The following is a 144,179-nucleotide window of genomic DNA, read 5'->3' on the forward strand; positions in this document are numbered from 1 at the left end:
CAGCAAGAGAGACCTGTGTGCCACGTGCAGGATTCCGTTTGACAGCTTTCCCATAATCCTTTGACATACTCACTTATGTGTTTGTGAGTGTGAAGAAGTTATTTAGAAGAGACCTGCAGTGAAACTACTGTAACCTACTGCAATGGTAAGAGGCGGCCGAGGCGTGTTCGTGGCGGACTGCATTTCCCGAGAGGCTTAGCGGGGCCGCTCTCTGGCACTCCTCCTCCTCCCACCAGCGTCCTGGCTGGCGGAGCTCAGCGCGGAGCAGACTGAACTGAACATCTCGGTGTGTCTCTCATGTCCAGAAATGTGCGCAGGCTGAAGAACGTAGTCGCATCGCTCCGTGTGTCCTCGTCCGACAACGGCTCACTCTCGTCTCTTTAACGCAACACTGGAAGCTTCAGATAAAGACGGATAAAGACGCACTGAAACAAATCCAACCACTTTCTCTGCAACCAGCCACTGAATGCTGATTTTTGGACAGCCCTCTCTCTGTCTCTGGTAAGGGCTCGTTTCATTTCTCCACATAAAGTTGTGCTTTTTTGTGGTTGTTGTTGTTTTTTTTTTTTTTATAATCATGTCAGTGCGGCACCAGTGTGTGAATGTGTGTGTGTGTGTGTGTGTGGGCGCATTGGGAAACTTCACTGAGAAGTGTAGCTGTGACTGCGGCAGCCTCAGCGGTCGCAGTGAAACCGAATGTGAGTAGCGGTTTGTGTCCAGCTGGATCGGGGACTTGTTGCCTCTGCGAAAAAACGTTTCGTGTCTCGTTAATAGTAAACAGGGCGGTGACGGTAATAATGGGAAGATTTTGGAAAGAAGTTGTCAGTTTAATGCAGTTGCACCCATCTTCATTGAATTCGTCATTTAAAAAAAAAAACTGGCCTGTCGTTTAAAGTCTCTCTGCTACAGTAGCTTCAGTTTTTAGACAAATATTATATTGGATAAAAGATGTTGTTACCTTCAGATTTCCATGACTACAAGCTTTAATATCCCTATATTAATGGCTTGTCTGTGGTAGTGAGGTTAAATTGCCCCCATTTACTTATTATTCCTTCTTGTTTATCTCCTTGTTTACAGTGGGAAATTAGATATGGTTTGGCATCCGTCCTCATGTGACTGGTTCATTTAAGGGTCAGAAGACCAGAACATTTATGGGAAACTAATTGGTCCTCATAACTGCCAGATATATGCTTGTACTTGTTTTTTAAGATGCAAATCAGCTTTTGTGGTGACTGATAGACTGGTTGTAGTCAAGGGCGTGCACACAGACACACACACATCGCACCATGTACTGTATGGATGGTTGTGTGGATGTTACTGAGCCCCCTGGGTATCCGCAGACATGCATAAACAGCACTGTCCTCATTGACACTGACAAGTACAAGGCCTCTCTTCCCAAATGGCTCAAAGGTGGCACGCATGGATGTAGTTGCACGGATGATGTAAGCACACACTGAGACAGAGGCTGCACACACACAAGTCTCCGACTATCTTTCTCTGTAATCGGAAATAAGAAATACCTCTCTGCTGACCTGCCAAATAAATAAACACTGTTTTTCACACTCTGTCAGTTCTTCTCAAGTTCTCTCTTTTCCCCCCCTCCCAAATTCTCCATAGGCACACACACACACACACAGACATAGTGCCAAATGCCACCAATAGAACCCTTCCCCTGTCGGTCAGTGCCGATGTGTTCAGTTGTTGAACAGGAGCTGTTGCCGCTCCATCTACCCTGCAGCAGCCTGGTCTTCACAGAAGTTGACATTCACTTCAGCAAACACTATTTGCTTCCATTTACATTCTCTCCACTTCCTTGTTTTATGTGCTAAACATTAATGAAATTGGTCACCTACTTCCCTGTTGTCAATGCTCCCTGTAGGAGCATTGTAAATAAATACCCACTTGCCTGGTGAGACTTGTAGCAGTTGTGTTTTGCATGGTTTTGTGGTCATGCGTAAAATGAGCTTTTATTCAAACACCAAATGACAGCTAACATAGATGCCATTCAGTGTTTGAGTCCAGCATGGAAAGCAAATTATTTGAATGATGTTAAAAAAAAAAAAAAAAAAAACCTCAAAAACACCTTATGTTATAATATTATGTTAATAAGGAAGTAGTATAAAGCTCACATGTTAAAAAGGGTCAGAGCTGGATGTCTGTTCATGACTACATCTCTGTCAGTCTGTGAGCTGGTGACTGCATGGAGGCAAATGTAAGGGGACAGCAGCATGGCAAATGCTTCGTGACATTCTGAGCTCTGGAGTATTCATAGCATGCTGCTAATGCTGGTATTTGAATGGAGACAAGGTTGGATACTTGCAGCTGTTGCTTGTAAGAAGGGAGATGAGTGAGGAGCAAAAGGGCTGAGAGCGTTCTCCAAGGAGTTTACCAAACTGCACCAGCAAGTCCAGTGAGAGTTTGGTTTGGGTTAATATGGGTAACCTTTTGTTCATAACTTTCAGGAAACAGTATTAGAACAAAACTAACCTAAGCAGTCTGCTGTAACTTTTATCGCAGATTTTGAGTCATAGCACCTTGTGGTAAAATGACTTTGTAGAAAGTCATTTGCATGACCAAAACTGTTCCCTGTCCAGGAGGGGCGGGGCTGAACAGCTGCCTGTAATTGTGCGCTCATTAAAACTGGCCATAATGTGTTTGATAGACTGATAGAGAACACAGTGATGATTCTGTGCTGGACCCTGAAGCTCCTGCTGCTGAAAGGATAAAGAATAATCACACTCTGTCTGACTGCTGTGAAAGCAAAGTTTCATCATAGGCTGTCAAGATGTCATTTAGCAGACTACACACATTTCACACTTGCTTAGGCTTTAACAAGCAAGAACCCCATCCCCATCATTGGTAGGCAAACAGTGGAGTGTTAGGCTCTGCACCCAGGTTTTGCAATTACCCTGCATGCCCTGTTTGACACCCCTGTCCATCTGTGACACACACCTCGGGGAATTAGACCACGGATTGAGTCTGGAGGAAGCGTGTGTGTGTGTGTTGCTGTGACTGCCGAAGCACTGAATGTTTGTTAAATGTCAGGCTTGCTTTGGATTGAGCAGGATTCTATTATGAAAATGGAAAATACTGTTTTGTGCTGGTGTTGCAACGAGTATTTGTTCTCTCATTGATCTGGAACGGAGCAAAGTAAAGGAGCTAAATGTAATTATTTTCCCATGTGTTGATCAGGAGGAGATTTCATGTGATAAAAGCTGAGAGACAGATTTGAATTTCTATGTTTTTATGCTGAACTATAGTAGCAAAGCGACTGGAGTGGTCTGCACATTAAACCCCCTGGCTTATTATGGAAAGAAACTCAAACTCAAACACAACACGCCCCAGATTGCTCTGTACAGTTTGTACTATACATTTTCAGGTCAAACTTGTTTTTAGAACTTTAGAAAGATGTGGCTTTTCACCTTACATATAGGGTTTTCACACAAAAAAAAGAGGAAACACATGAGAGCCACTAATACATAGGCTCAGCCATTTGCGGTCAACAAACAGTGTTTAAGGGAATGCCTCTGTTGGCTGTTACATAGAAACATTCAGCTGTGTTTATGTGCAGCTAATATAAACTTTGTGCTTACCGGCATTAGATATACGCCGCTTCACAAGCAGATGTGAGTGGATTTAAGTCTCCATTGCAACTTCTGCACAAAAGCTGATGCTGTATCTTCGCAGTACTTTTAATTTAATGTTTTACCAAAACACAATGTAATGAGTGAGTGCTAAATATTTCTTATGATTTAAGTTTTTTTCTTTATCACCAGTGTACCTTGGCATCTTTTTAGATTTAGCCCTTTCATTCAGCGATGCTCATTTATCTGTTATCTTTAACCTCTAATCTTGCTCTATGAGGTCTGTCATTTTCTAACACAAGGCAACTAGCTGCTGGTGGAGAAATGATCATTAACTTTGCACTTGTTCGCTCCAGGTGAATCAGGGGCGGTGGCTGGAAAGGACTTGTCTCCTCTGCTTGCACAGATGAGACGATTCAGAGTGAAAAATGAAACAGGTTCAATCAAAGTGAGTGAGTGGATTGAGGAAGAAAAAAAGCTATTAGATGGAGGGTGTGACAGATGAGGAGAATAAAAAAAATGAGAGAGCAATTCTAATAGTAAGAAGAGGATATTGATCTACAGTGCACCAGTTGGGTTATAACTGGGGCTCTTCTCTTTCTCCTCAACTCTATTGACTATTGCACAATTGATTTTTCATTTGTTCTGTACAGAGTAAAGGGCACTTGTTATGCTTTTTGAAATGCCATTTGTAGTACTTATTAGAGCACCCATAGCGCTTCTTCTTCTGAAAGTACACGCATACACAGTCTTCAAAGGGTTCACTTGACAGCGTTTATGAATCTTCAACAGGTTTAGAGCCATGTTCGGCTCAGAAATGCAAATTCCCACAGAAAAACCAGCAGATGCCAAAGACGGATGACAGGTACTGGTCTTAAAATAGCTTTTTTTTCACACCTCTGTTAAATCAGGAAATTCAAACTTGCTCTAAGCAGGGAAAGTACCTGATGCTCTGCTGAACTAAAATGTTAAATATTACTCTAGTTAATCGATGATGGATCGAATCGTTGAACCAGGATGAATCTCTTCTTTCAGAAAAATATGGAGTTTCAGTCTTTCAGTCAGGGATTTTGTAGTAGAGCTAGACTTTTCACAGCTTCATCTCTCTGAGACAAATAGCAGCTGAGCTCATTATGTAAGCACACCAACCTTAGGAATGCCAAATCTCACGTTTGTGTGTATGTGTTTGTGTTGTGCACGTGTGAGTATGTGTGCGTGTCTTTGCAAGAAACATGTCACACATTGTTAAAGCCAGACTTGTTTGTCCTGACGTACAGTAGCTGGAATCCTGCCTGATCCTGCCCAGAAACGCACACACACTTTCCAGCCAAAACAATGTACACTCGCTCATGGCTAACACAAACACCCCTGCACATGCAGTATACGCATGCACCCTTACACACAAACGCATACATGAATGCCAACAGACGTGCACTTGCACCAAAGCACGCGCACGCATCTTGGATAGTGTCTCGGATCTCAAACACTCACAGAAACGTACAACTTCAAACACACTTGCCTACTCACCAGGTTCCACTTATACACACATATTACATGATTGTTTACCTCTTTCATAGGTATAGTACAGCAGAGCACAAAGACACGCGCACTGTTATCAACTCACGGTGGCCCTTAGCAATTTTCTCAAGGATAACAGGGTGTTTCAGCTTGTGTTCAACTATTCTGGTGCTGTGTTTGTGTTGTGCGCAGACTGTCTCTGTCTCTCTGCTACAGCACAGAAACAGACCTCACCTCTGTGCCACTGTGTGACAGAGCAAGACAGAGAGCGAGCGGGGTGAGGGAGAGCGTGGCGTGTTCGAGACAAGTAAACACTGCAGATGCGATTAACTGAGCTTGCCTTGGGGGAGCTCTAATGGGAAATCAGAGTCCCTCTTCCCCAAGAATTGTGGGTAACGCAAGCGGTTATGCATTCATCCCCTGATGTTAGAATCGGAAATGATTTGCATTCTGGTACACTGTCATTGCTGTCTCGTGTAGGGGAAGATTAAAGCTCTATTTGGAGCTTTGAACCCTATGACACGGTCTTCATCAGTACATGGAGCCGGCTCAATTGTCATGAGGCTGGATTTTGACATAAAAAGCTTGTAAGTAACTCACGAACTGGGATTGTTCTGTCAAACTAATATTTCTAAAGTAAAGAATTCACTCATGCTTAAAGGAATAGTTGCGCAATTTGGAAAATCCACTTACTTGCTTTCGTGCGAAGTGTTGCATGAGAATACTGAGACCACTCTCATGTTCGTATGGACCGTATAAAACTATAGCCAGAAGACGTTTAGCATAAAGACCAGAGGCAGGGGGCTGCAGCTAGCCTAGCTTTATCCAAGTTCTAAAAGAACTATTGATGAAATTTTAACAGCTACTGAGCTCCCATTCAAACAAAATCTCTCCATGACAGCCTCATCCACTGATGAAGGCCATGCGATACAGCAAAAAGCAGGAATCTCCAGAGAAACCTAGTTGGTGGACCTTGAGGAGAATTTCTTTTTATCAAACTACCAAGGTAAAGAAGGAACCTTCATGCTTGTAAAACATGTTTTATCACTTACCTCTTGGTTTCTAGCTATGCAAATGCTTTCTGTTCCGTCTGATAAGGTTTTCAGATCTGTCTGAGATTTCTGTTGTCAACCCAATCCAGTGGAGGTAAATGGAATTTTTGTTATGGTGCTCAAAGCATAGGAATGACATTTGAGAAATGTAGCAGCACTTGTGTTTGCAAAGAAAATGTCCAGATTACTCCAGATAGCCAGTTATTGTCAGGTACAGGTTCATTTTTTCCCCTTTTGTTGGAGGAAAAAAACACTTCTAGGTAGATATACAATTCTCTATGTGATATGATATCTCATATGTTTCTCTAGGTACTCCTGAGTGTATTTCCTTCAAAAATCCCTGCATGTTTTCAAATTTCCCTCCCTTTTGTGTTGCAAACATTTCCAGTTCCAAAACTCATTTCTGAGAAGACTGGCAGCCTCTGCTGTACTTTACAGTGCCTCTACATTGTGTTCCACCAGGTTGGATTTGGCAGGAAAATCATTGTATTTTGCCTGGACACTGATGCAGCTTTGCTTCAGCTTTGTTCTACTGATGTACTGTAAATAATTCCAGGTTCGTGTTAGTTTCCCTTGTTTGAATGCTCATTCGCTGCTATTGAGGGCAGCTGTCTGCTGTTATTGTTGCTTCTCGCTCTTCAAGTGAAATGGAGCGATGCCAAGGACTGGGAGGGGTACAAGTAGCAACATCCTCTCTGTAGCAGAAGCAGACTTCTGGGAGGTGTGGCTTTACTTTCAATAAACACCACAAAGACAATTCGTAACACCTGTAAGTGCCTGTATGAATATGTCGGGAACAAATGGTGACCAAATGATGAACAGAAAATGTGTGTGGAGGGTTGAGGTGAGGTGAGGGGAGGTAACTGTAGATGTGAATGAGTGGAACAGGGTGTGTATAGACTGTCCCTTCCCCTTGGTGTGAAGTTTTGCTGATGCGGCACACACGCATACACGTTCACACACTGCAGGGGTGGGATGCTGTAATGTCACCCAAGGGGAGGATCCTCACCTCCAACTCTTGCGGGCTAAAGCACTGCAGGGTGCAGGGTGGGTGCACACACGCTTATACAAGTTGTACACACATATACATGCACGTTAAGCACAGACATACACACAAAGGTCTCCATGCACATTTATGCACGTACTGAGCCTTGTCTGTATTCCATAGGGTCTGGTCTTTTTTTTTTTTGCCATTGTGAGAACACTCTTTCTTTGTGTAAGATCTGTTTGTCTGTTTTTCTGTCTGGCATCCTTGCAGACACAACACAATCACATTTTGTGAAAACATGGAGCAAGTAATAATTTTTATCTTGTACTGTTTTGTTTTTATAGAGTTAGAAACACACAAGACAGTGAGGCAGTGTTGTCACTGTCTGATACGGTCATCATGTGTTTATGGGGTTTGGTGTTCAGCATCGTGTGTTTGGAGAGAAATAAAATGTCTGTTCATGGATCTTTTATAACTGGAGCTGAATGAGGGTTATTGGGAAGAGATTTGATTTGAAAAGATAAAACTCAAAGAGATAATTGTTGGTTAGCCCTCTGACTTCTGTATATTTAGCATGCACCTAACATGCATGCTGTGAGGTTAATGTGTTCTGTGTTCATTTCATGTAACTTGAACACAACGACACACACACACACACACACTATCAGGTGATAGTTGTGCCCTACAGGGTCGTTGTTTGCTCCGTCTATGTGCAGTCAGACGATCGATGGGACGGCCACAGGATTGGCTTCCATACATCACCAAGGACCTCGGGCAGGCTGACAGCATTTTACACCTTTTCTCTCCATCTGTCTGTGTCTGTCGTTCTCACTTTCATTTTTCTCTCCTCTTTTTTGTTTCTGTGGCTCTATATGTTGGTTTATTCCTTTTCTCACCGGTGTACGTTATTCTTTTTCGCTCCCTTATCACCTCCTTTCCTCACCTGTCCCTCCTCCTCCTCCTGACTTGCATTCCAACCCTCATCTCTGACCTTCTGTCACAGTGTCTCACTTGCTCACATTTCCCTTCAGTTTGTCTCCTTTCCATTCCTCTTTCTATATTTGTAATCAGCCACTCTTGTACTCTTTCCCTCTGTTACCACCAGTCTCTAAGAAATCATGAAAACCTGCGAAACCAACCCTACGAGCGGCATCGATCTTCAACAGAGGCAGTCGGGCACACACACACTCACAAAGACAGCCTGTCCTGCTTATAATTAAAGAGTACCTCCCTCTTCCCTTTTCCCAAGCAGGCTCATAATAGGAAATGCCCCCGTTATCTCTACGGGCACCGGCGTATTAATATAAGCCATAGACAAACAAGGTGTGGGTACGTGCTCTGCTATGCCTGCACTCTGATAAAATGCAATAGTACAAGGCTGATGTTACATGGCCAGCCTTTCCAAACCGCTGTCCCCAAGGTTATTACACTCATCTAATGTAGTAATGTGCTGAGAGAAGGTGAAGAGCAGACAGGTGTGAAAAGAAAAGGGGGAAATGTGGGAAATTAAGTGAAAGATAGAGCTCTCCAGGGTCAAACATTATTACTATTTTTTTAAAGTGCAGTTTGGTCTTTTTCTTTTCAATTGATTGGATAGAGGTTAGAGAAATGAATGTGGATGAGGTGAAAAAGCCAAGGGGCCAAAATAGACCTCATATTATATATATATATAAATATTGCACAAGAAAGAAAGAATATTCTCTTAAATGCTCTGTTCCATTCAGCATAAGGCTGATTATTTACATTATTAATTTATCTGTTTCTTATTTGTTTGGTTGGCTGATAGCTTTTTCCAATTAACTGAAGCCTATAAAATAGATAGAAATAAGCAGTGAATACTCACATTTGAACCAGCTAACGATTCCCGTTTTTGCCTGATAAATGGCTAAAACCATGAATAGTTTATCAAATTGTTCCTGGTCAACTACCTTCTCATTGACTGCTTGTTTTCAGCACTAGAGGCCTGGTTGTATCAGAAAGTGGTCTGGAATGACCCACTCATAAAATATTGTGTAATTTTGTTGAATTTTCTTTCAGTAAGGAACAAGCAAGTCTGCCAGTGAATATGCTACTATGAAAGATAAGGTAACTTCCTATGTTTTTTTTTTTTTGTCTTTTCAGTGAGTGAGTGACTCTGCCCTCACTTTAATACTAGCAATAAAGGAAGTGATCAGTTTTGATTTGCTGTCTTGCCTCAGAGTGTGTGATTGTTTGAAGCCATAATCTGGCTGGTACAGAGGAAATGACTGCCTGGTTTTATCCATTTTTCTCCAGAGAGTAGCCTTTAGTCTGATTGCAAATGACTGTTTACAGCAGGGAGAGTATTTGTTAATGGACTGTAGGGCATTATGTCACCAGAGAGCGCGATGTGTGTGTGTCTGTGTCTGTGTGTGTGTATGGGAGGATGAGAGCGAGGCAGCCAGTGTTTGTGTGGTCGAGTCTGACTGCAACAATTTGCAACATGAGAATTGTAGGAAAGCTTGAGAAGGATGCAATTATAACCATTAGGACTGTTTGCACATGTTGTGTTTTCTCCGAAATGAGGGCATTGCTTACTGATATCTGCAAGTCATCCAGGGAATTTACTCTCCGTCTTCTTCTGTTTTCCCTGCTCCGTCCTCCTTCTCCTCCTCTTCCTCCTCCTTCCTTTCTCTATCTCTGTCACTGCTGAGCTCTTTGAATAAGCTGGTTGTTTGGCTCCGCTGGGTTGTGGTAAATATGCTTCACTATCAGAGTGGCAATAACAAAATGTAAAGGAAGGAAGAGAAAGAGAGAGAGGGGGAAAAAAGAAAAGATATAGAGAGCGAGAGAGTGGCACAGACAGAGAGTCCTGAATGAATGAGTAAATAGAATAAGAGAAAAGATGTTTGAGCCAAGTGGAAGAACAAAGAGTTGATTGTTGAGGTAAGCGAGGGACCTTTCAGTTTCTGTCCCCGATGTTTTTCTTAGATTTGCCACTGAAAGACTTTATTTACTGAACAAGAATCACAAGAATTAATTGATATTAACTGAGAACTAATGCTTTATAGATCAGTTATAAGCCATTAACAAGAACAGAGTCTGGGTTGCCAGAGTGTGGTATGTGTGTCTGTGTGGTATAATGCATTAATGACCTATAGCTTCAGGAGATGATGATTAAGTGTTACTAAAACTTTTAGTTACAAATTATAAACCTGTTTTATAGTTTACTTTAAAGTTAATGTGTCTTTTCTTATTCTTTGGCCTGATTTATGATTGAAATCATATTTCAAATGTGACAATCAGCTGCTTTTCTTGACAGAAAACTGAATACCTAACACCCCCTTGGGCTCTGGGAACTTGTAAGAGGCATTTTTTTTTTACTACTTGTAGATTTATACACCAAATAATTGACTGATTAATTGAGAAAATTAGCAGATTATGGTGTATTGGAAATAATAGTTGCAGCCCTGACATACAGCGGGGGATTAAAAGACTATACTGTGAGGACAAGAGGAAATGGAAAACATTAGGTCATGTGCTGCAGTTGAACCCTGATTGCTGCATCTTCACTCAGCTTTGTCAAAATGCTTATCTTTCACTTGTATAATCTTTTTTTTCCCCCAAAGCTCAGTGAAGCTGTGAAGAATACAGGTATGGCCCAGGGAGTAACACGTTTGAAAAATGCCTACAAAGCCTAAATGCTCGAGTTGTGTTGCGGAAGCTGCACCTTTTCTTCCGATAGCAGGAGTGGGAGTTATGACAAGAGGAAGAAAAAGAGGGAAGGGAAGATGAAAGCAGTTTACCTTCCAGTTTCTGGTAAAGGAAGTGAACTCAGTGCAAGAGAGAGGGAGAGAGGAGCTTTTGAAAAGAGAGAGATGTGAGCTTGAAAAACGAAGAGACCCACCACAGTAGGGTGCTGTGCTGAGCTGCACTGACCGGCGACATAAAAAAGGTTTTGAGCCGGAGCCAGCCCCCATGAGCTCTCTATGAATACTGAGGGACCGAGGAGAGGGGAGGAAAAAGGAGAGGAAATGATGGGAGGAGGGAGAGCTAAAGAAAATGGAGGATTAGAAGGGAGGGGTGAAGATGAAAAGAGGTGCAGGGAGACAAGAGGAGGGGAGGAAAGTGGAAAATAGGACAGGAAAGATGGAAAAAAAAAAGTGGAACCAAGTGAAGTAAAGTGCTTTCCAGTGTCTTCTTTCAAGTTGACAGAGTTTAGGACGAAGCTCGGAGTAGACGTCTGTTATATTCAACTGCAAACATTCTTTGTACAAAAGGGGAGACGTGACACAGAAATTCAAACACGAATACTCCCCTGGAGAACATACGAGGATATCAGTTTAACTTTATTAAAGGCTCTATTTAAGGTGGAGCTTTGGATATGAATCATTCAGAGATTGATTCAGGAGTGTCTCTGGGTCTGGAGGAATGCAGGAATGGACAGATGGAGCAGAGGATAGGGAAGGAAAAGGAGAGGAATTTGGAGAAACGAGCCAGTGGCAACTCTCAGGCAGACCAGAAAATGACAGCAGGAAATCCAAGTTGCAATCAGAGCTACTTGATGCTAATTCACCAGACATAACAATCCTTAGAAATTCTTAGCACTCAGAGCTAATATTTTCCCAGTCTTAGTCTATCCTTCATGTCAGGCTCTCTAACCCTGCAGACAGTTTGTAATTCTGTGTAGTTTTGGGTAAGAAATTGCATCATCTCAAAATCCTTAAAGTGTCAGTGGAATGTGAATGAGTGTCTGAGCAGAAAATTGGGTTCTTTGAACCAAGACTGAATTTTGTCTTTTTTTTTCCTTGTCAGGTCTTCAACTAACTAACAATTATATTCATATTTAATTGAAGATTATTGTTGATTAAATGATTTTGACATTAAATGTGAGAAAATATTATATATTTTTAAAAAAAGGATCAGTAGTAGTTACTGGTATAAGCTGATTTTGAATCCCTGCATACAGATGGCTGTTTGTAGGTCTTTTTTCATTCTGTGCTTTGCCGCTGCATTGTTTCCCCGATTTGAATAAACGTTCAGAGAATTGTTCTCTCTCAAGTTGTCGGGAGCGATAAAAAAAACGGTCTGATGTTCTGTTTTTTTATCTCACATAAATAGGACCTGTTCAGTCCTCCTGTGTCACGTTCGATAAAGAACAGGCTGCAGTGGCTGCTGCAGCGCTAAAGCAGGAGAGACGCAGGATGGGGGAATTCCACAGCAGCCTCCACTGGGTATTATTTTTCAGTTTTCTCCTCTCCCATCCCCACATAAGCACTTTTTTTCCCCGTTTCATTGTGATGCTATACACACATACGCAGACCCGTGGCTATAAAACACACGTCCGGTCATAAACCGGTAAATTAAAAGCCTGACTCAGAGCAACAAATGAGGCTGGGGAATTAGCTTCTTTTCAACCGTGTTATAAAGGTTATTTTTAGACTCTTCTCAGCCACACAATGCCTCTTAAAAAAAACAAAGTGGGTAGGGGGTAGCTTTTGAATACAGATCTCTGGCTGTGTGTCAGTGGGTAAATAGCATGATGTAAAAGGGTTTTTCTTATGACGTGTAGATGAAAAAGTGATGTGTAGATTTAAAACTGAGATTAGATTTTCTAAAATCAGTCTAGGTTTTCATGTCTCTGTTTATGACTGACTCACACTAAGAGACCTAACCCTCTTTCCCTCCAAACACGTAAATGAACAAACCCCCTGCCTTGTGCACATACACACAGAAATCAGTGTTGGCCCTCAGCCTCCACAGTAACTAATCACTCAGACAGCGTGGCCGTGCCCTCTCATTAAGCATGCTGTACGCTGAAAGCAACACCGCTAATGACTCTGCATTGCCTGTTACATGCACAATACTCTCCGGCTTAATGCCATAATAGCTGGCTTAAGCCACACAAACTCCACAGACAGACAGACGGCACTCCTGCCCAGCTGCTTCATCTCTGCAGAGGTGTGTTGGGAAAAAGGAAACTTCTGGACAGTGTGGGATTATTCTGCCGTGAGATATTCAGACTAGCAGCAAAATAGCTGTCAGTTAACATGTGCAGACTCTGTGCTTTCCCATATCCTATCAATAAACAGAAGCTATGCAGAGATTGTAACATAAAGCCCCCTGCGGTGCTCTCCCAACAATACCAACACTGTTCCAGAAACTTCACATCCCATTTGTTCTGACGTCGGCGCTGCCGGTTCACTCCGAGCTTTTTTCGCACTCGTTTTCTGCGCTGTCATCTTGCATCCGCTGATGGTTGTAAGGGAGCATATAGCTCGCTCATCTGTTCTAGCAGAGTTAGCCTGCTTGTGCTTCACGAGCTTGACAGCGTCGTCCGAGCACGCACAGATTCCATCAAGAAGAATTTGCAGGAGAGCAAATCACAGTAGAGCTGAATCTGAGTCAGTATTTTACACACAATCTGCTTCTTCTCCACAAATATAGAGGCAGGGCTCACAAACATTATACAGTCATATTTGGACTTAACATTCCTTAACATGATGTTACTAAGTGAAGTAGGTTTTCCACGTCATGCTCTGACTTCTTTTGACTTTTGTCTGTCAGTTGACCCCAAACAGTCTTTCGAATTGTCTCGTGCTGTTAGCTGGTGATGAATTGCATGGATAGAGTAACAGCATTGATTTTTCTTTCTCAGTGTGAGGTAGCATATTGACTGTCTCAGTAACTCAATCACCTGGATAATGGCACAGAGGAGAAACTGTGTGTATGTATATAAGTGTAGAGTTTCCTTCCACCCTCTCATACCTTCAGGTATGAAAGGGTGGATGTACTGTGTGAGTAGATGTGTTTGCAGGAGGTGTCAGTCCATGTCTTTGTATTGTGTCTTCATGCATACATAAGTGTTTTTTTTTCTTTTTTTATGCCTGTGCGTGCCTGTCAGTGTGTATGTGTGCAGTTCTGAAAGGTCCGCATTATCAGCCTCTTGGCAACAAGCAAATGGAGAACCACCGAGTTCTGTTGTGCTTGTTCATCGTCAAGGTCCTGTCGCCCTGGGTTACAGGGTTGCTAGGGGATGGATAGGCAGACTGGCATCACCAAAGTGCCAGCAAGGCATGTGGGCTCTCTGCATCCTGATTTCCTGTTCTTTTTCCTCACCATCCTCGCCTTCCTGCTGTACCTGGAGAGAGTTGTGAATTTATTTTGCCTTTATGAATTAAAGTCACAGATTTTGATTTAAAAATTAAACTGGTTTCCAAAGAGTCATGAAGTTTATACGGTACTCTTCATTTGGATTCATCCAAATAAATGAGCTTTCTTAGGGTTTGATTATGTATGGATTTGTCAGAAGTTGCTACTCAGAAAGGTAACCCAGCTACTAAGTTGTGCAGACGCCTTGAGTGTAATAACAGACGATTTGGGGAATAGGAAGCAAAGTTTGTGTACTTGTGGATATTTGTCTGTCGGTTAAATAAAACTGCTGCATAAACAGGGTGTGTTCTGCCCTTGCAAACAGGAAGCAAGCGCACTGTTTCATCTTCCTCCTACTCCGGTCTAAACCAAGCCAGTCACTTCTATCAAAGTTAGTCACTTTCAAATCGTACGTTATGGCCAGAGTTCCTGTTTGTTTCCAATTATTGAGTTTCACAGTTATGAGTGCGTGTGTTTTTTCACTGTAAACGATTGAATCCCTTTAATCAACGGTGTCATTTATTGTTACTGTAAAGCTCGTAAATAATCATGATGCTCAATCGGGATTGATGTTTTAAGATACGTTGTGGTTGTAGAGTGTGTGTTTGAGTTTGTGTGGATGTGTGTGTTTGTGAGAGTTAAAGAGGAAAGGAGTGGAGGTTTGAGGCGCCAGCAAAGAGGATATGTCTGGCAGCTGTGTCATTTTGTAGAGTAAAGGCTTATGGGAGACTTACAACAAATGAGCAGCAGGACCCCCCCTTCACACTCACACACAACTTTCCCTCTACTGTATGTTTGTGTGTTTAAGAGGTGTTCATCGCTCAGTTGCTGCCAGTGATTCGCGACTGTGGTATTCACAGCAGCTGGCACTGCTTTAGTCACAGTCTACCTGTGACATTTATGGCATTACTATATGGTTACTATAGCGTTATTATAGTATTATTTAAATGTCCCATTACACATTGCCAGTGCCTTCTAAACATCTAAACCATAAATTCTGGTGTTTTCAGTGCCAGTGCTACTTGAACATGATTACAGAATATGAGTTATTGTATAAACTTGTGAAAAGGCCAAACCTGCTCACACACACTCCAACACACACACACACACCCCGGACACATTCCAGTGATGTTCAAAGCCAGTCAGTTGTCTGGCATAATCGATGTGTAATGTGCTTGTGAAAGCTTGTGTGTACTTGTATTTATTTTCTTCTTGTGAATGTGTCATCTCACACTCTCGTACGCCACACTTCAAGGTTGTTTTATATCCACCAGGGCATCCCTGGGTGTCTCTGAGGCCGGTGATATGCATTGTAATTTTTTTACAGCCTGTTACTGGGGACACGCTGCTTTGGTGCGACATGGCCTGCCGAGCGATAACGAAGCCCGGGGAGGGTGTTCGTCCTCTGAACATCAGGAGGGGTGTTAACAAGCTTTTCTTGATCCCCTGGGTGTATGTCAAACACACACTCGTACAGATGTGTGGTTAAACACAGGCTCTCTCACATGAAAGCATAAATCAACTGTGGAACAATTACATTCTCAGTTCAGAATTCATTCACAGCTGACTAGGAGCAGTCAGGAAACTTTAATATCCTGCCTATATCCCAGCTTCTCAGTCAAAGTCATGGATTCAGTTTGGCCCCACAGCTTTCACAGGTCTCTTGTTTAAAGTGCTGTGACTAATTTAATTATTTTCATTAATTATTAATGTATATTTTTTCAAGTAACTTATGATTAATTGTTTCTTCGTAGGGGCACACACATTGACAAATGCTGACCATATGTCATCAAAGCCAAAACTGTCATACTGTATATTCTAACAGGAATCATGTCACTGGAACTGCCACTAACAATTATTTTCACTAGCAATGTAAGTGCCATTTAATTTCTCTATTAAATGATTAATCATTTGGTGTCTAAAATGTGAGAACAAAAACAACAACAACAAAAAATTCAGCTGACTAGCTGGACTCCAGCAAACACCAATTCCCTCTTCCATTATATCTTGTCATTCTCTAGACTCAAAACAACCCCAAAAAAGAAATTGCCATAAAAACTGTCTGTGGCAGAAAAAAAGTGTCATTGATTGTTTTTCTGTCAGTGAACTCATCAGTTGTTTAAACTTGTTTAAACTGGATGGACTGACACTTAAAAAGCCACACTGACATTTGAAATTGATCTCCCTGTCATTTCAGGCCCATGAAGCTACATTCAAATGCTAAAAGACTATAAGCATAGATGCACTGTCAGCAGCTCCTCTTCATGGGTCAGTGCACTAATGAACACCATGCGTGCCTTGTTTTTTTTTTCATTCCAGGTTGTTGCTCCTAACTTTGCAACCAATAAACTGTATATTTCCCCCCAGAAACTGTGTGACTCTCTACTCAGCAAATTTCAGAATCAGGCTATGGAGCTCATTATTGAATCATCATATGGGCCAGCAGCTCGATGCGTTGTTCAATTATTCATAAGGGTAAACTCTGAGGCGAATAACAAGTTCCTCTGTGTTCAGTTAGGATTGTATACCTGTGTGCAACATGAGCTATAGATCCTGGGTAAATAACCTCCTATTAGACGATTTTTATGTTCTCCCAAAGGTGCTGAGATTCTGCAGTTTTCTCAAGGGGGCTAAATTGAGTCTCCCAGCGTCTTGTCGTACTTCAGCAGTCATTTCGCGTCTTCTTCTTCCCCTTCACTGCATCTCTCTCATTTCCTGTAGAAGTCATAGAGGATGGGTTTAGGGGCTTTTTGGAATAACTCCAAACATCTGTTATAACTTCCTCTACCTTTATGGAGCTACACATGAAAGGGCTCTTGGCTTGAGTTTTAGTGTTTCAGTCTAATTTAATGGGGCCGTCATGAAGTATTTGTTCCATCACATTTTCTTGGGTTTTAGGTTCCTGAGAGAGTCACTTGTCTTTCAACCTTAGATTTACCCTTGAAATGTTAAAAATATATATTTTCAGCCCACTTTTCTTGCTAGATATCACAAAAAATGCATGTTTTTTTTTGTGGCTTTCATATTCCCTTTGAAATATTTTTTCTTTCACTCATGAGGTTTTTCCAAAACAATTGAGTCAGTGTCTGTATGGACAGTTTTGCAGACAAAACACACTATAATAGGACTTGAAAGCGAGAGTTTGTCTCCCTGCTAAAGAAAGAATCTCCCGCTCTAAACAATGAGAGTCCACCCTTGACAGCTTCAAATGCCTGTGAGCCTGTTTTTGCAGCGGTTGTGGCTTGTTTAGTCCCACTAACATGGGCTGAAACCAGCTGTTTATTAGAGGTCTGTCAGCAGAACAATAGCTGGGGTAGCCACATGCATAAGGAAGTGTAGCTCAACTAAGCTAAGTGACAAGGCTAACCACGGGACGAGGCCAAAACACAGGAAATTAGCTTCTGTTTACTTTTGCTTGTCTAGACTTGTTCCTACTAATTAAGTGCAAAGAGCCCCCGTGTGCATTTCTGATCTCTAAGGAATGAACTCTCAAGGTTACTGCTGCCTGTTTCATTGTTTGTGCTGCTTTTGAAATGAAGCAGTGTTTGACCCATTTGTGGCCCCCAGGACTGTGAGCTGTTGGCGTTAGCCCTACAATAATCCCCCAGCGACCCAGAAAGTCATTTGTGGTGATGGCAGGTGGCTATGTGGGCCATAGGCCTAATAACACAACAATGGCATCATATGGATGAGAAAGTGTTAAAGGCAGCAGGGGTTTGGCTTCTCTGTGTACATTATTGAACGCACCATGTCAAATTTAGACCTGATCACTGCACTACCCTTGAAGTTTGAGCTTTGTGCGCTACAATTGTATAGGATTAAAGTTGTCTAAAAGCTTCTGAAGTGCATTTTGGGTATGTGAACTGCCACTCAATGTGTCAGCGCACACACCACACACACACACACACACACACACACACACAGGATTGTAGAGAATGTGGTGTGTGTGACCTAGAGGGTTTTATTAACAGGAGAAGGGTTGATGTCACTCATCCAAACCATCCATGCATAGGATTAGAATGAAGTATGGCGTGTGTATATGTGAGTGTGTATTTATGTGTTTGTGTATGTGTGTGTGTGTGTCCACCACAGATGAACCACGTTACTAAGGTGAGGGATAATAAGAATAATACTGTCTGAGTTTTTCAATAAGTCTTAGTACCCCTGCTTTAGCTTTAGCTTTATCCCCGACGCTAATGTCTTCAGTATAGCTGATTGCAGCTGTATCATTTTACCCATAATTCTGCATGATTTTGTACAAAGTACATTTAGTACAAAACAAAGGGGTGAAGGTTGACATATTTCCCAGAATGCAGCTGCATTCCTATAACCTCTCATGGGGCCTTTTGGAGGACAGTGCGAAGAGACAGGGGGTAAACCAAGAGGACAATCCCAACAAACTGCACAGTTCTCTGGGGCATCTTTTTCCAGATGTGGCCCTTGTCTCACGGCCTCTGATGAAGCACTCTGAAAGTGTGTGTGTGTGTGTGTATATGTGGGTGTGTGATTTTGTGTGTGTGTATGCGTGTGGGTGGCCTGTTTACATTCCACTGATTCCTCATGGGGGTTCCTGTTCTCTATCCTCTGTTCCCTAGCTTATTTGCTTGGGAAGGTACGTGTGAATGTGTGTGTTTAGGGTATTTTTAGATTTCTCTCTGGAATACAATTAGTAACTGTCCTCAGATCAGCATTTACTCCTGGCCAAACTTCACAAACACACACATCCTGATGAACTCTCTAACTTTGAAGTCAACTCCTGTTGGAGTTTAAAGTTCAGATGTGTTGTTCACATAAACTGTTTGCACCTGAATGCACCATCCTGTTCCTGTCAGCTTTGTGTCCCGAGCACAGTTGTTTTATATAAAGTCATCCTCTGTGTTTATTTTCAAATTAAAGTTTGTCATTTCTCCCTCTTCCAAACTCAGTCCTCTTATCAAGATTTCTAGGAAATCTTAACACAACAAATTTCTGGTTGGAAGAGCAGAGACTGCAGCTGTCATTTTTGTGCCCAAGCAGCTTATAGGGCAAAATCTGCAATCTCTTCTCTGGCTCTGTTCACACTCTTAATTCCTCCTCAAGAGATGATTTTATTCTCCTTGCTGTGTCAGCTTATGTTGAACTATGTTGTCTTTTCTATTTTCCCTCTTAATCCCCAGAAACAACAGTCACACAAAGTCAAGCCTGGATTTGTGCTCTTTAAAAAAAAACAAAAACAAAAACAAACATTATTTTCACTGTATTTATGTTTTGTCGGAGAGTAAACAGGAGAGAAGAGAGGCTGGAGTGACAGCTAATAGAGAAGATGCCATGTTACAAAGATCAAGAGGTGGTTTACTTCACTCACTATCTATACTTCCTCCTTTGAGAAAGTCTAAATCTACACTGAGTAACATCCTGTCTGCACTGATAGCATGACTCGTAATAACTGATGCGATGCCGATAGACACTTGGGAAATTCTTAAGTAACCAAGCTATAACTTCAAGTCATCGTCTCCATAATATGATGTCATGTGCTGCATTTGACATTTCACCTGGGGCTGATAGCATCAGGAAAGAAAATCCCCATCAGCAGCACTCAAGAGGTCAGAGCAGTGTGGAGAGTGTGTGCGTTGTGCAGTGTGTTAAGTGTCTGGGGCTTTGCTAATGGGCTAATATGAGTTTGCGGTCAGGAGAATTGAGAGGTAATTTACAAACTCTGAAACGCAACGGCTCTTGATTTCGAGGGGCACTCGTAAAGAGTGTGTGTTGGGTTAGAGTTCAGACGTGTGTGTTCTGAGTGGTGCACCGTGGTGTTTATACCAGCAGGTGACAGATTAAAATGACTGCGTTAGTTTTTGCCTTAGAAGCCACAAAAATGACTTGGATAAGTGCAGGCGATGGATAATGGTTTGGATTAAAGTAACTGCTGCATTAAGGGTAAGGTTTCTTTGTTGTCATGGCTAAAATAATTACTAAATCCACCTGAACTACTGTCACTGCAGATTTTGTGGCTCTGTGACAACTTTACACAATTTCCTCCTGTGGTCCTGATGGACATGAGTCATTTCTCTTACATCCCTGTGGTAAATGTATGTCATCATTGGGCATTTGCTGAAAGTACTGATGATGCTGCGTTTCTTCGAAGGACAGTCTCGAAGAAGCACAAATGCTTTCATATAGGCCACAGGCTCGGTTTGCTGAAATAAGTGCTAAAGCCTTAGTGTAACAGGCTCTGTATAATGTGTGACTCCACTAGCAAAATGTCCCGTAGTGACAGTAAATATATATAACTATATAACTCTGTCAGTGGGTAAATACTGTTGGTGGCTGTGTAAATTTGCCAGTTCATAGGAGATATGTCTGATATGTTATGTAACACAAATGAAGCAAACTCTCATGTCCCCTGCGTGAACAAGTTAGTGTTGTGACTCACTGAGGTGCTGCTGAGAAATGGGTGTAATGCATTTTCAGTGCAACATTGGTCATAGGACATGTCACCTAGCTCGATAAAATAACTTGTTGATGACTGACTCATACATATCGTATAATCTACCCTTATCCAGATACATATTTACTTGTTTTTACTGGAAATTTTCACCTGTTCTTGAGAGACATACCGGTGAACCACCAGTGATGAGTCAACTGGGGTGACTGTCCAGCCAGTAAATGGCAGAACAGGAATAGATGCAGACTTCTCATCCATCAACATAACACAGAGTCAGAGGGTTGCTTAAGAAGCCAGCTTCACTGGTGTAAGGCCCAGCTATGCTACATAAAGACCATACCAGATTTGGAACCTAGTTGAACACGGACAGCTCTCACCACCATCATCACCACACCAAATGAGGGAATATCTCTTCAAGTTTTGCGTTAATCTTTGCCAGTGGAGTTCAGATGACTTAAAGGGTTTTTAAATTGTCATCCATCTGTATTGTACACAGTTGATCAGCACTATTCATTTTATGAAAGCCTGTGTCTGTATGCCACATACTTTCCTTCTCAGTCCCTCTGTGTCAGTCTGTGAATAATATCAGTGAGTGTCACCTCTGTCTGCCTCGCTGTCTCCACACATCTTGCCACATTATCCACCCACTGTGTCAAAATGGATTTGCCTCTGGCCACCTCAGCTTCCTTGAAAGTGTCAGTGTGAAGGTGTCCCAGTCGCGTTTTCCTCTTAGGCTGCTGCCTGCACACCCAGTGCTTTAATGTATTCTTTCACTTTTCTCTTTCCTTCTTTCTCCCTCCATCTCTTTCTGTCACGCTGATGTCTGTCTGTCGCCTGCTAATTGGTTCATCTCTATTCGGATGACGCCGTGTGTGTGTGTGTGTGTCCATTTCTCGCTGTATTTTTGTGTCTAAATTCCCGAGTGTGCTTGCATGTGTGTGTGTGTAAATAATCGTGTACGTGTGTGTGTGACTGACAGCAGATTTTCCGCCACCAGCAGGCGTTCTGTTTGCTGCTCTGATGCACATTCAGTTGGTTCATTTGGTTTTCAGCTCTCCCTCGGGACACACTGAGCCACCCCCATTAACTGATTTGAGAAGGGCTGTGACAGCCACTGCTGCTTTGTAAATAAGTATTCTGCCGCGTTATGTATTTATTATACATGATTTGTCGCTCTAGTTCATGTAGGTGTTGAATATAGGAAGCAGTTTGTTGACAGAGGAGGTTTAGCTGTGTGATTATGCAGTTTTTGGTTTCAGTTGTGCTTGTAAAGAGGCATCTGCAGCAAATAATCATTCTGTGCTGTCTTCACTGGCAACCAACAGGTGACAAGTGATAAGTAGTTGGTCAAACAGCCCACTTTAACTGTTAGTCATAATGCAGTTAACTTGTTAGAAATATTATTAGCTTAAAGGAATACTTTGACATTTTTGTAGGCTACACTTATTGTGTGTCTTTCCAAGAGTTAAAGAGGGAGATTCTATCATGTCTGAAAAAAAGAGAATTGCTTTTATATGATGACAAGTCTAAAAATCACTATATCTTTTTATTATTATAACTTGCTAATTTTTAGCCGAACTAAACAAAGCTAAACCAGCTGCTGTAGCTTCATGTTTACCGTACAGACATGAGAGTGGTATTGATCTTTTCATGCAACTCAGTAAGAAAGCAAATAAGTCTATTTTGCAGAACTACTCCTTGAAAACAGGAAGGAGAAACAAGAATGTTGTGCACATTCTCTCCAAATTTGCTGCTGGTTTTGATTCCTCCTCTCTGACCTGGAGCGCCTCTTCTTCACCCTCTTTACTTACCACCAAGAAATATGGAGTAAGCTTGGGCTTGTGAAATGAGGAATCAAATGGAATCGTGAAAAAAGGTGGAGGCAGGGCGGCATCTGCCTCACACAATCTTCCAGAGTTGCTCAGGCGTGCGCTGGACAGATTTAACCAGAAATCTGAAGATTGCTCTCTGAAGGTTGCCATGTATTGCAGTATCCTCCCCCTCCTCCTTGCTCATATAGAGGTTGCCATGTATGTTTGGCTGTAACCCCCCACAGTCATCCCTCCACCGATCCCTACCCCGCCATCCGCCCCACCCCCTGCTGTGTTTCTGATTCTAGATGTGCCCTTTGAGTCCCTGCAGGCTTCCATATTTTACCATATATTTATGGGGTAGCAGACATGTTGAATATGCTATGGTCTGGAGAGGGATGAGGGTCTGGGGGGACAGACGGAGAGGTGAGAGAGGACAGGAGAGGGCAGGAGGATGAAGAGAGACAGAGACAAAGAAAGGTAGCACAAGAAAAGATGTATAAATCATAGGAAAGAGAAAGAAAACAGAACAGGGGACATGGCAGATAGTGAAAGAACTGGTGGTTTATGTGTGTGTGTCGGGGGTGTGGGGGGGGGTCCACCAGCGGAGTCAGAACAGGACGAAGAGAGCTGAGTGTGTGAGTGTGGTATGTCTGAAAAATGTATTGCACTGAAAGGTCAAAAGCCACATCAGCGGGCCTCAGCCTCCCTCCACTCCTTCACTTTTTCATTCCTGACTCTCCTCTGTCCTCCCTCTAACCTCTTCTCAAATATGCACACACACACACACCAACATTAGCAAACCAGACTTGTGTTCCCTTTTAAGCTCAGCCAGTGTGTTACAATCCAACATAACAGAGGGTCGGAAGGGTCCGGCCCTCTGCCCTTCGCCCTGTCTGGGTCCTCTAATAACCCACCCCTGCTGTGGTTAGAGGCTTGTAAAGACGGATCACATTTCCATTTCTGTTGCTCTTCTGCTCACACACACAGAAACACACCTCTATTAATCCCCCCTATTGCCCTGTGCCTTTTGTCCAAAAGGCTGGTGTCAGAGGAGGAGATAAATGATGCTGGTGCTGCGTGGCAATTTTCAGAGTTGTGCAGCCTCAACAGCTCAGGGGTGTGTCTGCAAGAGTTAGAAGAGGAAAGAATTATATTTGTGTGTGTTAATGCGTCTTTGATAGAGAAAGTGTGTGTTTGTGTTGTCCGTGTGTTTCCTCATTCGCGTATTTGTTGGAGCGAGAGCAAGATCATGCATCTCCGGGCATCTGTTGCATCTCATTAGCAGCTTTTAGAATGAATTACCTCAGTGGATTTCTCTCTCTCTCACACACACACTCACACACGACATCCTTCATCCTATTCCATCCACCCTGATAATCCCTTTATCTTGGCGGCTATTCAGCACATAAAGGCCAATGCCACTGAATAATGATGTGGTCGTATCTACTCCTGATTCCCTTTAATGCTAATCTTCATCTCAAGGTGACAGTGATAGAGAAATTTTATGCATGCAGGCGTTCAGTGTTGAATAAATGTAATCAAACACATGCGCATATCCTTCTTTTTGCATAAGTGCAGTTAATATTTTCATTTCCCTCTTAAAGAGGTGAAAGATCAGTTTATGAGCTTAGTTTCAGTTTAGTTGGTGAGAGTGAATCAAAATGACTCACACGCATGAACAAGACATGCACATGTTCACACACAGACAGACAGGCACCCTTTGTTAGCCCACCCTCAGTTTGCAGCCCTGTCCATGCTCCTCATCCTCAAATTCCCGTAGTTCAACAGCTCAACGCCCCCGTCCATCGCGCCATTAGTGTTTGCCAAGAAGGTCACTTAGAATGTGAGTGACAACTCCTGAAATCATTACAACAATCCATCTCTTTTTTCTCTCTCTGCTCTCCCGTTTACATATTTGGATGACACGCTTGGCTGGTTTGTTTAATCACTGTAAATTGCTCCGCTGCACAATTACTGAAGTCCGTTTTGTTTTAGCATTTTATTATTAGCTGAGCGGCAGCGCTGTCACAAAGCTGATCAATTTGAGACAATGGCAGAATGTGTTTCTTTATTGGAGTGAGGGGTATAAAAGTGCTTTGTCGGGACGTGGAGAAAAAAAAAAAAAATCTTTTGGCTCAGTTCATGAAATTGCAATTGAACTGATGTTCGCTTGCTAAGCAGTGTGGCAAAAACACCCCTGACCGCTGCCATGCTGTTAGAAAAGTGGTTGCTTGTCATATTCAAGGGGGAAGTTCTAGCAGCAGCAGCAGTTTTAGGAGTTCTAGACTGTTATATTTAACCAGTGGGTGAAGTTCTTAACACTGTTGACACACTTCCCCTTTTTCAGGGGCAGAGGGAGTGTGCGAAGTAGAATTGAAATTGAAAGATTCATCATCTGTAAGAAAGACACAACTGAGCAAGCCTGAGAAAACTGTTTATCATGAAGGCGAAAGACAGGAGGGAAGGAGGAAAGTGGAACTGCAATTGAAAGGTTTTGAGTGTTTTAAGGATGAGAGAGTGAGTGTTCTTTCCACACAGTGTGTTAGCGGATCACACAGACGCACATTGTTAAGCTTGGTTGAACGAACGCTCACAGAATCAAGTCAAATGATTCAAATGCAGAACAACGGCCTCGGGGCATTGACAAAAAGGACAATAGAAGGGTAGATAAATTTGGAGGAGAAGGAAAAAAGCTTACCAGAGATGCAAAAAAAATGAGAGAATTTCAGATGAATATAAAATTATTTGTTTAAAAAGTGAGGCTACAATCCTCCCTTTGTCATAAAATTATATTTTACAAGCTATAGTCAGAGAGGCAAAATGCCAGAGGTGATCCAGCCTCAGTTAAGTTACAGTTTTGAGTTCATCCAATTTTAATACAGTAGTTTCTGGTTCAGTTGTGTTTCCAAGCGTGTTTTGAAAGAAACATCTGCAGGCTTCTGAAGACTTCTGGGTCATCAGTGTCCTCGAAAACCAAGAGAGGAAGACAGGAAATGCATCTTTCCCTTGGGGCTGTGCGACATTAACTAGAGGCAGATTTTACAGGCACACACACATGTTTACACAATCCCTGCACACATGCACAGAGCCTCTGTGGACTGTAATGACTCTGCAAGGTCAGGACCGGAAAGAGCACAGAAATGCTTATGGAAAGTGGAGCATTGTCATTTATGGTGAAGACAGGAGACACATGTTGCTGTTTCTGTGCCCTTGCAGCTGGTTGGGAGAGGAGATGAGGTTGAATTCTTGAAACTAGATCCTCCAGATAACCACAAGAACAAGGCAAAAGGCAGTGAAACAGTAATTCTAAGTAAAATGATATATGAAATATGTAGTTCACCTCTTGCAAAATATTTTAGTTTTAGTACAGTACAGAGAAAATGTGCATGCAGCAAAAAAAAAGGAAGAACAGAAAACCAGCATATGCAGATGATGTGTACAAATGAAAGATAAGATTCTTGGTTGCATGGTTGTTTTATCTCTTTCAATCATGAAGAACCTCAGGAAGGGAAACATTTATCTGCTGGGGGAACATGCTTCATATTTTGTTTATATGTCCTTAGTGGGAGTTTGAAATCAATGCTGCTCCTAGCTAGTTTATCACTGAAAGATAAAGGAGAGTGCAATGCTGTGCATGGATGAAGATATAACACAGATAAATCTGTAATATGAGAGACAGAGAGAAGTGGGGGGTGGGGGGGTGGGGGAAACACGGAACCTTGCTAAATTATGCAGTTTCAATTTCCCCATTTAGGGAGGATAGATCAATTCCTCATGCTAAAGCCATTAACCCTTTGGATGGGCAGTGTTGCCAAGGCAACGCAGATTATGTCCCTTAATCAGAAGCACCTGTTTTCATGCTCGTACAAGCACGCAGACATAGGCGCACATGCAGAGACAGTGATTAATAAATCAGACAGTTTGAGGACTGATCAGCGTTAAATATACAGTGAACCACCAGTGTCCTCTAGCTTCACACACACACAGACACATTTATGAACTGACACTTGTAGGTTTCTTTTTTTGCAGTCATGCATTTAATGCAGCCGAACTAGCCGTGTCTCTGCATGTGTACGTACTTAATCCCATTATCTGAGTCAGGGCAGGGTCCCTCTCAGCCTGTGAGGAGATGTATTTCATCAACCCTCCCAGGGGATGGGTGTGAGTAAAGATGAATGTGTTACTATGACTATGTAGGCCTGTGTGTGCTTTCTGTTTTTCCCCCTGTGTTTCCTTTACTGCTTCATTTTCTCTTTATTTATTCCCCTGGTTGCCCTCTCTCTTTCTCACTGAATTCTTGTGGGTGCAGTATGGTTTCTGTACATCTTTATTATTCCCCTCTCTTTCTTTCTTTATCTTCCATTCTCTCCTCTCTTGGCAGCAGTCCCCCATCCTTCTTCTCCCCTCCCCCATTTCTCCCACCCCCACCATCCAAATGGCCCTCTGGTCAGGACACAAGATGGTCAGCGGTGTGTGTGTGTGTGTTATGCGCTGCATCCATGTTCATTGTTTTTATGACGACCACTTTGTTCTCACTAAGATGGAATAATGATGAAAACCAAAGTAATTTAAACAGACCATTTGTACATTAAAAGATATTATAGGTACGTATAAGAATATATGTATATATATATATGTTTATCACCATCATCATCTTGATGTGCATTTGTATGCATGTTTATCTGTTTAATCACATATCACTTGTGCTGATTGGCGGGTCATTAATAATCTCTAGTCATGCCCATATCCACTAGTGGTATATTGAGTTGGGTGTCAACAATTGGGGGGCATTCCCTCTCTTTCACTCACGAACAATGGTAACACATAATACTATATGCTGGGGGTGAGAGATTGTGATGTTAGGTTGGGATTGAGGTTGTTAAAAGAGGCTTTGATTTTTCTCTTTGTGTTTCAGTGAAATTGTTTTATGCCCAGTTTGGTTCAAAGTGTGTACTACAGCCAAAATAACATCAATACAGAGACCCTGCAGAGCTCTGTGTTGTTGTTTTGGGAGCGAAAGGTCTCTGGGTTGTGCTTAGTCCCTGCAGAACTACAAAGTGTGGTACTGGTAAGCCTGTTTGTATCACTAAATGTGCGTGAATGCATGCATTCATATTTTTGCTACCTAGAAATATCACAGAGAACAACTGGAAGTAGTGCTTTTGCATACAATGCGTTTGTAACAATAAATTCTGCTTCGCTTCCCCAAACAATTGCACGAAAAGGACTTTCTGCAAACGAAGCAGAAATTCTCATTGTTTGGATTAAACTCCAGTCATCACTTTCTTCTCTCCTGACTCCTTTTATAATTTTAGAAATGTTACTTTGAGCTTCCCGCAGAGCTCCACACAAGCACGACTTCTTAAAGAAAGTTGAGTCTTTTTCCTCCCCTAAAAACTGGATTATTTATTATTGTGGAAATGCCTTTGGCTCTCCTAGGAGAATCTTCCTGGGGCTCATTTCTCAGCAGCCATCCAGCTGTAAACCTTCCCCGTCTGCGTGCACCCAGAGGACCCTGCAGAGGGAGGTGTCACATAGCCACACAGGCATCCACAGAAGCTGAAGCACTGCTTTGCCGGTGGATGTTAATTCTCTCTCTCTCTCTTTTTTTTTACCACTGTCTTTCTGTCCAACAGCTTGTCCAACAGATGAACCCCCCCCCCCCCCCCCCCCCCCCCCACACACACACACACACACACACACACACACACGTGGCTCTGCAATGTACGCTTCATTGCAATGTCAGGTAGGGTCTCTGGCTGCAGAGCAGAAGGGCTCAGGTTGGATTCCTTGCCTCTTTGGCACTAGTTTCTTGCATGGTAGTTTATGCCTTGATGGGGCTTGTGGTTAGACTCAGGTCTGTGTGTGTGCGTGTGTGTGTGTACAGCTGGGTGAGGGCAAAATTTGGATTTCTGCCTTTAATTCCCAAAACACATTCCTTTCCAAATGGTTTTTCCAGTCAGCTATTTTCTATGGCATGAAACAGAAGACAGCCACACTGATTGTCTCTCCTCCAAGGCTTCTGGCTTCTTTCATCAAAGCCTGGAAGCGCCGGGAGAAAGAGAATGACAGCATAAGAGAGTACAGTTGTAGTCCTTGGCTTGCCGTCTTGTATCACATGGTGGTGGCCTGTAAGGAGTTTTTTCCACAGTGAAAAAGCTACTTAGAGCTTTTTGTGTGTGGTGTTTATCAAGTATTTAGAAATTAAGTGTGTCCTCACGGGGAAGAATAGATGGTTTACTCATCACATATTTTCTGCTCAGCAGGGAAATATGTTAGAAATGTCATCCAGGGCTGGATCTGTGTTTGTACTTAACAGGTTCCTCATACCATTTGAATTAAGATGGCAGAGTCAGAGTTTTGTATTTTTTTTTCTTTTTGTAATGACATGAAATGTGGCAGGGCAGAGTGGGAGACAGGGAATACTGGAATGAAAGAGGATGGCTTCAAGTGCAAGGAATTTGCTGAAGCTCTTGCTGTGCTGAGCAAATGTAATGCTACGTGAATGTAAGCCGATGTAATATTTGCTTAACAGTGGCTTTTACAGGGTAAGGTTTAAGGCTAGAAAGTAGTGTAACAGTAAGATAAGAAGTGTCATAAAGTCAGTGAACTGATGTAGTAATGTCAGCTTTACTGCAAGCTCTATTCTAAGTTTGCTCATATTAGCTAACGTTAGCCACCGTAAGCTACGAGTGACACCAGACTGCTAAAGGCTGTGAGAGTTTTATCACGTCAAAATCAGACATGACAAAACAAAATCAAAATCCCTCATCATTACTGGTTAAAGTGTCATGTATGTTAAGAGCTGCTTACTTTTCGGTTTGTCATCTCATTATAAATGTAACAGTTTTTTTGGGCAGCATTTTTGACAATTTAAATGATAGATAATGAATCCAGGGATTGACCAATCCAGTCAGCTGGATTGGACATTATTAAGTGGTGTCAGTATCAGCCATGACATGCCGGATTCACCTCAAGTACAGTGTTCTTGACAACGCCATTATAAAATGATGTGTTTCTGTTCATTTTTAGTGCCACAGCAATCTCTGGCCATGTTATGTTACATGAAAATGATCCCAGTGAGCGCTACACACTTTTTTAAATTAGGGAAAAAGAGAGCCCTGGTATTGGCTGGTACTCTGAGGTGATGTATCAGTATCTGGAGCATAAGGAAAGAGTCAGATCAGAACGTCCCTGGATGAATCGTTACAAATAATCTTTCCAGCTTCAGCACATGAAGGTAGTGTCATTTATCTGGTAATTTAGAAATGCCAAATTTCCTTTATTTTTAGTAATTAGATTTTTTTTTCTTGTCTGCTCAAATTTAATCTGATTTTGTGGTTACTTTTTGATTAAATTGGCATCTCCTCTGACATAACCCAATCCTGGCAAAAAAGTCTCAGCACAGTGTCCAGCTTGTTGTTTCCAAAGCTTTCAGCTGCATCTCGGGGGCCTTCCTCAGCAGGTGCAAGTGCACAGTTGTCATGGAGATGGTTTCTATCAGAAGCCACAGAACGACAGATGTTACAATCCAAACACCCATATACAAGCACGTATAGTCACATGATGAAATTAACATACTCATGTCATATGATATCAACTAAACCATCTCCGTGATAGCTGAGTGACGCTTTCACCTGAGGAAGGAACAAGATGTGGTGGAAATCTCTGAAAACAACAACTAAGTTTGTGTTTTTTTCCCACAAATATTCAAGTTTAGCAACATACTTTGACTTCATTGTGTTCATTATCATTCAGTACTGGCACATCAAAGCCAAGGCTAAAAACAAGTGTAACAACCACGCAAACTAAAACCAATACCACACTTAAACACACGTCATACTTCAGTTTAGTAGTCTTCTGTGAGTTGCATTCAAAACATTTCTGGGTATTTTTTTTTCTGTTTCATTTTATTTTTTTTTTCTCTCTACCGCCATAAATAGCACTGATGGCTAGAAGGGAATGTTGCCATGGTGACACAGTGCTGTGGCAGCCGGTAATTATTCTGGTTTAAGTGCCAACGGAGATGCTCGCGAGCTGGCACAACACTGTGGCAGATAGTGACACCTGGACACGAGCCGCTCAGACAGAATTTCTCAGGCATTAGTGGTGAAAAAATGACCACATTTTGACCACATGTGGACTCGACTTGACTTTACTTGGTGTAACAGGAAGGATTCAGAGGTTTGGCAGCAAGATTCATACACTGACAGACTGAAACACTGCAGCTTGAGAGGTGAACAAGTGTGTGTCCATGACATTGAACAGTGTGGTGAATACAGGAAATATCATGTGTTATATGATGTCCATACAGAGATGATGTCACCTGGTTGTTATCCTCTCAGTTACATGGGCTTACTGGTCAATAAGGTGGACAATGTGTGTGTGTGTCCTTTGTGTAAGAAACATTGGAGACAGTATAAAAGACACGGCACATGGCTGAAGTGTGTGTGAGCAGAAAGGGTGTGTGGTGTGGCTGAGAGGTTGCAGGCAGCCTGTTGTCCAATATGTTTTTGATATGGGTATTGAAAAACACAAACACACTTACAACTCCCTCGCCACTCTCCCACTCACACACTTGCACAGCCTCCTTCCAGGCGTACACACACTCACAGAGCAACACCACACACCAAGGATAATGTTCAGCTCAGTGCTTTTTATTTCCACCAAGCAGTAATCCCCCCCACCACCCCTTCTCATTTTTATCTGCTCTCTTCCAGGCGAGGCCAACCTGACTAATCATCCAAGGTGTCAAGGTAAGGTTGTGTCTGCCTCTCACCATCCACTCACACTGATAGCGACATGAGCCCTGGTGTATTTTTCATGCGGGAAAACACAACCACCTTTCTCACAAAAACAGGAATTCCTCAGTGGCCTTTGAAGAAGAAGTTAAAATTGGCTTCTGCAGCTTTGTCTGATTCGCCACAAAACTTCCCCAACTCCCACATTCCCCAGTCACATTAGCATAGGCGAGCAGAGAGACACAATGGAGTTTTTCACCACTGGCACAATACACACGTATTCTGCACACTCGCACACATACATTCACATTACTCCAGACGGGAGTTTGGCTCATGCAGGAGAAAATAGACAAGGAAAGATGGATTGTCATATTTTTGTCACCGATCCTTGCCCCGTCTGCTGTAGCTGTCTCTTCTGCTGATTGAAAGGAGAATGGCGTGTAGATAGATAGCCAGAAAGAAAATGTTCCTGACTTCTTTTTCCTGCTCCCTGTCAGTCATCTAGTATGCCACCTTCTCATCATGATCATTCCTCCTCCACATCCCTCTGTCACTGCAGTGCCTGATGTCCTCACATTCACACACACTCACAAGCAGCACACACACACACACACACAGTGGGATGCAAACCCCACCACTCAAGATTAATTTGTTTGGTAGTTTTTTGAGGCCACGAGAAGCACGCAAATGTCATCCCCGCTACCGTCCTCACCCGCAGTGACTCACTCCGTAATACCGCGCAGCTCTCATAAATCACCTGTCATAACATCAGGGGTTCCATCAGTTCAGTGAAACCGAACTTTGGTTGTTAGACGGGGACGTGATGAGGTTGCTTATGCTGTGCGCAGAGCCCAGACACCAGTTGTGGAGGCTCTGGTGTGAGGGCCACTGCAGCAGACTGAGGCAGATCACTGTCTGCAGTGCAGTCTGACTCCGCTCTGCACTGCCACCTGCTGGTCACTTGTCATCACAGGATGCAGTTGAGCTGCTGGTGAATAATGCACAAATTGTTATAACAATGGATAAAGGATATGTCTGTTGATATTAATAATAATGAAAAACACCCTCAAATGCCTGGAACCAACACTGAATTCATCTTTCTAATGACTATTACGGTTTTACTAGTGTCAAACTGAAATTATCATGTTGTTACTCAATTCATTATACAACTGAAAATATGTCTGTGATGCTTCAAAATCAACTCATTTCATTATGTTTGTTTGACAAATCAAGTGCAGTTTGAACAGTCTGGCTGACTGTATCCTTCAGTAAACTATCTTTATCCTTCACCAACAATAATCATTTAGGAAATGCTAAAAAACAAGCAGATTCCTCCACTAAATATTTAGTCTCACTGTAAGGAAATATAATATGTGCTTTTCTACAAAGTCTATTTGTTCAAAACTGTTTGATTTGCTCCTTGAGGTAGTAATCATCTAACAACATAATCTTTTTTGGCAAATTATTTCATTACATTTGCATGTTTTATTTGAAATAACAATATCTTGTCTTTTTTTGTTCTCTTTCTTATGTTTCCTTAGCTGGTTCCTGTCCAATGTCCTCCCCTCCCACAGTGTGATGCGTCATGGCTCCGGTGCTGAGAGGAGTTTGGTGGGGGCCGGAGGCCGGTGTCGTCGGGTCGGGGGCGGCAGCTGCTACTGGGGCGGCATCGTGGCTGGGCAGTGAGCAGCTGGTCCTGGTCATCACCCTCAGCACCCTCACCGCCCTGCTGCTGGTCTCTGTGCTGCTGCTGCTGTGTGCTAGCTGCCAGGGGTAAGACACGCACACACACACACATACATGAACAGTCATGACCTATATGATTATTTCTAGGAAACACTCATATATCTAGAGGAGGTCAGGAAAGCCTGATGTGTGTTATGATAACAGTTTCCTGGTTTTATGTAATGACACATCCTGCAGTGGCAACTATCTAAATTGAGTCCTTTCTTTTTGAAAATCCCAGCTGTGCATGGTTGTATTGAAAACAGCACAAATATATGAGAGGGTGTTCGTACAGGAATTACAGTTACAGCACAACAATGAGGAACAGTGTTTCTTAGCAACAGTAAAGATTGGCCTAAGGAGTGTTTTGGCTTTAATACAACAATTATGAGTGATTATATGTGCAGTAAAAAAGGGCTGTCTTCAAAGTAGAACACACACTTGAATAAGTAAGAGTATACAGAATATAAGAATATACAGAGGAAAACAAGAGATCACTCAGTTATATATGTGGTTTCTAGAGAGATGGCACAGCAGATACAAAGCACTTGTGGCAATCAGCTCATAAAAGGAAGCACGTCTTTGTTTATTCTGCTGAACTACCCAGAATATAATTCACATTTAGTGTATATGAGAAACTATAATAAGTGTGTGTATGTGTTAAACACATACTCACTAATTATGACCTAAATGCTAAAATTAGCACATTTATGACAGTGTCTATGAACACTGAAAAATATAGGCATCATAAAAGTAGACTTTATAGCAACTTAAAAACCTTAAAATTTTATCTTTTTCTCCCTTTCACTGTTCTCTCATCTGTCCACTCCTCTCTCTTTTAGGCAGAAGAAAACAGCCAATGCGCATCCAGCAGGAGACCATGACAACCTCATGAATGGAGTGAGTCAGACTTGAGGTCTCTTCCTTGCAGTAAGCTAGAGCATGCATCAGCTCCAGTTTTGAAGAGTAATTAAAGGAATATTTTGAAGGGATACTGAAGCACCTTGTGGATGGTGGCTGAAAAGGCTGCAACTAAAACTCATTCTTTAAAATTGTGACTGGTTATCTTTGTTATGTATTTTTATGTGTGTGAGCGTATGTGTTGTCTGTGCGATGTGATCTGTGATTTGAGTCAGCTTGCCACAGTGGTGTCAGGCGAATTAGTAATTACACCCATACACCACAGACTGGTTCTCTTACACTGAAAACAATGACGTGTAACCATAGATGTTTTTAAAGAGGTTTTAGATAGATGAGGGCAGGGTTCAGGAACATCTTGGGATTGTGGGAAACTCAAGAAACAAAAACAAGAAGACACACACTGACACACAGTCCTCATTATTCCCAGCATGGGAGAGTGACATGTCTGTAATCAGGCAGTGTAGCCACTGGTAAATGAGGCTCTGGATAGTTCTTCCGCATTGGCTGCATGCCTGAATATCACACTCACATGCACACTCACACACATCTCCACCCAGACATCCCATGATACACACACACACACACACACACACACACACACACCCTCTGACATTTGCCTCCTAACCCATTTCCACAACGCTAATTCAGAAACATACACCACGTTCCTACACTCCTCCTGACTGATAGCCTGCAGCTGTTAGTGCAGTTGTGTCAGGATTACATTCAGTCAGTGATGGGGATAAATTCAGAAAAAAAACCAAAAGACAATGGGCACAGCAATGTGAAAAAATATTCACATTGAATTGAATATTCAGTATTTATAGAGCTGACCCTTGCCCTGTCTTGGTATGTAGCACTTATAATGATGTAAATGTACATGTGCTCTTGAACATCATCTCATGGACATAGATAGTAATTACTATCTCCCATAATGCTGATGATTTAGTAACTAAGCAACATTTAAGTGAGACAAATGCCTGGCTTACACAGACTAAGTGATATACACTCACTCACTTATTATGTCACTCCCTCTGGGGCTTTGTGTGTGTGTGCGTGTGTGTGTGTGTGTGTGTGTGTGTCAGCCAACATGCTTCACTGTGCACGTGTACATTCCTCTCAGTCTCTTTGCATTTGATGGATATTCTTCACTGTAACCTTTGAGCAGTAGCACAATTGCTGGGTGGTCGAATTGTTTCAGGAGGGGCCCATTTAAATGACGGACCATGTCACAGCCTGACAGGTTAAATGGGGATTTTTGTCTTTGTGGATGAGTGGATTGGCTCTTCCTCGCTCACCCGCAATCAGTCTGTCTTCCCGTGGCCATGTCTTAACACTATAAAGGAACTCTCTCCCTCGTCACTCACACCTCCTCTTCATTTACACATAACACTAAGCATTTGTTTGTTTTTTTAACCTTAAAGGTACAAATTGTCTAAATTTGTTCTCATTCAGTCCTTATCAAGACTCATAAAACAGTACAGCTCATATCTTGTGAGGTTCAGTCAGAAAAACGACCGTGTGATCCGTTTTGGATGCTAATAAAGTAAGGAAGCTGTTTCCCACCTTTGCCGAGAGACTGAGACAAAAGAACAACATGAGAGATGTTTGGGTCCTAAAATAGTTAAAAGATTACATCATAGACACCAATGTTTATGACAGAAGATGGCCACTAGGTGGGGTTGTGGAGCTTCTAATCCACAACCTTACTGCTCACAGAGAAGGAAAACAACAACCCTAAACAAAGAGAATCTTGAGCGACACAAGTTAATATAGTTTCACAGTGTTTTCTAAGCTGTTGGTAATGAGTTACAGTAATAACTTTGCCTATAGAGACAAGACCGTTCATGTTTAAAATGACTTGTGCTAAATGCCTCATTACGGAAGGTGCTCAGCACATTCTGTGTTAAATAGCACAATAGTCAGTGACTATTAATTGGAGTTGATGAGAGTGATGATTTGAGTGCTTGTTCACTCGTAGAGCTGATTCGACTTTGAGGAGGCTGATCAAACCGAAGGTGTGGATCTTTGCATGATCACACTTTAATTAGAGCTGCAGGTTTTTCTGTGTGATGTAGCAAACGGGGAAACAAGCCCTCAACTGGAGGACATGGACTCACAGTTAGAAAAAAGTGTCCCTGAACAACACTTAAAGCCCCTTCCAGCTTCAGGGCTATTGCTCTGTAGCTTTGACTTTTCCTGTAGAGGGAGGGAAGGTGAAATGGGGAAACACATGTCCTTGCGGGTTTCATCTCCTGTGGGTTGAATTTTTTGTCATGTCACTCTCCTAATGCTGTCATTTTACCCTCTTCTGTGCAATTATTTGTCATTTGGATTTAGTGTGTCTATTATTAATGAATCAATATGACATTAAGAACATAAAATGAGATGTATCTATAAGTGAGGAGAAGCCTTTATGGCCAAAGAAATCCAATTACAATAAACCGAGATAAGAATAAACAGCAGCGTATCTTCATTAGGCATAAATCAGTTAACAGTTTTCTTTTTTACACTTGCATAAATTTTGTAAGCTATCTTTAGATGTCTTTTCTTGGTGGGTAAAAACACACTGCATTTAATTAAGCATGCATAACATTCTGATAATGAGCTCAAAGTAATCAGTAATGTGATTGGAAAAGCTAAGAAAAGCATAAATACATTTAAAAAAAATAAAACAGGGAAGTGTAAAAACTGTAATCAGTGCTTCAAACGTGAGAGACGAGTCGTGCTCCCGAAAATTCTGAAGATCCTAAAAGTAATGTTCCAAACATACTCCAATCTGCTGCCAGCGGCTTTTGGATTGCACAGAGGTGTGAAAGTCATCCACCCTGTGCAAGCTGACAAGTGCAGATGGATTTCTGTTCCCTTCAGGAATTTTTTTTTGGTGTGACGTGTAATTGAAATAACCAAAGACTGGATTTTTCATGGGTATGTATTAAATGCCTTGGTTTTTGTCAGGACGGTGTGTCAGTTGTGAAACCAGCAGTGACTAACATCTTCTCCTTTGTTGTGCAGGTGTCAGAGAGAGAGACTATCAGCCAATCAGTAGACAGTCCAGCGACTGATGTGGCCGTCAGCAGCTCTCACAATGGTCCTTTAACCAGCGGTACAAGTAAGCCAGAATAGTTACTTTAGCTTAGCGTGCTTTGTCGTCGCTGTCCATTTAGTTAACTATATTAATATTAGAGTCACATCAAGCAAAGTGCAACATGTTTCTGGTATCACATAGCTTTATAAATACTGCTACATTATTTTAAGGTTTGCGTGGCAGCTGTTGTTATGCAACATTTTTTTTTTTTTTACCTCAGCTGTTGTTTTGTTATGGGCCTCTCCTTGTTATGTTCTTAGTCACAGTCATTAGTCATTTTACCTGGATGGGTACTTATCATTAGTAGCAGGAATTCATCTTGTTCTCATGAATAACACTTTGAAAGTCATCACATGAGAAGCTCTTAACTCACCCCGACTCTCTTTTTTCTCTGTTCATCTAGTCCTCACAGACACACAGGACACCAGTCCCCAACCATCAGAGGAGATGCTTTCCAGCCAATCAGAGCTCAGGTCCTCCAAGTGTCCTCAGGACCGCGAGCTTCCCAGCATCCCTCCCAACAATGCCCTTATCGGGGATGGACCCCCACCCTCAGGGGACAGCACCTATGAGGTCAATGTTTAAAGTCACCTCACAACAGCAGAATCACGTTTTTCCTTGCACTTAGCTTGAACGTGCCAGTAGAGGAGATTAACGCTTTGATTGGCTGGCCGGTTGACTGAGTGATTGATTGGTTGATCGATTGAGCCTAGAGTCAAAATATAGAGAGAAAATTAGAATTTTCCACAAGAGTTTGATGGATTGATTGAGAAATATTAAAAGTGTTTAGCTTATTTGCAAGTATATTAAAGAATCCAGTGTATGTATGTGTTCCAGGTGGTGAAGGAGATAGCAGTGGCGTCACGTGACGTCAGCGTCGAAGACTCTCTGTACGAGACAGTCAAGGAGCTCAAAGACCCCCCCCTGCAGCTTGGCATCCCCAACGGTACCAGCCAGCTGAGTCCGGACGAACCTCCCCATCATCCCCCTGCCCTCCTCAACGGCCACCTCAGCCCCTGCACACCTGAGCGGGGGCCCCTGTGCGCAGGGGTGGAGTACGCCTCTGTCGACCTGAATAAGAAGAGCCGCCACAGCGCTGACATGGAGGCCAAAAGGCGCTCTGATAACTCCGCCATGCCTTCCCACAAGCCTCTGGAGGAACCAGAGGAAGACTTACCTCCACCAGTACCAGAGAAGGTTCTGGATGAAAACGACAACCAGCCGGTGGTGATGAATGGACTGGTGGGGGCTGGGCTGCACAACGGAGAGGTGAGGATTGTGTATATGTGTGTGTGTGAATGTGGTCTCACCCTATAGATCTGTTACATGTTTCAGGTTCAGTACTATGTCAATAGAACAGAGAAAAACACATCTAAAAGATCAATACAAAAGCAGAAAACAAGCACGAAAAACACAGGAAATAGAGTTTTAAGATTCTCCTGTAAGACTGTCAGCCATAGCATAACCTTGGAACTGTCCTATTTTTTGGATGTTTTCAAACACTTCTTTTCTGGATCAGTTGGATTACAGGTAACATTTTTAAATAGTGGGAAAGTTCTGCTTGGTATTATCAAGCAGGATTTATCAAGAGGCTTTAGAGAAAGCAGCACAGTTTTACTTTGCTTTAATACACAAAACTGTTGTAGTTACAGAGAGGAGTTATGAAATAAGATATTTGGGCACAGTTCAAACAAGTTTAAAATATGACTCTAAACTTTGTTAGCATTTGTATCAATGATATTCATAGAGTTTTGATAAAATCCTGAGATTGAATAATATTTCCATATCTCTTCAGATACTTCTGCCCCAGTTGTGGGGTTGGTGTTTTGCAGGTTGAACCTTTGAGAAACAACAATTTAAAACCATTAAAGCATAAAAGTAAAAATAAACATGCAAAATGTTAATAACTTGTCAGAGTATTGCCATGTGACCAACTCATTTTTGATGAAGCTAGGTATCTTCTCTCTCCTCTTTGAGTGACCTGAGTTTGTAACATCTTTATGATCCAGTTTTTTCCCCTTATAAACTCGAGGTCGGGTTCTGCTCAGGAACCCTGTGTCAGAGTCAACGTAGCTGGCTTGAGAAAGAGACAATGAAGAACAAAGGAAAAGAGAGACGTATCTCCCACATAATTATCATCTGCTAAGCTGCTAGCTCAGTGCTGCTTTAGGGAGAGTGACAGACCGAGGGGAGAAATTCGAGAGAGAGAAAACGGTGTAGGAGGGAAGGGAGGAGAGGAGAATGAAAATGGGAGCTGGAGTGGTAAGTGCAGGAGAGAGTAATAGATGAAACAGAGATAGTGGCAGAAAGATGATGGGAGATTGACTCAAAAAATGCTGAAAGGACCAGGAGGCATAAAGGGTGGAGGGAGAAAGAGAGTCAAGAGTGAGAGGCAGTGAGATAGAGAGAGATTGGAAAGAAAAAAAAACCCAGCGGCATACAAATGAAGCCATCTGTAGAAGAGAGAAGTGTAGGGAAGCAAGAAGGATGATAACAGTACTGGGGAGAGGAAGAAGGGTGAGAGACAGAGATGTAAAGGAGAAGGAAGGAAGAAGAATAAAACAAAGAAGAGAGTGGTAAAATAAAGGAGTGTGGAGGTGAAAAGGAGAGACGAAAGGTGGTTCAGTGTCATGCACTGAACAGAGCTGCTGCTGCTGCTGCTGCTCTCAGCATGCTGTCTTCCACATGCAGAGATCCATCGGAGAAACATACACACAAACTAACGCACTCTCAGAGCTCAGAAAGAATTTCATCACACTGTTAGAAGCTGACAAGCACACAAACACAAACACCGCATTGTCTGTCTGCAACAAAGCTACACAAAGTGGCAACTCTTCTTATTTTCTACTCTCCTCTCTTAAGTTCTGTTCAAATTTGCAACTGTCTTTATTTTAACCTTTAGCCACTTGCGTGGCTCTAAAGACGGCAGGGTTGGTCTGTCCATCACTTTGGTCCAGACTGAAATATCTCAACAACCATTGCATGGTTTGGCACAGATACCCAGAGGATAAGAGAATGACTTTCTTTATCCTCTGACTTTTTCTCTAGTGTTTCCATGAACTGGGAAATTTGAATTTTTGCATGAAAATGTTTCAACAACTACTGGATGGACTGCCATCAGTTTGGTACAAACATTCATGTCCCTCTCAGGATGAATGGCAGGAACCTTGGTACATTCCCTTTTGCAGCCTTGGGAATCTGATTCAAACACTTTCCTTGTATCAGGCCAGAAGCATCAGCATGTTACCATTGACACTGTGTCCGTGTGAGCGTACTGATGGTAACATTTATCTCAAAGCGCTTCTATGCCTAAGTAGCCTTACAGAGTGGCTAACATGGCAGTACACTCTAAAGTTTTGGCCATCATCCCTGTGTTGGCTATCATCCCAGATGTAGTTAAGAAGCAGTTAGCCAAACTTATCAGAAGAGAAAATAGAGACCAACAGTAAAATTGTTACCCAAATTGTCTGCTGATGGTATTTACCACAGTGAACAGGGTGACATCCTGTTTCAGTTTTGACCTATAGTACTCGCCGTAGTTGTATACCACAGTTTTCTTGTACAATGAGGGACTATTATCTATATTTCAGACGTGATCACTTTTGCTCTTCAAATACAGATCTGAGAAATTACTTTGATGAGTTTAATCTTAACACATCCGATAAAAATAACTGCCAAAACTATGAAAATAAGATAAAGCAGAATTATCCTTTAATATACTCCGTCTTCTTGGCTCTCTTTTCCTCTGTTCATCTCCTCCCCCTCTCCTGATTTCTCTCCTCTTTTTTTTAGTCACGTCTCTCTGTTCCTTTGTCCCTGGTGTTGCAGCCAATTAGTTAATCACTGTAGCTCATTTGGACATCAGGCGAGTCTAGCCTCATCTGACCCCTGTATCTATGATGAAATCTGGATCTAGTGAGCTACCATATATCTCCAAACCACACTGGCAGACACACACACATGCTCAAAAGTGTACTCATTTATATACGCACCCACATGTACCTTGTTGGCTTGGCTAGTCAGCATTAATTCTGTTATTCCTCCCCATCCCCCCTTATTACACACACACAAGATACCAAGACGTGTGTGTTTACATATATTGTGCTACACATAGACTCCCTGGGGCTGATTTAAGGTTAACCCTGAGTGTTCCCGGCTCCCCGCGGTTTACGCCCGTGTATGACCAGGAGCCATCGGTGATTTGTCTTGTCAGACCAAGTGTATGCGTTGTTCGTGTGTGCGTGTGTATGTGTGTCTGAGCCTAGTGAGCGCCAGCTGGCCACCATCACTGTGACAGTTAGTCTGGCTGCATGATGGATGATATGGGCTATAGATACTCGCTCTCTATGTCTGTCTCTTACACACACACACACACACTCTCATTTATATATACATATATACAGTCATCTGTACATATACGCTGGGTTGCCTGTATGTAAATGCCTGGGAGGAATCCCCTCCAGTGGCAGCTTGATAACGTTCACACACACACATACACAAAGCCAGGTTTTCTCATATACACACATTTTTTCATACATACACCTGCTTTCTCGTTTAACATTTCATTGCTGACACTCACACACAAACACACACTCGGGCAGACTTTTTGTGACCTTTTATTCGCAGCCTCTCTGATCCTGTGCCGTTGTACAGTTATTGAACCGTCATAAACAGCAGTAACACTTGTTTGCAGTCATTTGACTGTGTGTCGCCTGTGGGGTTTTCATATGAGGTACAGGAAATGAATTTGACCCAGCCAGTGGGCCGCTGAGAAAAACACTGGGGACATGGTCCAGGTAAACTGCGATATTCAGCATGTCAGCACTGTTGAGCTACCTGTCGGAACAGGGAATCACTATTGTTACATGATGTAAGTGTGCGTTATAGTTTATTTTGAGTCCATGTCAATATGGTTTATATATTTTGCATATCTACCATTTGTTTGGATTTTTTAAAATATAGTTATAGAATGACCACGTGCAAGACAGAGAACGCAGATAATCTGAGTTGAGGTATTAATACTGATTTATGTGTGCGTGTGTCAACATGCACGTCAGCACGACTGACACACTGACACCTGAGCTGTCCATCTTCCGAGGCGACTGTAATCAGCTTACTGTCATACTTGCATGCCCTGCATGTCATTGTATCTCGTACGTACACAAACACATTCCCATAATCTTCTCTCACACACATACATGCAGACACATCCTGACTTATTGTAAGACGTCAGAATATTATCTCCCAGATGTAATGTCTCAGTGCATGCTGGCACAAAACAAAGACCCTGTCCACTTGCTGATATAGGTCTTAATACAATTTTGATGTACAGTAAATAGTAATGAAAAGTTTTTAAGACCAGAGTTTAACGATCATATGCACAAAACTTAGATTAAATACTGTCTTTATCGTGGACTATGTGACTGGCTAAAAGAAAATTCCTCTTTAATTTGCACTGACACTTGAGCCAAGAATAAGGAGGCTGCAAATTAGATGAACAAATGTTGCGAGACACACTCAGAAGTGCAGTGACTGGGTTAAGACACCTGCGTCCATGCTTGCTACGAAGTCTCCTTTTAGGTCGCTCTGCTTAATTGGTCGGCTAATTAAAGCAAAATGAGAAAGGCATCTGCTGCATTACAGAGCGTGTGTCGGATCTATAAAAGTAATCATGTCTCCAAACATGTGTTATCCATAAAGTAATCACACTGATTTACACTCTTTGAGGAAACGCCAGAGAAACATGTATCTGCATGAAGATACTACGACACGCAGCCGGGGCGGACGGTTTGATGTATGATCTCTGTGTGTAGTTTTTCATTCAGTACATTAGAGTGTGGCTTTTGTGCAGATGTGCCCTTGGCAGGCACCAAGTACTATGGCTCAACAAGTGAACAGCTTTCTCTTTTTTCAAATGCATTAGCATTAACCTTGGTACCTCTAACCAAGGACTTCGTAAATCTGAATTCATTCCTTGTATCAAGTCAGAAAAGAACAGAAAAAAACAATGTTTTCTTCTCAGAGATGTGCATAAAATTTTAAAAATAATATGAACTATTTAGTCAGCGCTGGCAGGGATATTGAGGTTCTTGTTAGACTCCTGAGGTGTTTGGCGCTGCTGTCAGATGTGTTTTGTTGATTAATGGCTCCCTCATCGATCATAAGGCAAAGTGGACAGAGGCTGTGCACAAAAACATCACACTCTCTGTCACTGCCTATTGACTTTCACTCAATAATTTTCTTAATGAATGAGTGGTTATAAACAACATTAGCTTCATATGTATCACAGCAGAAATGGCAAATGCAGAGCTTGTTTTTCTCCCAGTGCTGGGAATAGTTTAGAAGTTCGCTTTATTGATTGGCTACCAAGCACTCTCTTAAGACATTCACAGAGGTTTTCCACTGGTGTTTATTTTTTGAGAACTGGTCAATAGTTTGCCAGCATGTTTTAGTAATGCAGATCAATAAGAACTGCAGCCATACCTTAATTGCGCTACCTCAAAGTTTCTGTTTCTGTACTACAGCCTGCTGCTTTTGATTATAACAGAAACTGTTTGAACTCTATGGATTGGCACTTTTTCACAATTTTTACATTAGGAAGATGTCATCAAATTCTTAAAAATAAAAATGTGTGACAGCCCTTCAAATGTTCCTAACAGCCAATTTTGACTGAAGTAAGCACCCACTTTGCAAACTGGGGAGTGTTTTAAATATCTGATTCTGCACTCAGTCTTTTCATGCACAAGCTGCCATATCTGAATCTATCTTTTTGTTCTTTTCTCCTCCAGTTACACTCCCCTCTGTCTCCTTCACCAGGGTTCGACAACCACATTCTGTCAGACAATGAGGTAAGTGTGTGTTAAACTCCCTTATTCCCCAAACTGCCTTTTCCAGTCCTGAGACGGCAGCACTTTACACTGTGAATGCCAATGCTCCAACTACTAAGATAAAAAAGGAAAAAAAAAAAGTGGAAACTGGTAAAATAGTCATAGAACATCAGTCAGTACAGTTTGAGGGAAAAACCTAGCAGGGATTTTTTGATATGAATGTGACTGATTTTGTGTTCTCATTCCTGTTATCTCAACAAATGTAGTTTATGTTCACCACGATTTTGCTACCTAAAAGTATTAGAACAAGGGCAAATCACATGAACAATATGTCTCTTCTGTGTCCTTCAGTCCGCCGTGTACTCCACAGTCAACAAAACAAACTGTGACGATGCTGTAAATGAGGAAGACAAAGAGCACGACTACAGCAGCATCGCAGAGATCAAAGGTCTGGTCCCGGCCTCTTCCTCCAGTGACCTCTACGCCACCGTCCGAGATATCTACACCCAGCCCAACGAGCCCCAGCCGGGGGAAGACCCCAACTTGGACAGCACAGATCCTGGCTATGAAACCATCCGCATCCCAAAGACTAGTAGCTCAGATGATGACCACAGGGCTGGGCTGGGAGCAGAGGGATCAGACACTGCCAAAGCAGAGCCTGATTACGAGAGCGTCGGAGAGCTGGGTCTGAGCCGGGAAACGTCCCGCCTCTGAGGATTTCCCATCGCCATCTTCATTCGTGGCGTTCTGGGAGGAGCTTCCTATCTGACACATCTTACAGACCATCACTGCAGTGCTTTGAACCTGCCACCAAGCATGCTTTTGGTGCATGACTTGGGGTGAACAGCAGAAAATGGCTCACCACACCGCATCCATCATCAATGCATGAGTGTCTTCTTTTCGGCTTGGGTACGGTTTGTCATATCTGAACTTTTAATTTATCACCCAGGGTCAATGTCATCGGTACTGGTAGGCCTACTAATAAATGAACGGTAGTACCTCAGTCTCTGGGCATTAATCATTGCACTTTGGATCATCATTAAATTTCTCATTTTAATTTCTGCTGACAGTGCATATCATGGACGCTTGATTGTGAAATAAATATCAAATATTCTATCACAACAGACATGCAGCAGTTCAAGAGTTAGCTGAGGACACTATCTGTGCCTGTCATAAATTAAAAAAAAACAGATACCAAGAATTCAGTGCCATATACTCATGAAATCCATGCACTTACTGTATGAAGGTAGCATTATTTGTACGCCCCATCTTCTGCTGCTGGTAACTTCCTAGCTTCCTCCAGGTGACTCAGTGTCATGTTTTACTGAGTTGTCATGGTGTATTTCTAGGTTATTCCTTGTCAGGTCGGTCGCACCTCCACTGTGCATTCTCTGCTTGAAATGGAATTTGAATGGAATCTTGCCATGGAAAGCAAAAACCAGTCTTATCTGTGACCAAATACTCAAGACAGACATTGCATTTGATAGATTATGCCATCAACTATAAATGATGACTCTCTGACTGCTACATACATTTTCTTATGTTGAGACTGCTCACTGCAAAGGTGTGGGTGCAGCATGTTAGAGTTTGCGCCTTCACAGTACATTTTTATTGGATTTTTTTAGACATTTTACGGTCCATGTCATCATTTTTTAATGAAATTCGTATTTATTTGAAAATGCATATTGTTGTGTAATTGTGAAATGTTACAAAGTATGTCTGTGAGCGAAAAGTAAAAAGGGTTTTATAGAAGTTTCAAGCATTTTTATGAGATACTAAATGAAAGTGAGTTGTGAGACAATGGCAGTTGTAAAGGTACGCTTTCCCCTGAATTTTTTGAAAATTCATTGTAGAAAAAGACACAAAATGAGACCATATTTTATTTTTTGTCATTTTGCACAGGGGGTGAAACAAATTCAAAAGACTTGTAATGTGATAAAATGACACAACAAACTTTTATTATTAATGCAAATGTTGCTGATCAAATGTTATTTTTTGGTTGTCGTGATTTTTGAGCCTACTCTTGGTACAGTATACAGTCTTCAGTTGGCACCCTGGATTATTTTAAAGCACAAGGTTTAATATTATGGTACTGCGTTTATATATCAAAAGCAGCATTACACATCAGTTACATCTCTGCACAATTTGAATATCTAATGCTTTTTGACTTACTTGTAGCATCCTGAAAAAAAACATATGTGTCTGTTTGTAGCTTGTACTGACGACATGCCAACCAAGGCTTGTATATACAGTAGTTAGAGCACTATTTTAACTGTTACTCGCTGGAAGTTTTATGTAAACTTACTTATTTGTACAATGTTCAGAGTGATATCATTTTCGAGTCTGTTAAGAGCACTGATTATATGTCTGACTTGTTTTAAGGAAAACTGAAACCCTGTTGTCCAATGGCTTTTTACCTTGTAATGTAACTCAGAATTATCAAATTGCTTTTGGGTTCTGAGAATTAGTAACCTCACGTCAGAAATATGGTACAATGTTTTGGGTACGTGCATTTTAGGAAACAGTGTGGTACTTTTATTTAAAAAAGAAACTGAATTGTTGTCTAAATTCTGTTGTTTGACGTTCATTTGCAAATTAACAGGGCCAATGTTTTTTTGCTGTAAATATATCTCTCACTGCTGCAGTGTCTCCCCACTTTTGCAGAACAATTGGTGTCATCTGCTTCCACCCACATCAAAATATTACAGCATTACAGTATCTCCAGTCTTAGTTCATGTTTCATTAGACATGCAGGAGCTTGTTGGTGGTTCAGACAAACAGAGGCAGCCCTCGCTGACTGGTGTTAGATTCATAAATGATATCAGACATTTGAAATGCTGTTACATCTCCCAGCAAAGCTATAGTGAGAGAATATTGTAAATGCAATTCCACTCCCAGTCAGCTTTTGAACAAAGGCGAGTAAGTGAAACCCTCAAAAACATGTTCATTTCTGCAAAAATGGTAATTACCAGTTTACCAAAAAAAAGTACATGACCCTTTGAGTAAATTGTTCCTACCATGTGACGTGTTTGTGTATCAGGATGGTGCCATTATTTAGATATAATGGTGGTCCTAGAACACTATAAATGACCTCTTAGGAAATGATCTGCCAAAGGGGATGTTTTAGTGCCAAATCTAATCAGGACAACACACACATGGTTAATAAATACTTACCTAAAAATCACGAATGCTTGCTAGCTGTCTATCTTGGTTATATAAACACGCAACACCCCATTCCCTGAGGGAATGGGGTTCGTAGATGCTCCTTTGTTGCCTCTCCTTCAGCTTCACTACTCCGGTAATGAGACCATTTGTTCCCCTCTTACAACCAGCAGACAACTCTATGGTGACACCCGCCTTTGATCACAGGGCAAAGCCTGTTTTGGCAGTTATGGCCACATCTGTTACTCCACTCTGTCCGGTTTCCATTCTCTGCATGTAAATATTTTATGACATGAATTGTACTATTAAAATATATATATATAATAAATTGTGTCATTGTGTCTTTTTATTCACAGGGGTGCTGTCATGTAGAAAGATTGTAAGCTGGATATTATTTTCTTAAAGCATTACGTTTGACATTAATTAGGCCATTTGTTACTGTGATAACCTTCTTTGGTATATTCGCTCTGCCACACTGGCTGATAATCACGATGAATGAATTAGTCTTCTGGTAAACTTGATTTATCGAAGTGCAGCGAACTTTTGAATCCAGAGGGACACACTTATCAAAATTTCTTTTTTGTGTCAGAGAGCAACTTCTTGTGTCACAGTGTGTGATCACACTTTAGGTTTCTTATTTAGTACAGGATGTAGCTTTGCCACTTGTGAGTGCTGTTATGTGCAGTGTTGTAAAGAAAAACATAAAATAAGGAACCATATGACTGCCTGGTTATCCTTATAGAGTTCACTGTGACATTAAATAAACATATCACTGCATTTCTGGTCAGGCTGACCAGGGCTCATGTCATACATTTGCATAATATGTATATTTAGCATTTGCACAAGATGCCCCTTTCTAGCATTGTTTGTCTAAATTATCTGATGGTGATGGCTTAGATTTGGTTGACTCCTGCCTGGGCAGATACATGATGGGCAGGGTTGATGTTAGAGCTTGTTGACCCCAGTGCCTTTCATAGAATAAAACCGCATGAAAACTAATGAAAACCCCATAACAAATAAATAACCTGTTGTGTTTACATTCACAAAAACAACCAACTGAAGTCCATTGCTTTCATTTTAATACCAGATCATAGTAATATGCAAGCTCACAGGCACCTGAAAAGTAGGCTACATGCCTGTAACAACTAGTTTGTATAAAGCCTCTCTGTCTGGTAGAAGTTTTCCTTTCCGTAGCCTAAATTCCCCTTTTTCCCTTTCTTCCCTTCTGCCATACCCCCTCCCTTCTCGTTTCCTCTCCATCCTTGCGTCATTGTTTTGAATGGAGCATCCTCCCGGCTTACATTACCTTCAGTCGGAGGAGAAGGGGGAGCGGTGGGGGCTTGTGGAGGCGTGTGCTTCGTCGACCAATTACAGCCCGCCTAGGCCGCCGGACCGCACATGTTTACAGGCAGCATTCCGCCGGTAGAGGCTGTGCTCGGTCGGAGCTGCGCACGGACTGGACGTTGCAGTAGCCGGAGCCGGAGTCACCTAACGGTCGTATTTTTAACCGTTTTCAACAACTACAGTGGGATGGCGATGTGCAGGGTCGAGTGAAGTGAAATTACGCGACGTATGTGCTTTCATTCTTCTGTGTCCGAGTCGTTTTTGCCACGAAAAAGCCGCCATTTTGTTAAATCGTGTACAAATGTCATTTCGGTTCCCGAACGTGGCGGTTAGCCCATGTTTTCCCGCCGCCTCCTCAGCTCGCAGGGAGCAGTGGGGAAAACAAACAGGTCGAACGGAGGAAGATAGGTAGCCGGTTGGATGTGGAGGTTGTTTAGCGGCGAATGAATCGTTTTCATGCTGTAGGCTTTTCGTCGGGCGCTAATCCAAAGTTCTTCAGTTTTCGGTGCTTTTGAATGCGGTGTATTTAGGACGCTGTTGGGAGTTTTCGCCCTCCGAGTATGTTGCCGCTTTCTAACATTTTGTCAGGGCTGTTGGAGCGCGTAGTCTACCCGCTGCGGTTTTGTGTTTTTCTCGACGTTGTTTACCGGTTATAATTCGACGTTTAATGATTTAAATTCACCGCTTCGCCGGCTCTGAGTTCAGTGAGACACTTTTAGACATGCATACGAGGCGTTTGGTGAAGCGGTCGATCCTCGGCAGCCGCGTTTATGCGCCGAGTCCGACCGGGGACGGTGCCCCGGTGACAGGAGTGGTCCAGGCTGTCAAGCAGGAAAACAGAGACGTCTCGGCCGCAGGAGCCCGGCGCAGCGTCTACACCGTGCTCATGCAAGACGGGAGCCTCAAGGAGTTCTCCGAAGAGGAGATAGCCGCGGGATTCAACCACACTGCAGCCAAAGGACCGCTCAAGTCCAGCTTGAAGGTGTGTGTATGTGTGTGTGTGTGTGTGTATGTGTATGTGTGTGTAAAGCGCCCCGGCCGGCAGGCAGCGCTTCACTGTTTTTGTTGTGCGGTGTTTTGCAGCGGTTAACTGCTTCCTGCATGGAGAGGATTTAACGGTGCCACCGCCGCAGCTGCCGCCGCCGCTGACGGCGAATTTAAGCAGCTGGGACAAAACAGCGTTGATCAGAATAGCCGTAACACCGATTTGGTCGCATATTGCATCAAATAACGGGCTGTCATGACATTTGGTGACATCAGTTATATGGGACAAAGGGCTTGATAGGGCCTGCGCAATGTTTATGTGGGCTAGTGGGTGGGTAAGCCGAGGCAAACAAACACGCTGTGACTGCAGCGTTTTGGACTGATGGAAAGATGTGGTCCGAGGTTTTTGCACATTGGCTTTTGTGATTTATGTAGCACATTTATTACGGAAAATGCTGTGCGTCCAGCCTTAAATTGCAGGTTTGCACTCAAAGAACGTGTTTTGGACATTTTCATTCATAGATGAGGCGGCTTAAAATTCAGTTGAATATTAAATGGCTTTATGTGAAATCATTCTGCACAACACGTTGTTTAACAAAAATATCTAGACTGGGCTTGCAGTGGCATCAGAGACAGAATAGAAAGTTTCGATGATGGCCAAATTTGTAATCGTGATGTGGGCCTAATTAGCACTGACCTAATTGCCTTCATATCCACCTTATATGCTTTTGGTGTCACGTGGCTTCAGATTAAGACTGTGCGAAGACGAGAAGCCACTCCAGCCTTTGGATGAAAACACAGTTTCTGGCATAAGGGAAGTGTGTGTGTGTGTGTTCTGTCCTTTTTATAGTGAGGGAGTGACTGAGGAATGCATGTGACTGAATAACGGCTTGTTTACGGACTGATTTGATTTATTTTGATTGGTGTGGTTTTGTGCCTCTTTGCAATCGTGTGTGTTGTACTTTGATATGTTAATGAATAAGTAACTTGCAAGCTGTAATCTGAAGTCTTATTTTCATAACCAAAAAGGAAATGTTTGGCCACTGGTTGTTACCACACATGCGGGACTGCTCACATTTCCTTTATGTAAATATGAGATAGAGGGTAGGTGTGACTTTACAGATACAGCAGCAACTCATTTCGACTTTGTAAACTTTTATTTAAAACTTTACACAGACATGTCAGATCCTAACGAAGAGGAATGCAGGAGCTCCGCATGGAGATTTGTAAGAGCTTTGAGTGATGGGGAATGCTTTGTAAACTTTGGTTCTCTTGTTTTGCATTTGCATATTTTGTGTGTGCGGTGCTACACTCACAAAAGCTGTTGCACAATACTGTTACAGTCAGTGGTGCAGGCTGGAGTAGTGCAGCTGAAGCTGAGAGCGTAGTCCTGTCAGCACAATGGTCAAGTCTCTTTCAGCACGACTCAATTCCTGCTGAGGTCGAAAACAAGCCATAAAATGAGGAGGAGGGGTCTGCTATGTGTGTGTGTGCACACGTAGGGGTTCACATGTGCATCTGTGTTGCTTTTTGTGTGGATGAGTGTGTAATAGCATGGATGTGCTTTCTGCCACATGTACGATTGTATGTTTAATGATTGAAGGCAGACTACTTTAAATTTAGGAGTGGGGGTTGTTTATGAGGGTGCGCCTTTTGAGTTGCAGCTGTACAGCCAACAAAGCAGACACCCCCAGGTTGGCAACGGGTGGCATGCTCCAAAGAAGCTGGATGCTTGGCTCATTGCCCGGTATGGCAAACGAATGCCCCCTATTCTGCGGTGGTGGTGGGGGGGGGGGTATCAGGATGCCACTTGTTGACTTGTTGATTTATTCAAGTGTGTGTTGCGTGAGCAACGTTACACAGATTTCTCGCTGCTAACAAAGAGGCATTGCTTGTTTTTGTTTTGCTGGCACTTTTGTTGTACTCGCCGTTGTTTCTGTTGATCGTACACCAAACGTGGGAGTCAATGAAGCAAGCTTGTTGACAGGAGCTGAGTGACTCTTTGTTCTGAAGCGGTGATCCCAGGCAGGCTGGCGTCGGCTGTCCTTATTGGCTGGCTGAGAAGCATCAGCGTGAAGCACAGTGACCACAGGGTCAAGTCTGGATGCTGCTGATGTATGAGTAATCTTTTAGGGTAATGGAGGTGTATGTGTGCATCTATGTGTTATATGTGCTCTGAACGCACAAACACAGGGTTAAAACATTTTGAGTATTGCAATTCAGTCGTGATCATTTTGTATAAGGCAGCATTCAGGCATGTGTACAGGTTTTCATTCAGAAAAGTCAACTTGCACATGAATTAGCTAGGTTTTTAATATAAATATATATACTAGTTTAGCTGATATTTAGAAAGATATTACTTTAGTAGCATGCTTGACATTGCTCAGTAACTTTCAGATAAAAGTGACTCGATGGCATGAGTTTCAGTCAGTTTGGGTTATTCATTAATTCACCATTAACTGGCTGTAAGCTACAGGTGAGGAAATTTGCTGGCCACAAACCAAGAAATACTTAAAGCTGCAGCTCTCACAATTTGAAAATGTCACTCTCAAATTGCAACCCTAGACTAAATCATATGTTATATTTAGATTAGATATATCTCTAATTCTGATCATACCCACTAGATGCTCCAATACAAACACTTCCCAGGGACAAAGAACCATATGAGCTACAGGACACAGTGCTGGGATTTTATGACGTTCGGTCCATGGGATTCAATTTATGGTCCGTGTCACCTTTCTTTATTATGACCTTTGACCCATAAATGTAGGAGAATCTTTACGCTTGACAAACTGCTGCCCAAAGCAAGTAGATAATGAGTTTCTCTGTGTGTGTTTGTGAGTGGGAAAGAGAAGGAGAATGAGAGATAAAGAGAAGAGGGGATATCAGCGTCACTTGGGCTATTTGTTCTGTTCACACATGCACACACACACATACACACACACACGCACATGCATATACACCAGCTTTGACACATGCAACTCACATTTCACAATCGATTTGGTATGCTTCACAATTTCCTGGCTGCGTGAAATGTCATCATTCATAAGCCTGGTGAAAGCAAGGAATTGCCGTTGGTTTTATCCGAGGACTACACTCGTCATACACACAACACCTAATCTTCCCCGAGCCGGTGTAATCCATCTTGTTGTTTTACTCAAGTCTGTGTTTTCTCAGAGCGTTCGCGCAACCAGCCTCTACCATGAGCGATACTCGATACTCATTTCTCGTCTTTTCTTTCTTTTTTTTTTTTTTTTTGTTTTACCTCATTAATCTAAGTGAATTGTTCTCTTGGTGTTTGTGTGTGTGTGTGTGCATGTATGTATGAGTTATTGACTCAGACACACAGTCAAGCCTAATCGTGTTACAGTGCTTTGAGATAATGATCTAGATCACACACACTCACATGTAGAAACGCACACACTGGCTTGCATGTCATACTCGTCAACGCTCTGTTGGCGTGGGCAGCCGTGTGTGTCACTCTGGCTGTGTTTTGGCCTTCTCTCAATGTGTTTCTAAGAGTCTGATGGCTTCAGTTACCTACAGAAATGTGTGTGTGTGCCCGTGTGTGTGTGCCCGTGTGTGTGTGTGTGTGTGGTGTATGCGTAGGTGCATGCAGGTATTCATGTGCAGAAGCATGCCATTCTTTGCTGTTGTGTAAGAGAAGAGATGATGTTGAGCTGTGTTTTTTTTTCATTGTTACAGGTAGGTGTTTTCAGAGTATTGTGATGGAAAAAATGATTTTCTTCTGTGATTGTGTGTCAGTGAGTAGTTTGTCTTGTGTGTGCGGTGCAAGAATATGTTGTCTTTTGTAATGCAGTCTTTCTATATGGAGATTGTGTGTTTTGCAGGTTGTTTTCAGGGCAGCAAAACTGTGTGTGTGTGTGTGTGTGTATTTTATGGATTGACTGTCTCACAGAGAAGTTTACATGAATGCCTGAAACTCTCAAACACAGAGACTAGGTGGTGTTTCACCAACTTCACCTTGATCTTCATTTTGTTTTGTTGTTGTCAAAATGTAATTTGTACAAGATTCAGCCAAATCCTGTAGCTTACATTTAGCTCATGGTTATGGGTAAGTGGCAAAACACATAAACTTCAAGTCTGCAGTGTGCCAAGTTATATAAGAGTATTATTAGAAGATTTTCTGTGGCCAAAAAAAGTAATAACAGTAGTAAGGTCGGCCGGAGTTTTTGCTTGAATTTCTTTCCGTTTGCAACGGGGAGTTTTAAATATGTTCAGTACTTCAGTGTCTGCTTGTTTGCCTTTGTTGTCGCATTTCTACGCTTCTTTGTGTGTTACTGCCACAAACTGTTGATGAGTGGAATAACACGAAACTGGCGGCATGTATGTATAACACGCTGTGTATCGCAGTACCCACATGCACAGCAAAACGGAAAGCCGCTGGTGTGACAGTGGTGGTCAGAAGCTCCACAAGAGGACAAATGATTCTTCACACAGTTGGTAAAAGGAATACATTTATCACTTTCTAAAATTTGGGATCTTTTAACTTTTAAAAAAATGCCACCATCAAGAAAGGCCTTATATCAGATATACACAGTTTTGCCTGAAGTGTCATTTATTTCTGTTCATGAAAAGGCAGTTTTAGTAGAATTCTGAAGTGTCTTGTGGTTGTCAGTTTGAAAACCTCATAATGCTAAAATTTCTACAGGAACTGGGAAAAATAGGCTTGTTTTATAACTGACCACTGTGCATTTTTGAGTTCATCCAGTCTGTTTTGGAAATGTTTTTTTTAAGTGCAAGAGGATGGAATTTGTTCTTAAACCATATTGGACCATGTACTCCGTCATTTGAAATGTAAACATGAAAATCTTCAGAATTTGGGTTACAAGATTTCGACAGCCAGATCCCAGAGCCCAGACCCAGACTTTCACCCACAACTGATGCTGTGTTGAAAAACTAAATTAGTTTTGTAGTTGTTTCCATGCACTTATTTCTGCATATTTATATATTTTAATTTGTAGTTTAAATGAGCACTATCTCTTAGTATTCATAAAGCGCTTTGAGACAATTTTGATTGTGGAAGGCGCTATATAAATAAAATTGAATTGAATTGAATTGAATTGAACCACCCGAGGCCTTCGCAGAGTTTTGTTTCCGAACTTTGCAGAACTTTCGATAAGTAGCTCATCATGAATACTAACTTGGGTATGTATTTCTTTAAAAGAGCATTTACTTACTCTTCTTTGTATCACTCTCCAGCAGAGCTCCACTAATGGAGCTCCAGAGGGCCAAAAGGTGGAGGGCGGCTCCCTCAGCCCAGAAACGGCGGAGGAGCAGCGATCGACGGACAGCAAGCGTGTTGGCCGGGACCCCGATACCCGATCAGTGTCCCTGCTAGAGCAGAAACGCAAAGTGGTCTCCTCCAGCATTGATGTCCCTCACGCCAGGTAGGACAGAGTGTGTGTTTGTGTGTGTGTGTGCGCGCATGCATGCGTGTGCCAGTTCTTTGACAGCGAGAGTCTGATTCCTGTCCTAGAGGGAGTTTGGCTTGGGTTCATACATGCAGAGTTCATTGAAGGTTTATGACATAGATGTGTCATCTCATAAATAGGACTAAGTTTATGTGGGCTGACATCCCATTTTTTCATGTGATCTTTGAAGCCATTTTGGCAGCCTACTGAATATAATAACATTTGACAGAGGTCCACTTTCACTCCTTTAGACATATATATATTTATATTTTATCATATGCCATCATCCCTGTTACACTGCACATCAATGACATCTCTGTGTTGGAATGAATGTATTCTGTATTATTATGCCAAGGTTTAGTTTGTCTAAGATTGAATGGTTGTGTGCAAAATGTCATTTTTGGATGAATCCCATGTTGCTGCCTGAACTTTCTAACGCAATTATGGTTATGGTTAAATTACATGCCTCTGGTGGTTTCCCAAATTGTAGAAGTGGTGTAACATGGACCCAAGGCCATGAGAGTCAGCTAACAAAGTAAATCACATCAGTTACCCTCCTGTATGTGTTCCCTGCTTGACACTCAAATGCACACAGACAAATATTATTTTAAGATGGTCAGCACAATCTACAACTGAAGGTGGTCCACAATAGGGCAATTAAACTTTAATAGGCAGGAGTGCGTAGCAGTGAAGTGCCATCTAATAAAGAAACAACACTCTTTCACTATTAAATGCGAAACACTAATAACCTGTAAAGTACTGCACTATTATTGAACATCACTCCCCATTACTTGTCTCTTGCTGCTGGAGGAGTCCAATCGATGGCAACTTGCTGAAAAGTATAGTAAAAGTCGCCCATCTGAGCAGCTTTATCACTGCATCCTGAGCCCTGCTTTAAATTTAATAGTTATTTGCTGATGAATCATTGATTTGGTTCCTCCCGTGTTGCCCATTAAGATGAAAAATCTCTTTTTAAATTGAATCTATCACATGGATTAGACAGAAGTTTTACACCTGTCCCGCTATAATTACCTCCTTGCATAGGGATTGCAATAATATTGATATTTATATGGTTATTGTGGAATGGCTTATTGATTATCTCACTGCTCTTGCACAAGTTCAGCTTGTTGCCTCAGCTCAGGGACGACCACTTTATAGGCCAAGTTCCTGTTTATCCTCCTAATGAGACTATCTAAGAACAAGAAAGCCATGGGGAATGTCTCATAAATCAGAATTTACCCAGAACACCCAGTAATCCTGGTATAGTGGTTAAGAGAAAGTGTGACCTTTAAAAAGCTTCACATCTTTTCAGTTATTAGTATAGGCGCACACTTCCAAAATTTCAATAACACACCCAAGCTGTGTCCTCAGCCAAAATTCCAACAGGAATCTGCCAGGGTTTTCTGCGTTTTTATTTAGCCTGCCCTGGCATCTTTGAAGCATCAGAAGTGTAGGAATTGTCAGCAATAACTCTCCCCTAAGCAGAAATAACCAAAGACGAAGGTTAAATTTATTTATGGTGAGGTGCTATCAGTGTATCTGAAGTTTTTAATTGGGAGCTTTATCTTTCTCTGTCTTTGCCTCCCTTACCATAGGAATTTAGTCATACCCTGCCAGGTAAGTGAAGGCCATGTGTAGGCAGGATACCCTTTTCACAATCAAAGACATCCTGGATGTGTGTGGTTGTATGTGCTCTGTGTGTAACTTCTGCAAATGTTACAAAGTGTTTATATAAAGCAGTTCCATTTTTTTAATGAGATTTTGCCTTCATTTGCTATTTACAGTGCAGAAAGACAAACAAAACAGAGGGAAGGAAAAGGGTATGACCTGCAACAAAGATCCCCTGGCCGAAATCTATCCCTGTATGTTACAGTTATGTGGTTTGCACCTTAACCATTAGGCTATGATATGTCCCTCTTGTCTCTTGTGTGACCTCCTACATGGCTTCTGAAAGTCTGCCCCTTAATTTAGTTTTATAACTGAGATTAACAATTGGGGTCTCCTCAGGTTTCTGAAGAAGCGAGGATTCATGTTTAACTCCCTTCTTACATGTTTCCTACTTTGAAATATCCTCATAGTTAAAGTTCAACCAGTTCATCCCTTCTTAATGTCACAGGCGTGTTTTATGTGTTAATGAAAAGTCCCAATTTTTAGCCAACAGCATAGACTTGACATCTAATTATTTTGTGTATAGCACTTCAAAGTGTGGTACTCATAATATAAAGATCTATTGTGCTTGTCAAGTGCTAAATCAAACCCACTGCAAAAAAAAAAAAAAAAATCCATTTCAGCCTGAATTATAAAGTGCGCTTGCTCAATCAAGAACATGAAAAGTTCATTCTTGCCACATCGTAGGAGCAGGTAGGAGCCAGAGCTCTTTTCTCAGATATCCCTATAGTGACCTCTTCAGTGCACAGCACCATTATTGCCTTAAGATTAAGATCCATGGCTCTCATCCTCTGCACACCTGTGACCGATTTTCAGCCCTGCTCTGGCACCGGGGAAGAAATGGTGTCACCACCGACCACAAAGCAACGTTTATCTGTAATGGAGACAAGGGGGGGGGGGGGGGGGGGGGGGGGCAGGAGGCTTGGAGGGATGGTTGAAAGGGAACAAGGGAGTAACAAAGAGTGAAGGAAATGTGCGTGTGTGTGTAGAGAAGGACAGAAGGGTAAAGGAGATGGAGAGAGCATGTGTAAGAGTGTGTAGCAGTGAAGATAACAGCAAAAGAGAGAGGAGGGAAAGAATGCCTGAGGATTTTTTTTTCAGAGCTAACTCTCCAGAGAAGTCTGACCTTGAGGTTGTTAATTGCACTCTGAAAAGTTCCCTCTCTGCTGGTGATTTACCAAGAAAATGTCTGGCTGTTTGATGGCTCTCCAGGTCCCTTGTAACCCAGATACAATAGGTTTCCTACCTCACTGGGAGTCACTGAAGTACCCCAATGCCTCATCTGCAATCATTGGGAAAATAGAGGAAAAATGACGGTGTGCTGTATAGATGTTAGACCTCGGGGGGTTTGTGTAGCTACATTTCATGAGTCTTTCAGCCGGTCTAGTTCTTATTACTTTATTGAGCAGCGTCCTTCATCGTATTTGTTTACAACACATTTACTTCACCCGCATTTCGTCAGATCTGCGCCAAAAATCAATAGGTGTCATTCGATGGTTGACCTATTTTTCTGCGTTGCCCTGACCCTCAAATGTCCAAAAGAAATGTTTTCCTTTATGAAACCTTTTTAAATGTGCTGTGTGTCAAGATACAGAGGCAGGAATTGCTCTCTGTGGCAGATTTCTGATTTGTGCCATACTTACTCTCTGATTCTCTCCTTACTGGATGCTCAGACATCTCTACACATTGTCAGACGGTGGTCTTAGCCAGCTGCTGGGCCTGCTCCTTCCTCCAAGGGCTTATGTTTTCTCTATGCAGGAAACAGTCAATTGTAACAAGAGCTGGCGGGGGCAGACCAGTGGAAACGAATGGCTTGGCTTTTGACAAATAGCATTCTGGAGACTAATTGCTAGCAGGGGAAGTGAAGTATAACCTTAGTTGAAGGGGAATTCAAGAGAGTGCTCTGCTTATTATTGCAAAACCCAAAAACAACAGATCCGGACGTTCAGATCCTCTCCTCCTCAGACTGCCAACAGTCAGGCCCCCCTTTCTAGTGTGAACCAAGTTTGCTCACGTTTCTGAAAATAACTGGACCCCTTGCCGGCCCTCCATGATGTTATGATTTTTTTTCCTTTCTTTTATATCCAAGCCCAACACAATGACCGCATTCAGTTTGATTTACTGTAACTGATCACCATTTCATGTAGCTATAAATTAAAGCAAGGAAGCTGGTGGGGCTGAGTGGGCCAAACTTCAAGACCCAATTAGATGCCAAAACAAAACTGTTACTGTTCTTGTTGATAATTTTTTATTGTTGATCATTGTATTTGCAGATCTGCAAACACACTGACAAATTGCCGAGCAAGCCATGTGTTCCACACTCTTAGCCTAGTGCATCAGCCAACTCAGACATGGAACGGGGCTAAAGAGTGAAAAGAAGACCAAAGAGACAGTCAAATCATTGTTTGTCTTTTGATAAAGTGGCATGGCTCTGTAATCTGCCTGTATTCCCTCTGCTAGTGGTGTTGTTTGCTTTTCTGGTCATTCTTACCTTTTTGGAACACTGTTACTGCTCTTACTCCTTTTGCACAATGTGTTTGTGTTTGTGGCGAAGGAGGGCGTTTGCGTTTCGAAATAAGAGAAAGGAGGGGAGGGTGGGGCGTGTTCATGAGAGTGAGTTAGAAAGATGCTCAGCATTTGCCAAAGAAAACAGTTTTCCTCGTTTGGATGCCAGTGAAGTTCAGAAACCATGTGATTACCATCTGAAAAGACAGCTCTCATGATCTCTCGGTCTCTCTCTGTCTTTCTCCCTCTCATTCACTGCCTCGCTCTCCCAGCCTCAATGTACTGTTATCTGATTGAACACTGAGGTTTTTTCCCGCAACAATTTACTTGACCAAACCAAGTGTGTTAAGTATTCTGTTAAAGTTTATCAGATTGGCCTAACTACACACAGCTAAAAATATCAAACAGAAATGTGTTTGTATTTATAGAAAAAGGCTGTTGCCCAACATACGTAATAGAGGGTTCTTGTTTGTGAGCCACAATAATGGCTCTCAGAATTCCAAACATGATGGGATTTGCCATACTGACAACTTTAGCAGGCAGTGTTTTCTGAGGGACATTTGTTTTGCTGCATTGCTAGAGGCAAAATGGCAAATAGTTGGTTTAAAAACAAATTTTTAATTTTTACACGGTAGTTATGAGTCCATCCAGTACTGTGTGGTATAGTGTGTAAAACCTGAATATTGATCAGATACTGTACAGATTTATTAAAAACAATCATACAAGGTATTTTGAAGAGTAGTAAATAAAGTCAAGAGCAAGAATGAAAACTAGCAAGGACAGGTCTTAGCATAGGCCATAAGAAGGGATTTAAATAAATGTACACATTCAGCCAGCATGAGCTCATCAAAACAGCTATTTTCATTGTGTAGAAGCTCTTATGGGAAAAGCCTTATGTTGTTTTTAATCCTGGCTTTAGTCAAGCCAGTGGGGACCAAGCCTAGGTCCTTGGTCTTGCTCATGTGGGTTAAAAGGTCTGTGATAATATCTTATTACCTGGTGCATTCTTGTTTCGAAAGGGAGCTTCAGAGCCTTGAAATCAGTTGTGAGAGTATCAGTTAACCAGTGCAAACATTCTAAAATTAGAGTGATGTGATCTCATTTGCGTCAGGGTTACACATTAACTATCATGTGCACCCCTGTAATATCAGATCCATTCCCTACCCTCCCACTTTCCATCTTTAGTGTCTCTGCATAATATAACTCAGTTTAATAGGACAAAATGAGATTGTCTCTCTTCTGGAGAAGAATAAATGCACAGGAGATGTGAAAACCAGCTGAGACAAAAGCACCTTGTGTGCCTTAGGTTGTCATTGAGATTTTCTAGTATGAGTAATTTTCTTGAGGGAGCACATCTTATTAAACAAAGGCCTATGCGGATTACTTAAATATCATATCAGTGTTTATTGGCTCATTCTGTCTCCACAATCATGAACCAGTGACAAATGCCTTGTAGAAAGTAGTTTAAATTGGCTTGCTCTGGTGAACAGGAGTCACTGGAGTTTGCTTAGTTCAAGACTTGAAAACCACCTCAGCTGATTGTACTAAAAGTCTAGTCTCAGATACAGGTGAGTATTCATGGACCCACCCCACCCTGCTGTTAACTCAGCTTTAGATTTATTGCATGACTAATCAAAGGCAAAGCCCTTACACTCTCCTTGTCTTTCGGTCAATATCCGCGGCACACTAGTGAGAGCCACATCGAGTGGGTCTACTCTGGCTCATTGGACAGGTTCTGGCTCCTGAGAAAACGACCACCTGTGATGCCTCAGGAATGGAATTGTAAGTTTAAATTTATATGCAAATTGGCTCTTTAATTAAGCATGATGAATATCAAGAGAGTGTGAGCGGAGGAATGGTTAACCATGGATTAGTAGACGGTCAGCCTAAATTCACTGTGATCTTTTGCCAAAGCACTGGACCGTGGCAAGCATGTGTAGGCAATGTGTCTGTGTGTGTTGTTGTTGTTGTGATCTCAGTCCAGGTTTCACATTCACTTGAACAGCAAAAGACTTCAGAGCTACTTGCAAGTTCATTGGTGTACATCTGGTATGCTAATTACAACATCAGTTATTGAGAAGAGAAAGATTATCATAACATCTGTACCATTTTTCACTCTGAAGATTGACTACACGCAGTTTAAATGAAATCCACACTGTCTATAGTTTATCTAAATAACATATTCAACGCTCTAGAAGACCTATGCTGATTACTCCAACGCTATTAGTGGAATTGACTCATCATGTGCAACATTCTTTTTGAGGCCATCAGCAAAAATCTATTTGCAGTTATTGATGTCGTAAATAAACATAATGCAGCTTCTTAGAAATTTGAACACCCTTAGGGCTGTCAAGGGAGTGTGACTAAATGTGTTGGCCTGATAGCACCAATGCCATGAATTAACAGATGAATCAATCTAAAGCCTCACAGAAAATGTCACTAATATGCTAATTTGTCCTACATTGCAGTCAGTTTATCTGTAAGGTAGTTTTGTCTTCAATCATTCCCTGCCTACTATCTATAATGCATACTGCTGGGCCTCAAAGCCGATGTTTATGTGACAGTAGACTCTGTGGGCCTTCTGTTGCTTCAGACTAATCCATAGTCCCCAGCTTTAATGGACTGATGGCACAGAGTGCTGTAGCAGGAAAAAAAAAAAGCTTGAATTGATTCTATTGACAGACGTGCATTATGGTTATCTTCTACGGTATATACGAGGTGCTGCTAATTGACAGCAGTGTCAAGTGTCACACATCATGTCCAAACACAAGCACTAATGAGGAGGAGAAATTAGTGTATTATCCATTGAACATTCGGTGTAAAGTGAAAACGTAACCTAAACATGGTGGTTAAATCAGCACACTGCTAATGTCAGCTTGTAAAATGATGAGAAAATGTGTAATAATCATTTCATACGAGTTGTATGTTTAACTAGGGAGATGGAGCTGTACACCACCATATAGCACCTATACTTGTGGCATTAGCATTAGCAAGTTAACTTGTTTTCCCATAAAGCAGCAGCAAATTAGCCATTTGTGTTTATATAAGACAGTTCAAGCAAGGGAGAAAATTTTAGTTCTTGTTTTTTTCTTTGGTGTTAGTTTTAGTTTTTGTTCTGTGTGATAAATACAATAAATGCTCTAAAAATAAAGGAGATAAACAAAAGTGCATGTGAAAAACTAATCTCATATATAAAATGTGCCGTCTAGGGATTGCAACTTGAATTACTGTGCACCTCCTGCCATAATTTAGTATTAATATTACTCTACTGACCCAGGCAAAGTTTTGGTTTGGGGCAAAGACGTTGTGACACAGTGGGGAGGCGACGTGCTTCTCAAGTGTAACCTATTAAAAACAAACCCGGCCCTGCAGAAGAACCCCCTCCCCGCATTATTTCTAATTATGGCCATCAATTTTGAGGCTCCATTGACCTGTCTGTTGTGAATTATTGATATCTGTCAGGCTGACAGGCTTTATTAATTAAAATGGAGATGTACTAATTAAGAGCACGGCATGAGGGTGTCATAATTGTAGCCCCGTTTTAATTTGAATGTCGCTCATCAATTTTATTGCAGTTTAGCAGAGTGGGCGCGGCGTGACAGAGGGGTGAGCGAAGGTAGAGTGGAGGTGCCCTCGTGTGACGTGCACGCGTGTGTGAAATTTGTGTCTTTTGGTGCACGTGCACTAGACATCATTTGATACCACGTCAGCTTTTCAGATTGTCAGAGCTGTCTGCTTTAAAGACCACGTTATAATGACTTCCTTTCTTTGTTCATGACAGTTTGCATGAGAACATTAATTATTCTGTGTCATAATCCAAGGTGATAAGTTAAAATTAAATTCAAAGACAGGCCCGTCCAACAGCAGAACATATCAGCAGCTCGCCACATATTTTTAACTTGGGGGTTTCTTAAATGTTTGTTTAATCGATTGAGATGCCCAGTTTATTAACACGGGAGTGATATTGAAAACAGTTTTTGTGTGCCTCAGTCTCATAAATACACATTTTAAATGGGAACAATATGATTCCTCCCATCGGTCCCCCAGATGAGAGTCTATCTTCTGGACTTGGAATCAAATGTGGAAAAATGCTGCGAAGCACTGTGACTGCCAAACAGTTTAGTATGGCTTGTTTAGTACGGTTCAGTGCATCTGTTTATAAGAGTACTTGCGTGTGCATGTGCATTTACTCTCACTATAACACACATGGAAGCAGTGATTTCATACGATTAATATATCAGCTCTGCCATAAAATTCACCAGTGCCATCTCGCTCTTTCACTGTCTGGCCCTTCTCTGAGTCATATCAGGTCAGAACACAGGTGTCTCTCCTTTCCTAATAAATGTTGAGTTGTGCAGCCACTCAGATAAATCTCACATCTTCCCACATGTCCTTCATGTCCCTCACGCAGTGTTTTGACCACCACAATCCGTCAATACCGTCAATAGTGTCTGAACTAGTGAGGTCACAGGCGAGTCATTGACAATGATAGGACACCAATTACCTGTCAATTAGCAGTTTGGAAGGACAAGACGTAACACTATCCTGATAGAGAACTGACCTTCAATCCCCAAAGTGCCCTTCAGTGTTGTCAAAAGAACATGTTAAAACCAAACAAGTGAAAGTAATTTGCTGTAGGATCCTAGTCAGGCTGTAAAATGTTTTAAGGCAGTCTAATAGAGCATATTCCTGTACATTCACACAGTCACAACCACTAAATATTGAAGTGGTGTAACTAATTTGAAAACTATGCTGTGCCTTCATATGATCCTAACTCAAGTAATGAATCAAAACCATGACGCCTACACTAGTGTTAATTTCCAGATGTAGCATGGACCCACCTTCTGGACTAACAGATGTATAGAAGATATTTACACCACGGGAGAAGCTCTAATGTGTTTAGCGTGGCGGCATGTAATTTCACCTCCAAGACAGCAAAAAGATCTTTAACACATGCAGCAATTATACAAACTTAAAGTGGTGATTGTGCAGCAGGCATCATAGGAGCTTTTAGGGCAGGTCTGCTTTATTTACTTGTAGTTTTCTTCGGTAGATTCATCTTTAATGACAGAAATAACATCTCGGCTACAAAAAGTATTAAAGCCATTTGACATGCAGCATCTCAACAGTTGGCATCCACTGAATTCTGCTCAACATTGTTGAATCCAGTACACAGTTAAATAAGCCAGACATTTCGTCAAAACTATCCCACAGATGTCCTCCTTGACAAAGAGACCTTATGTTGTGAGAAGGGAGTGCTAAAATTAATTGAAAGTTAGCCATTTGTTAGTCTGACATCTGAGAGCCATCTGCTGGGGTCGATCTACATAAATTGTTCCCGAATAGGACAACAGTAGAATATCCTTTTACTTCATAATCCAATAAGGGGCCTCCGTGGTCTTTGGTGTCTCCAAGAAGATCTAAAGCTGCAAGTAGGCAACAGACCAGAACTGTAAATAACCCACTAGGCACTTCCAAAAGAAAATTTAAAAGGTAATCCATCACCTGTTGGGTTTCCAGCTCACACACTTGGCCACATATACATACAGTAGAGCCTAACAAAGAGAGACAAGATATGGCAGCTATTTCCTATTTTATCCTTCCTTAAATTGGAACTGTGAACGGGAGACTTGCAGGTGGACTTAAACTGTATTGAAGCAGATAGCTTCATGTTTTTAAAATTTGAAACATACTCCTCTCATCTCATCACAATCTTTTGATCCCTGATGTGTTTTTTTCCAGTTCCCTGCAAACTGTTTTCAACTTTTAATTTCTGGTTATTCTCTATTATTGTTGCTTTGATCCCTTTGACTTTCCCTCAGAAATCAACATTTTAAAGCCAGGAAATGTATAATGACCTCCCTTTGTGCTGCTGAAATCGTCAAACTTTAAATGGTGGACCCCAGCTGCTTCACACGTGTACCAAATCATAATTGGCCCTTGCCACACAACCACCCAACCTTTCAAATAAGATAAAGCTTCAATTGTTGTATCTTTTCTCTGTAGGGGCTCTGTGTAATATTCTCTCTGTCTTTTACTCACACTCACTTTCTCTTTGTCTCTCTCCCTCTGCCGTCCTTTGTTCTTCAAAGACATTTATCATTAGCTTCACTAGCTTCACCTGCAAGCTGGCAGCCAGTTATGACACACACACACACACACACACTCACACACACACACACAACCCCCTGAAGGTAAAGGTTAGTTTTTCACTGTTCTGCTTATCTTCAGGTTGTCCCCTGTCACTGTACAGAACAGCTTGTAAGGGGCTAAACATTCAGCTGTGGCACTTTTAGCTTTGGGGTTAATATAGTGTGTGGGTGTCTGTGAGTGTACATGTCCAGCGTGGTGTTGAAATTCAGAAGACAGCTGGTACAGTTGCCCCCTCATCCCCCATTGGGAGAAGTTGTTCAGACCATCTCCTGTTTTCCTCAACACGCACACACTACAACCACCATCAGCTCTTAATATCAACAAGGCAGCAGTTTGCCCAAACTACAGACTTATCACCTCCTTCTCTCCCGTCCCTCCCTGTAAACAATGGGAGCCAGTGGCTTTGGTCACGTGAGCCACCAGCATCTGCAGACGAGGTTGTTATTGTTTTGATTTGGGTTCCACATGCCGAACTTGACTCCCATGTGAGCGGGACTGTGTGTGTGTGCAATCATTTCAGGGGTTTGGGTCGGGTGGGACTCCGATGTTCTGCCAAACTAGAGGACTGCCTGCAGAACTTGTGTGTAGTTTTGCACGTGTGCCTGAGTGTGTATTTGTATGTGTGTGGGGATCGTGGTAGCTTTGGCAGCATTACCTCACTATGAGCTGAAAATGGATGTGTTTACCAGGGGCTTCTCTCTCTCTCACACACACTCTCTCTCTCTTAAAGATCCCTCTCTTATTTTCTCTCTTGCAAGCGTTTGAGGCTCACAGCCTTGATGGAGGGAAACATAACTCCCCTATTAGACACACACACACACACAGTTAAGGAGTTTAGGTCCTCAAACATTAAATGCACAGACATACACACAAACAAACCGTGTTGCACGGCCATACTCCTCCATATAGCATGCATAATTCATGACCTCCCATTGACATCTATGTAAACATGGGTGCTTCCTTCAGCTGCTCTGTAGTGGGTCTTTGTCGGAGGGTTGGAGAGTTGAGTAAAATACTCCTTTACTTAGCTCTAACCACACACACCTTTCATCCACTAAGAGTTTATTTCAAAGAACACATTGTTTTTATATCTTCGGCTGACTTCTGCCATGTTGCATGTTTTTTTTAAGCCACATCTTCTCTAATCTGAATACAGCTGTATAGTATATTTTTATCTAATGTATTGTACATGTCAAAATAATATTAAGATTGTATGTAGCTCTTTGCCATATGTGTTCCAGTACTGGGGAAAAAAAGTCAGATTTAATGGCCAATGTCACATATTGTATTGGATGAGATGTAAATGTTTTTTTCTAGGTTGAATCTTTGCCTTGCTGTCATAAAAGATAACATCTCACTGTTTGTCGCTAAAACAAAGAGGAAACTGGAAAAAAATTCCTCCTCTTCTTCCCTCTCTCCCTTTCTTTCCTCAACCTTTTGTCTCACTTTCTCCCACTTACAGTACACTTTTCCCTCTCACTGTCCATTCCCCACCCTTTCTTTTTTTGATTCCCTCCGTCTCTCTTTCATCGTACCCCTTTACCCAGATGGCTGGATGAGCTTTCCATTGTTGTTTTCCACCTTTCTCTCTTTCTTTCTGCTCCTCCTGCTTTCACCTCCCCTGACTCGCTCTATTCTGTCTTGCGTTCTCCATCTCTGTTTTCCCGCTCATTTCCCCCTTCGTTCCCCCATGATCTGTGTCTCTCCCACCCTCCCACACTCTAGCCCTCCCTCTCTTTCTTTGTCTCCTCTCTCCGGTGCCTGCTTTGTGTGTGTGTGTGTGTGTGTGTATGACTGTGTTTTTCCTCTGACTGACAGAGAGAGATGTTAGCCCACTGCTGAGCTCTGTGCTGGCATTGTAGAAGAGGCAGTGTGGCTAACTTACACTAGCATATGAAATCTGTAGCGACAGCCACAGTGAGGCGAATACAAGTTGTTTGTCTGACAAACAACTGTGTCGAATTTTGGCACTGGTGCATTCCCAAAATTGGAATTCTGCCTGCTCACTCCACAGATTTCACTACTGTCTAATTGCTTCCAGTTGGCTGTTTCCACAAGGGTAATGCTAGTTATATAGAAAATAGCTGTAATTAATAATATAAACAGAAATTACCATGCGGTGTACTGAACATGCATACAGATTCTATACCCTCAAAACACACCCATACATGCATATTTCTAATTATGTATGCTAATATGCCAATCATTTGCAGTTAACCCCCGCAGGAAGGGTTAATGATTAATGATGGGTGCACAGTCACACATTTACGACTGATTGTGCTATCACAGACAGACTGATAGACAGCGAGGACGCATCCTTGACTCAGTTGTGTTTCATGTTGTTTATGCTCCAAGTTTGTCATGTTTTTGTTTACGTTTAGAATGCAAGCTGTTGTAAACTAAGGCGCGCAGCGTTGACCCTAATGCGGAGTGACAATCGGCACGTAGGTGGCTGAAACTGTCCATCAATTCGTTGCCTTGCCTGTGGCTGCTCAGAGCATTAGCACTGAAGACGTGCGTGGCATACTGACACACACACACAGGTGGTGGGAGTTCAGCTCAGGAGACATATTTATTAGCCTGAGGGTTTTACTTTGTGTAGTTTACTGTTTTGTTGCTTTGTTTATTAATTGGAGGCACATTTACAAAATCTTCTTTTGTAGCTTGACATCACTCTGCAAACCAAGGCACAGGCTGTGCTTTGAAAAATGCTGATGTCCCACACAATAAAGAATAATCAATAATGCATCTGTAATGTGAAGCATTTGTATTTGTTTGTGGAACCTATTGATTCTTATGAAACGTGCTGTTTCTGTCAGCATGCAGTACCCCTGTCTGTTCTTTTGTGCCGTATTATGTTTTGAATTACAGGTGTGTATACAGTAGTATGTGTAGCACAGTTGGGGACGTTCTTCCTTCTTTAACACCCCTGTTTTTGATTCTTTTAGACAAAGGGTAATTTTCACTGTCAACACTTTTCATGATTACAGTTTTGTGTCCCCCACCCGCAGTTAACAGTTAGGGTGTATTGCTAAACTTGGTTTCACTAGCCAATGCTCTGAGTTGGAAAAAAAAATGTATGTAAATTGTTGCCTTGACTGTTGTCCTGTACTTGTATCAAAAAGCCCCATGAGCAGTGAGTTCTTTGTTCCTCTTTGCCCTAAGTTTCGCATTTGATGCAGCACATCCCGCTAGGCAGCGTACAGGCAGCCTTAATTATCCGAGGGCTTGCTTCATAGGAGGCATTATGTTGTCCTAGAAATGATCCCAGAATTTACACAAAGAAAAGCTCAGGCAGTTGAAGACAGTGCCCTTCATACGAGAATTGATAGTGACTATGTTTCATGGTCCTTATTAATTAAAATGTTCGTGTGTTTTTTGTGATTGAAGTTGCAAATACAGCAGTATGCCTGTCTCTATCCATGACATTAAACTGAACGTTTAGCAGGGTCATTGTATAACCAATACGCAAAGTATCAAAGCTGTCAAAGCTGCTTATTTTACGCTGTACTCTTGTTGTTATGGAAGGATAACTAGGGAAGTGTTAATTTAAAAGTTCATATAAATGTGCAGAAATTGCTTTTTTGCAGTTGCCTTGAGAAATGTGAGCATTTGCCTTGTATGGATTCATCTGTATGGGATAATGTAGCAGAGGAATCTTTGTGTGGACTTGTTGACATGGTTGAGAGGGAAGGGGCGGGCTCTCTTTCTGTTTTTTTTTTTTTTTTTTGGCGTATCTGTCTCTTCACGCTCGGTGTCACATCCTCATACCACACAGTAGTAAATTAATCAGAGTAGATGCTCGCCTGATGGAGACCTTCCCCCAAAAACACACCCTTCCCCTCTTTCTCTCTCTCTCCTTCTCCCCCTTTCTGTCTGTCATTTTTTTCTCTTTAGCTCTGTTTCCATTGCCAAACAAAGACTTGACGGAAAGGTCATTCAAACACTCTAGTAGTTTGTATTGATCATCTGAGTGCTAAAGGGTGATTCTTTCTGTCCTTTTCTAACAACTATTAAGTTGCCTATGAGCAAAGTATTCACTTGCTGCTTCTTCATTTCAGCTGCACAGTGGCTACAGCATTTGAAGACTGTAATTGTAGGTGTGAATATTTCTAACTGTGAGTGTCAAGGAGGGCAAGACGGGCAGAAAACCATTCTCAGTTAACTTTTTCTGGGCATTTAGAGGTTAACAATCGCACAAATAGAGGGTAAACGGAAGAGAGGAAGACTGAGAAGGGGAGAGAATAAAAGGGGGAGGGGTGTAAGTAAAAGGCCTTTAGGTAAATGTTGAAGTGGCGGGCAGATCCTTTGTCCTGCCTGGAGGCTGTGTGAGGCGATTGGACCAGCTGATAGGCCTTTTATTATGCTCTCCATCAGCTCAATCTCCGGGGCATTTATGAGCACCTTCAGCAAACACACACACACACTCACATGCACACTTACACACACACAGCTACCCCCTCCTTTGAGGTGTAATTGGGAAAGAGGCCCCTTCCTCCAGTGTGTGTGTGTATCGCTCTCTTGGGAGCTGAGGGGCTGGAGGTGCAAGCTGGAGGTGTGCATGGAAGTGTGGGTGTGTGTCTGTCTATGTCTGCTGTGGTTACAGCCAAGGTGTTTATAATCAAGCTCAGCGGTAGTAAAAGGGTACTTGTGTGTGTTTATGTCTGTGTGGTTTATGGCACTTATTGGCAGGTTGTATGTGTGCGTGTCCAGAGGGCAGGTGGGGAGAAAGGAGCATTCGGGGCCAACTCGTGTTGCCCTTACGACCTCCATTAGCACCACCACACTTGCGCTAAATACTGTAACGAACACACAAACACACTGATGAGGAGGAGCGGGTTTCCCCAATCCTTGAAGGATGAAAGGGGGAAAAAAGGGAAAGTGGGAAATGTGGAATGTGTAATTTTGCGTATAAAATGCTTAAAAAGTATCTCAAAAAGATGCTTTGTATGCAGATTCTGTCACCTTTTGAGTGAAGCTAGCTGTCTCCCCCGTTTTCTAGTCTTTGTGCTAAGCTAAGCTAACCAGCTGCAGGTGGTACCGTCATGTTTTCTGAACAGATATGAGAGTGGTATAAGTCCTCTCCTCAAACTCTCATGTGTCAAACTGTTCCTTTAATTAAGTTTCCAGTGCACCACTGGATATCTGAGTTCCAATTCAACAGTTTTATGTTTTATATTAAGTATTGATTGCAAGAGTCTTTCGCTGCTAAAATATTGCGTATACAATGTTTTAAACAATTTTGTGTAAAAACATGAACTCCAAATTCAAGTATACATAGTTTGCTTTGATTCTGAAGTTTCCTTGTCACTTGTCTTGTGCCATTGTGATTGAGATCAATAATGATGCAGAAGTTAGGCCTCGTTTTGGGCCAGTTATGCTATAACACAAATAATAATGCTACACTAAGCCGAAGGGGAAAAGAGCAGAACAAAGACGCAGAGATAAAGGCATCCACTGCGCAGATACTCCGTTCCTCGAGCCATTTTCTTTTGTTTACTCCAACACTGCATCATATGGATGGACAGTGTTGATCCAACATGAGAGAGAAAGGGAGGTCTGGGATGGAGAAAGACAGGTGAAGGAGATGAGGGGTAGAGGGGACATAGGGAGCAAGAGAGGGGAAGAGAGGAAAGGAAGGGTGGGGGATAGAGAGAGAATATTTACCAGCTAACCGCTCTAAAGGTCGTCATGACTCTCATAGCTGATGCCTTTGTTCGCTTCAGCGGGCGACCCCCTCACCACTGACTCCATCCCCACCCCCCCACTCGCTTTCTCGCACACATTCATATACACTCACACTTGCCGGCATGTGTTCAGTGAGATCCTGTGTATTCCCTCTGCTCATTAGGGCATACAGCAACATCAATTCAGGGAAAGCCCATCACTTGGTGTGTGTGTGTGTGTGTGTGTGTGTGTGTGTGTGTGTGTGTGTGTGTGTGTGTGTGTGTGTGTGTGTGTGTGTGTGTGTGTGTGTGTGTGTGTGTGTGTGTGTGTGTGTGTGTGTGTGTGTGTCTGTGTGTGTGTGTCTGTGTATGCCTCTGTGTGTGGGTATGTCTGTGTGTCAAGCTGGGTTATCCCTCCTTCCACCTCCTAGCCTTCTTTCTTCTTCAGTCTCCCTCGCCATCATGCTTTGCATTTTAAATGTGTCTCCATCATTACACCTATTACATTAACTGTTACCTTTCTATCTTTGGAATATGAGAATCTATTTTTGGTGTAGGACCTCAGGGTTTGTCCTGTACAGTTTTGTTTTTGTGACATTATCGACTGCCGTTTTGTTGTTCTTATGTGGTTGTGTTTTGGGGGCTTTTTTTTGCTTTTATTAGATAAGGTAAGGTAGAGAGTCCTTGGTATAAGGACACCCCATGTGGTTGGTTTTGAGTTTTTGTTTGTAGGGTGGTTGGTAATTCAGACATCAGACTGTTTGATTTCTAAGTGCACAAGTTCAGATAGAAAACACATCCACATCACTGCTTTTTAGAGCTGCTGATGTGCATTTAGGCGCTGCGGTTTTGCCTTTAAAGAGAAGACAAGCCTGTATTTGTTGTTCATGTCTCACAGAATCCTCTAACTTGTTTGTCAATGTGCTTATTTGATTCAAGTGTAGATTCTGTTCTGAGGAAAGCAGGCTGAGATGCAACGATAGCACTGTCACAGGGGATTAGTTCAGCGCATCAAGACACAAGAGGTAAATACAAAAAATATACCAAAACATACCAGTGCAGAAACAGCTGGGCCTGTATCTTGATCAAAAGCAGTGATTATGACTGCTGGCGTTAAGATATAAAGAAATAATCATACATAGAATCGTATAATCAGTATTTCAAACACAAGGCACAGGTTTGTGGGGACACAGGAAACAGTGGCCTTAGTACTGGGAGCTGTGAAGAAATATACCAAGAACAATCACTTCTGACAGTTCAAGAGTGAATGAATGTGTAATTAAATTTGTTTTAATTATCTCATCTACCTGACTGACCATCATCTCTGCATCAATTGTTTAGCAGCCCTCAAGTCTGTTTTCCACTTGCTATTCTCTGCACCTGCTGCTGTTATATTTGATAAAGAGGAACCCTGTTAGTTGTGTGTGTGTGTGCGTGCGTGCGTGCGTGCATGTCTGTTTGTCTTGCCCAAAGGCTGGCACGTAAGTGGGACCTCCAAGCTATAGCACCAATCTAGGGCACAACAGCTAAGTGTGTGTTTGTGTTCACCCCAAGCCAAAAGGGTACGATATATGTAAGAGCCCTAACCTATAGTGCAAATCTAGGGCACACTACTGAAGTGTGTGGGTGTGTGGGGGTCTGTGTGTCAATCAAAAGGCACATGAAAAGGTAAAGAGTAGCGGAGAGAGCTGATGATTATTTCCCCTTATCTCTGTCGCTCAAGGGGTTAACTCTGTCTTTGTGGATGTGAAATGAGAAGAAATCAGGACTTATATACATCAACTTGACACACACACATTTACTTCACTGAAATCCTGGTTCTCTACCCTGAGGCCCTTTTCCTATATGAACACATACACGCACTACCTGAAGACCGTGGTCTTTCATACACTTTACCGTCCCTGCATCCGAACCATTTATGTGTCGCTACCCCCAGTGTGGTTCGCCTTTGTTGTGACATGTTTACCTTCAAGTTCAAAGGTCATCCAACAACGCCACCCCCCCCATTGTTGAGCACCTTTTTTGTGCCCTTCATTTGATTCTTATGAGAAAAGTGAAAGGAGAAGTGGAAACTGAAAAATAATATTGACAGATTTTATGGCACTTAGTTCATCGTTCACAAGCCTGGAGTCAATTTATTCAACAGGGACACGCTGCTGCTTACCACAAGTTTGTGCCTTTAAAGTATTACCATACCATACATCAGCTTTCAATCAAAGTTTAAAAATGTATTTTCAGTTTTATTTACCTATTGATGTTAAAGTCTATTATTTTACATTTTCATGCAGAATCATGTAGTAATAGTTTTGCTGTGTTGTACCAAGAAAGCAAGAGCAAGTAATTTCTGGCTCCCTGGGTTAGGAAATACAGTCACAACTTAAGAAATGGGTTCAAATCTTTTTGTTGCATAGATTTATTGCATTTGTTGTGGCTAATTGCTACTTTGCATTTGTAGTAGTTATGAAAAAATCACCCTATATAGAAGGTGCTTGTGTAGATTATTAACTGACAATGAGTGACGTAGAAATATCCTTCCCATGTTTTTAATAAGTCATTTTTAAGTCCCATAGACTTTATTGTGTTTCAGTGCAGCTCTAATACACAGTTTGGTCCAGATGATGATGATGATGATGAAAATGTTACGTTTATGCTGTAAAAAATGAAATAAATAGCCTGAGGGCTTTTTTTCACCACATTTATCTGTGCATTTGTTTAGTTGTTACATCTAAGTGAAAGTGTTAGTTTCCAGCTTGTGCATGTTTCTCTGTTTGCATGTGTGATCTAATTTCCAATTTAATGTGTGTATGAGTGAAAGTCTTGTCCCTGTCTGTGTGCGTGTATGCATGAATGTATGTATGTATGCACAGTCTTACAGCTGCGTGGTGCTTAGATAGATAACTAGGCTAAAGAACAACACAAAGGAGGGAGGTTGTTTTTTTTTCCCCAGCGCTTTCTGTCATATTGAAGATCTGCTTTACTTCAAAACAAAGTGAAGGAATACGGACAGATAAACACGCTACTGTACCTGTAATGAATCGTACCCTGAGAAAATTCTGTGTGTGTGAGAGAGAGAGAGGCTGTGTGTGTCAGCAGGTCAGTGTCGACTTGTTTATCCATTTACAGCATGAAGTGCATCTCATCCGCTCTTCGTGCATTAGAGACAGAAAAGGACAAAGGAAAATCAAACACGGATGGACGTGTAGATAAAAATGTGCCCTGTTCATCGGGAAATATTTCAGTGCAGCCACTGTGCAGCTGTAACTGTCTGTCTGCAGACACATGAGGAAGTAACACACACATGTACACACAGAGGGTATTTGGCTCCATGCCCAGCTAATTTACGCCACGCCTTGTTTTGCTCTTACCAGAGGGCGTTCACTAAGAAGTGTGTGTCTGTCTGAGACTGGGTTTGTTGTTTAAAAAAAAAAATGGGGAACGAGGAAACAGTGTGTGTCTGTTTCCATCTGCACGTACTGTGGCTTACTCATGTGTAAAAGGTTTCTGTATTTAGCTCTGGATCCTTTACGAAAGTGTGCGTGTGTGACTTTGTGTGTTAGTGTTGGTTTGTGTTTGGAGGACAGAGAGCAAGAGAGAGCTAAAACATGCTAATATGTAATCAGCTAATTACCTGCAAGCAAATGCCAATGATTAGACACGGTGTGGCTCTCAGCAATAATATTGTTGAGTCTTAATGACTTCATCATCTACTCTAATCTATACGCAGCCAGCCTGATACATTCAATTAGTCATTTTCCATTCAGTGCATTAAAGTAGCTTGAGTGTGGGATTTTCTTGGCTTTTACAGGCATTAGTTGGTTAGTAGTAGTGGTGTAGGTGGGGGGCTGGGAGGGTGTCACATGTATGTTGTTCAGGAAATACAAATTGATCACACACAAAAATGACAATTTGAACTTTAGAAGAAAAACAATAAGATGAGAAAAGGCCCCAAACCATTCGATTTTTCACGTTCCCCTCAACACTTCTCTTCCTCTTGAGAGTTTATTAAGGAAAATCCGTCTGCTTTGTATTTTGTAATATCTGCACAATAGCCTGCACTTCTTGGGTTTGATTGATATTAATCGTACAAAGCAACTTCTTGAACGCAGTCCTGTTTCTGCCTTTGATCTTGAACGCTTTGAAAGTCAGCAACCACTCATAATAATGTCTTCATTGCCTTCTCTTCACTAATGAAAGTGATTTCTAGTAGCTCTGCCACACAGACATCTTCTGAACCTCTGCTGTCTTTTTTTTTCTCCAGAAAGCACAGAAGACAGCAAGAAGCCAGCTTATCTAATTTTCTAGTTTTTGTAGTTAAGGCCATGTTAATCTGCATTGTTAAAACTATAGGTGATATGCTACACAGATGGTGTAGCATGAGCAGCAGCGGCATTAGCTCGGGTGCTCCGTGTGTGTCTACACAGGAAGTGTTCAGGCACAGCATTGGGTTGTAGGTCATCTGTGTTTGGAAGCGCAAAGAGCCCAATACACACTAACTGGAGCTGCACTCGTAAAACGCAGGAAAATACATTTGAAACATGAAAATAAAGTAAAACACGAGCTGTTACCCTGTGTAGACAGCTGGATTGATTAAAATAGAGGAGTATCTGTTCTGTCAGACACATGAGAGACAGAAAACTGAGAAGCACATTTTTCATCCTAAGTAGCCATAGCAGCTTACTGTTTTGGAACGAAATCATATGCGAGATTACTTTTTTTCATTAATCAACTCCTTAATCATATCTGTAGGAATGTCAGCCCAACAACCATGTGACTATCTTTAGAATTTTCAGAGACATTTTAGATTAATGAGAAATCTTATACTACACAGCCATGACTAAATATGACTAATAAAAAGTAACATGAAATTCAAGTCATGGTATTTTTTAACTGAGGCAAATACCAGTTTCAGCGAGGCATTGTTATAGGGACTTAAACTCCCAGCCTGAGTCAGTGTGTGGTCTTTGTTATAAGGTTAAAGAGAAATTTCACCCCAAAAGAAAACGTATTCTGCTCCAGTTATGTCTGACAATTGCTTTTCATCATGTTTTTCCAATAAACAAGACAATTATTAAATTATTGTAAAATCGATTCCCTACTCAGGGGATAGCTTTGTTTCTGGTTAGATAATGCTCCACCTTTTACTCCTGGAGTTCCATTAAGTGTTGTAACTTAAAACCAGTTTCTTCTTGAACGTTTCTGTAGTGATTTATAAACAATATATCAACTTTGAATGAGGGTATCTTGACGTTAAGAAAATGGGGGTGATTTTTTTTCAGCAGTGGAGAAACTGTGATCTGGGCTGCAGTTCACTGTAAAGCTCGAGTTACAGTGAATCAGATGTAGGTTTGGCACTGCTGCTCCAAGAGCTGAGGCAGAGTCTGTGTGCAGGGAATGATGCCCGTGGCTCCTATTTCAAGGAGCTGGCTGCCAGGCCAGTGCATATGTTGTTATGGCTAGGAAGATGACTTGGTCCTTTGATTATATATGTGTGTGTTTGTGTGTGAGCGTGCACGCACGTGCGTGTGTTTGTGTGGCCTCCAGAACAGATGTGCGGTTCAGAAACTGAAAAACCAATGTGAGTGTGTACATATGGGTGAAAGTTTAACATTTTGATTCCAGTTCCATCTTAACTTCTACATTTTATTGTAACTCGGATTCCCTTTGTAAAGTTGATAGACTAGAAGACTACAACACTTCAAAGTAAAATAAGAAAAGTACTTAAACACTGAGAATTACATCATCAAACAGTAACTAGTTTCCAACTCTAAAGCAGTTACAGAAAGTCAAAGCTGAAGTTTTGCACAGCAGTGCTTCAAATTAAATGCGTCAGTAGTTGTTTAGTTTTTGAATAAAAGTTAAAAAAAAAAAAAAAAAAAAAAAAGTTGACTTTCTGACTGCTTCTGTGAGTGCATGGTTGTGCATACATAAATACACATTTGTTGTAATTTGCTGTGTGAAGTAACTGATAAAGGTTGCTTGCCCAAAACGTTATATCGGCAGTGTGTGTTTACTGGCATCTTTACCAGTATATACACCAACAGCAGTCGGCTGGTTGTTATATTCTCAGTGTATAAATAAGGATTTGGTTAATAAAACCAACAGTCGACACCAAAGCAGGATTATTTATTTTGGATATCCCCTCCATGCATTGTAAAACTCCTGTTGCGTCCATAAAAATGGATCTTTCTCATAAGCCATGTGCTTGGTTTTACAATAAGGCAAACATCAGCCTGCAGCTGTTGGGAGCACCTGTCCAAACCTCACATACACCCCTCATGTGTGTCATAGGTGCAGGCCTAGACTTCACACACACACACACACACACACACACCTCATGCGCATAGCAACCGGCGCAGTACCTGTCACAGGAAATTGAATAGACGACACAATGCGTCTAATGTGCCCCTTTGTATATGTCTCAGGTTTTATGGAAATGCTGTTTTTTGGGATGTGCGTTTTCCAACAAAGGACTGTTATCTGTAATGTCTCTAGAGCCTGAATGATGCACACAAGCATGTCAAATTCCTGTGTGTCCCTTCGTACACATCTGCCAATCAAAAGCTGTGCCCTTCATGCATGTTAGCCCCATGTCATATGCAGATTCCTTTTGTGGTTTTGATGTCATCTGTGTGTGTGTGTGTGTGTGTGTGTATGTGTGTGAGAGATCAGATAAACACATGCTTGAGTAGGAGCTTTCTGATTTATAGGAGCTTATTGAGGAGGAAATAGGCGTCATAGTTCAGTGGCTGTAATAAACAAGTAGACCTCTCTGCACCGCCCATGATCAAAGAGACAGGCCTACCCAAACAGAAACAGGCATACACACACACACACATACACACACACACACACACACACTCCTTCTTGCTGTCTTTCTTGTCCACTTACTTTTCTCACAGTGTGATCTGTGGCAAAAAACATCGAGGAGGCTCAAAGTGTGGGAGATAAAGTGAGCGAGGCTGAGAGAGAGAGAGAGAGGCAGCAGGAGTTTAAAGTCAGTCCAGCGGGGGTGAAGGGAGGAAGAGGAGAGAGAGGACGAAGGAGTGTAGGAGTGAGGGGTGTGCTTGGCAGTGCTGGCCTGTGTTTCAGGGGAATTCCTGTAACCCACCACACCTTCCAGCTGCCTTCATTAGAATTGATTGATAGTTTTCGGGTGACATAGAAAGTACCAGGGGTTGGTGCTTGTTTGTGTGTGTGCAGACTGACCTTGGCCCATTTAGTCTGAAGGATTTTGGAAAGGGAGTTTGTTAAAAAGATTTTGAACACTGGCTTGCACTTTGGCTATATGTGAAACATAAACTGTGTTGTATCTGGGCTTGTGAAGAATGTGACCTGGGTTAATTTTGTTGACTCTGGACAGAAGTAGTTGCGACACCTTGTTTTTTTGTTCTGAACATCAAATTAAACCTGAAAAACAAAAGCCAGACCCACATTTCATTGATTTCTATCTACCTGTCAAACTAAGATGTCCACGGTAACATGAACCCCTGTTATTGTCGCTCTCTCCCTGGCCAGTGTTTTGCTTGAAACTAGACACTGCCTGTCCCCCACAGTGCTGGCGACTCCGCCTCAGACACATATACGCACACACTCACATTGTCCTGCCTCCCGTCTTTCTGTTTCCTATGCAGGCCCTTTGTTTTGCTCAATTCACCTGAGATTCCTTAAATAATGAGTTGGCACATCTGTCTAGGGAAGTACAAGTTCTAGCATTTGCCGCACACACACCCTCTTGGCATATTGGCAAACAGCCATATCTCCCACCAAGCTCATCAAAACCCCTGAAGAGGGAGCTGTTGTTTTAATTGTATCTCCGTACCCTCATGGGGTGAATCTCAACTCATCCCTGCTTCTAATTTTAACTCTTTTAGTTTGTAATTTCAGTCATTTTCAACATGTGTTCATGATTTTTTTCAAAAGCCAAGGATCTACATATCTCTTTTTTTCCTTTGAGAGATCCAGTAGCTCTTGGATGGTTCAATGACAAATGACCAGAATCAACTTTTTTTCTTCTACTTGCCCAGTTTCTGTTCTGTTTTAGGTGCTCTTATGCTCGTGTCAGCAGCGTCAGCTTGCACTGAGCTAGTTTCAAATCTAACAGTGCTCATCTTTGCATTTGTGAGCCAGCTGGTTATAAAGAGTTTGTTTATACAAAATTCTTGTTTACATCTGGCATTGACATTTTAAGACAAAAAATTAAAAAGGGAAGTGACATTAAACATATAAAGCCACATTAACTCCAAAATGCAAATGCAGTTTAAAGGCAGCAAACACCCTTGTTCCACTCACACAGGTGTTTTTCATTGGTTTTGCTATGATTAAACCTGGTGTGCAGACCCTGTGGGTGTGACTGTGCTTGATTAATGTCTGTGCAACCTTCTTTTTAGTTTTGTTGTACCTGTGTGGGAGAGATTACACCTTAATGGTTCAAGAAGTTTGGCAACCTCATTTTAACAACACTGTACCTACCTGAGTACTGGTATAATTAGCTAAAAAATGTGAAAATAGGAAGTCATGTGTATTGGCTACTTTAATGGATTGTTTTTTGAGCTGAAAATAGAGCTGAACAATTTGTAGTTGGTAAATCAAATGACAGAAAATTTATTTGCTACTATTTTATAATCAGTAAATCATTTATAGTCATTTGAAAAGCAAGCCTGCCAAACATTCTTTGGCGTCAGGTAGTGTATTCGCTCGTTTTCTTGGTCTTATTTGATAGTAAACAGAACAAAACAAGTCATCTGAAAACATTACTCTTTCCTGACATTTTACAGGCCAAAATAATTAAGTCGATTAATCCATAACATATTACGCAGATTCATCAGCAATCAAAATAATCGTTAGTTGCAGACCTAATTGTCTTATCTTTTGTATTTGTCTTTCTGTTTTTAATTAAAAACCCATTTTCCTAGTTGCCAATAAGAGCTTTTAAATATTTAACTAAGTGTGCATGTTTTTAAGAAGGAAGAAAACAACGTGCAATGATATTGCACCTTCAAAATAAAATGTGGCCCCGTATGTACCTGTGAAATTATTTCATAATGGCAGTTTTGTCTGGTGGACAGTGATACAATTCACTGTAAATGCATGTGTAAGTCAGATACACATAATTCCATAAATATAGTAATAAATGAAGATAATTCATATTGTTTGGCTACCTGAATAGAACACATATCAATTCAGTGCCATTTATAAAGCTTTGGCATTTGGCATAAAAGCATTAACAGCATTAAAAGCATCTACAGTGATATGGGTGTTTGAACCCTGGAGATAAATTCATCTTGCATTTATGAATAGCCAGCAGCAAGATAAAATTACATGGATCCATTTCATGTAATCTGCATTAGTAAATAAGCTCTTTACTTTCTCTCTAGTTTTCTGTTGATGAAGCTATACATCCACGATAATGTTCCTTTTAGGAAGCCTCAGGGGTCACATACGGGAAGACGTTTTACTGCAAGTTAGTGAAGTAAGAATATTAAAACACACACACACACAAAAACTAATTTATCAGAATTCACTTACCAATCCATTAACCATCCCACCACATACTCCTGTGTCAAATGCATCATGCGTTCTAATGTGTCTCCTTCTAAGACACATACACACACATTCTCAGTTTGTGTTAATTATAGCCATAATAAGCACTTGGACGGAAACTAAGTTTGATAAGAGCACTAATGACAAATGCGATTTGGGAAATCCCCCGTCCTTCTCTCTCTTTCTCTCTCTCTCTCATACATCACATCTTAATTATTGTTCCTCCTAATGTGTTTTCCTGAGATTTACTCTCTTTCATATTTCAGGATAGACAAAGTACCCGCTAATTATTGTCTGTCACCGTCGCCATGGAGATAATATCTACAGTCACATGATGGCCTCCCAAGGTGACCAGGAAGTGGTTTTACGGCGACTTAGGATGGGGGGTTACGGGTAAAAGTGGCAGTTGTGTGTGCAGCTTCATTTCTTGATTTATGTGGAGGCTGTAATGACATCATATTCAACAGTGGAAAGGGTCATAAATTAGACATCAGCTAATGGAGACTGAGGCTCTTTCTTTGTTAGCTAACACACTTTCCTTCTCTTCTCCGTTTTGCCTGTGAGGTAAACGGACCTTTAATGCCCCTCACATTAATTTTGAAACAGTCATTTATACCCAAGTGTCTGTCCATAACTTTTAACTACAGCTCAAAGTTAGTATTCTTGTGTCCAAACAAAACGAATACTGATAGCCCTCTCATGCTAAATCCCTCTGATCACAGACTCACAGAATTTGAGTCAGTTATTACATAATTTTGTCGGTATGTTACAACGAGTGTTTTGTGGTTTTATCTGCAGTTCTAGTAGTATTTCTAGTTAACATTATCCAGCTTGTATTAGACTGTTCTGCTACACATTAAATTAATTAAAAACAAAAATATGCTACTTACTTTTGGCTATAAAAATATTCCATGTTTTTTTAATAGATAAAGTATCTTGAGGTCAGTTGTAACATATATTATTAGCAAGTTTATAGAAAACAAAATTAACTAGAAAGCTCATTATTTTAAAAATTACAGACCCACATGTCTTATGTTTGTGAAAATTGACTAATGCATTAAATTGGTGTATTTGGTGAAGTACACGTTTTTGTCAAAATTGTCCACAGCGCTCTGAGTCAATTTAATGAAACTGAGACATTAAAAAAATAAAAAGTCTGTGCACATTCAGAAGAGAGCTCTGGAAATCCCCTTTAGCTCTTTTAGCTTCTTTGACTCGTAGTTTCTAACACAGGCCCTCAGCCCTCGCCAGGCACGAGCAGCCAAAAATAAGGTCATGACTGCATCTGGAGACACTCACAGTTCCACTATGGTCCACAACACCATCACAAGTTAGTGTGGGGCTACACAGAAACATAAAGACTTGTGTGTATGGTGGAGATGAGGCACCCATGGTGTTCTGGGCAGTAAAGAGGCCAATGAGTAACATTAACCCCTTCTTCCCCAGTAAAGGTCATATCAGTTTTCTGACAGGCAGCTGGCTATTTGAGCATTTCAGCTCTTGGATCGTTATGGTGCAAACAATTAATAACTACTAAAAAATATCTGGGTCTTTTGAATTAAAAAAAAACTGTATATAATTCAGATTTTGCAGTGAGATTGCTTCCCTGTGCTTTTCTACTGTCTAATCCCATAATAGAACATGTTTGGTCTTGGTATCAACACATAGACGTATCTTGATTCAACTCAGAGTGGGATGGATCGAAGTTAACTCACAGTGAACACTTCAGAGTTTTTTGGGTTTTTTTTCAATCTACACAGAAAAAAATTTAAGCTGGTATTAACTCCTTTGAGTCACTAATTTGGGTTTGAAAAACTTTGAGTCTTCTAAGTCATCTTAAATTCATCTGTGTTAGTCTTGCACATCTGGAATTTAGAATTTTCTTTCAGTTTTTTTCTAGATTTGCTTAAACTCGCAGAGCATCTGTTCCTGAAAGTCATTGTAAAAATAAATATTGGGAGTCACGTCTGGGTTTTGACTGGGCCACTCAACAAGTTTCTCACTGTTGTTCTTAAGCCTCTCTGCTGTTGGTTTTGGTTCTACAGTATGTTTTGGATCGTGTCCTTGTTGGAGTGTATATTGTTGCCCCGGTGAAAGGGTCAGTCAGAGTCATTACATGTCTCCTGTATCTTCATCAGCCTCCTAGCTTACCATCATGCTTTAGATGTTGCACCAGCCAGTGAAATGCAACGTGACTGAGTAGTTCAATATTAATTTAATTAGGTCCTCTTTGCTTTTAACCTTCTGCATGTGTTTTTTCTTTTTTTTTGCAAGCGCCAGACATGCTGTCATAGGCTGTATTTTTTTTCTACCTCACAACACAGATGTAGTGTGTTTAGTGGTTGCAGTCGAAGTCTTCTGCAGTGCTGTCAGATGCTGTGGTCCTTGGCATTGTGGTCACTTTTATGAGCACTTTTCCTGGTTTTTGATTTATTTTATTTTATTTTAATGTGACATTTGTCACTGAACTGTCTTACAGTGCATTTAGACTGATGTTCATCCAGCAGTAAATCCAACAGTTTCTGTTTATATCTTGTGATTGCCCGTGTGTTTTCGTGCTACCGCTTACTATTACTTCATATTCAGTCTTCATACTCAATCTCCTCATCTCACTGTTTTTGTAGAACTAATTCTCTATGAGGAGTGGGTCACAGGACGCTAATGACACTGTGTAGGGATGTTTAGAGGCACAGACTGGAATGTAATCGGTGAGCCCCATGGAGACATCAGGCCCTGTGATAGACTGCATAACACAGTACATAAAATTCTTTGTGGACAACGCTGTCCCCACCAGGAGTGTGCAGTGTTTCCCCAAAAGCAAACCCTGGATCACCTGCGACCTGAAGGAGCTGCTGAACAGGAAGAAGAGAGCCTTCAGGGACAGAGACCTACTGCAGAGCACACATAGGGAACTGAAAGTGAGGCTGAGGGAGAACAACAATGCCCACAGGAGGAAGCTGGAAAACAAGCTTCTGCAAAACAACATGATGGATGTGTGGTCCGGTATGAAAAAGTTCACAGGTTTCAAGGCAAAGGGGAATCAGGCTCATGGAAACCTGAGCAGAGCTAAATGTCTGCAGGAGGGGACAGAGCAGCCTCTACGTCTTGAGGAAGCTCAGGTCCTTTAGTGTGTGCAGCAAGATGCTGAAGATCTTTTACCAGTGTGTTGTGACCACTGCAAGATTCTTTGCTGCAGTCTCCTGGGGCTGCAGCATCAGAGCCAGTGGCATGAACAAACTGATCAGGGAGGCCGGGTCTGCGCTGGGGACGTCTCCTGAGCCTTTGAAGTTGGTTGCAGAGAGGAGGACACTGCACAAACTGCTGAACTTCACTGAGAACATGTTGTATTCCCTCCATGGCCTGCTGGTCCAACAGCGGAGCACTTTCAGCAGGAGACTTGTTCAGCTCCACTGTGACGAGGAACACTACAGGAAGCCATTCCTGCCAGCTGCCGTCACTTTGCACTGTAATTATCTTCTTTGTCAGAGGAGGGACTCCTCTGCAATAGTTTTTCCTTATAGAGGACAGACTGTTCACCTGGAATTTTTATTTATAATTTTATGTACGGCATCTATTATATATCAGATTATTATGATCTTTTTTTGCTGCTATGTATCTGTCAACTTGTATAGTATAGCTATGGGTGTATCTCTTAGACTATCGTCTCTATTTTCTTTGTTTATTATTAATATTGAAATACTTTTTTTAGTTAATTTAGCCTTTACTTGTTATTTACCTACCTCAGTATTTTTGTGACTCTATCTATCTGTTTGTCTGTCTCTCTGTCCTCTGCTGTCTCACTGCTAACTGGGTATTTATTTGTTGTTTGACAGGTACAGGGAAAGTAAGAGGGGTTGTTTATTTCAACAGTTTGTTGCCTGTACTGTATGTTTACCAATTAAGATGCAGTCTAACCTCCTATTTGATCTCAGTGACTGGGACACCTGGTGATGGCTGATGTCATGTTTTTTTCCGAGACTGCTGGAGATTTCATCATTGTAATAGAATTGACTTTGATCATTTGGCTTCCACACACCATCAAAGTCTTGCTTGCACAGGGACAAAACACACACACACACATTGCTTCTTGCGTTAATAGTGAGCATGTACCATAGGTATACTGTCAGTAATAAAGCTATTGACATCCCTTTGATCACAGGGATTGGCTCTCTCAGAGGAATACATGCGAGAGGATTAAGACGCCTGTCTTCCAGTGTGCGCCAATTAGAAGAGACAAATACGCATGTGGTGTGTGGGAACAGTCTATCATATGGATTGGCTAGTGTGTGTACTGTGCAGCTTTACAGTGAGCTGATGTTTATCACGCTGGCTTTACAGATCAGATACAAGGCCCACTTCGGTCTAGTCTAGTTTTAGATGTGTTTACATTTATTTATTTATTTTGTACAGTAGCATTTCAGCCTCTGTGTCTGGTTGATTGCATCAGTTGCTCACAAAGGACCAAAACAAAAAAAAACCCAAACACTTAAATGTAAAGATTGTGTTGTAGTCACTGCCCCAGTATAAAAAGCTGAGTGAGTTTGAAATCAGAAGACCTGACTTTTCTCTGAAATCGTCTGGCTAAGGGAACAGGACACACGCTCACTATGTTCTATGTTTTTGAGCTGCACACTTTATGTTCAACAGCCTTGAGCTTTTTCATCTGAAAGTCAATTTAGTTTTTTTTTATGAGAAGGGTTAAAGTCTTCCTTATTGTATATTACTATCGTGGTAGCAGAAGATGCTCAGTAAAGTTCTCCTCTTTTTCTTTTTTGTTGTTACAGACGGTCGGAGGAGGAAGTGGACATGGACAAGGTGACAGCTGCCATGGTGCTGACCAGTCTCTCCACCAGCCCACTGGTCAGGAGTCCACCTGTCAAAGTCAGCGGTGAGTATTAAAAGAGCTAAATGACTGATTAAGTGGGTTTTGACACAGTACTCTTTAAACTTCACAGATTCCAATGAGTCTTTAGCTTTGATGCATCATTCTCTCATTTCCATCATACTAAAGCAGAAATTGTATAAAACAAAAAAAAAGTAGCTCATCCTAAGCTAGTCGTTTATACATTCTGCCATACACTGACTTTTCGTTTCCTCTGGGTGGTTATCTTGTGAATGCATGTGGAAGCTTAGGTTGATAAATTACTGCCACCTGCTGTGCTGTAGATTCTCTCATCAATGAGTTCTGCAAATCCACAGAAAACGCACAATGAGTTTGGATCTCTGCCACTCAACGCGGTGGCGGAAATCCAAAGTGCCCTGTAACTGCAATCACATGCAACCACTTAGATAGTCTGTGTAACCAACCAGCTGTCCATTCAACCAAGCAGACATGTAGCCAACCCTCGAACCACCATGCACGTGTTATCACAGTCACACACACACACACAAACACACACACACACACACACGGTCAGATGTTAAATGTACATCACAAACATCACGCACACATGCACAAAGTAGATTTTAAATACCAAGTGTACAGTCTTATCTTGATCTAGTCATACAGATGTCACACCCACGTACACATGTTGGAGATCATACAATGTGCATTTACATCAGTACACACAGCGGGTTCTCATGCATAGTGCACAATCAGATTTTCAAGCCAAGCTCAGTGGTTGACTTTTTTTTTCCTTCTCACATTTGGCCATATAATATTTTAAAGAAGTTACATATAAGTTTTATCTAAAGATGCTTTCCTGTCTTTAAAAAGTGCTTATCATAATATCTTTAGCATGTCATTCAGTCATAATATTAGCTTTTATGTGCTTCAAAACCAAACACATATCAGCAGTTTTGTTGTTGGTGAGCCACTTCCTCTTTTATGTAAAACTGTGTGCTGAAGAAAAGAAAGAAGCAAGTCTGAGAGGAGAGGCACCCCACTAAGAAGCAGCCCCACTAAACCAAACAAACTCACACTTATACACACACACACTCTGCCCAAAGTTTCCCCCCAGCCTCCGTCTTCACAAAGTAAAATGCTTTTTGTAGCTGATATTCAAAAGAAACGTTTCTTTGATCTACCAAAACAAGACCTTGGAAGTGTCTCCGTGGAATCACGGAACAGGAAAGTAACCTCACTCTTTTTTAATGTGTCACAGGCAGCAGCAGTGCTGTGAGGCTCCTTTGTGTTAGGCACAAATAAATCTGTGTGAACTTAATTGAAAGTCTTGAACTACAACCAATTGACAGAGGAACCTCCGCACATTTTGCTGTGGTTGTAACATCTATATGGCTGAAGAAGTTGGATTTATTGTTAGCTTTACTCTCACGTTCTGTCTTTCTTCCTCACTTGTTTTATTTGTGTGTCTGGCGTTGTATTGGACAGGCCTCTCTTGAAAAAGTGGTTGCTAGTATCAGTGGGATTAACCTGGTTAAATTAAAAAAAACTTTCTCTTTCCTCATCCCTGCCTACTCTCTGCACCTCTGCCTTCTTAGAGGGCCTAAGTGGTTCGTGGAAGGACAATGGCTCAGCGGGACCCTTCACCCCATCTAGCAACAGCTCTTCAGGAGGCTACTGGAGCTGGTCTGCCCCCAGCGACCAGTCCAACCCTTCCACACCTTCCCCACCACTCTCCGCCGACAGCTTCAAGCCGTTCCGAGTGCCCAGCCTGGGTGGTGTGGGGCCCGGGCCCGCGGGGCCTGAAGACCCCAGCCTGGATGAACAGGACGGCAGCAGCCTGCTCTTCGATGAGCCCATCCCTCGCAAGCGCAAGGTGAATACTGTAGAACATATCTGAGTTAAAAGGCTTGAAAGGCTGTTTTCATGCAGACTGTGTTTATGAATGGGAATAGCAGTAGAATGAAAATCACAGAAACACTGCGGCAGGACTGTAAAAATGTCCTTTATTACAGTGTGGAACTCTCATAGATTCACATGTTAAAGGGGTTTAAAGAGACCTGCAGCAGTTCTCCTGATAACAGGCAGATGTCTCAATAAAAAAAAAGGTGAGAACCTTATCTTTGAGATGCTGTCAGATTTACATGAGCTGGGTGATTTCCTTCTCCAACACGCTGTGATATTAACCAGTGAGGTTATGGATGCAGTTTAGGCTCTGACTGAGTGACAGGCAGAGATGAAAATGGGACAGGAAGGGACACACAGGCTTTTGCTGCTGTGGTAGTTATGTCTTTGCTAGACAGATGTTATAAGCACAGCACACACACATATTATACTTACTTACTGTACACTCTTTCCTTCTTACTCATCATTTCGCCTCATTTCTAAACACCACTGACAACTCATCACATCCACAGCTCAGTGTCACTTATTATTTATTATTCAGATGTATACTGCTTTGCGCTCTCTCTCCCCTTCTATCTTTGTCTCTCTCTCCTTATCAGCGCTAGTTTGTCATTTGCTGTCAGTATCATCCATCTCTCCCTCCTGTGACTCCCCCAACCCCCCCCCCCCCACCACTTTTTTCTTCCCCACTTTCTTCCCCACACTCTCCTGTGTTTTCTCCCCTCACTCTGTATGTGTATGTATGTGTGTGTGTGTCCTCCCCAGACATTTGCCCTTCATAATTACTTCTCAGCCTTCACATGCAGCCACCCCACAACCACAGTAATGATTTTAATACCTGCTACAGCAAACATGCCGGCTTCATGGCTCCTCTAAAAATCAATAAAGGCTCTTGGGTGAGCTCCACATTGGCACACAGTACTGTATTAATTGGGGACTTATCACAAAGGAGGGCAGGGAGAGGGAGAGAGAGACATTACGAGGGAAAACAGACGAGAAAGGAAGGTTAGGGATGAAGAATTAAAGGCGGACTAACAAGAATTACAGGAAAAAGGAAGCGAGAATGGAGCGTACATGAAGACAAAACAGTTTCTGTTTCTGAGCTTGGATAACAATGTAGCTGACTCACAGAAAGACACACACGATATTTGCAATGCCAAGGTTTCACATGAAATCTACATACTCTTCTTGTGCTCTCGCTTCTCTCTTGGCAAGACAATACCATTTGGAGCTCCCCATTTAATTAACTATGAAATGCTTTTTTTTAACACACACGCACACACACAAAACATGCTTTTGTTACCCAAAGACAAAACAATGCACAGAGGACAGATGATTGTTGTGTGTGCGTGCGTTTCTGCAAGGAGGAGGGGAAAAAAAAAAAACATCTTGTCAAATTTTAAATCAGCCCCCTCAACAATAGTTTGATAGACAGGCCTATAAGACCATTTATAATGACTCAGAGCGGGGGAGCGGGAGGGCAGAGGGAAAGCTCACAGGGCTTTTCACTCCATGAAAAACAATGGACAGTCTCTCTGGGAGGCCGATGGTGTAATTACAGTAGACGGATAAAGGATACAGGAGCATTGCCAGCTCGCAACCAGAGAAAAATGTACTGTTATTTGGACTTGCTCAGCTCTTAGTTAAAAGTGTGTTCAGAACAGCTCCATATAAGGATGCTAGAGTAAAGCTGCGTGTCCGTTTAGCTCATTCAAACCATAGAAAAGATGAAGGAGCATGTTTCATTGAATTGCAGACAGTATGCTGCGAAGATATCATCAACCAAACTGGTAGAACAAATTCTTTACTGATGGGATGAAGGTTGACAGCAGTGGTATAGATATTCATTCACTGCTGGCTTCAGATTTACACATAGATTTATAGTAAAAACAATACTGATAGATAATAATTCCTTTAATTAATACAGAGGTGTCACCATCTTTTTCTGTTAACGTGGAAACATTTACCAGCTCCTGTGCTTTCTGACTGCAGCTGCTGTCTGCCTGTCTGTTGTGTGTTTCCTGCAGAACTCCATGAAGGTGATGTTCAAGTGCCTGTGGAAGAACTGTGGCAAGGTGCTGAGTACTGCTGCAGGCATCCAGAGACACATCCGCACCATCCACCTGGGGTAAGGCACAAACACACCTTAGCTACCGTGCTCTCTGACCTCTTTCAACCATCTTCACTGTCAAAACAGCAGGTTAATGGTTAATGGATTATTGCCACTGCCACAGTTCCCGAGGAAGGTGGAGGACCGTGATATCAGATGGATTACACATTTATACTGACTTTGAGTCAAACTAAAGGCCCCTCTGTCCTACTCTGATCAACTGCATGGCCACATTTTGCTTTGTGTGTATATAAAGTAATCTGCATTCACAGGGAAACTTGTTTCTTGCCTGTTTTTCTGTCTGTCTTTTCTTTTCTGTCCATCATCCATCCTTATCTGTACTCTTTATTTCTGTTTTCAGGCGTAGCTGTGACTCAGACTGCAGCGACGGCGAGGAGGACTTCTACTACACGGAGATCAAGCTCAACACAGACTCGGTGGCCGACGGTCTCAGCAGCCTGTCCCCCGTGTCGCCCTCCGTCCTCTCCCCCCCTCCTCCTTCCCCCTCTCCTCTCCCTCCTCTCAGCCAGCTGTCGGACTCCCAGAGACCCCCGCAGCCCTCTGACACCAAGGAGCCTCACGCTGGCGGCACCACCCCGCTCAGCCGCTCGGCGCCCAGCGCTCTCTACCTCATCCACACGGACCACGCCTACCAGGTGAGGGTGGGCACATGTACACACACTTACACTGATTGGGATCAGCTTGCAACACACACGCTCAAACTCAACATGAAGATCAAAGATCAGTGCACTCTTGTGGATCAATATTCACACTTCACACTTATCTACACACAAAACGCACACATTGTCTCTCACACATTACTAACAGCATCCTCATTATCCAGGTTATGTGTCACAGTGTTTACAAAAAAACGAATGATGTCACAGCGACGTGTGGTCCCTCGCTCCCGTTAGCAGCTGTGCTAACAGTTGTGGTGTATCAGCACATAGCAGCAGGTCTGAGCGATTAATTGCATGTGGAATAATGACCCAATCCATCAATTTTAACCTAAAGTTCAAGTTAATATTAATCTGTGAGTCTGCAGTTTTCATTAAAAGAAAAAAAGTGTAGCTCAAAGTAGTGAAATTTAAATGCGATGCAGACAGTACAGCAAACCAAGCATCAAAGAAAAACACATGAAAAGGCAGGATAACGTTTAGAAATCAGGACTTTGTGAAGTAAAAAGCTGATTTGGAGCAATAGCAGAAAGCTGTTTCACGGCTATTGTTCCAGTAGCTTAGAAGCAGATAATAATGCCATTTTGACCTTTGACCTTCGCCTTCAGGCCACGGCTCCAGTCTCCATCCCGACCAGCAGCAGTAACTCAGCCGGCTCAGCCTCCACCAGCTTCACTCCCACCAACAGCTCCAGCTTTAGCATCTCCTGGCAGTCACCACCCGTCACTTTCACTGGGAACTCCGTGAGCAAACTTTAATGCACATGCAAGACCACACATTTACTGTCTGCCTTGTCAGCTGCACACTTATCGCTCCTTTGGATTTTCATGATCACAGTTCTGTCCTCTCTGTGCAGGTGTCTCCCAGTAAAAGCCAGGGATTTGGTGACCAGCGCTCCCAGACCATCGCTGTCCTCTCCTCTCCTCCCAGAGCCACCACTGCCCTCAGGTACTGGACCTTAGTATTTTTAATTAGAGACCAAATTAATGGAAAGCACAGCTCAAATATCACAAAGAAACAACGCAAATTAAGGCCGAAGCATCTAATATGATTTTCTGCTTAGATTAGATCTCAACCAGTGAAAATCATGTGGTGAAAGATGAAAAATGGAACATTGACTCTTACAAAATAGGTCAATGACTCTTAGGAGTCATGATTAGTCAGCTCAGTTCAGTCTCTGATTTGCTTAATCCACTTCAATAAGGGACGAAGCTGTTATAGACGGTGTCTTATTTACTACATAAAATACGTTCCTGTGGGACATTTTGACAACTATGCGTGGTCAGTTTGAGAAGTTTGACACCTCTCTTATATCCGTCCATTAAATATAAGTCTACAGCCAAACAGCTCATGGTTACAAACATCCGTTATTCTCCATATCTCCTCTCCTCAGTCGGAAGGTGCGTGGTGAGGGGAAGAAGTGCCGTAAGGTATACGGGATGGAGAACCGTGACATGTGGTGCACTGCTTGCCGCTGGAAAAAAGCCTGCCAGAGATTCACCGACTGAGCGTACCCCGGCAACGCTACGGCACGCCAACGCCAACTGGCACTGCTGCCTTTCGCCAGAGAGAAGGGGGAGAGGGGCGTCATTTTGCATGCATTTGGTTTTTCTTCAGCTCAAAATCTCAACTGTCCGTCAAGCTCCAGCCCCCGACCCCCCCTCAGCTCCACCCAACCATTCCAGCTGTGGAAGCAACCGATTGATGGCAGCGTCACCTTTTACATTGCCGTCCAGGATTCCCAGTACTGCCTCGCCGTTCCCGTCACACTCCCAGTTTTGGGAAACCCCAGTGCAGCTAAACAGTGTAAAGAAAAAAAATAGATCTAAAGATTTCTGCCGTTTTTTTTTTTTAAGTTGGGTTCAGTGTTGCATCTTTCTATGTTTTGTAAAGCTCTGGTTTTTAAATGGAAAGTCTAGTTACAAGAAGGGGTCCAGAAAAAAAGGCCAACAGCTTTTTGTGTGTGTGTGTGTGTTTTGTCAAAAGAAAAAAAAATCTTCACTTTTTTTATCCAAAAGAAGAATGAGCCTCTTTGCTCCAGTTTTTGAAGAACATTATGAAAAAAGCATGGAGGTAAAGCTCGCAGTTTTTGTTCTTCCTTCAACATCTCGTTGTTTTATTTCCAGACTTTTTGAGGTGATCTTTTGTCACCGACATCACAGCCTCTCCCGGACTCTCACCTGTTCCTTACTCCTGACAGCCCCGAGGGAATGTACGGCAGAGCCGGGAAGAGCAGGTTGACAGGTAGAAAGAAACAGAGGGAGAGAGACACAAGGTGAATGATCAATGCAAAAAAAAAAAAAAAAGAAAGATAAAATTTACAGTCAGGGAACGCAGATGGGCCATGCCATGTGATTTACCACATAAGACCACAACAGCATTCACACACTCTCACACACAGACACACACAAACACAGGTATATCCACACAATCATGAAACAGAAAACAGGAACTGTTTTTTATGTCACTTTTTTATCCTGTTGAGTCATTTTCTTTGTTTTATCAGGGATGTGATTCTAAAGAAAGCAAAAACCAGCAGCTAAAACTTGGGGTTATACTGTAAACAGCACTATCTCAATAGCTTCTCTCTTTTCATTACACATGACAACTTTGCAACCAAAAACTCCTTCATCTTGTTCTTTATGTTTTTGGATCTTGTTAAGGTGCCATGTTTACTGTTGTCGTTGATGGGTTTTGTTTTTTTTTTAGTTTTTAGTTTTTGTTTTTTTGGCAAAACCAAGACTGTTTACCTACCAACTGCTCAAGAAAGTGTGTTTAAAGACCTTTCTGAGAGCACTGGAAGCATGAAGTCAGCAGCACGCGAGGCATTAAGAAGAAAAACATCATTCACCACATACAGAGAGACAAAGTGCCCTCCTCCTCACCCAACTTTTTCACACCTTCCCAAAGGGAACAAAATAACTTTGTGTTTACGCACACCACAGAGGTGCATCTCGACGATCTGTTAACCAAAGGGGGAGGGCTGAAAACCAAAAGTGAGGCACTTGCACTGTATGTGTGAAATGGAGCACTTGGTACCTTTGTTAACACCTGTGGTTACTTTTATAGAGTTGAAAATGTCTTCAAATATCTTCCACTATGTTCTCTCTATTTCCAACTTAACTGGTTATCAAAGCTAGTAACGCAAAAACAAACACAAAAACAACAACAACAAAAAAAAAAAACACAAAAAAATACTACTCCCCCCTTTTCTGAACCATTTTTTGCTCCAAAAGTTTTGGAGAACAGTGGAAAAAAAATGTATTAGCACTTGATTATTTGTTGTTTAACGTGCACTGCACCTTTCATTCACTTGGCATCATGCAAGCAAAGCTTTGGCTCAAGCTTACATTGATTGGAGTCCTTGTGATCGGCACGTGACCTTGTTACTGACGAGGAGGAAAGGAGGTAGAGAGCGAGACTGGGTGAACGTAATGCGGTTATCTGATTTGTCATTTTAATGTGTGTTCATTTGAATTCCGGCCTCCTTATTGGCTCAAAGGCAGGAAATAAAATCAAAAGACCAAATAGTTTACAGATGTTGACTTTAGAGCGATAGGCGGACCAACTCTTTTGTCACCTGCGGCTGTGTTCTGCTTTATTACAATATAGTGAAAGTGGTAGAAAGTGTGTTCCAGTTGAGACAAAAAGTTCCTACCAACAAGGGACACTGTGCTTTTGTTTCTGCATTTACTCTCTGCATTCTATGAAATTTGTACGAATTGACGCTGAAATCTTCATTGGCATTTCTGTCGCACAAATAATTATTCGAAACCAACACCAGCCAATAAACTCACACGCTCTCCCGTTTCAATATTCAGTACTTCCGCACCTGAAGATCGTAGCTCTGTTATGTTTGCTCAGCTGTTTCTGTTTTGTTTTTTTGTTTTGTTTTTTTTGTCTGTTCATGTATATATGTAGTATTTTCTCTAAGCTCCACATTTATGACCAATTACCTCGGTCATTACATCTGCCACCTTATGAACAAGACAGGTTCATTTATGATACCGCGTGAGGAAATAATGTACCGTTCAAACCTGTCAGGCTTTTGTTGGCTGTTGTTTGGAATATAGGGATAGCCTTAAAGTCACTCTTGAAAAAAATAATTGTGCTTCTTCTATGTCATTACATTGATGTTTCAGTAAGAAATGTTTAGATTATCTCAAAACTGATTTTCCATTGTATTATGTGTACGTATTATTGTTTAAGAAAAGACAAATCTATATATACATAAAGAAAAAACATGTTGGAAGTCAAAGCAAAAAAAAAAAAAGATGTTGATTTGGCTGTTTTTATTTTTTTTCATATATATATATATATGATTATATCCTGTTTATGAATTTTGTTTTCATGTTCTGCTGAAGGAAATTTTTGTGGCTTTTCTAACTGTAGGAGGGAGCTCAGACATATTTTTCACTGCAAGCCAAGCTTGTTATGCTCTTTTCAGTGAGTGTGACCCGCACGCTCCCGCCTGGAGCTCCTTCACGTCACGTTCCCACCGCTGCTGGCGCTGCTTAGCGGTCGAAAACAGTTGATTAAAACCTTTATCTTATTTCCAATTCTCCTCTCCCCCCCGTGTCACGCAGGCCCACTTGCAATTAGTTTGATTGACATCTCGGTGTGTTTGCGCCCATGCGTGTGCTCTCACACGTTTGTGTGTGAGCGTGAAGGAGCCCCGGGCGAAGTATGCGGGCTGCCACTGAAGCACGGTGCTCTGCCCCCTCCTCCAAGCACTACTCTCTCTTCTCCCAAGGAGTTACACACCTTTGTGAAACGGCCTGTGGCATTTACCTGTCAGGGTGTGTGCAGGTCCAGTCAGCGGCGAGGCTCCTGACGAACCAACACTTAGGAGTTTGAGGATGTTTTACCGAGTCCGGACCTCCGTGGCCAGATGTGGTTGGTGTTCGTTGTTTTTGTTTTTGTAACTCCATGCACTTCCCACTGCCCTTTCTCCATCACTGTGGTGCTTCATGTTTTGTCTCCTCCATTGGTGCGTGGAAACACCTGGCAGCCAATCAGATCGTGTCAGGGTTCTGTCCAGGAATAAGTTCCTACAGCAGTTCAGATCGCTCAGAGACCGGATACTTTAAGAGGCAGCATCTCCAGGCAGCTAATCTTAAAAGAAGTTCTCTCTCTTTCTCTCTCTCTCTCTCTCTCTCTCTCTCTCTCTCTCTCTCTCTGTTGCGTCGATAAAATGGCTGATAAGATTTGGCCGAAATAAGCTATCTAACTCCCGTCCTGATTTAGGGTTAATCCAAATTACCTCAAAAGGATATTTGCTGCCATGTTTCTCAAACCTGTCCCATCTGCTTATAGATCAGTGAGGAACTCTGGAATTTGTTCGTGGACTGTGACCCGTCCTGCATCGTTGTACTGAGAACATCTTGGTCCCATTCACTGCCAATGGCACAAAGATGGCCTTAGCATGAAGGTGCTTTCAGAGACACCCGGCCCTGGTCTGTCTTTGCATACTGTACATACTGGTGCTGTGGCCTTGGCAGGGGGGAGAAATGGAGGTGCTATATTCCCATGCAGTGCTGTTTCTCCCATATGTCCTCTGATCATACTAACTCCATTTTGTACACTGTTATGCTGTAGAACATGAAAATAAAAACACCCTGCCTCAAGTCTACCGAGTGTCCCGACACAAGTTAGTTAGGGGGTGGTCCCAGAATCCTCTTTCCTTTCTCCTGCTTCCTCATCACTTTTGATGGTTTTTATTTCGGTGAATTGTACTGTTTCCTCACTTCTGGGGTGACTTTCTCTGAATCCTAAACAACGAAAATATATTCCACACTCAAGCTAAGCTTAGCAATTCATTCTTTAATTTGGAAGCGGCAGTTGAGAAAGAAATCTCAACTCAAGGTCCATTTATTTATTTGTCTTTGAGCTTTTGACCATATCACACAGTCTTCATCAGTAGATTGTGTTTATCCATTATCAACAAACTGTAGATGACCAGACTTTCATGACAACTGAACAAATTTATTTTGCTGAAGTATTAGAAAAATATGTTTAAATTAGCAAGAGTAAAAGTATTCACAATAATATATAATGCTTTATTGGATTATAATTATTGATGCACATAACTAAGTAGGTATCTGCTTTCTGAGTATCTCAATCTATAACAACAGTCATTTATTAGTTGATAATATTTTGTATTAATAATCTGAATCTGCAAAGTAAATGAGGGAATGTATTTACTGTTACTTTCCATTACTGCTGATGAAGACCATGCGATATGGTCTAAAGCTCCAAAGAGAGAGAGTAAATGGGCCCCAAGTTGAAACTTCTTGTTGATTAATGCCCATATTGTTTTGAACTTTGCATATTGCACATCAAACATGACGAGATATTTTGTAATAGTAACCTGGAGTCACACATATTTGGATTTCTGCCCAAAATTTTGCAAAAATGCAAGAACTGGTCATTTTAACTGAGTCCTGAAGGTCTAAAACTTTAAATACTTAACCACTAGATGAACATGTTGTAGATTTGTTATAGGGATATTGGATAATTTACTTCCTTTCAGGCAAAACTGGCAGACAAAGAAGGATCACGACACTCATCATTTTACTCCCAAATTGACACCCTAATGATGCCAAACATGCCATATGGTCTCATCCTCCTGATCCGACCATCTAACTTATTCATATTGAAGCAGAACTGAGCTCTCAGCCCCAAAAACCTGCGGGGAGCTAAACACCAGCTCAGAAACGGGCTGCCATGATGAACATGTTCGCACAGCAGAATTAAAACTGTGGCATCAAAGAGCCACAATAGGCGGTCTTGTTGCTTCAGTGAGGGTGATATGAATACTTATGAGGACTCTTTTTTTTTTTTTTTTTTCTTTCCAAACGGAGCAGCAGTGGCTGGCCTGGCTTTTGTTCTCTGGTGTGTTTACCCCCTCTGCTGCCGCCTATTAAATGGCTGAGCGTTCAGCTGTGATTTATAAGCTGAATAAAACAAGATAGCATTATTCTGCTTACGGATGGCATAAAAATCAAGTCTTGTGAGTTATGAGGGATCCTTGATGTACATGTCCCACCACACACACACACACACAATGTCCACGCACGGTTGTCCAGCATAGTTACTGAGCAGTGATGGCTTTAACGGCAGTTCATGTGTTGACAGTTTTATAAGAATTCCTGCTTTATGTACCTGATCCTTACTGAGATCAATATTTCATACATGACAAGACTTGTTTGTGACAAGAGGCTGACACTTATTATACCTTATATCATCCAAGTAGAGGTCAATATATGCTACAATATATACAGATTAAGCTGCAGTACAGTATATCTAAGCTACAGTATAGTGTATTGGTATATTGATGTGATATCCCTGACTTTAATATGCTCAAAATTACTACTTATTTCCATTGTTTGTTTTTTTTTTAATACTTGCACCGTCAGCTCCAGAAGTTGTAGTTAAAGTGATGGGTTGTGCCTTTAGTAGGACCCACCACCCACCCTCAGCTTTGTGGTTGCAGGCCACCCAGTTCTTGCAGGCGATAAAACGTGTGAGCAGATGCCCACAGGGTTGTTATTTGCCCCTGTGACCTGCAGCTCCTTCACAATATGCTGACAGCAGGCGGCGCCCTGTGGAATCATGTGAAAATGACTGGAAATGTAATTAGATGTATTTTAAATTGTGCTTAAAAGTACAGAAAATTGCACCGTTGAGTACACCTGAGTAGTCATAGCATTGCCTTGCATGACCCCTAAGTGTAGACTGAGTAGCAGTGTGTCTGTAAAATGTCCCCGATCCCAACAACTGTAGGGCTAGTCTCCGTGGCAACCGTGCTGACCAGCAGGTTTATGCGTCTCTGCTCCTATCCGCTGCCAGTGCCGGGGCAGGACGATGTTGTTGTCAATAAAAAGAGGAGGGGCCCTCCCTCCATCCTTCATTCAGTCATTCATTCAGGAATGTGAAGGAGGAGGCGGAGGGTCGAACAGAGGGTGAAATGGCTTCTGCAAACACTCTGGGGCTGTTTTGGAAAACCCCCCCCCTCCACCCCCCGAACATTTATGATTCGAGAGACACAAAGTCCTTAGTCTGTGTTTCCAGGAGCTGCTTCACCCTCCCTGTGGTCATCTTTGGAGGAATATAGGAGTCCAGAATGTGCCTTGATGAGCGTAGAGTTTCTCGAGTGGACCTCAGCATTATGTGTAGAAACTCTGTGTTGGAGATGTGTTGCTGTGATTATGCAGGGCCACAGCGACAATGAAGGAATGTCTCTGGTGCTGGCTAGTCTGAGTTCTGCTTTCTTTACTTATAATTCAAAGATTTGTGAAACAAAGAAATGTCCTGTGAGTTGCGTTCAGGGGCCCCTTTGGCCCCTTTCTTGGTTCTCGAAAGATGTTGCAAAGACTAAGAGTGACTTTTCTACTCTTTGCTGTAAACTATTTTTTGATCCAAACTTTATGATGATACTGTCTTTCAGTGTTTTTTTTTTTCCTTTTTCAGTCTGTTATTTTTCCTTCTCTTTGTTTTCCCAAACATGACTCCTCTCTCCCTTTTGTACAAGGGCTTGTAGATAAATGTACGTCGATGTGAAGAATCGCTGTTGTGGTGCAATCTAGAAATGTTTGGGAAATCAAGGAAGCCTCATTCAGCAAACAGCATGTGAAACAGTCGGTGAGATGATCCATTTTTAGCACAGAGCTGCTAAGTGATTTCCACAGGAACCTGAAGCGGCATCACTTGCTTTCTGTGTGAAGGAGAGCAAATAATTATGTGTTTTAACAGGCAGATAGAAAGAAGAAGACAGAAAAAAAGACACTCTCGTAAGCCTGAATTCTATTATCGGATTTGAATATTAATTGACTAAACATTAAAGAAAGAGATCAACTCATTATTTCAGGGTATTTGTGCCACAGCTCCTTCAGTTTAAACTTGAATATGCAACACAGAGAGTGGTGACCCACCCTCTCTTTAAACTGGATCATCTCATTGGCTGTTTTATCTGATTACAATCATGTAGACCTCAAGAACTCAATGACTGTCGCACTGGATTTTTACACTTTTTTCAAACAGTATATGTACTATATGCTCTGGTCTAACTGTATTTTTAATACTGCATGTGCATGCAAATAAGGAAATTATGGAATACATGACTTTATATAAATGTGCTCTATTTGTGCTGTGGCGTCCATGACAGGGGTTGAGAGCAGCCGAGGTTGCCTCTTTTTTTTTTTTTCTTCAAACACTCAAAACTGGACACTATATCGTGGTCAAGGTCTCTTGTCTTCAAATCTAAGCAGTTCTTTAAAAAGTACCTGTGATTCCCCTCTGGCACTGACCAATTTGTCACAGTGTGAGTGAACTGTGTGTGTGTGCGTGTGTGTGTGTTAACACTTAGCTGGGTCCTGGGAGAGTCTGGCGGGGTGCTTGTGGAAGACAGATCACTAGAGGAGGCTGTGCACTAAAGGCTTGATTCTCAGAGTGAGTGTTGCAGTGATGGGAAAGGTGCCAGCTGGAGTTATGAAGAGGTCTGAAGTGTGAAATCTCAGTTGTTCTTCCTGCACCTGCATCTCCCCGGACCCTCCGACTGAAAACACCCTGACAGCTTTAAATGGATCCTTGCTTATCTGTGATCAGAGGAGGCCGGATTCATGTGGCTCTTGTCAGATATTAAGAGACACATGTGTAGCTTAAACCACGTGCAGTACGATACTTTGACTTTAATGGTACCCCACCAAACTAGCTCAAGAGGTAACCGCGAGGCCACTAAACACGGTGATTACTTAAAAAAACATGTCCATAAATCTTTTATCAGCGCTCTAGCATTTTATAAAGCTTGTGTATATGTACACAAAGATTTCCCTCGGCAGTGGCTGCTCTCCACCCTGACGTGGCCGGTACAGTATGTTGCGTTTTATATCCCTTTGAAGACTCTAAATGTAAAATGTTTGATATGTGTTTGCGGGGCTGTAAACTAAATTGTAGATGCAACACATTGTCCTTGTCCGGATGTGTTCATGGACAGTGCATTAGGTGGCACAGTTGGGCTGTGAAAATGTCAACACTACCTTGTCTGACCTAAATGGAGGAGGATGATGATGATGATGATGATTTTGGTGTGGAATACTGTTGCTGAGGTGAAGCTGTGCTCAAGATGTGATTTCATGAACAGGGTCAGTTCAGTGTCAAAGTATTAAGGAAACTTCAAGGGATTCTTAAGCATTTTGGAAGAGTTAGACGAGATGATTGATACCACCCTTGTGTCTGTGTGCAGTGTGGAGAAGGTGGAAGGTGAACAGTCAGTGCAGAAACATAAGGGGAATATTATATAACATGTAAGATCATTACAAATCTGTAAATCTCATCTCATGTGAATCTCATCTCTGTCCCTTTTTATCAACTGGGGGACAAAAAGCAGATGTTGGCCGGTGCTGGCCGCTGCTTCATGCCTTAGAAGGGCCAAGCAAAATATTCTGCACTGCAACTGTGATCCCTCAAAATTTGTCTCTTTCAATCAGCATCATTTTAAACCACAGTTCTGATCCAGAAACAACAACCCTGCAGGAAAGAGTGTTTCATTTAGCTGAAGGTTAAGGAATTATTTACTACACCAGTGCGCTGATATCTCAAACACTGTCAGCTCTAATAAGTCTGGGAGCTGGTTTAAAACTACGGGATGAGCTCCAGCACGAGTCCCGCGGGCCTCCTTCCTCTGGGTCATCAGGAGTAACCGTATGTTTGCATGGCCGCAGGATGAATGAGACAACGTTTATCATTCTGTACTAACAGGGTTGGAGATAGGATACGGCTGATAGAAGAAATTAGGTCAGACAGTTTTGGGAGGTGCAAGCTATTTCAAAATTGGCATGGCTCCCCCACCCACCCAACTTTTTTTTTTTTTTTTACTCCAGTCCACCTTTAAGCATCAAGCAACTGCAACATTTAAATCAGTCTGCATCATTTATCAGGTGGAATTTCTTAGGGAAGCATTTGAATATGCAGCTGAACATCTCAGCTGCAAACGCCTGTCGCCTGCTTTATCTTTCATGGATACCTTTTGGGCAGGACTTCCGCTGATATTACGCAACCCGGAACACACCCCCCCCCCCCCCCTCTACCCCACGCGCGCGCGCGCACACACACACACACGCACACAGTCTGAGTGGAAGAAGTGTGAAAGCCAACTGTGTTAGATCATGTCATCGGGGCGATACGTGCCCACGCTGCTCAACATATGTCCCCGTGGCTCCAAGTCTCATCCCGCGATGATGTGAGGAGTTCGCTGGTGGAGGCCGCTCGCGTCTCGCCAGGCCGCTGGGCCAAACGCACAGCTCCGCCATGGAGTTGTTAGCATCAAATGTATGTGCGCGTGCAGTGTGAGATGATGGGAGTGTGTGCGTGCGTGTGTTTCCACTGACCGCCTGAGGTATGTCCCATCTGCTCAATGTAGCATTTACACCTCCTCCTGTTTGTCTGTGTGTGTGTTTGTGTGAGCAAAGCGTGAGCACTGAAGCTCATCACTGTGAGCGCGCGCCCGTGCGCGTGCATGTGTACCTCTGCTCCCCACCAAGCCTGATCAAGCCATTCCTGCGGCCATGAATGCGCACGCTACAAGCTGTCATACCTCATGCATTATCAACTGGTACATGGCCATAGCACAATACACCTCCCGCCCCCGCTGCTTTTCACACCATCCACAGCCCGTGTGCTTCATTATCATAAACACTGGCGCCTGCAGAGCACCGCCCTCCCCATCAGACGACCACAATTAAATGCAACTGAAGGGTTTTAACTGTACAACGCTTAACACGAGGTGAACATTATGCACCTGGTTTTTAAGCTCACTGACATTTCTACATGATGCAGTGATTGTGGTGACGCTCGCTCAGGCCGCAGACGCCAGGCCTGAGCGCGCACCTGCCTGCGCACCTGCCTGCGCACCTGCCTGCGCACCTGCCTGGCCTTCTCCGTTGAGGCGCGTCAGCAGCAGGTTGAAGGTGCAGAGGCATCAGCGAGTGAAGCTCGCAGAGGATGCCGGGAGTCTTAGTGGAGAGAGCAGGGAGCTGTTTATGTGCACAGGCGTTTCCGAGGCGTTGAATCATTGATGAGGTGCGCACACAGGCTCCATCCGTGACCTCAGTTGATAAGAATCGTTGCTGTCCATGAAATCGGCGGCTTCCCCTCACTGCGAGGTTCAAAGCCGGGGGTTGGTTCATATGGATCAGTTTTATGCAAGCAATATAGCTTTTTTTTACGTATGAAAACTCAAGACGCAGAGAGATTTCTATAGTAGCGACATGAGCAACGATTAGAAAACTGATTCTGCCTGTTCGCACCACAGCAGAAATGTCTCAAATGTCTCCACGCCAGAGGACACAAGACCTGTTTTTCACCAGGGCCATAATCTCACCCGTTAGAGTGGGGAGAGGAAGAAACATGACATGATTACGAAAAAAATAGTCTATTGCATGATTCTCGTTTTGTCGATATTGTAAAGGAAGTCACGAATGACTCCGTGCCCCCTGCAAAGAGGTTGAACGTTAAATTAATGGTTCAACATTTTGGGAAATACACTTGTTCACCTTCTGACCAATTTGAAGCCTAGAGTTTAGCATTTAGCCGCGGCCATCTTGGTTTTTTTGAGCCAGGTGTGACCATATTTGGACAAGGGGGCGGGTCTGAATGGTCAGAATCTGTTTCTGACTCTTAAGACTGCGTGTTAAATAAGAAGCTACAGCCATCCGCCAGTTAGCTTAGCTTAGCAGAGAGACCGGAAGTTAGTGTGCCTGGCCAAGAAATAGTCACCCATAAATCCGCAACATGTCGTTTTTACAAGTTTTTGTACAGAGTAAATAAACTGTTAACTAATTTTAGACGCTTTTTTTCCCCCTGCCAGGCGAACAGTTCCCCCTGTTTCAAGTCTTTATGCTAAGCTAAGCTCACTGACCAAAGCTTCAGAGTTTTATAATCCAGATATAGCTGAACATTTTTCATGAGCGTATTTCCCAATCTGTCAGACCATTTCTTTAAAATGCACATTAAAGTAAGTAAACTTTCACTGTATGCAGGGATGGCAAGTCATTTGGGACAATTTCTGAAGGTTATTTTTGCCTTCTGAGCTCACACATACAAAGCCATGATTGAACTGAATGTTCTCTTTCTGCACGTTTAAAACCAGGCCTGCTTCGTCACAATACACACAACAAACAGTTGTCAGTGTCAGACACTGAGTTTATATATGGTATACTTTATTAGTAACTCAACACAACACACAAAGCACTTGCAATATGTATCTGCTCCGTCACAAATAGTGTACTCTATTGCACCAATGATGTTTTGTTATATTCTTTTCCACAATATTATCAAATGAATTCTATGAATATATGATGATTTTTCTCCAAGCAGAAGAATCGATGCACACTGACTGTTAAACTCCTGTACCAGTTTTTTTCTTATTCAATCTCTGTGTGTACAAACTGCCATCGTTCTTGTTGTAAATGGTGTTTACTGACAAGTTGCGTTACTGGTGCTGTTGTTGTTTGACTCGGTGTACAGTTTAGACCTCCTCCAGAGTGATCTGTGCGACTAGAAAGACTCTGGAGGCGTCTGGTTATAACTGAATAAAATTTTTGGCAGCTGTTTGGTAGCTGCTGTCACTGTCTTTTTTCTCATCTCTGTAACTTAGTACATTTACTCAATATTTAGTAGTTTATTAACTATTAACTACTGCAACATCATTAATAACTCAATAATATTATATATGACAATCTAACACTTAGGTCATTCTGATGCATATGATACTTTCTAAATACTTCCTCCACCGCTGGATCTTAAATGTTTCTCTATTGTTATCAACATTATTTGTTCATGACTAAATCAACAGCAAAGTCAAACACTCAAAACTTCACCTAATCTGCTCCATCAGGACTGTGTGATTGTGGTGTGTTCAGATTTTGACAGTGGCACGGCAGCATAAGAAACAGCCATGCAACTTCCATCGAGTTTAGATTTAAATCCTGATTTGTAAACAGAAACACAAGACATCACCTTTTTTTCCACCCCTGCTCCACTGCAGACCAACAGGAGGAGCAAAGATAACACAGCACAAATAGAAATTCCTCATACGAAATCACCTACACTGTCTGTCAGAAAGTGTTGTGTTTATGTTGGAATCCTTACTCCGTCAGAAACCAGACCTTAAGCTCCAGTTGGAAGTTGGCTTCCAGAGAGATCTAGTAAATGTAATAGCTATCATCTCATAACTATGAGTCAGTTCAGTTTTGATACTGAGAAAAATAAAGCCATCATGTACAGCTTTTGTTCTTGGCTGCCCTCTTGTGCTCAAATTAAACAGTGCAGTTGAGAGAGGCTTCAGTTTTCACCACACACACAGTGTAGTAAGTGTGTTTTCTAACACTCTGGTGGGTCATTAGACACGCTGACATGTTGAAAATGTCACATCCTACCACATAATGAACTACACAGTGGTATGTTGCACCTGGGGAACTCCCCTTGTAGTAGGGGGTTACTGCAAGGGGAGTTCCCCAGCTAACGTAAAGACAGTTAACACTGAGTCAGTTTACTTCAGAGGTATTTTTAATGAGAGTAAATTTCTTCCATCCACTATTCCAATTAAGAACCAAATAAATTGTCTGTTACATGTATGACTAATTACAAATAGAATCCTCATGGCTGATATACAATGCTGTAATGAATTTTCTGGACCATGGCTGAGGAGTGATGTTCGATGAGGACATGAGCTACTGTATTTGTTAAAACCCCACTGCTGTCAAGTTAGACTCAGAACAGCAAACACTGTCACTGTCACGGTTGGTAACAAACCCCCCCCTGCCCCAAGATCTTATGCAGTGTTCTCCCAGGACGCTGATCCACAGTCAGCGTGTGTCACTAATGGTTAAGACTGCTGTTGGGAGAGCCGAGTCACATTCATGTTTAGCCAGTTGTCGACCAGCAGGGGAAGACTTGTACCAAGCTGCTCATGCACCAGCAGAGGGGAAGTGTTCAGAGGAAACCTCGGCTGTGTTCAGATCAGCTCTGTTTGCCCCTTCAGGTTATATTTAACCTCCATCAGTAGCCCTGCGCATAAAGTTCAGTAGTTTAATAATTTCTATGGTATAATAATTTGAAGCAGCATGAGATCGTAAGAGAAAAAGTGTTTGGTCTGTATGAAAGCAGCTTTTTCAGCAAATACTGTATATAATCCTGCAGTTTGGCCAAGACTCTATGAAAAGAAGCAGATCTTGATTATTTTACGCAATTTCCTGGAAACTTCTCAAAACAATATAACAGGAGGGGAAAAAAGAAAAAGTTGTACATTACTGGTAAAATCTGGCAAACCTTTACTAAATTATCATCCTGTATCAGTGTACAAAATAACATCCAGTGGAGTATTCTCTTGCCTTGAGGGAGACTAGGTGTTACTTCCCTCACAGAAACAATGGACAAGTGTTTAAATATTGATACTGGCTCTGGAAGAGACACATTCATTTCACTCTCACCTCGGGTCAAGGCTGAACCTTGACTGTGTGTTTGCTCTGCCTCTGTTCTGCTGATCTTGGCTGTTTTCCTGTTAACTATCTAACTCTATTCTATCTGAAATGTGTTTTGAAATGCCAGCATTGGAGTCTGTTGGTACCTCAGTAGTAGCTCAGCATTGTGGGTTACATTATACAAACTGTTGTACCTTTATGACACAAGAAGGTATACATTCATATTCTGAACACAGTGTTAGACTACTTTATGATTGTGTGGGGAGCTAAAGTGAATACGGTGAGGAAAACGGAAATCAGGTTAGCCACAAAAAGGTAACCCATAGTAAACCAAGAATAGCCCCAAAATGGTGGCAAACAAAATAAGTGCTTATAGTAATAATAATAAGTCCAACATGTAGTAAAGGGCCATGCAGAAGCAATAAGCCAACAACTGCCTGGTTCACACATAAAGAAAAGTGTAAATTCTTCTCCAATCAAGTTCGTAAAAGTAAATCTTTCTATATTTGTGTTGTTTTCTACACTCAAACATAAAATATGAAAAGCGTTCCTTTGATAAAGAAAAAAATAGGAGAACATTTGGCATCTGAGCTTTACTGGTTAGACAAAGGCGGAAATTAATGAGTGCGGGAGGAAAAGGAACAGCAGAGAAGGAAAGTCATACAGCGGGGAGGATTTCTCCCACAGCGAGCCACAATGGACTCGAAAAATAAATGACTGGCACGAGACCACATGCCTGCACCCATCCCATGCTTTCAGTTTCCACACCAGTTAACAAGTGAGTGGAGCGCACGCGTCAGACAAAGAGACCAGACAATTAGATCAGAAAGAAGGCTGGGTTAAGTCATTTGCTTCCAATAAAAGGAGACTGGCACAAGGAGTTTAAGGGGCAAGTGTTGATGGTCAAGGGGTTAGGGAGTCAAGTGAGGAGGGGTGGGTGGGGGTCAGGAGGGGTTAGGCAGGTCTCAGTTCAATGGCGTCTCCTGGGTGGGTGGGTCCTCTGGCTGACTGAGCGGGGACTCGGTGGTTGGGCCGCTGCTGTCTTCGTCACTGGGGTTACTGGTGGATGCTGATGGAGTCATCTTGGTCTGAAGCAAAGGAAAGAGAAGTTAAAGTTATATCACTTAACACTGTGATTTACACACACAGGAGGGGGAAAACCAAGACTGCAGCGACAGCCTTATTTGGTCTGGTATGACCAGTAGCTTATAGTGGCTAATGTTAGCTAACTTCAGATGCAGTAGATTTTACAGTATAACTTTTATTTCTAGATCAGTTTTCTGGACTTTTTCTCCCTTAGTGGTACTATTACGCTACATTTTATCTCACTTAGTTCGCCTCAAAATGACATGTTTATTTAAAGCAGCTGACTCAAATGTTGGGATGTGAAGGGAAATTCAATATGCTGTTGCTCGCCCACTTATGGTCACAGTGGTTGCTTTTCAACAGAAGTTATAAAGTCACACTTACCAAATGTTGATTAAAAAGAAATTTAAAAGGTGGGTTCCTGTTTTTACTGAGACTGAAAAGACTTGATGAACTGTCTGTGACCTAGCACTATTCGATAAAGCTATGAATGGAAATATGACATTCTGATTGAAAGGGTGGTGTTTACAATTAAGTTAGGCCAGCGCACAAACAGTAAGGGGCAACATCAGAGTAAAAAAACACATTACAGCACAATACAAAGTAATCCTTGTATTTGTTCTGCACACTATTTTGGGCTTTTACATTCCACCACTTTAACATTTCAAAAGTGTGTCTGCCTCAAAGTGTGGCCAGCAGTGCTGCTTTTTTAATCCGTTACCTTCAAAGTCTCCACTTTCTCCTCAAATGACTTGAAAGTTGGTGCATTCCTGTGAAAGACAAAAGGAGAAGACACAAAAGAGTAGGTGACAAGATCAGAGACGGACCCACACTGATTGGGTATATCTAGACGTGCTGATATGCTAGCACAAAAGTTTTGGAAAGTGAACATGTAGACAATAAGTCTCCCCCCTTCAAAAGGAAGAGGGAGCAGGACGTGGACTGTAATCACACCTTTAGAGGTCATGTTATCTGATACCTGGCACAGACAATGCGGGATTTTCTAAACTGGCCCCATTCTATTATGTTCTACTGAAAAGGTGCTAAGAGGTGTTGATTTCATGAAAACAGAATCAAGAGAACACAGAATGAAAGGAATGAGAGGAGAAAACACTCAAAATATTTCTTCCACTGATCAGTTTTCAGCATTTTGAAAAATTGTGTTTGATCCGTGCAACATAATGACGACTACAGCAAGAAAAACTCATATTTACAGATAACTGCACAGCTATTTTGGTTCAACAAACACAGATGGATGCTCACATTTTGTGATATTACTGTTAACACAGGTCACTGGTTTGCATGAATGTGGTAATCTCAAATAGAGCATCAGTCAAATAAGATATCAGTGGTAAATTCAGTGGTTCTAGCCTCTCAAATATGGAATTTGTCCTAGATATCATTGTTTTTTAACCTTTTATAGACCAAACATTTAATTATGTAACAGATTAATCTGGCAAATAATTAAATAAAACAGATTAATCGATAATGAAAATAATTGTTAGTTGCAGCTCTAATCTCACCCAACTGGACCTCAACCAGGAAACCAACCGGGGGAGCCTGCAACATTGGTAGCATACAGAGAACACCACTGTGTGCCAGTCACATTAACACAAACTAGCTTGGGTCCCCTTACCTCATGACAGGCATACTAGCCGAGTGTTGTAGTGAGCGTATGCTATCCGACAGCATTATGGAGAAGAAAGGGGGCATTAGTGAAGGTCTTAGCATAGTAAAGACAGTTTTACACAGAAAGAACAAGAGAGAAAGGCGGGAGCACATTTGCAAGCACAATATACAGTACAAACCCTCATTTATTCTGCTATATGTTCAAAGAACGACTATTCCACCAAGTGTATAAATCCTATAAATCCTTCTTTATCCTATTAAGATCAATTGTGTATTAACACAGTGGGTATGTACTAATCCTTTGTATTATAGGGGGAGTGTCTTGTCATCAAACACACACGCACAAAACAACCACAAGGCACATACATACACATAAGCACACACTACCCCTTTGACCCCTGTCAGGTCACTCCCTCCTCACTATCACCCCCCAATCCCACCCCCACTCCCCCCAACCAACTCTGTGTTGCAGCTCATCCATGAGGCTGCATTTCTCAGCACACTGCAGCTTTGGACGGGCCTAATAATCTTGTTTGCAGCTCAGTAATCCAGAGAGAAGAAGGATGACAGGGGAGAAGACCGATTAGGATCTTGCGGGGGCGGGGGGTTGGTGGCGGGGGGTGGGTGTGGGAGCATCAACTGGAAGTATAGCTCAAATGAAACAATCTGTTGTTGATTTTAAAGACTTGTTTGACCAGGACATATTAACAGTAATGTGTTGTTAAATATTACATAAGATTTCTTTGTACAGAAAATCAATTCACGAGATACATGGCTACTAACAAATGTACATTTTATTAATTAGTAGAAGATACCTGAGAAATGTTGTAAGGACGGACATTTAAAAACCAGGTTTTCGCCTTTTGTTTTTTTTTTAGACAAAAAAGTTAAGATATGGCTAAGATGTTGATCATTATATAAAGCTGTGGTTTCAGTTTGAAATTGTCCTTAAACACAACCCTTCTTTTTCATTTCTTCTTCTCCATTTGTTAATTAAAAGAAAAATTTAAAGGAAAAAGAAAAAAAATATAGAACAGATAGAACAAAAACAAAACTTTTAAAATTGCTGGGTATGCAGTCTGACTGATGTCTCCTCTCAGTCTCACCTGACGTCCTCGAGCTTCCGGCTGATGACTGAGCCCACATTGGAGAAAGCCGCTGTGGCCTTCAGGCCTGCCTGAGAGAGCGTTTCAGATGTCCTCCTATAGCTGAAAGAGAGAAAGGAGAGACAGAGCGAGTGAGGGTGGAGTGGTGGGAAGGAAAAAGAGAGGATATGACAGTGATGAAAAGAGACTGAGAGATCAAAGACTGAAGGAAGGCATCAAGGTCAGAACTAAACCGTTATGTCTTTTTCATTTTAAAAAGCCTGAAAGCACAAGAATCCTGCTCATTTCCTGTCACGTAAAAATAGTAATCAAACAGTTTCACCCACACCACAGACAGGCTGTCAAGAACACTGACATCTTTTTTTCTTGTTGTTCACATGAGAAAGTACCTTCTTCCTAACAGCACTGACAGTTAACCATGTTTCCAGGGCTTTCAGAAACAGAGAAAAATCTCATTATCAACCAAAGGGTGAGTACGTACGCGGTGGAGGTGGTGACCTCCTGCCAGGTTTTGGTGATATTCTGTTTCAGCTCATTGAGAGGTGTGATGCCCAGCTTCCTCTTAATGTCCGCCAACTGCTTCTCCTTGGCAGCCAGCACCTGGGACAGAGTCTGGATCTCATCCTCTACCTGGACACACACACATTCACAAAATTGGTGGTGTTTTCATGGGAGTTGTTGACAATTTAAAAAATATAGAATATCACCTGGGAGGCCACAATATGAAAAAAACACTACTGCATGTATGCAGTAGTGCCCCAAAGCATACTTTGCAAATTAAAGACAGGCTAAAAAAAACAATCAAAGCCGTGTATACGTGCTAGAGTAATAATTAGAACCCTTCTTCACTATTTGCAGGGACAGCTCTGTCTAAGTACAACCGGTCATGACCAACACCTGATCTTGACTCTTTAAATTATGGCTTCTTTAATCCCTGATCCCTCCTGACCTTGTCCAACTCTTCCTGCAGCTCCTGCCGCTCCTCCTCTGTCATGGCGGGTGGAGGGGAAGAGGGACCGACAGACGTCACGGCATCTTCTCCTACCTCTGGGATTGAGTCCGGATGCTGCTGGGAATCTGAGAGGCAAAGAAAAAAATTTTTAGATTTCATCCATGCTTCTAACTTGGCACGTCGTGTGTATGTTGTGTCTGAAGTGATATATTTTTAAAGACATGTTCAGACGAAGGTGCCCATGATTGCTGTGTGACAGCGAACAGGTGGCATGAGAGGGGAGACTGATGCCGGTTGTCAAACTCAAGCTGACATGCTGCTCCTCAGGAGGATGAGAAGAAAGGAAGCTGGTAGACCATGAATATGTGAAACGTATCAGAGAATAGGACCAGAAAAATGATGGATGCTAGCAATGCTGTTTGATGATAGGTGGTCGCCAAGACAGCGGGAGAGAAGCTTTTCATGACCCACAACACAAGCTTTCATTTTAAGGATACAGCTGCATTAAACACCTTCTCCCTCTCACAGACATATGGCCATATTTTGACTCCACACACATTTACAGTATACAGTGCACACACTTGTCTTTGATGTTGCTGTCTCTGACAGAGCTGTGCCCAGTAGGAGCTGCAGTGCATCAATAATACAAAGAACTTTCTAGATGGAGACATCCTGGGCTCAGACAGCGTGAGAGAACATGAGAGCAGAGGGGTTGTTAGGATCTGTCAGTCAAAAGGACAACAGTGGGTGAGGATGTTCTGGGCCAAAGCTGAGCTGGAAGAGGGAGACCCAAACTGTATCTGAGTTTTGTTTTTTTTCTTTTTATCTAGTCTTTCCAGGTATTTCAAGGATTCAGTGTAAAACTAAAAATATAGAAACAAAGAGTATAAGGGGAACGAGATTAAAAAAAAGGAACTAGTGGGAAAAAGTTTCTGGAGAAAACTGTCCTTTTATCTCAGCAGGAAAGGAGACAGAAATATGATGTCATCTGAGGAAGAGGAACAAAACGGAGTAGATTCCAAAGAAACAGGCCCTGTAAAAGGTCATTTGAATTCTGACCTCATGCCCATTGTGGTGCTAGTCAGAAGAATTTAGGTTGGCCCCTCTGTAATTACAATAGGAGGCTGTCTGTTTAATTGACTAATTACCCACCGAGCAAACAAAAACCCCTTGTTCTGCATTTATTGGGTCCTTGATGGTTATCATCTCATATAGAAAGCACATGGCAGGCAAATTAGGATAACAGAGGAAAGAGCAAGCCTAGCTTTTTCAACAAAAACAAAATTGTAATAAAAAAAAAAAAACAAGTGTGAAAAGTGGGAGGCTCTTAAGGCACTGCTTAGCATTAGAGCTACTGACTGAATCCAAATTTCCATCACATCATTCACAAGTGTGCAACAGTCACTTTACACCATGAAAAGTGGTGTTTCTTTGCCATCTCTGGTTTCAAGCCCTTTGCCCCTGTAACCCCACCCAGCAGTGATGTCACAGTGTACTGACGCACCCTGTAGTACACTTCTACATCACTGCAGCAAAGTGAGGTGTTAAACCACTAGAGGGCAGCAGAAACAAAACTTTTACCTGGTGCTAAGATATCCCTTGAAAAAATGTATTGTATTTCACTTTTAGAATTTACTGCATTTGTTTTTTTTTTTTTTTTTTTCATGTTGAGGAGGTCTCATGATCTGTGACCCCTGAATATCTTTTTCTCTCAACAAACCCCACATCCTCTCCTCCCACCTCGTTCCACACTCTTGGCGCCCGTCCTCTTTCATGTCACAAACCAAAACATTTTAGCTTAGACAGATGGATATCAGGTGAGGACAGAGACATCAAAATCACAAGAACGTAGCAATACACACTCCCAAGAAGACTGCACTGGAATTTCCGCACAACTGTCTGGAGAGCTGCTGGTGAAATAATATTTCTCAGCCTTCCAATCACATAGTGTTATTATAGGCTGAGAGCTGGGCTGTGCCATTACTCGTTTCTTACATTTAATTAATGCCTCGGGAATCAGAAGAGCTGATTGGATACATCTCAAGGGAAAATATGTAAGATATGTGAAAATATGCTGGGGTGAGAGATCCAACTGGAACTCAGCGATAAACAATTTTACAGAGGAAATAGAGGCAGGCGGTACAGTAATTAGGTGAGAAGAAATACAGGGGAAATTCTCTTTTCAGACCTCGCCCTGAAACCACCACTGTTCCTTTGTGTTATGCTTCATCTGCCCTCAAGAGCACTTTTCCCCTCATATCTCATATCTCTTACATTTGCCCTCTCTTCCTATTACTGGTGACACAACAATGCCACACACACACACACATTGTACAGATACATGCCTGCTTACAGAGGCAGAATTGTGTAAGGGACACTTCCCCTTATAACGGCTGTGCTTCAGGCCCTAATTCGACAAATGTCCCTTTTTATAAAACAGAACTATATTCTTTTGTTTTGATGATCTACATTTTGCTGCTCAGGATGAGCTTCTATCTGATTTGCTTCAAACACAGAGTTTTGTAAAATGCAGTGAAAGTCCAGCACCACCTCAGGCTGAGAAGATCAGGTTCTGTGGGCTGACACTTGCATTATCTGCTGTGTAAAACTCTGTAGTACATTCCTTCAGGCAGTGATGTGAGATCTGTGTGTCTGAGTGTGGCACTAACTCTGCATGAGTGAATGTATGCCTTGGAGTTGTGTTTCCATCAGTAAGTGCTTAGAGCAAGACAGGAAAGAAAAACAAAACAAAGGGACAAAGAGAAAGTGAGTAAGAGAGAAGTTCAGCTTGCTCCACCAAACTGTATACACACACCCATATTATTGCCCTACCACTCTGGTCAAGCTCATTTCCTTTTAACCTGTTCTGCGCCATGACAACATAAGTCTCTGTAGTTATCCAATCTAGACCAACTGCTGAAGCATGCCTGAAAGGAGCTACCTTTTAACAGATGTGCACATATTTATCTCTTCTGCTTTTCTTGAGGTTGACTTAACTAATGTGGCCTAATCATTTGGTAACTGCTTTATATCTGCTACTGTGTTACTATAACTGACTCGCATTCACAAGTATAAACATTTTTTAAATAAAAAACTTATAAGAAGTCAGAAAACTAAATGAAAGAAAACAGAAAACTGGCAAAAGCTAATGTCACACACGCCGCCACCAATTACCACTTGTTCCCTCCCCCTTCCAGTTTGTGTTCCCCCAAATTCTTCCCGTCCAATGAACCAAACCCATGTTTTGTCTTTCTGTCCAAAGCACACACACACACATACACATACACAAACCCTCCCGCCCTCCACCCGGCCTCTCCCTTTCCTCCTTGTGATACCTCTGGTTTTGACAGCTGGAGAGCTGGGCGGCGTGTCGCTGTAGGCCGGGGAGAGGTAGAGGTAGCTGGTGTTGACCCCTTGTTCAAAGTCAAATGGAGAGTGGTATTCCTCCAGAGACTCCATGTTTACAGCTTGTGGTCTGCTGCTGGTCAGAGCGAGTACCACCTCTCTGCCACCACCACTACCTAAGCACAACCAGCCTAGTGCTGATTGTCTGCATGTGATCCAGGCGCGTGCTAGCCGTCGCTGTGTCTCCTTGTTTACAGGGTCCTGGACTCTCGTGTGACAGAGAGACACACTCAGTATCCAGCTGTGTGTATGTAGGTGGGAGGAGGTTTTGTATTGGCTTTCAGATGGTCAGAAGGTCAGAGTGAAAGTACAATGAAGGCAGTTTTCCATTTTCCATTTCTGTAGCAGGCCAAGGCGCTGTGAACCCTTTGCTCCTTTCTTGCTGTTAATAAGTTACCTGTCCCTTCAAGCAGCTGTTGCAGTAGGCACTCACACTCTCTCTATACACACACACGCCCTTTTCCTTTTCACGGCAATCCCAAAGTAAATTCTCAGTCCATCCATTTGTGCAATCATTGCCGTTTTCAGATGCTAGCCACTGTTAGCAGAGTCACTGCTGCTGTGATATTGCGTGACACTCCCGTTTCAATACTCTCAGGTCTCTCTGTCAATTCCCTCCCTCCACTTTCCGTCATCAAGCCCTGTCATCCAAGGAGGAAATAAAAGAGGTCCCATTTGTGTGGGCTGGTCACGTGATGTGTGTGTGTGAGTGTGCAGTGGGGCGGGGGGGGGGGGCATTAGATGAAAAGCATAATCTGCAGTGTCCCAGATTACAGCCAAGCGCTAATCCAGGGTGGCCTGTCCATCTTGGAGCAGCAGTAATGCTAGTCAGCTAGAATGGAGGGGAGAGGATGCCCGAGGTTATAGAAGGTATTGTGTACTTGAGTGCAAGTGCTCTCTGAGGTAAAGAGAACATGTACACATGCCACTTTGTGTGTGTGTGTGTGTGTGTTCATACTAGGGCCGCAGCGAATGATTATTTTCATTATCAATCAGATGATTGTTTTCTCGAAAAATCAGTTGGTATTTAAAATATCATAAATAAAATGTCCCTGACAGTTTCTACTGAAAAGGCTTCTTAAAATGCTTGGGTATTATGCTACATAGTATGAAAAATATAAATATATAAACTGAATAAATATGCCTGTGAAGGTTTTCCTTATTGACCAAGGTGATTAGTCACACAGCTCATACTGATTTGAGATCCCAGGATTATACACAATGTGCATGCGCAAACGTCCCCCCCCCAAAAAAAAATGCTGCTTCCCCATCTGCTTGACATGCTCCAGTCTTTGTAAACAAAACACGTGCCCCTAAAAATGAAAGAAATAGACGCAATGGCTGGAGGTCCACCTAGCTTCCAGAAACAACAGCCTTATGCAACTACAAGATAAATGCAAATAGTCAGTATCAGATCCTTAATGGGACAGAATGCTGTTGTGAGATGTAAGGAGAGATATCACTTCCACTTCGGTATCGTTCTAATTGATGTCTATTTTTAACTTTAACTGGTCAAGCAGTGGTTGCCTTGCTTGTCCTGATGGCACGCCACTGGTTTAAAGTCATGCAAGACTTTTAACTCGCAAGGTCAGACTCTTGCTTTCATTCCAAATTGTATATACTCTAAAACATATGAAAGGTTACCCATTTTTATATACAGACTGACATAATGAACAATGTTAAAAAATGTGTGAAAATATGTGTCTAATTAATTGCTCTGTAGTCTTAATGCATATGACAAAATAGACCCACGAATGAATCACACTGTTTTTAAATTATAGATAGCAGTGATATTATAATTATAGCAACAGATAGAATTCATAAATGATGAATATGTAATGCATGTGACAGTCCGGCAAATAAATAATGTAACTGTACTGCGCCCTGATTTGACTCCATTGCACTGTGCTGTCATTCAGCAAGGTCAGCCCAGGAAAACAAGCCTAAATCAAGGACACTGAATCCTTGCCAGCTCCTCTCTTCTCTTGTCCCTAAGATTTTTGGTTTTTTTATTCATTTTTATTCAAAAGCTTTAACCTTGTGCAACTTTATTGCTCCCAGGAGTGTGCCACATGGACCAAGATCCAAGAACAAGTGCAGTGCATACATACACACCATCCTTTCCATCCAACCCCATCTATGAGAGTCCTTCACCTCTTCACTTTAAAAGGCTAAAACTGTTCTTCCTCTGAGAGTCAGCTATTCTAAGGTAAAATAATATAGTGATATATATTTATTAACGATGAGATGAATTAAATGAGTGTTAAATGAACAGGCCCACTAATCAGAAGGTTTGTGGTTCAATTCCCGGCTCCTCCAGTCCACATGTCCAAGTGTTTTTGGGCAAGATACTGAACCCCAAATTGCTCACGATGTATCATCAGTGTGCGAGTGTGTAAAAACCGCTGTATAAATGTATGTGTGGATGGGTGAATGCCACTTGTCGTGTAAAGAGCTTTGAGTGGTCGATAAGACAAGAAAAACACTATATAAACACAGTCCATTTACCATTTACTTAGAGTGGACATGGCTCCCTACAGGATGAGCTGAACATCACTTCCACTCTGCTGTAATGTTGACCAATGGAGCGACTGATTCGTGAGAAACACTGCATTCATGTGAGACTTGTTAAAACGAAAATGACTGGTATTCTTGAATTGGACAAATTATTAAATATTATGAATAAAAATTCCTCAAAAGTCACCACTTGCTTTGAAAATAACCTCTGACCAAAACTCCAGTTTCAGTGTGCTCTTGGATTGGATTGGATATATAAACCAAAACATAAAGGAACACCAAAACCAACCCATGGCTCTCGTCTGCCCAGACTAACCAGGAACAAACAGACATTTTCAAGTGGTTAATGAAGCACAGCATGAGATCAATTTCCTTACTATTCATGGCGTACCCTGTCACATGATTAGCCTTAAACAAGAGTCATGAGACATGAATGACTGTGGATGCGGCAAGCGTGCCCACAAAGTTGCCATGAGATGTGCATCATGGGAAAACTGTAAGGTGAAGGGGAAAGAGTGGCTCCACCTCAGATGGAACAAAACTAGTGTCACGTCCTCATCTCACCTATACATCTTAACAACCTCAGTCATCTCACAAATGTGGTTCTTTCTAATCTAGGCTCTCTGCAGACAAGCATCTAGATAATAGATGATTAAAGTAATAGTTGGACATTTTGGGAAATACGCTTATTGGTTTTACTCCTGAGAGTTAAATGAGAAGATTAAGAATGAAGCTACCACCAGCAGCCGTTTACCTTATAAAATTCAACTTGGATCCTTTTTTTATTCGTTACTTCCTTTATCGTTGTTAATGACTGAAAAAATTGTGTGTGTGTGTGTTTGTGTGTGTGTGTGTGTGTGTGTGTGTGTGTGTGTGTGTGTGTGTGTGTGTGTGTGTGTGAAGAGGCATGCCGTGAAAAGTATGAGAACTACAGATTTACAGCGATGTGCATGAGACAACAATGGAGGGATGTAGAAAATGGGGCCAGACTTTCCAGTCTCTCTTGAATCAGTAGTTAGGCATACGGCAGTGTTCGGCACAGTACTTGTAGGTCTCATTTACCAACACATAGTGCACCCCTGAAAAAATCAAAGAGAGTTAATTACAAATCAAATGCTGGAAGTGATTTCTACAGTCACTACGCTCCATTTGACAGTGAGGCCCAAACTTTCTCTCCATAGTGTCATGTTGGAAGAGACTGTGTGTGATGCCAGAGCTACCAGACAAGTGAGAGCTCAGCTTGGCCAGATTTCACAGGTTAATGAAAAATTCTCCTTAAAGAAGAACTGAAAGCAGTGGGATTAAATGACCATTGTATTATTTGAGTTTCTTTTTATTAGAACTTTTTCGAACAAAGAACTCTAGAAAACTATATTTTAGTCTGTAGACCGTGGGGCCTGAAAACCCGAGAGCATGTAGTTGGGCCTTATTGAAATCTAATAAGGAAAAAATGTTGGCCACTGCTCATGATCAATCTCATTAGACAATTCAGTTGAAAAACAAGAGGGACTGGTGAGCCTGACTGTCACATTTCTGAACATCTGATCTGAGTCAAAACCATAAGATTCTTCCAAGGAAGCAGAAAGTACCAGAAACAGGCAACATCCAAATAGTCAAAAGCTACAGATCAGTTTGTTTGTTTTTTTGTCAAGCTGTAAAATCCCACTTTGTGCAAATTTCTGGAGTAAAATATTCTGGAGTATTTGGGGGGAAATTTAGAGTAAAACTTAAAAAGATATCTGCAAAAACACTAGTGAACCTATGGTATTGCTATGGATTGCTAACTAATCCAACTAAATCAATCATTTTCCCCACAATAAATCACGTGACCAAACTATGTGTCCCCAAAGATCCTCTTCCAGACTCTGTACTAAAAAGCGACTACTACTGGAGTCAAAGAAATTCCCATTCAAGCAAAAAAAGGGCCCACATCATCTAAAGTCACTATTGGAAACCCCATTCAACTGCAGGGGAAATCAAGTACAAAGAAAGAGCTGTTTGTTATCAAAAAGGTCATCTACACACACACACACACAATCAGACCAGAGCAGACTCCACTCCCCTAACAGCTCCTTTGAGAAAGCACCAGTCAGAACACTCAATATGCATACTGACCTCCCTCCTGCTAAAACCAGCAAACCTAGCTCCTTTTCATCCTTTTATAATGTTTTACCTGAAATATTGAAAAAAGCGAATGTGGAGCAACACCTAAACACTAAGTGGAAACTGATTAAAGCAGTAAGGATTCTGAAAGGGAAAGATGAGTAATAATGTGCTTCAAAGTGCATTTTTAGTTTCAGATACTGGTGACCGTGCAGGCTGATTCTCAGCGGCTGACAATGACAAGGTACCATAGATACCTGCATTAAAGTGTGACAATGAAATGAACTTCACTGTCTGTTATCATGACTATGACTATAAAAAGAGAACTTAACCATTCCTATAATGATATTTAAATGGTTACACTGACAACTGCAAAGAATTATTTTTTTTCTTTTGCTGACAGAAGAAGCAGACACACCTACACACCGGCCCTGCAGTGAAGGACAGTTTGGTGAAGCGAGTTGGTGAGTTTGTTTTTTTGTCTGTCTTTTTGTTTGTTTTGCATTTATCATATTTTGCATATAGCAAATGTCTTGCAAAGAGATTCTGTTACTGTGTCTGCCTCAGCACATACAGAAATGGCATGACAGAATTCATAGACTTAATTTGGGCTGATATTAATAAGCACAAGTTATGAGCCAGTAACAGGTTACATCTTTGAACCCTGTGTGCACCATTTCCTTTTACTATATTTTTCACCATAGGGCAAAAAGAAAAGAAAAAAAGAATGCAGACATCAGGAAATTATACTTCTGAAACCACAAGGGTGAAGACTTTTGCTGAAGGGGAACCAGGTCAGGGCTATGCCCTTTTTTGCTAGCATCCCCTTGAGGTGAACAAATAAATCTCTGTGTGTTTGATAAAATAAACTGAGTCCCACATACAAACTTAATTTATTGCAAATCCAAGTCCAGTTTTCTTGTTATGCAGGAAAAAGACATGCACTCCCCTGACAAGCAGCTGTCGCAATAGGCAAGCACACAAACCTGGGTAAGGACGAAAGACTGGTGTAGAGGAATGAGAGAGCAGATGGCTGCCTAGCAGGAATGGAAATGTCGAGGTAAGTGCAGGCAAGGACAGGAAGCAGTAATGGCAGGTATAATGCATTTACAGCATTTGTGTGGTTCATACACTCCTGTCCTGTTTATGTATTCTGTATTAACATGCGTGGCAGACCCACATGTGTGCTAAGGCCTGTTTGACCTCACTCAAAAACCTCACAGTCCTCCAGCTTGACTGATACAGAATAGAAATGCGCTACTTTCAAACAAAACTTGAGCACCCATTGCTTTGTTCAAAAAGGACTGGAAATTTAGACAGTCTGACCTGACTAGAACAGATATAGTGGGGACAAGTTAGGACATTTAGAGAGCACGAGGTGAACTGTCAAATGGGTGTAACCTAGTTTTACAGGTTAGATTCTCAGTTACAGAACAGCCACCGAATCTTAGAATAATCCCTATACCAATTCATCAAAAGTGTCTAATTTCATCATTCCAACGCCATGTGTGCCTTTCATTGCCTGTCAAATGTGAAGCCTAATTTAAAAATTGTACTTGAACACAAATGACAACTTCCTCGTTCATGTTGTACTGAAGTAGCTCAACGACAGGTTACAGTTTGGAACAAATGCTGTGCAATATTGAACTTCCGTGTCATTGCTGGTAAACGTTTCTGCCACTCTGTTAGTGAAACCCAAAGATTTGTTTGCTCTCCAAAGCCCCATCGTTGTTCTCTCTATCACAAAAATGCACTTTATTCGAGTTTCAAAAGTAGCATATGTTCAGCGATCAAACTTTAGTCACTGCGCAAAGTCAGCTACTTTGCTAACTTTCATGTGAGACAAAAGCAACTTGAAAACAATATCGGTTACCACACTGGGACAATAACATATTTCAGCAAGTTATTTACCTTTCTCTGCATCCTCCATTGTACGGCTGAGCGTTGATTGCGGTAGTTTAATGGCCAGAGTCTGCAGGTTGCTCACTTGGCTGCAGCAGACCTTCCTGTTCTCTCTCTCATGTTGCCAGGCAGCTCGCCGTGCGGGGTGGGGTCCGCGGTGACGTCAGCACGCACCAGTGTAAACAGAAGCGAGCACGTGGATCAAGTTTGAAAGCAACAAGGCGCAGCTGCATGGAAAGAACTCGTCGTTATTAGGGCTTTTTTAAATTTATTTGTAGTTTTATTGTAACTTTGCAAGACAAACTTAAACTATTTTACCCAGATATATTTTAAAACAGTTCTGAAAAGATATATAAGCTTTACAGTGTGTTGCAACTCCCACTGAGATTGCTGTTCATTTATTTTAGCACTGCCCTTCTGTGAAGTTTTTTTTTTTCCAGAATACCTTCTGTATCTTTTATTAACTGCTGTATTTATGAGCATTATTTTTGGAAGTATGTCTGTTTAACATATGAGATGATGACACAAATTGTAGTTCTCAAATGTATATTACCATTCCTTTGATTTTACTGGCTGTGTCGTATTCATTAATGCAAATTTACAGGCAAAAAGCCAAACTTCTTGGTTTTCACAAAGGAGGTCAACCAGTACTCTCACTCAATGCACTTTTCAAATCTATTAGAACATGTTCTTTGTTTATAATTTTTATTTAAACTGCTCAGAATTGCTGTTTTCCCCATATGCAAACCATATATTGTGTACTGTAATAAGTTCTCTCTTATGTAAATAATGAAGGAACAAAAATCCCACAAACTTGAACATCTGTCATACCTCAGTTATACACAGATAGTTATATTGAATGATCTTAAAATACTTCACATCCAATCCAAGATGTACACGCAGCACAATCACACAACTTAAGTGATTGAGAAGAACAACAGAAATCCTTGTTAAGATAAAATCTGAGTTAACGCATCATATGTAGAAAAGTCTATGCTGCTTCTGATGTCAAACCAAAGAATTTTCTTACAGGAAAAACTGGTGTGCCACCGGCTGTAATTGCATACAGAAGATACAGTAACAGTGGGAGGAATGTTGGGAATGTAGCTTTTATACGCCTGCAAAATACCTTCGTTGATTTGTTGATCTGACATTGCTGGATTCATTTCATATCTCCATACTTGCTCCCCAAATCTGTTTCTGTTCAGTCCAACATATTTACAGAAGGCTTTGAAAATCTCTGTCTTAATGGAAATATTGGAACTTGAAGACAGTATGTTGGGGAGTTCAGACTGAACTGGATTATTGGCTTTTCTTCCTGCATTTACAGTAAAATCACCTCCAGATTTTTTTGCAAATCTATTAGGAATGTAGAAAATGATTTATTACCTAGCTGAAGGCACAATAGTGGCTGAGACTCAATTACAGATACCAGCAACGAACACTCATTTATTTCATACCTGAGAGAGTAGTTTGACATACACCATCCAATACACTACAGGGAAATTAAATTTGTCAGATTCATTCCATTTGTAATGTCAAGTTGCTAGCCAATGCTTATATGAATTGCAGCATTAAATAGACACACTAATCATACGCAATACTTACTTTATTGCACCTTTGGGAATTTAACCATTACAGTGGGATGTGGGACCTTATTGTGATCAAGACCTGGGTTGAATCCTGCTCTCATTTACATGCCGTGTGCAATGCCCTTAATTGGACAGCACTGAAATTATACACACAAGTAAGCATTGCACACACCAACAAGGAGAGATGATCCCATGAAAGAGTGCCACCTGCTGGACCTAATCTTGATAACAGGGAACAGAAACAAACTATATACATGTTGATGTGTTAGAATACTTTACTCTGGGCAATAACATCTCACTGACCTAAAGGATGCCTGTTTCACATCTGAATGATTACACATCACTTGACTTTGCCGAACACACGTGTTTAAAAAAAAAAAAACTTTTTGCTTGTTAACTCACATATCCGAGAAGCAAATGTAAGCAAATACACTATAAATTATGATATTATGGTGGCATGCACTCTGTGTTGGCCTAATATTCTTTGGACAAAGGAAAACGTTGAATTACTGTTATGAAGTGTAGTGTAAGTATTAATGTAATGTAATATTGATTGGTAACTTCTTATTTTGATTAAATATCATAATTAAATGACACATGAATTTGCACATATAAATGTCTATATATGTAAAATTTACTTTACACATCTTTATGTTTATATTATTATACAGATCTTTTATTATTTAAAATATTTTTGCCTTTATATATAATAAAAAAAATCAATATAGACACATTATAAACTCTCATAGAATTTCTCTATAAATATTATAGGAATATTATGTTAACCCCGCTAAGCAGAAGGTCTTGAGTGGGGCCCACAAGTCAGCATTTATGGTCTGGTAAGACAAGTCAAGCCAAAAGATCAAAAGCATGCGGAAAATGGGTGCAGCCTTCAAACACAAAAGACCCCTTGCTGATCAACAGCACCCCCATCTTCCTTTAAAAGCCGTCCCCTCCCTCTCCAACCCCCCCTTTCTCTGGTCGAGGTGCATTGTGGGGAGGAAAGTCGTTGCCATTCGACCTCTGCGGGGCCTGCGCGGACGCAGCGAGAACCCTGAAATTCATTATGCGTTTAAAACCTTTATTTATTTCCGCATAACCTACATACTCTCACCGGGAGGGCCAAAGCGGAGAAAAGAAACGACGACGGTCCATCTCTTTCGGAAGATACATCGTTTGCAAATACATTATTTTTTTTGTCGGAGGGGGATACTGTTGAGAAAGTGAAGATTCTAATTTATATTGAGAAAAATGTCCGGTGAGAGAAACCGCAGGTCGCTGGCTTTCCGAGGAGGTGGATTAGCTGGGTTAACGGGTTCCAGCGGTATCGGTGGGGGGAACTGTAACAGCTGGGAGGCCCCGGCCTGTCAAGACCGACATTTTAACGGGAACAGGCCGGATCAAGAGGAGGACAGGGATCTGGGGGCGAAAGGACCATCGGAGAGGAGAGTGGAGGGCGCTGGGTCTGTCAGCGATAGCACGGAACCCGAGGCGGAGGAAGAAGAGGACCCGGAAGGGGGCAGCTGGGCAGCCGCGGAGGGCGACGATCGTGTCGGCTCCGGGGAAGGGGAGGACGGGTCCAGGGAGGGGAGTAAGTGGACAGCGGGGAACGGTCCCAACAACGCCGACGGCCAGGAGTCGGGAAGCGGTGCGACGGGAGGCGAGACGGGATCCAGGAAATCTGGGGTAGAGATGAGACCGCAGACGTTGCTTCAGAAACACTCACTATTCCATGCTTCGTGGTTGCAAGAATTTCCATGGCTCAAATTTTGCCAGGAGACGGGACTCATGTCGTGCTCTTGGTGTCACAACATTGCCACTAAAAACAGCGACGAGCTTGTCAAAGGCAGTCGCAACTACAAACGGGCCTTGCTGCTGAGACATCACCTGTCTTCTGAGCACGGGAGAAATGACCCCACCAAACAGGTAACGTTAGCTCACGTCCATGACGCTTTCGCTTAGTTACCTGCGTCGCACAAAATACCTGCCACACATTTATCACAACATATGTCACTAACTGCTTTGTTTGTCACTTATAACGACAGTCTGTGCAACTTCTAAACCACCAGGAAGGAGAAAATAGGTTTTAACCTAAGCTTCACAATCCTCTCTCCTGGCTAATTAGCTAGCATTAGCCTGCTAGCTTGAGCTAACAACTAGCATGGCTAACTAGCCACTGGCAGCCTTGCTGTCTAGTCGGAGGTAGATCGCTAGTGACGGTAGTAGAAAGTCCCTGGCGAGGATAATATCGACCAACTGAGTGACTGAATGGCAAAAAAACACACCCAACAACTTCCCAGTGTGAGTGGCACGAATCCCTCTCAGTCAGTTAACGTCTAAAATGAGAGTGTCTATCCACTCACCAGTCAAGTTTGTCGCACAAACCTGCTCCGGTATGACACCTGCTAGCTACTGTCACACAAGAGGCTGTTTCTCATACTGAGGGATGAATTGGATGTCACGAGTAACTGTAAATCATTTTCAGTCTCCCGAAAAGTCATTAATAAGTAATGGACATTGTTAGTGTTGTAGACTACTTTTTATTGGATGCACACTGTACAGTAAAGCCTTTTGTTGCATCAGCAGCTGTCTTGATTGCTAGCTTGCTAGAGGTCACACAATGGCAAGGGCTCGACCCTAGCAGCCTTTGGGGAACCGCACCCCTACCCAACCCCCCGCCTCTGGCCTCTCATGCAGTTCTGCTGGGAGGCAGTCCCGATTGACCTCTGGCGCATTTCTTCCTCCTCCACCTCCTCCTCCCTTTGGGGAGCTAAATTAGAGGCATTGTGCTAAAATGACCCCCCAAAATCCATAGATGGTGTCACTTGTAGGGCTGGACAAGAGGAGGAGAGTAAATCATGTTGCCTGGAGCCTGACAGCTTGCCTGGCCCATATGCAACCCTTTGAATAGGCTTGAATGAGGGAAATTGATGTCAGTAAATAGAATGACATGGCATCACCTGACCCTGTCATCCACATATTTCGGGATTAATGGGCTCTAGTGTTATATCTTTGGGGCATATCTTATGATTAAGGCCCCATCCTCAAGACTGGGACCATCTGTCATACTAATTGAAAATTACTCCTCCTTATTTAATTGGTATATGAAGACTATGTGGTTAGCCTAAGCTTGAGATAAAGTTATTTACAGTGATGTTATATAGTATGTTATATTGAGTGCTTTTAATTGAAACCAACCAAACCAGCTTTATATTTTGTGAACTCTGTCTTTATTGATGTGCATGAGGTCTTTTTATTGATTCATTATTTTTATTGCCGTGTCGGCAACGTTTCTACATTACTCAGTTAGTGACCTCATAATAAAGGGGAGTGTATATTTGCCTTAACAATCATGTCAAAGGATGTTTCTTCAAACGATCCTATTTTTAAAAAAAAACTTTCTGTTACTTGTACTTTGCCACATCCTGACAATGGTCTGAGCTGTCAGGGGAGTTAAGAGCTGGGTGCTATTTGACTCTAATTTGTGAGCGAAGAGGATTGCACTACTACATTTAGGTCCTTCCTTTGTACACGCAATCACTAATCAGAATGACTTAAAGTGATCCGCTAACTTGTACACATCTCTAATTGGTAAGGAGAGCAGTAGGAGTGGATTAGGGGCTTGGTGGGTTTTTCCCTAGCAACAAGGACCCCAGACACTGTACTAAGAGGTTATCCAGGCCATTTCCTCATGAAGGACAGAGCTGGGGAGATAAAGTCCCATTGCTGCATTTGTGGAAATTATTTGATTCTGATTTGTAGTGAATTATTTTTGTTGCTGCTTTGATTTTCTAATTTGGTGTTACACAGTTTAATTTAAAAGGTTGTCTTAGACAAAATAAACTGTAATCCTCTTCATGTGTACAGTACTGTTGAAATAATGAGCCGCAGCGTATATGAAGCTATGCTGCATTGTTAGCAGTACATTAAAGGGGAATTATGGTGTTACGAGGCAATGGCTTGTTCTATTCACTCATTCTTGATGTTGGTCAGGCCTCTGCTGCATTCGTTAAAGCTAACTCGATTAGCCCTAGCACACCAGGGCAGCTGTGGTAAATGTGGGTCTCCTTGGAGAAGGGGGCCGTTGTACTTAATTCTTTAAACTGTCTTGTGCTCAGATTGTTCCTTATGCTCAATGGTAAAAGGTTAAGACGAGGCAAAAGTAGACCACTGGTTCTCTGTGATCAGATAAGAAATCACAGATCTGGGACCTATACAAGTCAGTTTCATTCTATAGCAACAGTCTTTTCCTTATGTGAACAAATTGGTAAAAGGTTACGATGAGACAAAAGTAGGCCACTCCTACACCTATTTTCATACGCAAGATGTGTGTATAATGTGGGGTCACTGAACATGTTTCACCCACATCCGCTGCCACAGAACAATCCCTTTTCATTACCATATACAGAGAGACTATTCTACAACTGTAGTTCCATATCCATCATAACACACAGAGGTTCATTGCGCAATTATTTCATAGTTAGTTTCAGTTTCAGCTCTCCATACACTTTATACACTCCCTCGTTCTCTTTCACTCACTCCTGAGTTTTCTTGTTTCTCTCTTTATGTTCTTTGTTTGAGTGTCAGTAACAAATTAAGTTCCCATTTCTAATAGAAACACCTGCTCACCAAAGCCCAGCAATATCTGAATCGGGCCCATTCGGTTTGACGGACAGCCAAACAGATGTTTTACCTGCATCACTGTGTCAGTCTAAATGGGGTTTATGATAAGATAACACAGTCATTTATTGATCCCCAGGAGTGAAATTCAGATATTGGGGGCCCATACAGGTCATTTTCACCCCTTCATTTTAGTTGAGACAAACAAACTCATTGTTAAGAGTGAGTCTCCCCGTGTAGGGAAGGGGATCCACCCATTGCGGTCTGGTGTCTGCCAGATAGATGGGATGTTTATTGGGGGCCACAGGTCAAGGGAATGGGGTGGGGTGGAGCCAGAGGGAGAATTCTTCTTGTTGAATCTATCAGTGACTCTACCCTCCCTTCTCCCCCCCTCTGCCTCTTCTGTTGAGGCATTGTTAGGAGGCCGGGAGACACTCGGTGCAGCCCTCCCACACCTTGGGCCAAATGCACACTGCGGTATTGTTCTAGCATCTAGGGACAGACGGGTTGGGTGGTGGAGGGGTTGGATTGGGGGAAGGATACAGTAGATATAGGGAGCTAGGGGAGGACCGGTGGAGATAGCCTCAGGGCTGGGCTGGCCGTGGGACTGGATTGATGGTGGATGGAGGTAGATGAGAGAGGGGATGGAGGCAAATGTGTGTATGTGTAAAAGGTAAACAAAAAACTGGCTCCGGTAGATCATTATGTTGCATGGGGACAGTGCTGTATCACATGATCTGTTAGAGGTGTGTCTGAGTGTTTGTCATGGATCTGCTGGCCTTGGGGCTGTGTGGTTTGTTTGGGTTTGTAGTTTATTTTTGTTGAAGTTGCAGCACATCTAGTCTGTGTAGCCAGTGCATCAGTAAGCTTGAATTTATGAGCATCTTAGTTTGTTTAATCCACCTGCAAATAAATTCATATTGGCCATTTACTATAGCTTGTGAAGCGTCTGTGTTTGACCTAGATCAAAGGATTCTTCTTCTCAATCTCCCCCTTGGATTCTCTTTCACTCTCTCACTGCCTTTCATTCTTCCATCCCACCATCTCTAGCTCAAATAAAAAACCTAGCCACGTCATGACTGGGGGAGGTTGATATTGTCCCCATATTCTCTGTTGGCTCAGGCTGGTTTTGCCTCCAGCATCTGCTGTGCAGGGTTGGTCTGCTGGTTCCTTAAGCTCCCAGCTCACACGTGGCACATCTGGAGAAAGGATGATGCTGCTGATGAGGCCAGTATGGAGCAACTTATCCAGTACCAGGCTGTCCTAGCCTGATTCCAATAAATGCACACACACACACACACTTCATGTCAGAACTGCCAGGCAAAATCTTACCTCTCTGGCCCGTTGCCTTGCTATGTGTAATGAATAAAAGCTGTGGGGAGTCATGGAGTTTGGGGCTGGGATGTCAAGTTAGTTGAAATGATAAAAGGGGTCTACAAATTTCCCAGTACTAGGTGTCTGAGAACACTTGTTTATTTATAGCATTTCTAATGCACTGGCACTTTTTCTGACTGTAAATGTGTGTTTGAAGGTATCTTTATTTCAGAATGCTAAATTCAGTTCATCTTGCCTTAACACTGCAAGTTAAAAGCTTTGTTAGGTCTAAATTTATCAGAAGAGAAGAGCAGTAGACAAAAACAAAGCCTCAAAAACTGTGCACGACCACCGGCAATCTAACTTGAAAGCATATCCAGCTTGTCTTGTCGTGATAGCACTCCTGCCCTTCACCACACCACACCAATATATTCCACCAAAGTACTCAACATGATGACCATGCCCCTCCAGAGGCTTTGATGTGTATATCATGGAATAATTTTTTCTCCCTCATCCTCTTCGCCTCACCCACATGCACCCTGGCTCCTTTCTAAGCTTGCAAGTGGTAGCTGCTGTAATAAGAGAGTGAGTGCTGAGCCCTTTCTCAAAGGCCCACAGTGAGTGGACAATGAGCCTCGGGGAGAACACGGGCTATTGTGAAGGCTAAAATGGGGTGACCCATCTCCTTCTCTCTACTGCGCTCGCTTTTCGTCCCCCTCTGCTCCACATTTTCTCCTCCGCCCTTTTTCTCAAGGCTCAAGGTCTCACTCTCTCAGTCTCTGCCTTGTGCTCTCACTTGCTTTCTTTGTGTATGTCTTATCAAGCTTTTCTCTTTCACTCCAACCATTTCTCATCTTCTTTTCACACTTATTTCTATCAGCTCTGTTTCTACTTTTTAATCTCCATCACAGCTCTTCACACATTTTTTAAAAATTATTTTCTGTCCTTCTATCCTCCTTTTATTTCTTTTAGCCTGCAAAGTACATCCACTTTCGCCATCTCCATCTCTCCCTGATTCTGCCTTTCATTTCATCCCATCTCTCTGCATCTCTCCCCCTCCAGCTGTGGGAGAGGATGATAAGCCCCCCTATACTATACTGTGTGCCCAGGCTGCCCTGGACAAGAGCTGCAGTGTGGAGGGAGTAGGGGTGGGGGCTGGGTGGGGACCTCAGAGAAATGGATTTAATCTGAATTACTCGAGCTGAAACCCCAGCTGTGTGTATGTGTAGGCAGCTTGGTTTCTGTGTGTGTGTGTGTGTGTGTGTGTGTGTGTGTGTGTACATGCATGTGTGCGCAGAAGAGATGGTGGTGAGTGGGGGCAAAAATGCAGGGCTCGAGCAATGTGAATTATTCTGGATTAGGACATCTGCTGTGCAATTCTAAAACGAGCCAGGGATGTATGCCACTGCATGTGCGTGCTGTGTGGAACTATAAACTATAACATAACCTTCTACGCATCTTTTATTGGGCAGTTTATTTTGTCTGAGAGCATGTATAAAATTACCCCAGCCCAAACGACGTGGGTTATGTGTGATGCCATGTATTGGGTAAACATATGCATTCACATGTGTGTATACTCCCCTTCCATCTGCGCCGTGCCAGGCTGGCCCTTTGCCCTGTTATGGGGGAGCTGGGGAGGGGTAGTGGGGCTGTTACAGGGTAGTTCTATGCGCCTGCCAGTTCCCCTCCCATCCTACAGTCAGGTTGTGTCCTGCTTTGGACACTTGTCAAGCCTCCTTCAGGTCTAATTATGGCTAGTTTTACATCTAGCTTCTATGCTGAAGAGAGAAAAGGAAAGACTTGACTGTGTGGAAGCAAAGTGATCTTGAACCTTGCAAAACTGCTTTCTGGTCTAGCTTTGGAGGTAATTCCAAGCACTAACTTGGATAGTGCATTTTTGTATGATGAAAAAATAACCAGCTGTCTTTGTCTAGATGACTCCTAAAACTGAGACATATTCTCTACTTTTACTACAAATAAGCTGTTTTATTATCCTAATGGACAGTGGCCTTAGATGCACATTTTATAGATGCAGTGTCTCGGGTTGAATCTGTAAAAGTAGCCATTGATGAGCCCCCTTGAATATCATTGTTCATTTTGTTGTTTGATGGTGTATGAACTGCTTTGGATATCTGAACAAATGCAGATGCAAACCACCAGTCGAACCACAGATACAGGATATGTTGTCTTTCGAGAAACAGGTGTCAGTTATTTTAAGCGTTCGATTGATTGAAAATGTTTCCCCTGCTGTTGCTATGGCTGTGCCCTCTCACCCTAGAGTTAAGGAACGCGACACGTTTGGACATGTTCTCTGCAGCTCTGTCAAAGTGCGTCCCTAAAATGTGGGGAACCATTACTTTAAAAAATATGTGGTTGAGCCACCTTATGAGAAATTGTACAGCAATTTAACAAAGGAACTCCTGGAAAGCACTGAACACTGCAGTCTAATATATTAACTGTATTTATATGTAGGGTGGATTTCTCTTTCTGTATAACTACAAAAGAGAAATACAAAGTCTTTATATATTATATTACAGTTTATAAAGGCATGGTTATTTTCTGTTATCTGGCCTATCATTATACTTTTTGTGTTAGTAGTTGGAGTGTAAGTTTGATGAAAAAAAACTAATTGATTATAGGGCTATTTAAAACCACACAGCCTAAAGATAATACACCTTTCATTTCCTCTTTCCCACCTCCAGAAGCCCGTCAAACCTGTTTCACCCCTAGGGCAGGTGCATTGGTGTAACACTGGGAACCCCGTGTGTGTGTTTTGTAAAGACAGAGTTACAGGAAGGGAAAATATATTTGTGTGTACAGTCAGTGCATTAATGCTTGCTTTTGCAAATTACTTGTGTGAGCATACAAACCCTCTGCAATCATTTTTCTTTCTTCCTCTCTTTCACCTAAAAGGAGATGGTGAGGCCCTCAGACAACGCCAGCCCCTCCACTAACTGCTCAGAGGAAGACTACCGCAGCAAGCCCAATGAGAACTCCTACTGTTACCAGCTTCTCCAGGAGCTGGACAAGCAACGCAAAAGTGGCATCCTCTGTGACGTCAACATTGTGGTCTCAGGCCAGGTGTTCCGCGCACACAAGAACATCCTGGTTGCAGGCAGCCGCTACTTCAAAACCCTCTACTGTCTGACCAAGAGTGAGGCCCAGGACCAGGCCACGGTCACGCACCTGGATGTTGCTGCCGTGCAGGGCTTCTCAGTTATCCTCGACTTTCTCTACTCCGGGAATCTGCTGCTTACAAGCCAAAATGCCATTGAGGTGATGTCTGTTGCCAGTTACCTCCAGATGACAGAAGTTGTACAGTCGTGTAGGGCTTTTATAAAGGATGCCCTGAATATCAGCATCAAGCAGGAGGCTCCAGATTCAGTGGTGGTGGACTACAACAAGAGGCAGATGGTGGCCAAAGAGGGGCAGAGAAGGCTGGACCGGAAGCCAAGCAACTTCTGGGCCACAAACATCCTGTCAAAGCTGTCGATCAAGGCTAGCAACAACAACCAAGGAAAAGATGCAGTGGAAGAAGAGGACGAAAGTGGCAGGGTGAAGGAGGAGACCAGCGATATAGAGGTGACAGTGGTCGGGAATGAGGGCTGTGCCCTGGTGACCCCTGGAGCCTCTGGTAACTGGACACTCCACAACGAGAACTCCTCTGATTCAGCAGAGACCAATGAAACGCGAGCGGCAAGCGCCCAGACGCAGGTCTTCGTCTGGAACGAGTCTGCCACCAGTGGCGCTGCAGCAGCACCCACAGCATTAAAACGACAGGCACCGGATGCTGCGGCTGGAAGCGGGCGGAGGAAAAAGCAGACCACCACACGGCGTTTTGTCTACAACTTCCCACCAGAGCCTGAAGAGGGATTCGATGAAGGGATGTTCATTCAGCCCTCGGCCTCCTACCCCAGAGAGGACTTCTCATCCCTCTCTGAAAATGCTGGTAAGACACACATTTGCAGCTTAAACACACTCGGTACACTCTTCATGCCTAGCCCTTTCCCCTAAAATATATATATAGCTTCACAGTTAGCTCATTAATTTCTTATTCCTATTACTCACACCATATACTCTCTGAAAGTCTCTCAAATATAGGGACTACTTTGTACAGCAGAGAGGTGCACACTGTATTTTTGTGACATATGATCAAGACTTCACTTGAATATATAGTCTTCATGTATGTGAAATACATATTTCCCTGCTGGAAAACTCTGATAGTCTGGTTGTCTGCTTTTAATACACTGGAGAACTTCCAGCTAAACATGCTTTGCATGTTTAAGTAGCCTGTAGTGCATAAAGCTTAACAGCATGGTCAGGGTCAAAGAGCAGTATCAGTAAAAGGTGGTAGTAATGTTTTATGATAACTAATCCTGCCAAACCTTCTTTGGCAAAGAGGTGTTAAAGGAATCACAGAAATGTTGTGAGAGAAGTGCAGTGATATAAATAATCAGCTAACCCTTTTTGTGGCCCCTGTGGAGGAAAAGTTGTATTTTAGCAATATCACTATATCTAAAGGCCTTTAGTTTCCCCTGCTCGCCCCTTTTTTTGTAACTGTCTGCATCACTGTACTGCTTTACAGATGCATTATGTCTGCAAACTTAGTCTAAAAATACTGCTAGTTGGAGACACAGTAACAAGGTAACATAGCTTTAGACAAACCTTAGCTTTGTCTGCCTCGTGCCTCACCCACTCCTCCATTGGCGTCAGTTTAACCTCTGAATCCTTAAATTACTCACATTCAAGAAGCTAAATGATGCTCACACAAACCCAGAAACTGAGTTTTAAGTCTGCATCGTTACATCAAATAAGAGTATTCTAGATGTACAGAATTTTATGCATATCTTCTTCCAGATTTCATATTTGTTGTCTTTGTACATATGTACTGGTATTTCAAATAAAATTAAGTAGCTTTGAGCAGTTATTGCCCGTAAAGCACACAATGCATTTGTTTGCTTACGCTCTTCCAGCCTCTAAAATTCTAGTACTGAAAGATCACACTGTTGTTACTTGGGGGCAGCATTGCCTCGTTTATATGAATGATCTGTGACCATTTTGTGACATATCTGATCATGTCACACCCTGATCACCTGATGCAATTCAATGCTAAGAAGCTAAACTGCAGCTGCCTGCAGTGGGAAGCACTGGCATGATTCACTGGCTCTCACAATCGAATTATTGATCACAGCACAGAAAGTATGGATTTTAAGCTTTCAGTCAGCGTGCTGCTGTTACACCTAACAGCAGGGATATTTGCTTATCAAGCTTCTAACCCGTCGTGCATAGCCAACAAGTGACTCACTCCCAGCCATGAGCTCCGCTAATCACCCCAGAGCAAGGGGCTTTCGAAAGTTACGCCCACCTGGGGTGCTTCGTGTCAGCACAGAGATGTGTTGCCACATTGCTGCTAAGACACGCTCAGAAGAAAAGACGAGGCATTTTGTAACAGATCGTCTCATTAATTTACTTCTGTCTCGGTTTAATGATTGGTTCCGACGGGCATGCCATGTTTATATAGCACAAAATTATTAAATAGTGATATACACTAAAAGAGAGTTAAAAATAATTTCTTCCTGAAATGAAAAGTATAATTTGTCCTAACTTGTATTAACTTTAAACCAACAGTATATGCTGTGGTTGGCAAAAACACTGAATCCCGTCGACCTTATAAGTGGCTTTCACTCATTCTTATTTGAAAAAACTTTTGCCCCCCCCGCGCCCACCCCCACCCCCTTCCTACTTCTCTCTGTTTACCCTTTGATACCTTCCTCTGTCTATCTCTTAATCTATCCATCGCTCCATCCATCCTATCCACATACAGTGCACTGCTCTTAATAATCTCTTCTCTCAGCTCCAGCCTTCTCCTTCTGTTGGCCCCATTAAGCATGGCACTCCATGTAACCATAATGATATCACATATTAAGTGGAGTGGTATGAACGGGGGCGGGGGGGGCGATATGTGAGGCACAAAGTGTGTGTGTGTGTGTGTGTGTGTGTGTGGAAAAAGACTACTTTTTGTGTGTGAGAGAGAGAGAGAGACAGAGACAGAGAAGCCCTCCCTAATGCAGGATAATGAAGAATGCAGGGGAAACATTTCTTCCCTCAGGCTTCCCTAAATGCACTTGAATGCTCTTAGTGCCTCCAGCTCCTCTTAGGGCTCTTTTTAATGTGTGCATGAAGTGATTCTGGGTGTTGTATGAGCCTGGAGAGACACTCACTTAAAGACTGAGTTTGTGTGCATGTGTGCTAACTCTCCAACCTTCTTCTCTTCATGTGTCTTTGTTGTTTAGCTCCGTGTCTCTCATGTATTCTGCTTTTCCAAATAAAGATACGGTTAAGACTTTTGGTAGGCTCTTAGTCACAGTAAAAGGTTTCAAAGCAGCTTTTTACCCCTAAATTATAGTTTTGTGAGCAACAGTCCATTTACCCCAAACAGTACAATTCATTCATACAGTATATTGTAACAGTTTAAATATAGATTTGTGAATATTAAGTCTCTCAAAGAGCTTAAAATGATAAATATTCGCCCATGTAGACAGGCTCTGCTAAAATAACTCTCTCCCAGTCTTGACAGTCAAATCACTGGTTGCTGTATTCTGAAACACTGGAGGTCTGTAACTGATGGACGCCATATTGTTTAACATGTGGGAGAGGTGGTGTCCAGAGAATTTGAGGCCGAAACGTGCAACAGATTATATCCTCATGCTCTTTGATGTCGGGGTAGGAGGACGGCATTTTGCATGTTTCTTAAACTAGTAGAAATAAACAAGTGGCCTATTTTAGAAATTAAACGTAATGGTTTCATTTCTGTGCACAGATCATCAGCAACGTCACAGAGCGTTTTTCACTTCCCGTTGGAAGAAATGGGTTTTTTTTTTTTTAACATTTTCTCAGTTCTGTTTAAGAGAAGTGTTCACTTTAGTTCTTTCTAAAGAGTTGCTATATTTTTTTTTTTCTTTTTTTTTTTTTCAGAAGTGAAGGTGCTGTTTGGAAGTGTTGTGACAGGGAAACGTTTTTTGCATGAATACATCAGAGATATCTGAGATTTCTACTTTGATGGGGTGCGGCAAAGAGGGCAGACTGGTTGTTACTTTTACAGTAATCTAATGCTGTCTCTGCTGTCTTGTGTTATATTTGTGGCTGCATATTTGTCTCCATAATGCAGACCCTGACTATCCTTACCTTCAGACCATACAAGCAAAATAGGCTGAACAAGGTGTCTCGGTATCCCTGCGACATTGGTGTACTTGTGGATGAGCTAAGAAAATCTTAAGAGGTTTGTGCAGGTTGTTGAGTAGGTTGTTGCTTTGTTGACTTAGGTTGTATAGACAGAGGTGGCATCACGCTGCGTGGTGAGTGTGATTCTCTGCATTTCTGGGTAGAAAGCTGCTGTGTCATGCAGTGAGTATTTGTCAGACATTTCAGTTCGTGATGGGTTTTTTTTCTACAAGCTCTCCCTGCCATCCAGGCTCAGTCTTGTATTGCATACAGTGTTCATTTGTTGTGAATCGCTCTGGATGCCTGTATCACATGATGCTTAAAATGTTAGTTATGCTTTACTGAAATATTGCTTTACAAAGCAAAAATGAGAGTGTGTATTTGTCTGCTGTGGGTTATTAGATTATCCTATAAAGTTGTTAATATATAAGCAGTTATGTAGAAGAGACAAGGAAGTGGTTTGCTTGGGGACACCACGAGGCACTAAAAACTCATCTTTAGAATATGAGATGGGCTCTAAAACTGGACAACCCTCTTACAGCATTAGTCGTTGTTTGAGCAGTCATCCGCCATTACTGGCTGCCCCAGTTTCCCACAGTGATGTCGCACGTTAGCCTTTCATTTTGCTTCAGTTTGATCTGTGCGGTCATGATGAAAAATAGTAGCAAAAGTGGTGCTGCTCTTCCTGTTGTTTTGCTTGCTATCATTTTCAATATATGAGCTTGTTTCTAAGTCTTTTGAGGTTAAAGTTGAACAAGAGGTTGTTCAACTAATAAAATGTCCAGGGCCGCAACTAACAATTGTCTTTACGGAGTGCCCTGCTGATTTTTTTTCTTAATTAATCTAGTCTTTAAAATGCCAGAAAGACAGGCTGTCGCAACTTCCTGCAGTTCAAGGTGGCGTCTTCATATGTCTTGTTTTGTCCGACCAGCAGTGTTGTTTGTTATTTCCGACCACCAGTACAAAACTCATAGATATTCAGTTTAGGAAAAATGTCTTAAACAATTAAATTACTATCAAATAGCTGCAAATTTAGTTTTTTTGTGTGTTTCAGCACTAAAAAGGCCTTTCTCCTCTCCCAAGTGGTGGATATCTGATTTTATAATGGAAAATAACTACTGGTAATGATTTGCCAGAAAAGAAAAAATGGTGACAATTACAACCGCAGAGGCAGCTGGTGTTGGAGGTAGACACTTCACAGAGTCACAGGAAGGCTAGTGTTGTGGAAAATAAGAATAGTTGAAAGTGAAGGGTGGTTTAAATTCTCTAAGTACTTTGCCATTGCTGTCTGCTCTTACCACACTGAGCCCACAGCCAGCTCTCACTCGTGGCCCATAAATTCTTGAGTCTTCTCCAAACAACACTGTTGGATTGTTTAAAGGGTGGGTGCAGCACACAGAGCAGGTGAATTGCATTTGCATTCACACCAGTCTCTGTTAAAGCGTGCACGCAAACACAAACACACACACACGCCCATGCACAATAACCCCCACCCCACCCCCAAAATCCCTTCGAGGTGCAAAGCCGGCGTGGGCAGTCCCTTCCCTCTCTAATCCACTCTAATGCACTGGGGCTGTCCTCACTATTCCAAATATTGACCCAGGGAGAATAGACGTACGCACACACACACACATATACACACACACTCTCACACTTACAGGGGCGTGTCTTTAATGGACTTTAAGCGCTGATGCTGGAGGAACTGGACACGCACGCATGCACACACAGGTGCTCACACACAAGTGCTTACAAAAGCTGAGTGTAAGCTGAGCTGGTGTGAGGGCTCGACTCTGTCATTCTCTAATTAAATCCCTCCCTCCCTGCTGGAGCCCTGGTTACACCATTAGTTTGTGGCTCTGCCCTGAGGATCACACTGCTTTACATATAGTAGGGACCTGTGTGTGTGTTTGTGTGTGTGTGTGGGCGTGTGTGTGCATGTTTGTGTTTGCCTATGTTGTTAACTGAAACTTCCATTGTTTCATGTGGGGTGGGGGGGGGGGGGGGGGGGGGGGGGGGTTTAGTTATGTACACAGGGCGTTGTGAGGTGTGCACCCCCCAGACTCTCAACCACTTCTCATCTCTCTTTCTCCCTCTCACTTCTCTTGCCCCCTCCCCCTTTCCCAGAGCTGGCCAATCAGATCCAGTATAGCATCATCCAAGACATACAGCAAGGAGAGTCCTGGGAGAATGGTAAGACGCCGCACTCTCTAGAATTGCCACTAAAAAAATTAAAAAAAAACTAGCACAGGCTCATTCAGTGAAACTTGAAAACTAAAATGCATCCTTTCAAATGAGTGTGGGCAGTCTATTCAGCATGCCTCCTTTATAATGAGAGATCAAATACCCCATTTCTAATGAGGGACTCGTGTTTGACTAGCGTTTAAATACGCACTTGATCTGCATGAGCCTTTTACACAAAGTAATGATCTGTGTAATCCCCATGTCATGGGAGTGGATTGGTCAAGTCAGTTTTATTTATATGGGCCAAATTCACAAATTTCAAATGCTGAAATGGGGGGGTGGGAGGCTGTAGGTGGCCTTTGTAGGTTGTCAGTACACTAGACTGTGGGTCTTAGGCTGTGTTTCAAATCCATACCATGCATACTAATTCTACGCATGTTTTGAGTGTGTTCAAAAGTTTCAAAATGGAATAAAAGAATATTTTTAAACACAGTTTTCCCAGGGTGCATTGCAGAAAGGCAATGGAAGATGCTTACAGCTGGAACAATTTAAAACCAAATGTGTATAGTGGTAGAACAGCTGTGTGAACACAACAAACAAACTAAAACAACGATTACATCCTTGGGAAAATTCTAATCGTCTGCTTGTGAGCATAATTTGACATAATGTCAGTTTGATTGACATGCAGTTATTGTTTCACTTTCTGTTAGTACAAAATCTTAAGTTTTATGTATCACTGCGAAACTACATACTAAGACGGATGGTAGTGAATAAAGTATGTACTGTATACATTTAGTATGTAGTCTGGAATTGGGGCATATTGTTAGACTGATGTTTTGCAGATACAGTGTTAATAACAGTGGTTCTTTAGGTTGAAAGGCATGTGAAAACAGGCCACGGGATTTAACTGTACGCAAACTGAGATAGTATGTTACAGGAAAGACATGAAAAAGTTTATTACCCCACTTCATCAGGTGTGTGCTAGAGCACAGCTGAGTTTTGATCTGTCCAGAGTCTGATTACAACTCATATTGTGGCTGATTTAATGATAGTATTACCCAAAATTAAATTAATTATTGGAAGGGCCATGCACAAGATAAAGAGATTGAAGGAACACATAAATGGAGAGTGCTACACTTGCTGTATCTGCCAGCTTTTACCCTGATTGAGAGAAGCCCACAGGAAACCCCTCCCCATTGCTCTTTCAAAGTCTGGTGCATCTGTAGACATAGGATAGAGTATCTAGTGTGAATCATCCTCAGGCCATTCAGGCCTAAATGTGCTGCAAAATGTAAACTTTTTTTTTTTTGGCTCATGTTTTATAGAGGGATTCGTTTTCAGTTTGTACCTGCTCATGGCTGTATTTGTCGTCTGCGCTGCATATTTATGTAGGTGACAGTGATAATTGAGTTTCATCCTAAACCTCTAATGTCTAAATTAATAGCTAGTTACATTTCCACGAGGTGCTCCTGTTCTGTGTACAACACACACACACACACACGCAGAGTGAATACACAGGTGACCTGCTTCTCATCAACCTTCCTCCCTCCTCCCCCTAGCAACCTACCCTGACAACGCCTCTGTTGTGTGCTCCCTGGCTCAAACAAAAGGCCCCGGCCCTGTTAACCCCACTCTATGAACAGTGAAGACTAGCGCTCTGTTTGGGGCCTTTTCAAAATCAATAGATTGCTTATTTATTTTTAAGCCCAGCTGTCCTCAGTTGCTTGTTAGCATAAACATCCCAAGAGGGATAATGAAGAAAGTGCCTGTGTGAGAACAGCTTGATTTCTTCCTTACTCACTGAAATAAAAAACACATTTATATCATTGCTCCAAATTGTTGAGTACAATAATAGCTAAGTCTCATGTAAATAAATAATACACAGTGGTGTCATTGGTGATCTAAGCTCTTTTTTTTTTTTACATGTTTTTGTTTAGCTTTTCCTAAAGGTGTATGATTTTTAGGAGTTGCTAATCAGATAGTATTGGAACATGTCTTGCGGAAAAGTGCTTTAGACTCACAGTGTCTGGTAACTAGCATTAAGCTGTTGTGTACAGTAGCTGGTGTTAGTGTCAGTCATGAAGTTACTTGTTGTGGTAGTGGAAGGTATTTCAGTCACAGTCTCAGCCATTACACTGCAAATGATGATCTTAAACCAAACTTCATTATTATGTTCATGTAGCACAACGACAGATTTGTGTTACTGCTTTATATTCACTGCTAATATGAGCCCGTATCCTTTCTAACACTGTCGTGGTCAGACCTCCAACATCATTTAAATTGAGCTGCAGACAAGCACCAGTTACCTAGCAACAGTGACAGAGCTGGATTGTAAAGTTCACATGGCTGTCACAGTAATCAGTTAACAAACTTCTGTAGCTTCGACTATGTGAGCTTTCTGTGATACATCAGAGTTGGTGGTTGGATTCTCTCTAATGGTTACCACATCCCAACTCAGTGATCTGATAAACAGGATATTGACTCCTGAGACGCCCCTCTCTCATCAGAGGATCTATAGATGTAAATGTAGCTTTTATGATAATTGCCTTGTTCCATCTCAAGTTCATTAGTTTATAGTAAGTCCAGTCAAATTGAAACTTCGAAAAACAAACCGTAGTGGTCTTTTAGAGATGTAAAGCAAATCTGATCTTATGTTTGGACATGATGCGACAAAATCTGTCTTTTGCTGATCTTTCTCTCCATATTTGTGTTTTTCCCTGTCTCTGCCCAGGCGAGTCCTCACACCTAGCCCTCAATAAGCTCAAGTGCCCCCACTGTAACTACATCGCCAAGCACCGACGCACACTCAAGAGGCACCTGATCATCCACTCTGGCGTGCGCTCCTTCAGCTGCGACATCTGTGGCAAGCTGTTCACCCGCCGCGAGCACGTAAAGAGACATTCCCTGGTGAGTCCGCACATGTACACTCACAGTATCTCTTCCTCTCTTATGTGCCTCCACCATCTTCCATCAAACGCTGCAGTGTTTTGGCCACTCTCACATCATTGCACTTCACCTCCGTGGTGTTTGTGTGCCAGATTTTGCTCAAGGGAGTGAGTGAAACAAGATATTTTTAAAAGTTTAAGTTTCTGGTGGTGAATTATCTTGTCGAACACAGGGAGTATCTTGGGGTCTCTCGCAAAGTGGTACAAAACGAATGGATGTGTGAGACAGTCCAGGATTACTCGTGTTTAAAAATAAGAAGGCTTAGTAGATCATTCCATTGGCAGCACATTCTGAAAGAGCAAACTAAATACTAATACTACTGAATTGTTTTATTGAGCCAAATTCAACTCTGACTGACTGAGCTTACTGGGGAAAAAGCTTTGTCTTTTATACCCAAGTTCCATGTGTAGAAAAAAGGACAAAAGAGCAATTGTTCTCCATTAATGTTTAAAGGAACTGGGAAAAGCACTTGCTTACTTTCTTGCTGCGAGTTAGATGATAAGATCGATACCAAGGTAAATATGAAGCTACCACTAGCAGCCAGGTGAGCTTAGCTTCCCAGAGCTGTTCCTGTAAATGTCGTATTGACAAATGACCAGTGAATCCAAATTTTAAATGGCACCTAACCTGACTTATCCCATCTCCTCAACCCTCTTGATCTCTCTCTCAATCCTTTCTTACAGGTGCACAAGAAGGACAAAAAGTACAAGTGCATGGTGTGCAAGAAGATCTTCATGCTGGCAGCCAGCGTTGGTATCCGCCATGGCTCGCGGCGCTACGGTGTGTGTGCGGACTGCGCTGACTCTCACCAGGCCACTCAGGAGGGCCTGGAAGGCATGGAGTTTCCTCGCGACGAAGACTTCGAAGGCGAGGAAGGGGAGGACCTGGAGGGGGAGGAGCCTACCGATAACGACCAATCAAATTGGGGTGAGGGCAACACTGGTGCTGCCCCGGAAAAGGACTGAGAATTTTAACAAGCTTGAGAAACAAAATAAAAGTTGATGTTTAATATATATGTATACAAAAACTAGCTGGTAAACAATCAACTCCAAAGTGCTATCAAACCTTGAGGTTACTTAATTGTGCAAGTATATGACAAAGATGGATTTAAAAAAAAAAAAAAAAGCTTTGGTAGAGTGGGAACTCCAAGATGTACAGATTTTATTATTGTTCAAATGTGTCCAACTCTGGGCCCAGAGCCCACAAGAGAAAGATTCTAACGACGAATAATATGATAAATCAGGTTTTTGGTGACGTATTTTTATTTCCTGTTTTTCGGGGGGAGAGTTGGGCAGGGTGATGATGTAGTTTTTGAGTTGGGGTAAGCCAATCAACTAAAAAAAAAAAAGAAATGTTAACTATTTAATTTATGAAGAGAGCTTATAATGGTCTTATCAAATGCTATAATTTTTATTTCTGTTGTTTTTGTCTGCAGCAGAGGAACGGTAATGGCTGTTGCTTTCTGCTCAATCTGAGAGTATATTGCTTGGTGCTTGTAGAAGTAAACGGAAGAAGAGCGTTATTGCCGACAGGAAGATTTTTAACTTGCTCTGTAGATCTTGTTTAGATGCGCTAAATATTATATTATTCTTTTCTTTTTTTTTCTTTCCCTGCGCAAATCTTGGAACCAAAAAATCTGTTTTGTGACTCTAATGTATCACAGCCATATTTATGATTAATTTAAGAGGGCTGTGGTATTATGCCAAACAGACCGCACACCAAGATTTAGCAGGAAACAAAAACTACTGAATACGCTTAAAAAAAATAAAATAAAAGACAACGTGAGGGTTTTTGTTAAGCGGGGAAAAAATTAATTAAAAAAAGCGAAAGTACAAGGGGAAATGTTATTGCTAGCTTTATACAAATCACGGCGTCACAGTAACACTTTATTATTATTAAAGAAAAGCATCTGACTTTCACTTAAAGCTTGAATTTTGCCAAATGATGAAACGTTTGGTGCTGTAATGCTTGTTGCAGAATACTGGACCTACAGGCTATATATGATGTTTATAATCATAAAGCTTAAACTGACTCAGTTATACATATGTAATCAGCTTAAACTATAGAACACTGTTGTGCTACGGCGACTATCAGGTATGCTTTGCCATTGTTTTTAAGCTTTTTGTTTTATTTAATGCACACACACGTACACATTCATTCATACACACACAGATTACCATTTTGTAGAACTACCGGCAGTACTTGTAATTGACGTTTTGAGGACCTAAGTGGACATCAATACCTTTATACGTTTGTTTATATTTGGTACTGAGTTATATAGTAAATACAGTATATATATATTTTGAATCACTTGAACGTTGGTTGTGAGGGAGAAGTGTGCAGAAAATCATGATGTGTGATGTTTTAAATCTGAAAGAACTCCATTTTTCATGTGTAAAAGGTATACAAAATGTCATCCGTTTAATTTGATGTAAGTTTTTTATTTTATTTTATTTTATTTTTTTAGGTCTGCCAGGTAGAAAAACACTTTGTTCCACAAAAAGTGAAGCTCTATGGCGCCTCATAGACATGCACTTACTTTTGCGTTCATGAAAATAATTTTCTTTTTGTTTGTTTTCTTGCTTCCCCAAAAGCGGGTCTGAATGGAACTATATAAAAACTGTTGTGTCTTTCTTCCAATGCGCAACTTTTTTATTAGACATTTTGTTTTGTTATTTAATATTATATATTGACTCCAAAATGCAATCAAGACTGTTAATTTCTATTTGTCCAACCAAAATTGTTGTTTTTAATTATTGTTGAAATATAATGTATGAGAAAAGCCAGGTGAAAACTTGCTTAGTGTAGAAAATCCTTGCTCGTGTCTGTAATTGTTGAGATTTTTAAATGTTTATATGCTACAGAATCATTCACTTTACCCTAGATACATATTTTGTTTAATTTTGTCCTTTCCACAGATGTTTCCTTTCTCTTTTGTTTTTCTGTTTTTTTTTTTTTTCATTAAGCACATATTTTCTAAAGAAACACGGATTGTTTGCGGGTTAAAACCTTGGAACAGCAGTATCTGTTCATATGCAGTGGAATATACAGTATGTACTGAAGTGCTAATGATACAGACGATGTGTAACTTCCCTTTACTCTCAGTGGAAGAAGATATATTTTAAGTCATAGAGATATTCATCCTCTTGGTGTCACTTTTACCTTCAAATCACTGTGGGAGGGGTTATATTACGGATATATATATATATATATATATATATATATATATATATATATATGTGGAGAATATATGAGATAAATATATATATATGAAGAATATATTATTTAACTAGTGGATTTACTTAATGGAACACATTGACAGTCAGCCACAAACCTCCTGATGTGGTGGTTTATTTCCGTGAACTTTAACCTTCCGCTCTCTCTCTCTCTCTTCACACTGTGTGCTTGTTCATCACACCATCCTGTTGTCTTGTTTGTTCTTTTGATACTATTTACCATCCTACTGATTTTACTGTAACGAATGAAACTCAAACTATGATGTATCATTTTAGATTTTATGCTGTATTTGTTATATGGACAAAAAAACAGAAAAAAAACATGAAAACGAAGCAAAAACACTACAGATGTAAAGCAGAGGTTTTTTTTCCCCAGCTGTATTTTTTTACGCTGTTGCAAAGGGTTGTATTTTTCAATTTCTCTCGAAGTTTAACAGTGATGCAAAACTTGGGCCACGCCTCAGTGCCCTCCGAACACAAAGCAAATTCAGGTTACTCTTTTTACGTTTTTATCAAAGGTTTTCAAAGATGGAACTACATTCTCCTTTTTTCTCTCTGAATTGTACTACTGTTCCTCTCTATACTACATTTTAAGAATAAAACTTTGATATTGCTTTAACTTTTTTGTCCACTTGTTTTCCTGTAGCGAGGCCTTTGCTCTTCTGATGATGGGCAGAACAGACCTATTTCTGTTTGGTTAAATGAACCAAGGTCCATCTATTCAAGAAACAGAGCACCAAAGAGATGCACCTCAGACCATGAACCAGTTTTTGATTAGGTTTACTGGGTTTATAGGGCTGTGTTACTATCACAGCCCTGTGAATTATCTGGCTACCTGCCCTGCTCTGACTATGAGATGTACGTTTATTGTGCTTAAAAGATCAGGCCAGTCATTTAGCACTGCACCTGCATGTAGCTGTGGTGCTCAAGGTACCAGTACAGCAAAATCTAAATCATATATATATATATATTTTTAGTATTTTGAGTGAAGTGTATGGAAAGTGGGTGATACGGTGGTGCAGCGGTTTGCACTGTCGCCTCACAGCAAGAGGGTTTCCAGGTCTGGACTCTTCTTCTGCATGTTCTCCCTGTACCTGTGTGGGTTTTCT

General features: G+C 41.9%; 4 protein-coding genes across 8 annotated transcripts; 3 read left to right on the forward strand and 1 right to left on the reverse strand.

The window, feature by feature from the left end:
* The first annotated feature begins 269 nt into the window (after positions 1 to 269).
* On the forward strand, positions 270 to 45,730 carry pag1 (phosphoprotein membrane anchor with glycosphingolipid microdomains 1). Of its 2 annotated transcripts, XM_041053645.1 has the most exons (10): positions 270 to 501; positions 12,222 to 12,334; positions 31,211 to 31,246; positions 32,773 to 33,004; positions 33,799 to 33,856; positions 36,890 to 36,986; positions 37,366 to 37,535; positions 37,800 to 38,231; positions 43,751 to 43,810; positions 44,141 to 45,730. In XM_041053645.1, exons 4-10 carry the CDS (start codon positions 32,817 to 32,819, stop codon positions 44,501 to 44,503), a joined length of 1,368 nt encoding a protein of 455 aa, XP_040909579.1. In that variant the 5' UTR covers positions 270 to 501; positions 12,222 to 12,334; positions 31,211 to 31,246; positions 32,773 to 32,816; the 3' UTR covers positions 44,504 to 45,730. The 2 variants fall into 2 exon arrangements, with proteins under 2 accessions (XP_040909579.1, XP_040909578.1); XM_041053644.1 differs by lacking the exon at positions 12,222 to 12,334.
* A 2,667-nt stretch (positions 45,731 to 48,397) lies between these two features.
* znf704 (zinc finger protein 704) lies at positions 48,398 to 95,408 on the forward strand. Of its 2 annotated transcripts, none has more exons than XM_041053208.1 (9): positions 48,398 to 49,277; positions 54,503 to 54,690; positions 85,031 to 85,134; positions 86,688 to 86,965; positions 89,022 to 89,122; positions 89,466 to 89,760; positions 90,390 to 90,524; positions 90,638 to 90,729; positions 91,175 to 95,408. In XM_041053208.1, the coding sequence occupies exons 1-9, from the start codon at positions 49,017 to 49,019 to the stop codon at positions 91,287 to 91,289; spliced, it is 1,569 nt and encodes a 522-aa protein (XP_040909142.1). In that variant the 5' UTR covers positions 48,398 to 49,016; the 3' UTR covers positions 91,290 to 95,408. The 2 variants fall into 2 exon arrangements, with proteins under 2 accessions (XP_040909142.1, XP_040909143.1); XM_041053209.1 differs by having other exon boundaries at positions 54,506 to 54,690.
* An 8,902-nt stretch (positions 95,409 to 104,310) lies between these two features.
* Positions 104,311 to 120,073, reverse strand: tpd52 (tumor protein D52). 2 transcript variants are annotated; one of them, XM_041053609.1, is made up of 6 exons: positions 119,970 to 120,073; positions 110,031 to 110,158; positions 109,563 to 109,711; positions 109,082 to 109,183; positions 107,068 to 107,116; positions 104,311 to 106,348 (listed from the first exon to the last, which is right to left on the reverse strand). In XM_041053609.1, the coding sequence occupies exons 1-6, from the start codon at positions 119,986 to 119,988 to the stop codon at positions 106,226 to 106,228; spliced, it is 570 nt and encodes a 189-aa protein (XP_040909543.1). In that variant the 5' UTR covers positions 119,989 to 120,073; the 3' UTR covers positions 104,311 to 106,225. The 2 variants fall into 2 exon arrangements, with proteins under 2 accessions (XP_040909543.1, XP_040909544.1); XM_041053610.1 differs by lacking the exons at positions 104,311 to 106,348; positions 107,068 to 107,116 and having other exon boundaries at positions 109,078 to 109,183; positions 119,970 to 120,060.
* Positions 120,074 to 122,560: 2,487 nt separating this feature from the next.
* Positions 122,561 to 143,689, forward strand: zbtb10 (zinc finger and BTB domain containing 10). Of its 2 annotated transcripts, XM_041053430.1 has the most exons (5): positions 122,561 to 123,478; positions 130,400 to 131,435; positions 136,832 to 136,897; positions 139,620 to 139,795; positions 140,518 to 143,689. In XM_041053430.1, exons 1-5 carry the CDS (start codon positions 122,804 to 122,806, stop codon positions 140,797 to 140,799), a joined length of 2,235 nt encoding a protein of 744 aa, XP_040909364.1. In that variant the 5' UTR covers positions 122,561 to 122,803; the 3' UTR covers positions 140,800 to 143,689. The 2 variants fall into 2 exon arrangements, with proteins under 2 accessions (XP_040909364.1, XP_040909365.1); XM_041053431.1 differs by lacking the exon at positions 136,832 to 136,897.
* Positions 143,690 to 144,179: the final 490 nt, after the last annotated feature.

This window comes from Toxotes jaculatrix, chromosome 13 (assembly GCF_017976425.1).
Source record: "Toxotes jaculatrix isolate fToxJac2 chromosome 13, fToxJac2.pri, whole genome shotgun sequence".
NCBI classification, from domain to species: domain Eukaryota; kingdom Metazoa; phylum Chordata; class Actinopteri; family Toxotidae; genus Toxotes; species Toxotes jaculatrix.

Excerpts from the sequence above, each read along its gene's own strand:
- pag1 (XM_041053645.1), top strand. The coding sequence starts at position 32,817 with ATGGCTCCGGTGCTGAGAGGAGTTTGGTGGGGGCCGGAGGCCGGTGTC. Across the intron at positions 38,232-43,750 it reads CTGGGCTGCACAACGGAGAG|TTACACTCCCCTCTGTCTCC; the intron begins GTGAGGATTGTG and ends TTTCTCCTCCAG. Across the intron at positions 43,811-44,140 it reads ACATTCTGTCAGACAATGAG|TCCGCCGTGTACTCCACAGT; the intron begins GTAAGTGTGTGT and ends TGTGTCCTTCAG.
- tpd52 (XM_041053609.1), bottom strand. Across the intron at positions 109,712-110,030 it reads TGCAGGAAGAGTTGGACAAG|GTAGAGGATGAGATCCAGAC; the intron begins GTCAGGAGGGAT and ends GTGTGTGTCCAG. Across the intron at positions 107,117-109,081 it reads CGGAAGCTCGAGGACGTCAG|GAATGCACCAACTTTCAAGT; the intron begins GTGAGACTGAGA and ends TGTCTTTCACAG.
- zbtb10 (XM_041053430.1), top strand. The coding sequence starts at position 122,804 with ATGTCCGGTGAGAGAAACCGCAGGTCGCTGGCTTTCCGAGGAGGTGGA. Across the intron at positions 131,436-136,831 it reads ATCCCTCTCTGAAAATGCTG|AGCTGGCCAATCAGATCCAG; the intron begins GTAAGACACACA and ends CCCCTTTCCCAG. Across the intron at positions 139,796-140,517 it reads ACGTAAAGAGACATTCCCTG|GTGCACAAGAAGGACAAAAA; the intron begins GTGAGTCCGCAC and ends CCTTTCTTACAG.
- znf704 (XM_041053208.1), top strand. The coding sequence starts at position 49,017 with ATGCATACGAGGCGTTTGGTGAAGCGGTCGATCCTCGGCAGCCGCGTT. Across the intron at positions 89,761-90,389 it reads ACACGGACCACGCCTACCAG|GCCACGGCTCCAGTCTCCAT; the intron begins GTGAGGGTGGGC and ends CTTCGCCTTCAG. Across the intron at positions 90,525-90,637 it reads TCACTTTCACTGGGAACTCC|GTGTCTCCCAGTAAAAGCCA; the intron begins GTGAGCAAACTT and ends CTCTCTGTGCAG.